The sequence below is a fragment of the Apodemus sylvaticus genome, chromosome 15 (assembly GCF_947179515.1).
Source record: "Apodemus sylvaticus chromosome 15, mApoSyl1.1, whole genome shotgun sequence".
Classification (NCBI taxonomy): Eukaryota; Metazoa; Chordata; class Mammalia; order Rodentia; family Muridae; genus Apodemus; species Apodemus sylvaticus.
Genome location: NC_067486.1, coordinates 81089786 through 81233964, shown reverse-complemented (window position 1 = coordinate 81233964; position 144179 = coordinate 81089786). Strand labels below are relative to the sequence as shown.

Sequence of the window (144179 nt, the reverse complement as noted above, 5' to 3'; positions counted from 1 at the left end):
TACAGAGTGAGAGTGATAAAAAAAAAAAAAAAAAAAAAACCTGTTTGGTGTTGGTATGCAGATAGACAGGAAGTTCAGTGGAACAGAATTGAAGACCCAGAAAAGAACCCACACACGTACGGTCACTTAATATTTGACAAAGGAGCAAAAAATTCCAGTCGAAAAAGACAGCATTTTTAACAAATGGTGCTGGATCAACTGGAGGTCTGCATGCAGAAAAATGCAAATCGACCCATTCTTATCTCCTTGTACAAAGCTCAAGTCCAAGTGGATCAAACATCTACACATAAAATCAGACACACTGAAACTTATAGAGGAGAAAGTAGGGACAAACCTTGAACACATGGGCACAGGGGAAAAGTTTCTGAAGAGAACACCAATAGCTTATGCTCTAAGAACAAGAATCAACAAATGGGACCTCATAAAACTGCAAAGTTTCTGTAAGGCAAAGGACATAGTCTATAGAACAAAATGGCAACCAGCAAATTGGCAAAAGATCTTGACTAACCCTACATCCGATAGAGGGCTAATATCCAATGTATACAAAGAACTCAAGAAGTTAGTCTCCAGAGAATCAAATAACCCTATTAAAAAATGGGGTACAGAGCTAAACAGGGAATTCTCAACTGAGGAAACTCAAATCGCTCTAAAGCACCTAAAGAAATGTTCAACATCCTTAGTTATCAGGGAAATGCAAATCAAAACAACACTGAGATTCCACCTTACACCCGTCAGAATGGCTAAGATGAAAAACTCAGGGGACAGCAGATGCTGGAGAAGAAGAGGGGAAAGAGAAACACTTCTCCATTTTTAGTGGGATTGCAAGCTGGTAAAACCACTCTGGAAATCAGTTTGGCGATTCCTCAGAAAATTAGACATAGTACTACCTGTGAACCCAGATATACCACTCCTGGGCATATATCCAGAAAGTGCTCCTACATGTAATAAGGACACATGCTCCACTATGTTCATAGCTGCCTTATTTATAATAGCCAGAAGCTGGAAAGAACACAGATGTCCCTCAACAAAGGAATGGATACAGAAACTGTGGTATATATACACAATGGAGTACTATTCAGCTATTAAAAACAATGAATTCACGAAATTCTTAGGCAAATGGATGGAACTAGAAAGTGTCATCTTGAGCGAGGTAACCCAATCACAAAAGAACGCACATGGTTTGCACTCACTAATAAGCGGATACTAGTCCAAAAGCTCAAAATATGCAATTTACAATTCACCCAGCACAGGAAGCTCAAGAAGAAGGAAGACTTAAGTGAGAGTGCTATGGTTCCTCTGGGAAAGGGAACAAAATACTTACAGGAGCAACAAGGGAGGCAATGTGTGGAGCAGAGTCTGAAATAAAGGCTACCCAGCAAGTGCCCTGCTTGGGAAGTCATCCTATAAATAGTCACCAAACCCTGACACTACGACAAGAAGCGTGTACCAAAAGGAGCATGCCATGACTGTCTCCTGAGGTGCCCTGCCAGAGCCTTGCAATTACAGAGACAGAAACTAGCAACCAACTATTGGACTTAGCTTGGGGTCCCCAAAGGAGGATCTGGAGGGTGGTCTGGAGGAGCTGAAGGGGTATACAGCCCCATGGGAAGAATTTCCTCAGACACCCAGACACCCCAAGACTCCCAGGGACTGAACCATCAACCAAGGAGTACACATAGTTCCAGCCAAAAATGTGGCAGAGGAATGCCTTGTTGGGCATCAGTGGGAGGAGTGGTCTTTGGTCGGGTAAAGGCTGAATAGTGACCCCAAGAAAGGGAAACAGACAGAGGGGGAGAATGGGGGGGGAGGTGGGAGTGTGTCGAGTAGAGGGATATATACATGGAGGAAGGGGGTGGGAGGAGGGATAGGGAATTGTTGGGGAGGGGGGCTTTTGGAAGGGGGGAAATTGGGAAAGGTTTTTACCATTGGCAATGTAAATGAAGAAGATACTCAATAAAAAATATTAAAAAAAACATATTTCTACTAATCCAGCCCTAAAGAGCATACTAGAAGAAAAACTTCAACCCAGGGAGAATAACTAAACCTAAGAACACACAAAAAAGTAATCATTTCACAAATCTGAAAGAAAAGAATTATACACACATAGTACCACTTTCAACAACAAAATAACAAGGACATTGGTCATTAATATACCTGAACAACAATGAACTCAATTCACCAATAAAACAACACAGGCTAACAGACTGGATACATAAAAATGATCCATCACTCTGTTGTATTCAGGAAACACACTACAGCAATAAAAATAGATATAAGTTCAGAGTAAAGTGCTGGAGAAAAGTTCCAAGAAACAAGCTGGAGTAGCCATTCTAATATCCAATAAAATAGACTCTCAACCAAAAGTAATCAAAGGAGATGAGGAAGGACACTCAATACTCATCAAAGGAAAAATCCACCAAGGGGAACTCTCAATTCTGAACATTTATGCCCCAAATGTAAGGGCAAACTTACTTGCAAAAGAAACTTTATTAAAGCTCAAAACATACATTGAAACTCATACAACAATATTGGGAGCCTTAAACAACCAACATCACAAATGGACAGGTCATTGAAACAGAACTAAACAAAGACACAGTGAAACTAATAGAAGCTATTCACCAAATGGATTTAACAGATATCTACAGAACATCTCACCCCAAAACAAAAGAATATAGCATCTTCTCTGCACCTCGGGGAAACTTCATAAAGTTTAACCATAAGTTAAACCATATGCTCTAACACAAAACAAGCCTCAACAGATACACAGAAACTGAAATAATTCCTTGCATTCTCTCAGATCACCAGGGACTAAGGCTTGATTTCCACAACAAGAAAAACAACAGAAAGCACACATACTCATGGAAACTGAGCAACTCTCTACTCAATGATAATTTGTTCAGGGAAGAAATAAGGAAAGAAATTAAAGACTTCCTAGAATTCAATGAAAATGAAGGCACAGCACACCTATACTCATGGGGCACAAAGAAAGCATTTCCAGGAGGAAAAATCTTAGTATTAAGTGTCTTCACAAAGAAATTGGAGATATCTCATGCTAGTAACTTAACAGCACATTTGAAAGCTCTAGAACAAAAGAAAGCAAACATACACAAAAGGAGAAGACAAGAAGCTGTCAAACTCGGCCCTGAAATCAAAGAGAACAATTCACAGAATCAACAAAACCTAGAGCTGGTTCTTTGAGAAAATCAACAAAACAGACAAACCCTTAACCAAACTAAAAAGCACAAAGCCCTTATTAAATTTACAAAATCAGGGCCTGGAGAGATGGCTTAGTGGTTAAGAGCACTGACTGTTCTTCCAGAGGTCCTGAGTTCAAATCCCAGCAACCACATGGTGGCTGACAACCATCCTTAAGGAGATCTGACTCCCTCTCACACTTCCTTAAGTGTCTGAAGACAGCTACAGAGTACTTAAGTTTAATAAATAAATAAATCTTTAAAAAAATTTACAAAATCAGAAATGAAAAGGGAAACATAAGAACAGAAAGAGAGGTAATTTTAAAAAATCATCAGATTTTACTTCAAAAGCCTATACTTGACAAAAGTGGAAAATCTGAAGGAAATGGATGATTATCTAGAAAGATACCATGTTTCAAAGTTAAATAAAGGTCAGATAAACTATCTAAACAGTCCAATACCAGCTAAGGTAATAGAAGTATTCATTAAAAAGTTCAAGTACAAAAAAGTCCAGGATGAGATAGTTTTAATGCAATTCTACCAGACATTCAAAGAAGGCATAATACCAATACTCCTTGAAAAAAATCCACAAAATAGAAACAGAAGGAACACTGTTAATTAGTGAGGCTACAATTACCCGGATACCTAAACCACACAAAGACCCAACAAAGAAAGAGAACTTCAAACCAATTTTGCTTATGAACATCGACCTGGGATGGGGATAGCTCCCAGGACTTAATGTGGATGACTTTAGCCAAAATACCCAGCCATGGGAATATGAAACCTGAAGAGATTATCTCTAGTAGCCATACAGGACTCTTGTAGATGGATGAGGACATCGACTTACCTACAAAACTTTAGATCCAAAATTGCTCCTGTCTAAATGAAATGTAGGGCAATAATGGAACAGAGACTGGAGGAACGGCTAACCAGTGTCAGACTGAACTTGAGATTAATCCCGTGGATGGCACCAGTTCTTGACATGATTGCTCATGCTATGTTGTTCTTGCAGACAGGAACCTCACATACCTATCCTCTGAGGGACTCTACCAGCAGCTGAGACAAATGCAGATACTCAAGACCAAGCATTGGAATGAGGTCGGAAACCTCTATGGAAGAGTTAGGGGAAGTACTGAAGGAACTGAAGTGGATAGCAACTCCATAGGAAGACTAATAGTGTCAACTAACCTGGACCCCTGGGGGCTCCAAGAGACTAACTCACCAACCAAAGAGCTTTCACAGGTTTGTCAAAAGTCCCCAACCATATGTAACACATAGCTACCTTGTCTGGCCTCTGTGGGAGTGTATGCACCTAGTACTGTAGAGACTTGATTCCCCAGGCTGGAGGGATAATGGAAGTTAGCACCCACTTCAAGGAAAATGGGAGTGGGGAAAAACTCTGAGAGAGGGGACCAGGAGGAGGCAGCATCTAGGATGTAAATAAATAAAATAATCTATCAATAAAAGCAGAAAGATTGCAGCTACGTCAGGTTAAGTTTTAAAAAGAAATACTCAATAAGTCAAAAGAGATAGGAGAAACTTACAAGCCAAATGAATGAAATAGAAGATAAATTTAGGGATTCAAAAATGAAATAGAGAAATTAAACCATACAAGTTAAAATATGAAAAAAATAATTTCAAAATTCATGTAAAGAGTATTCAGGAAGTGAGGGCACCAAGGAAACAGCAATCTTCAACTAAAGCCATTAATGAAAAGAGAATAATCCCAGGCCAGTGGCACATATACTTTGGAACATTAAGAAAAGGTAAATGTGGAGCATCTGACCTGCAGAGGGCCACCATCTTGTGCAGGCAGCTCAACCAAGTATGCAGAGGGCACAAGAGTGAAGGATTGCCCAGGACAGCCTGTCTGGGTACCTTCCACACCAGGGAGCCGGGCAGCTCTACAGCTGCCTGGGCGCGAGTGACTGACCTGCAGAAGGTCCCACAGCTAGATGGAGCCCCACAATCCAAGGTCGCCAGCCACCGTCATGGCTCCAGCAGCTCAGCCAGAGAAGTGCCTGACCCGCAGTTAGACGGAGCCCTACCATCCAAGGTATCTACCATCTGGGCACTGGTAGCTCAACCAGCTCAGCCAGGGAAATGCCTGAACTGCAGGGAGTCCCAAAGTTAGACAGAGCACTGTGGTCTGAGGTTGCCACCATCTGGGCTCCTGTGACCAAGCAGCCAGCTCAGTCAGAGACCTGTGCCACATCTGACACTGGGGAAGATCTCACTACCTAATACTCTCTAGAGAACCGGCAGCAGCAGGTTAATCACTACTGCCCCTTTCCATCAGATGTGGTAGACCTGTGACACATCTGACACTGGGAAGATCTTAATTCCTGAAACTCACTAAAGAACAGACAGGAGCACAGTATTTGGTAGAACAAGGGCCATTCAAGAACCAGCATCAGCAGAGCATTTGAAACCCAGCAACAAGCCCTATCCTGGTCTGTTGGCCCTAGAGAGTGATCAGCTCTTGGAGGGGGTCCACAAGACATCCACCATCTTTACTACCAGGCAGACCAGACGGGCAACACCAGGTACACAGAGACAACTGTGTGTAGCATTGCTTGGGGCAGGACACACTAGGGCTTCAACAACACCAAAGAGTAGGGAAGCACATCAGCAATCTGTGCCAGGGGAAACTCAGTCACCCAGCAGTGCGGAAATAGCCTTACAGGCTCTTAGGAGGTTCAAGCACCAGCCAGTGACTGCTGTCACTAACCAACTAATGTCAGAGATAACCAGATAGCAAAAGGCAAATGTAGGATCATTACTAACAGAAATCAAGGCAATATGGCAGCATCTGAACACAATTCCCCAACAATAGCAAGTCACGGATACAGAAAAACAAGATTTGGATTTAAAATCACTGGTCATGATGCTGTTAGAGGAACACAAAAAGGACATAAATAAAGCTCTTAAAGAAATACAGGGAACATGAATAAGTTAGAGGCCCTTACAATGGAAACACAATCACTTAAAGAAATTCAGGAGAATAGGGGTCAACAGATAGAAGCCAATAAAGAGGAAATGCAAAAATCACTTAAAGAAATGCAGGAGAAATTGAGTCAAGAGGCTGATGTAATGAAAGAGGAAACACAAAAATCTATTAAAGAAATACAGGAAAACACAAACAAGCAAGTGAAGGAACTGAGCAAAACCATCCAGGATCTAAAAAACAGAAGTAGAAACAACTAAGGAATCACAACAGAAGACAACTTTGGAGATAGAAAACCTTGGGAAGAAATCAGGGGCCATAGATGCAAATATCAACAACAGAATATAAGAGATAGAAGAAAGAATCTCAGATGCTGAAGATACCATAGAAACCATTGACTCAACAGTGAAAGAAAATGCAAAAAGCAAAAAGCTTGTAATCCAAAACATCCAGGAAATCCAGGATACAATTAGAAGACCAAACCTAAGGATCATAGGTATACATGAGAGTGAATATTTACAACTTAAAGGGCCAGCAAATATCTTCAACAAAATTATGGAAGAAAATTCCCTAACCTAAAGAGAGAGCTGCCCACGAATAAACAAGAAGCCTACAGAACTCCAAACAGACTGGACAAGAACAGAAATACCTCCAGTCACATAATAATCAAAACCTCAAATATACTAAATAAAGAAAGAATATTAGGAGCAGTACGAGAAAAAGGCCAAGTAACACATAAAGGAAGACCTATCAGAATCACACCAGACTTTTCACCAGAGACCATGAAAGCTAGAAGATCCTGGGCAGACCTCATGCAGACTCTAAGAGAACACAAATGCCAGCCCAGACTACTCTACCCAGCAAAACTCTCAATCACCATAGATGGAGAAACCAAGATATTCCATGATAAAACAAAATTTACACAATATCTTTCCACAAACCCAGTCCTACGAAGGATAATAGGTGTAAAACACCAATATAAGGAGGGAAACTATACCCTGGAAAAGCAAGATAGTAAACTTCTTTCATCAAGCCCAAAATAAGATAACCATTCAAATATAAAAATAACATCAAAAATAACAGGAAGTAATAGTCACTACTCCTTAATATCTCTTAACATCAATGGACTCAATTCCCCAATAAAAAGACATAGACTAACAGACCGGATACAGAAAAGGAAAGGAAAAATATACCAAGGAAAAATACACCAAGAAGAACTCTCAATCCTGAACATCTATTCTCCAAATGCAAGGGCACCCTCATTCATAAAATAAACTTTACTAAAGCTCAAAGCACACATTGCACCTAACACAACAATTGTGGGTGACATCAACACTGCACTTTCCTCAATGGACCGATTGGGAAAACAGAAACTGAACAGGGACACATCATTAGTTCCTATGTCCAGCATTGGTATTACTTGTTATTCTAAACTAAGATTGTGTGGGGGTTTTCTTCACTTGGAGACTCAACTGGGCTCCAGAGAAAGCATTTATGATCTTCTGGGACTCTTATCTGCAAATCCTAACAAAAGGCAGAAAGCAGATACATTCCAAAAAGACAGGCTTCTAAGAGTAGAGCATGGGTGGATACAACTGTAAAGAGAGAAGAATGGACATATATCAGTGGAGTGTGCAGAGAGTCTCCTGACTGCTTTAGAAACTAGAAGAAAGATAATGCTGTCTAGTGCTGTGGACAGTTCAGCCTGCAAACCTGATTCATCATTACGTTCTGAGTCAGCCCCTGAGAGGCTTCTTCATCATGATCCATCTTTTTCTAGAAGAGACCCTTAAATCCCACTTTGTTTAAAAAGAATAATGTTGCTGACTTTTGTGGGAGTGGGAGGGAGAAAAAAACCTGTTGCCTTTAGGGCTCCTGGTAGCTGTCTTCTTCAAGCCCCAGTCTTTAAAGACATGGAGGAAGAGAAGCATGAGGAAAACAGAGTAGTGAGACATGAAGAGCAGAGGGTGAAAGTGTCATTGGTACACCACAGGATCCAGCTTTACCTGAGTCATATTTCAGTGATATGAACATTCTCTTTTGATGTAATTTAACTTGAGTTCAATTGTATTGGTTCTCATCTAATATGTATCTGAACTCAAGAAGGAAGATAATATTCTAGTTGCAGTGTTAATTAATTGTAAAATCTGCTGTAGGCTGCACATGATGGAATGTATACTTTCAAAGGAAGATACATTGAAAGGAGGGGGTAACTATAACTTAGGAAAGAAGTTACACCCCTATTCTGTTACTGGTAGAATTTTGGGAAGGGAGGATCTTAACAGAAGATTCCTCCATTGCAGAAAATTGCATGGGTACAAAATGCACAGCCATACAACTTGTTTTTACTGCAAGAACCATTTTGCAGCAAAGAAAATCTGAATTAGCATGGATTCCATATACAGAACCACTTGGATTATAGTTACTTTTTAATGGGCAAAAAATGGGCTATAGATTTAAACAAAGTTCCTTAAAGAAAATAAATGAAAATGGCTGAGATTTCTCACAAAGTGGTCATCATCCTTAACAATTAAGGAAATGCAAATTAAACTACTGTGATATCTATTCTCACTGTTGTCAGAGGGCTAAAATTTAAAAGAAAATAATAAAATTAAAAACTTAGAACAAATGCTTGTGAGGATTGCAAACTGGTTTATCCACTCTAGAATTCTCACATTTATTAATGCAGAGACTCCTCAGAAAGCTAAAAAATAACTCTGCCATACAACCCAGAAATAGCATACCACTCCTGTATGGTGCATATACCATGCTACTGGACCTGCATGAGACCTGGTGGAGTGTGCTCAAACTCCAGGAATCTCAGAAGTGTGAGACTGCAGGCGTGAGTGGAGCTGCTCTCTCCCTGCCCTCTGTGCCTGCTCTACAACATATAATCATGACCCCTAAGTGAGGGCAGTCAGCTACATAATGCAGCACCTAGAATGCCTCTCTATGCTAATGAAGGGTCTCAGTAACCTTAGCTTTCAGCCAATGACCTTCTTTCTGGATATTCACCCCCGATAAAAAATATATATAAACAAGCTAAAATTGCCTCAAGACTTGCATCATTAGAGATCACCAAGGGGAAGGCATTTGCCTAAAAGGGGCAGGACACTAAGACTCTTGGAGAAGGCCTTCTCTGCACTCTGCACTCTGCACTCCGCACTTGCTTTTAATCTAGCCAGATCATAGACATCTTGGGCCCCATTCTCTTCTTCAGGAATCACATGTAGCCAGTGCTTTTACTCTGGAAAGAGAGACACTATGGAGCAGGGACCAGTGTTCCTGACTTCCTCTCTGAGCAATACAGAGGCATGTAGTGGCACTCTCATGGCCGGAAGAGAAATGTAGGCTGCAGACTCCCCATTATGGACTGTGGCCTGCTGGTGTGTTGGTGGCATCCAGCAAAGAGAGGCAGAACCTGGAACACGCAACAAGCCTGAGTCCCACACATTCCTTGGTACATTCTCAAAGGACTTGACTATTTTAATATACAAATACTTCCTCAGCCCTGTTCATTGCTGCTTTAGTCACAATGACTTTAAAAAAGAACCCAAATGACTGTCAACAGAGGAGTGAATAATGAAAATATAGTCCTACTGCTAAAAAACAACTTCAGCAAAGTGGCTGGTTATAAAATCAACTCAAGGAAATCAATAACATTCCTACACCCAAAGGATAAGCAGGCTGAGAAAGAAAGTAGGAAAATGACACCCTTCACAATAGCCACAAACAATATAAAGTATCTTGGGGTGACTCTAACCAAACAAGTGAAAGATCTGTATGAGAAGAACTTTAGGTCTCTGAAGAAGGAAATCAAAGACCTCAGAAAATGGAAAACTCTTCCATGCTTGTGGATTGGCAGGATTAATATAGTTAAAATGGCCATCTTGCTAAAAGCAATATACAGATTCAATGCAATCCCCATCAAAATACCAACTCAGTTCTTCATAGAGTTAGAAAGAGCAATTCTTAAATTCATCTGGAATAACAAAAAACCCAGGATAGCTAAAACTATTCTCAACAGGAGGAGTAAAAGAACCTCCAGGGGAATCAGGGACCTCAAGAACTACTACAGAGCAATAGTGTTAAAAACTACATGGTATTGGTAAAAGAACCTCCAGGGGAATCAGTATCCTGGACCTCAAGAACTACTACAGAGCAATAGTGTTAAAAACTACATGGTATTGGTAAAGTGACAGGCAGGTAGATCAATGGAATAGTATTGAAGACCCAGAAATGGACCCACACACCTATGGTCACATGATCTTTGACAAAAGGGGCTGAAAACATCCAGTTGAAAAACAAAGCCTTTTCAACAAATGGTGCTGGTTCAACTGAAGGTCAGCATACAGAAGAATCCAAATTGATACATTCTTATCTCATTGTACTAAGCTCAACTCCAAGTGAATCAAGGACCTCCACATAAAACCAGACACACTGAGACTAACAGAAAAGAAACTGGGGAAGACCCTTGAGGACATGGGCACAGGCAAAAAGCACCTGAACAAAACACCAATAGCTTATGCTCTAAGATCAAGAATTGACAAATGGGACCTCATAAAATTACAAAGTTTCTGAAAGGCAAAGGACACCATCAAAAGGGCAAATCAGCAACCAACAAATTGGGAAAGGATCTTCACCAACCCTATATCCGACAGATGGCTAATATCCAATATATACAAAGAACTCAAGAAGTTAGGCTCCAAAGAGCCAAATAATCCTATTAAAAATGGGGTACAGAGTTAAACAAAGAATTTTCACCTGAATAACTTTGAATGGCTGAGAAGCACATTAAAAAATATTCAGCATCACTAGTCATTAGGGAAATGCAAATCAAAACAACCCTGAGATTTCAACTCACACCAGTCGGAATGGCTAAGATTAAAAACTCAGGAGACAGCAGGTGTTGGTGAGGATGTGGAGAAAGAGGATCACTCCTCCACTGCTGGTGGGAATGCAAGTTGGTACAACCACTCTAGAGATCAGTTTGGCTGTTCCTCAGAAAACTGGGCATAACACTTCCAGAGGACCCTGCAATACCACTCCTGGACATATATCCAGAGGATTCCCCCGCATGTAATAAGGACTCATGCTCCATTATGTTCCTAGCAGCCCTATTTATAATAGCCAGAAGCTGGAACAAACCCAGATGTCCCTCAATGGAGGAATGGATACAAAAAATGTGATATATTTACACAATGGAATACTACTCAGCAATTAAAAACAATGAATTCATGAAATTCTTAGGCAAATGGTTGGAACTGGAAAATATCATCCAAGTGAGGTAACCCAATAGCAAAAGAATACACATGGAATGCAGTCACTGATAAGTGGTTATTAGCTCAGAATCTCTGAGTACCCAAGACACAATTCACATATCAAATGACTCCCAAGAAGAAGGAAGGAGAGGGCTCTGATCCTGGAAAGGCTTGATCCAGCATTGTAGGGGAGTACCAGGACAGAGATGTAGGAGGGGGTTGATCAGAGAACAGGTGGAGGGTAGAGGGCTTATGGGACTTTTGGGGAGGGGGGAACCAGGAAAGGGAAAATCATTTGGAATGTAGACAAAGAATATAGAAAATAAAAAGAAAAGAAGCTATACCCACAAAAAAGAATTAAAAAGAAAATATAGAACATAAATGCACTGGATTATCATTCAGCTGTAAAGGAAAACGACATTCTCCCATTTCCAGTAATAGTAGATACTGAATTATGTAGGGTTTTCTGACCATGTGTCTTCTCTTGAAAGCTTGAGAACATTTCACTCCATGCTGATTCTCCTAATTTACAAAATGAATACTATTTATTGCTGAACTTCGGGATCCAACACTTTCTTGTCTTCAAGGGCACCAGGCATGATCCTGGTACACAGATGTAAATGTCAAAAAACATCCACATCCATAAAATATAAATAATAAGCAAGATACCCTGAAAGCTGCCTTCCCAACTACTTTCTTTTAGAGCATTTCAAATCTGCTTCCTGCCATGCAGAGAATGAAGGATTTCTAACACTAAGGAGTATCTGCTAAGATAGATTCTTTTTTGCTAGAAGGGAGATAGACCTCACTATAATTCTAATCTCCACCATAGTCCATACTTGGACATCCAATGTTCTAATCCTCTCCCAACCCCTAACCCTAACCTAAAACTTCTAACCCTACATGTTACTCTAAATGTGAATCTAACAGGAACCTTAGCCCAGACTAACTCAGTCTCTAGTGTGAATTTTAACTCTCGGGTTTTTGAAATCCTTCCTTAAATCAGGCCTAATACAATGCCCTATTCTCATAACAAATACTGACTAAAGAAGTCTCTCTGGAAGACAGAATGGGCTCTTGTTGCAGTAAGAAGTTTCATGCTAACTCATCCTGTTACACTGAAGAAACTAACACACCCCTGGGTCTTTTCCCATAGTGAACATAAACTTAAGGAGCATTAAGAAATGTGTGCCCCTAAAACAAAAATTATTTTGTAACTGTGTATGGTTCTTCAAAAACACAATTTTCCATGAAAACTGAAAGAAAACAGATGCTAGTTTGCTTTTCAAAGTCTATAACATGGTTCTTTCAGACCCAGAGAACAGACCATTTTGAAACAGTAAAGAATGACCAATGACAAATCATTTGTGAAAGAGAAATGACTTTTTTGCTGTGATATATACCTCATACTAACCCTATCTATATTCCTGTCTGCCTAGTATCCTTCGCATTGTTGCCACAGACACTATGACCAAAAACAACATAGAGAAGGAAAAGATTGATTGCGACATTGACTTTGAGGTCATAGTTCCTAAATCAGGCAAGGTCAGAGTAGGAACTAATTCAAAAATCATGAAAGATGTTGTATAGTGTTTCACTTAGCTAGTTCTCCTATATACCCCAACCCCTAGGATGGCATTGCCTACACTGTGCAGGGCCCTTTGACATCAGTCATCAATGAAGATAATCTCTAACATACATCTCTACAGGCCAATCTTATCAAGACAATTCTTCAATTAAGAATCAATTAAGATTCTTTCTTTCCAGGTAGCATTAGGTTGTGCCATGTAGACAGTAAAAACTAAAGCATACTCATAATTCTCCAACCTAAAGCCAACACTAAACCTAACCCATAATAGAACTTGAGTATTTGGCTTTTGAAAAATTTCTAATAAAGGCCTAATACACTCTTCTTTTTTCCCACAATGAATATTATTGTAAAAAGATCTATAAAATGTGTGCTGCTGAGAGACACTGTTGAGAAAAATGTTTGATTAGTTCAAAATAATGTTCTTTCAGGAAGTGCCAACAAATAACCCTTTTTACCCTAGACCAGTTTTGTAAAAACTCTAATATGCTTCCTTTCACATTTAAAACAGCATTTAAGGCTGGAGAGAGGGATCAGCCATTAAAGGCTAAGCTCACAACCAAAAGAAAAAGAGTATACAGCATGTGTAAGCATTAAGGGCTCCCTGATAACACAGGAGAATGTACAGCTGCTAAAAGAGAATATACCTCACACCATCTTCCCTCATTGAGGATATAAAAGAGACACAGCCTTGGACCACTAGAGTGTTCCTTTTTCCTGTCCTAAAACATATGTGTATTTCTTAAGAAACACAAAGCAGAGTGTGCTTCTGAAGCACAAAATCCTGAGGCTGAGATACACGATTCATTAGAAACAAAGTTGCATTGATGAGTGATAAAAATAAACCCCATTCATACCATGTTGAACTAGATATCTTTAAAAATATCTCAAGCATGCTTCTAGGAAATGTCTGTTTTTTTGAGGCAGAAGCTGGTATTGCTGAAAATAAGAAGACCTCACTCAGATTCTCTCATTGAGTGGAACAAACACAAACTTAGGCCTCAAACTCTCCTCCTGAAGGCCTCATTTCCAAAGTTTAGTGTTGACCTAAGACTTATAAAAGAATGTGGATTTCTAAAACAATAAAAAAAATAATAAAGCTGGAGCTAGATATATATAAGTCATCAGAAGCAAATTTCAGTGAATTCTAGAAGTCCAAGTTTCAGACTGCTGATGCATTTTCTCTATTTTCTTCAATTTTAAGCTCTTTGATAATTTTGTACAGTGTATTTTCATCCTATTCACCCCATAACCAACCTCCTCTCAGATTCACTCCTACTTTCCTACCCACCCAATTTTGTACCCTTTTTTGAGAAAACCCCCATCAGGTACAGTTTGTTTTAGCCACATACTCTTGTACATATAGACTTCCTATGGAATATAGTCAATATATCAAGAGTAGTATTTTTACGAAAATTCATTATCTCCCAATAGCTCTCAATTGCCTATAGCTCCTTAGATAAAGGTGAGTCATCATGCCCACCACCACTCATCTCCAGTGTAGGATGTGATACACCTTAAACTTTTGTAGGGTTTGCACATGCAGTTAGAACTGCTGTGGGTTCCTGTGTCCTCTTTCCATCCAGTGTCTAGAATATACCATTTCCTTATAGTCACACACACACACACACACACATACACACACACCATTATCACAATGATCCCTGAACCTTGATATTATACATATGATATAGCTGTCCTATTTAAGACAGAATTCTACGCTTTTTCATTTATTGTATCTGCCCAGTTGTGGGTCCCTTTGTTACTTACAATCTACTATTCTGGGGAATGGAGCCTTCACAGGACCGATGGCCTCTCCTCTCACTGATGTCTGAAATGGTCATCTTCTGCTACATATGCAGCTTGAGCCATGGGTTGCTCCATGTGTACTCTTTGGTTGGTGGTTTAGTCTCTGGGAACTATGGGGGTACTGGTTGGTACATATTATTACTCCTCTTGCAGGGCTGCAAAACTCTTCAGCTCCTTGGGTCCTCTCTCTAGCTGCTCCATTTGGAGTCTCTATGCTCATTCTATTGGTTGACAGTGAGCCATGGGTGTTTTGATCCACTTTCTAATAAGGATCAAAAAGTATTCACACTTTGGTCTTCCTTCATCTTGATCTTCATGTGATCTGTGAGCTGTATCTTGGGTATTCTGGACTTTCAGGCTAATATCCACTTAACAGTGAGTGCATACCATGTGTGTTCTTTTGTGATTGAATTACCTCACTCGGGATATTTCTAGCTCCATCCATTTGCCTAAGAATTTCATGAGTTATTGTTTTTAATAACTGAGCAGTACCCCATTGTGTAAATATACCACATTTTCTGTATCCATTCCTCTGTTGAGGGACATCTGGCTGTGTTCCAACTTCTGGCTATTATAAATAAGGCTGCTATGAACATAGTGAAGCATGTATCCTTATTAAATGTTGAAGGATCTTCTGGGTATATGACCAGGAGGAGTATAGCTGGGTCCTGAGGTAGTGCTACGTCAAACTTTCTGAGGAACCTCCAAATTGATTTCCAGAGTGGTTATACTAGCTTGCAATCCCACCAGCAATAGAGGAGTGTTCCTCTTTTTCCATATCCTCTCCAGCATTTACTGTCCCCAGAGTTTTTGATCTTGGCAAATCTCACTGGTGTGAGTGAAATGTAAGGGTTATTTTGATTTTCATTTCCCTGATGATTAAGGATATTGAACATTTCTTTAGATGTTTCTCAGCCATCCAGTATTTTTCACTTGAGAATTCATTGTTTAGCTCTGTACCCCATTTTTGATAGGGTTATTTGGTTCTCTGTAGTCTAACTTCTTGAGTTCTTTGTATATATGGAATATTAGTCCTCTGTATGATGTAGGATTGGTAATGATCTTTTCCCAATCTGTTGGTTGCCTTTTCGTCCTATTGACAGTGTTCTTTGCCTTACAGAAGCTTTGCAATTTTATGAGGTCCCATTGGTCAATTCTTGATGTTAGAGCATAAGCTATTGTTGTTCTACTCAGGAAATCTTCCCTTGTGCCCATGTGCTCCAGGATCTTCCCCACTTTCTCTTCTATTAGATTCAGTGTATCTAGAGTTATGTGGAGGTCCTTTAACCACTTGGACTTGAGTTTTGTACAGGGAGATAAGAATGGATAAGTTTACATCCTTCTACATGTTGAATGTCAGTTGACCCAGCACCATTTGTTGAAAATGCTATCTTTTTTCCACTGGATGGTTTTAGCTCCTTTGTCAAAGATCAAGGGATCATAGGTGTGTGGGTTCATTTCTGGGTCTTCAATTTTATTCCATTGATCTCTCTGCCGGTCACTGTACTAATACCATGCACTTTTTATCACTATTATTGCTCTGTAGTATAGCTTGAGGTCAGGGATGGTGATTTCACCAGAAGTTCTTTTATAATAATACGATAATATTTTATAACATTTTATAATGAGTTTTTGCTATCCTAGGCTTTTTGTTATTCCAGATAAATTTGGAAATTGCTCTTTCTAACTCTATAAAGAATTGAGCTGGAACTTTAGTGGGGATTGCATGGAATCTGTGGATTGCTTTTGGCAAGATGGCCATTTTTACTATATTAACCTGCCAATCCATGAGCATGAGAGATCATTCCATCTTCTGAGATCTTCTTCAATTTCTTTCTTCAGAGATTGAAGTTCTTGTCATACAGTTCATTCACTTGCTTTGTTAAAGTCACACCAAGGTATTCTATATTATTTGTGGCTATTGTGAAGGGTTTCATTTTCCTAATTTCTTAGACTTTTTATGCTTTGAGTATAGGAAGGCTACTGATTTGTTTGAGTTAATTTTATATCCAGCCACTTTGCTGAAGTTGTTTATGAGATTTAGGAGTTCTCTGATGGAATTTTTGGGTTCACTTAAGTATACTATCATTTCATCTGCAAATAGTGATACTTTGACTTTTTCCTTTTCAATTTGAATCCCTTTGACCTCCTTTTGTTGAATTTCTCTGGCTAGTACTTCAAGTACTATATTGAACAGTTAGGGAGAGAGTGGACAGCCTTGTCTAGTCCCTGATTGCAATGGGATTACTTCAAGTTTCTCTCCATTTAGTTTGATGTTGGCTACTTGTTTGCTGTATATTGCTTTTACTATGTTAAGATATGAGCCTCAAATTCCTGATCTTTCCAAACCTTTTATCATGAAGAGGTGTTGGATTTTGTGAAATGATTTCTCAGCATCTAAGGAAATGATCATGTCAGGTTTTTTTTGTTTGAGTTTGTTTATATAGTGGATTACATTGATGGATTTCCATATATTGAACCATCCCTGCATCCCTTGGGATGAAGTCTACTTGATCGTGGTGGATGATCCTTTGGATGTGTTCTTGGATTCAGTTAGCAAGAATTTTATTGAGTATTTTTGTATCAATATTCATAAGGGAAATTGGTCTAAAGTTCTCTTTTTGTTGGATCTTAGTGTGGTTTAGGTATCAGAGTGTGTCTTCATAAAACGAATTGAATAATGTTCCATCTGTTTCTATTTTGTGGAATAGATTGAAGAGTATTAATATTAGGTCTTCAGGAAGTTCTGATAGAACTCTGCAATAAACCCATCTGGTCCTGGGCTTTCATTGGTTAGGAGTCTATTAATGACTGTTTCTATTACTTTTGGGGTTATGGGGTTGTATAGGTACTTTATTTGATCCTGATTTAACTTTGATACCTGGTATCTGTCTAGAAAATTGCCCATTTCATCCAGATTTTCCACTTTTCTTGAGTATAGGCTTTTGTAGTAGGATCTGACAATATTTTGGATTTCCTCAGTATCAGTTGTTATGTCTTCCTTTTCATTTCTGATTTTGCTGACTTGGATACTGTCTCTGTGCCCTCTGGTTAGTTTGTCTAAAGGTTTATCTTTCTTGTTGGTTTTTTCAAAGAACCTGTTCCTGGTTTGGTTAATTCTTTGTATAGTTCTTTTTGTTTCTACTTGGTTGATTTCAGACCTGTGTTTGATTATTTCCTGCCATCTACTCCTCTTGGGTGTGTTTGCTTCTTTTTGTTCTAGGGCTTTCAGGTGTGCTGTCAACCTGTTAGTGTGTGCTCTTTCCAGTTTCTTCTTGGAGGCACTCAGAGCTATGAGTTTTCCTCTTAGCACTGCTTTCATTGTGTTCTCTAAGCTTGGGTATGCTGTGCCTTTGTTTTCATTAAATTCTAAAAAGTCTTCAATTTCTTTATTTCTTCCTTAACCAAGTTATTGTTGAGTAGGCTGTTGTTCAGTTTCCATGTGTGCGTGGGCTTTCTTTTGTTTTTGTTGTTATTGAAGAGCAACCATAGTTCATGATGATATGATAGGACACATGGAATTATTTCAATCTTTTATATCTGCTGAAGTCTGTTTTGTGATTGAGTATGTGGTCAGTTTTGGAGAAGTTACTGTGAGGTGCTGAGAAGAAGGTATATTATTTTGTTTTAGGATAAATGTCCTATAGATATCTGTTAAATCCCTTTGGTTCATAATTTCTGTTAGTTTCACTGTTTCTCTGTTAAGTTTGTGTTTCCCTGATCTGTCTATTGCTGATAGTGGGGTGTTGAAATCTCCCCACTATTACTGTGTGGTACAATGTGCGCTTTGAGCTAGTAAAGTTTCTTTTATGAATGTGGGTGCTCTTGTTTTTGGAGCATATAAGTTTAGAATTGAGAGTTCATCTTGGTAGATTTTTCCTTTGATCAGTATGAAGTGTCCTTCCTTATATTTTTTGATTTCTTTAGGTTGAAAGTCAATTTTATTTGATATTAGAATGGCTACACCAGCTTGTGTATTGGAACCATTTGCTTGGAAAATTGTTTTCCAACCTTTTAATCTGAGGTAGTGTCTGTCTTTGTGCCTGAAGTGAGTTTCCTGTGTGCAGCAAAATGTTGGGTCTTGCTTATGTATCCAGTCTGTTAGTAATTGTTTTTTTATTGAATTTTATTGGTTGAGGAGCAGAGTACACAGACATTCCAATTCTTATCACACATACACAAAAAAAGCCATATATTGTGTTCATATACACAAACTCTGAAGAGTCACATTGTGTTCATGTATGCAAATGAAGAGCTAGATTTTTTTTTAACTTATTCCAGTGATGTTCCAGCCTCAAACTTGGCAAGTTTCCCCAAAGACCTCTTTTAACAACCAAATGCCCATAATCCTCAATTCCAGCAATTCACAATTTTATGCTATACAGAACATACTCAAAACTTCCACATTTCACAGCATATTATCACAAGAGTTAGGAAAGTGTACTTCCATGACCACAGTCATCACAATTCTGGAAGGGCAAGGATCAAGGACTGGCTTTCTTATGAAATGGTTCTACTAGAACATGGGACCAGATAGAACTGAAAATATTACAAACACAAATGCATGACTGACACTCTAAATTGCCTTTTAGTATACTTTGTACTGTAGGATATAAAACTACGCCACTCTACAGAATGTTATGTTGACCCCTGCAAGATAGTCATAGCCTCTCCTGATTCAGTATCCTGCTATTTTCTGGTTGAACCAACAAATAAACAACCAGAAAATGATTTAACCTCTTAAAAATCCATTTACACTTAAAAAAAATGGGATGAGGTGGGATTCCCTCACATTTTTTTTATTCGATACAATTTTTTATTTACATTTCAAATGATTTCCCCTTTTCTAGCCCCCCACTCCCCGAAAGTCCCGTAAGCCCCCTTCTCTTCCCCTGTCCTCCCACCCACCCCTTCCCACTTCCCCGGTCTGGTTTTGCCGAATACTGCTTCACTGAGTCTTTCCAGAACAAGGGGCCACCCCTCCTTTCTTCTTGTACCTCATTTGATGTGTAGATTATGTTTTGGGTATTCCAGGTTTCTAGGTTAATATCCACTTATTAGTGAGTGCATACCATGGTTCACCTTTTGAGTCTGGGTTACCTCACTTAGTATGATGTTCTCTAGCTCCATCCATTTGCATAAGAATTTCATGAATTCATTGTTTCTAATGGCTGAATAGTACTCCATTGTGTAGATATACCACATTTTTTGCATCCACTCTTCTGTTGAGGGATACCTGGGTTCTTTCCAGCATCTGGCAATTATAAATAGGGCTGCTATGAACATAGTAGAGCATGTATCCTTATTACATGGTGGGGAATCCTCTGGGTATATGCCCAGGACTGGTATAGCAGGATCTTCTGGAAGTGAGGTGCCCAGTTTTCGGAGGAACCGCCAGACTGATTTCCAGAGTGGTTGTACCAATTTGCAACCCCACCAGCAGTGGAGGAGTGTTCCTCTTTCTCCACACCCTCTCCAACACCTGCTGTCTCCTGAATTTTTAATCTTAGCCATTCTGACTGGTGTAAGTTGAAATCTCAGGGTTGTTTTGATTTGCATTTCCCTAATGACTAATGAAGTTGAGCATTTTTTAAGATGCTTCTCCACCATCCGAAGTTCTTCAGGTGAGAATTCTTTGTTTTACTCTGTACCCCATTTTTAAATAGGGTTGTTTGGTTTTCTGGAGTCTAACTTCTTGAGTTCTTTATATATATTGGATATTAGGCCTCTGTCTGATGTAGGATTGAAGATCTTTTCCCAATTTGTTGGTTGCCGATTTGTCCTCTTGATGGTGTCCTTTGCCTTACAGAAACTTTGTAATTTTATGAGGTCCCATTTGTCAATTCTTGCTCTTAGAGCATACGCTATTGGTGTTCTGTTCAGAAACTTTCTCCCTGTACCGATGTCCTCAAGGGTCTTCCCCAGTTTCTTTTCTATTAGCTTCAGAGTGTCTGGCTTTATGTGGAGGTCCTTGATCCATTTGGATTTGAGCTTAGTACAAGGAGACAAGGATGGATCAATTCGCATTCTTCTGCATGCTGACCTCCAGTTGAACCAGCATCATTTGTTGAAAAGGCTATCTTTTTTCCATTGGATGTTTTCAGCCTCTTTGTCGAGGATCAAGTGGCCATAGGTGTGTGGGTTCATTTCTGGATCTTCAATCCTGTTCCATTGATCCTCCTGCCTGTCACTGTACCAATACCATGCAGTTTTTAACACTATTTCTCTGTAGTATTGCAACCAGAAAATGATATAACCTCTTAAAAATCCATTTACACTTAAAAAAATGGGATGAGGTGGGATTCCCTCATATTTTAAAAATGTTTCTAGAGCTACTGAAAAACTCGCATTTACAAAATAGTTGATAAAAACATTCCTCTGGATTGTACAGGAAGGGAGGCAGGCACCACTGACAGACACAATGGACGCTTAGTCGGACCTGGCTCCTTTCTCTTCTTCAGAGGCTGGACTCTGGTTTTCTGTCTCTCCATTTTCTGCAGGCAGATCTGTAGTTTGCTGGTCAGTCACTTCACCTGCTTGCCTTTTGCTACCCTCTTCCCTTTTATGTGCACTTTTTTGTCTAAAGCTTTCTCCTTTCCCACAATTTTTTCACCACCTTGGCAGGGATGAGCTTGGCCGACAGCCTTGTGGAGCAGTGCTTGGGTTCTGCCTTCCCTGCTGAATCTGCAATAACCTCCCTCTTGGGCATCTTGGCTGCAAGGCCCCGGGATATGCATGTGTCATGGAGCACTAAATTCTCCTTATGAAGAACTAAGGTCCCCAGTCTCAGATTTTTCCCTAAGGTCTATGACCAATGATTCCACAGGTTGGGGCTTGGATAATGATGCTAAGTTTGGATTTTAACTTGTGATGCTGGACTTAAATCCAATCAATCTGAAAGTGGTGTAATTCAAAAGAAAGAAAAACAAAGAAAGAAAATGGCATAATTTGTACTCTTAACCCAATCTACTCCTTGTGAAAACCTTTTTCCCACATCTGTAGGCTCATACCACTAATTTGGCTCCACCCATCTTCTCTAGACAAGCAGTAAACTCAAGCCTCCAACTCTGCCCATACCTATGACCCAAGGAGATCACATCTCCAATGTGATCCAAACTAGACCCACAACTAGAAACTAGACCAATCTGAGGAATACATTTCCCATTCATGCCTTTCTGTGCCCCTTCCTACCCCTGCTTCTACCATCCCTAGGTAAGATTACTATATTCTCTCTTACAAATCAATTCCATCCACACCTACCAATGTGACCACATTCCCTCTGCTGAAACTTAGACCCTTGTCTAGATAAACGCTAAACTCATATCAATTCCACCCCTTCCATGATCCTTTCCCAAAAGGATTTCTAGATCCACAGCTGTAGTTTTACTCATCCCTTCAGCAGGCCTGAGGACTGTGAGTCCAGTGCCTGCTTGCTGTCTTCTCCTTCAGCCTTTTCTCTTCAGGTAGAAATCCTAGACTTGTATTGGCAACTCTACCAGCACCCCTTGGGTGAAGAAAAGTTCAGAGCACATTCTTTAAGATTCTGAAGATTGATATAAGAACCTTCTAACATCACAGAAACTTTCTTGAACTTAGAAACCTCACTTAGCTCAAGTTGAGCCAGGACTATTTCTGATACTCTATTCAGACTTCAGTCCTAAATTGCTTATTGACCAAGTCTTGCACAGCCAGTCACTTAATGAATTAAAATATAAGGCAATACAACTTCTTACACATACTCAGTCAATAAGATACAATACTTTTGTATCAAGAAACACTACCAATGGCCTAATCCAGATGCTTATATCTCATTGAAAATACAGAAACCAGGGACTCCCTGTGGTTGAATTAAGGGAAAAGCCAGAGAAAGCTGAGGAGGACAGTGACCCCATAAGAGCAGCAGTCTCAACAAGTCTGGACCTCCAAGATCTCTCAGACACTGAGCTACCAACCAGGCAGCATACACCAGCTGATATTAGGCCCCTGACATATATAAGAGCAGAAGAATGCCTGGATTGGCCTCAGTGAGAGAAAGATACACATAATCCTTGATAGACTTGAGACCCCAGAGAGTGGGGAACTTTGGTGAGGTAGGAATGAGGGGTCTAAGGACATCCTCTTGGAGACACAGGGAGGAAGTATGGGCTGGGGAATGGTTGGGTGGACCAGAAGGTGGATAGCAGCTAGACTGTAAAGGAAGAGTAAAATAATCATAAATAATATTAATAATGATAATTATAATAATAATAGATAGTCATGGCAGTACTACTAGTAGTGATAGTGATAGCAATAGTAATAATAGAAAAGAAAAAACAGGAACATGAAAAACTAAAATAACAGGTCTGTACAAAAAAACAGTAAATAATCCCAGAGCAATGTCATTGGAGAAAAGTGACTTGAGTGTCATATAAGAAAATAATTTCATTTTTTAAAAAAAAAAAGAAAATAATTTCAAAATAGCAATGAAGAATATGGTCAAGTAACTTGAAGAGGATATGAGTAAATATCAAATGAAGACCACAAAACACAGCTAAATGAAATGATGAAAATACAAGATATAAAAGCATAATTTAATAAATTTATAGCACTCTGACATAAAGCCAAATTAAAATTAAATTTTGAATGAAAAATTTAGGAAGTCAAACAAATTCGAAAGAAAGCCTTATCAATACCCTGGATCAAGCAGAAGAGAAATACCAGCTCTCAAAAATAATGTGGAAGAGTTGGATCATTTAATCAAAGAAAATGCCTAATCCAACCCCCAAATGAAAGAAAGCTCAGCACCAGATACTGATATAAATACCAGATATAGAATACTATATATATATGTACATATACATATATATATATACTAAATCTATTAAAAATATATATAAAAGAGACAAGACGTAGATCAAAAGCAAATAAACTATTTTCAGCAAAAGCATAAATGTAATTTCCCCTAATCCAAAAAAGAGGAAGTGATCAAGGTCCAAGAGCCACAGAACACCAAACAAAAAGAAACAGGAAAAAATTTCACACATCATATGATAATCAAAATATTGAATATACAAAGCAAAATATATTGAAAGTGAAAAGAGACAAATATCAAATCATTCAAAGGCAACTCCATTAGAATAAGACCAGATTTCTTTTTTTCAGTAAAATTTGAAAAAATAGAAGGGATTGGATCCAGGTTCAACAAGTTCTGAAAGACCACAGAAGCCAGCCTAAACTATAATATTCAGTAAAATAATCACTTGTAATTGAATGAGAAGGGCAACTTTTATATGATTAAACAGACTAAAAGAATTTATTACTACTATACCCAGTCCACAGTAGCTAACGGGTGAAATACATACTTATAAACAGAATTCAAGAACACACCAAAAAGAATATCTACCATGATCAAGTTAGATTCATCCTAGAGACACATTGATTCTTTAATATAATTAAATCAATGTAACCCACCACACAAGTATACAAAAAAACCACATGATCATCTCATTAGATACAGAAAAAAACCTTTGAAAAATCCAGCTTTCTTTCATAATTAAAGCTCTGTAGAATCTAGGGATATAGGAGATATATCTCTATAGCTGCTTGTATTGCAATGCTAATTATGTTCTCCAAAGAACTGCTTGCATGAGGTCTGCACAGAGCTCTGGGAACCCGCCCTCTGTTGGTTCTGATTGGTAAATAAAGATGTCAACAGCCAATGGCTGGGGAGGACAAACAGAGGCAGGATTTTAGGATTTCCCAGACTGTCCAGATAGCTTAGTGGAAGATATAATGATTTCCAGGCCTGATGACCTGAGTTCTAATCTGGAAACTCACATAATGGAGGGAGAGACCAACTCCCACAAGTTATCCTTTTATCTCTCATATGTGCTATGGCACACTGCAAAAGAATTTTAGTACAGCAACATAGCTGCTCTGGCAAGAGATCACATCTAAAGACCTAGGTCTGTATGAACTGGATAGAATGGCATGCACATTGAATCCCTCCAGTTGGAATAGACATGCCTTTAGCATACACCTTTAAAGCCAAATAATGAAGGTAAAGTTAGTTTGTAGAAGTAAGCAGCCATGTTTGAAAATGACATATAATTGAGGCAGAAATAGTGATGAATCAGAATGAGTCGGAGACGGGAAATTCCCAACTCTGAAGAGAAAAGCAGAGGAAAGAAAGGCAACTTGACAGAGTAACACAGAGAAAGACAGATAGACAGAGAGAGACAAAGAGAAAAAGACAGAAACAGGGAGAGAGAGAGAGACAGAGAAAGAGAGGCAGAGACTGAGAGAAAGACAGAGAGACAGAGAGACAGGGAGACAGAAAGAAGGATTTCCCAGGCTTGGAACCAGGAGAAAAGGAAAGGAAGAAGAGAGATGACATGCCAGGAGACTGTGCAGTACAGAGAGGCAGAGCAACCATGTGAAGGGGCCAGGTGAGGCAGCTCAGAGGGTAGCTCAGCTATGTCAGGAGAAGCCAGAATGGATCAAAGAATTAATAAGTAGTAACTCAAAATTATTGGTGGAAGATAGATTCTAACTGTATGGAAGTTAGGCAATGACCCAGCTATTGTGCTGTTTAAGACAATAAAATACAAAGTCTGTGTATGTGTCTTTCATTTGGAAACACAAAACACTGAGATGGGAAGTGACCCTGTGCTGGGTTTTATTAATTATTAGCTAATACAACATATCTCAAAATAATAAAAGCAATATACATGAAGCCCATGGCTAACATCATTCTTAAAAGAGATAGAGATCAGAGCATTTATACTAAAATCAAGAAAAAAATGTTCACTCTCCATTCTTTAAAAATGGAGATCAGGGGGATACAAGTAGAAAAATAAGAAATCAAAGCATCTTTATTTCCAGGTGAGATGAGTCTAAACATAAAAGTCCCTAATGATTCCATCAAAACACTCCTATATCTAAAAAAATACATCCAGCAAAACAGCAGGATTCAAAACTTCCAACCACAGTAGCATTCCTATGTACAACAGGAAAAAAACAATATAATTCCACAATGGTCTCAAAAATGTCTTGGAATAAATTTAATAAATGAAAGACTAAAATGATTTTTAAAAACACTGAAAAAAGAAATTGGAGATTTCAGAAGATGGAAAGAATTTATATGCTCATAAATGAGCAGAACAAATCTTGCTAGAGGGATCAATATCTCAGAATACAAGTTATACTATAAACCATAATAATAAAAATAGGATACTTTAATTAAAACAGTTATTGGTCAATGGAATGGAGTTGTGGAAGTATACAAATCCATACTTCAACAGCCATGTGATTTCTTGATGAATAGGTCTTCTATACAGATTGCAGAAGAAAACATTGTCAACAAATGGTGCTTGTCAAATCGGACATCTATATTTACAAAAGATAGGGGGTTTGCTAGGTTATTGTTTCTCACTCTGGAAAAAAATTCAGCGATAAATAAATGAAAGATCTTCGTGTAAAACCTGATGTCCTGAATCTAATAGAGGAGAAATTAGGGAATGTTTTTGAAATCATTGACACCAGAAAGGACTTTCTGTACTGAAACTCAAAGGGCAGGCATCATGACTAACAATTACTAGGACTGCAGGAAATTAGTTTCCATGTAGAAAGGGGCATGATCACTTGAGTAGTGATGCAGACTACAGAATGAAAAACTCTTTGCCAGCCACATATCTAACAAGGATTAATCCATAGAATATATAAAAAACTATAAATAAATAAAGAAAGAACTATAAATAAACAAACAAATAAATAAATAAATAAATAAATAAATAAATAAATAAATAAATAAATAAATAAATAGCTAGCCCTGGCTGTCTTGGAACTTACTCCATAGACCAGGCCTGCCTAGAACTCAGAAATCTACCTGCCTCTGCCTCCCAAGTGCTGGGATTAAAGGCATGTGCCACCACTGCCAGGTTATGGGGGTGCTTCAGTTTTTCTGAGAAAGGGAACAAAATACTCACAGGAGCAATTATGGAAACAAAGTGTGGGGCACAGACTAAAGGAAAGGCTATCCAGAGACTGTCCTACCTGGGGATTCATCCTATAAACAGTGAGCAAACCCTGACACTATTGTGGATGATAAGAAGTGCTTGCTGAAAAGATCCTGTTATGGATGTCTCCTGAGGGGCCCTGACAGAGCCTTACATATACAGAGGCAGATGCTAGCAGCCAACCATCGGACTGAGTGTGGGGTCCCCAATGGAGGAGTTGGAGGGAGGACTGTAGGGGCTGAAGAAGTTTGCAGCCCAATGGTAAGAACAAAAATACCAGCCAACTAGACCCCCCAGAGCTCCCAGGGACTAATCCATCAAACAAGGGGTATACATGGTTCCAGCCACAATTGTGGCAGAGGAATGTGTTGCCAGGCATTGGTGGGAGAAGAGGTCCTTGATCCTATGAAGGCTCAATAGTTGCCCTAGCATGGGGAACTGGAGGGAGGGAAGTGGGAGTGGGTTGGGTGGAGGCGCAACTTCTTGTAGGCAGGGGTTGAGAGGATGGTTTGGGGGTTTTCAGGAAGTGGGGGAAACCAGGGAAGGATATAACATTTGAAATTTAAATGAAGAATATATTCAATAAAAAGTAAATAAAGTGCGAAAAAAGATGATGCACCTACTCAACTGCAACTTGATATACCAAGGCATATCCTTGGCAGGCCTCCACTTCTCTGAGGAGAAATGAAGGGGAGTGGAGAGAAGGGAGGTGAGAGGGAGTGACTTGGAGGAGAGGGAAGAGAAGCTGCATTCTGGTTGTAAAATAAATAAATTAATTAATGAAAATAAAAATCAATCAATCAATAAATAAATAAATAAACACCAAAGAAGGAAACAAACCAATTAAAACATGGAAATAGAACTAAAAAGAGAGTTATCAAAAGAATAAAGATGATAGCTGAGAAACAAATTTTTAATGCTCAAAATCTTTTTGCTATGACGGTAACACAAATTAAAGCTACTTTGAGACTTAATCTCACCCCACTCTTAAAGGCAGAGGACTAAATACATGAATATATAAATGCATAAATAGATAAATAACAATGGACACTGGGATGGATATGTGGAAAGGCAAATAATTATTCATTGCTAGTTAAAGTGAAAACTGGTGCAGTCACTATGGAAATCAGTGTGGAGGTTTCCAAATAGATCTACCATGTGATCCAACTGCACCATTCTCGGGAATATCCCCAGTAGACTCTGTATCTTACTAGAAGGATACCTGCTCAATTATGTTCACTGTTGCTCTATTTACAATAGCAAGGACATGGAAACAGTCTATCAGCTGAGTAATCAATAATGAAAATAAGATATATTTATTCAATGAATATATTCAACTATTAAGAAAACTTATCAAGGTCATAGGTAAATAGATTGAGCTAGAAATAATCATTCTGAGTGATGTAACCCAGGTCCAGGAAGATAAATGTCATATGCTTTCTCTCATATATTACTGTTAGTTTTGAAATTTTAGATATGTGTGTTAAATTTGGAATACTTTTAAAGGTCAGGAAATAACTTAGAAGCTATGGAGGAATTTTTAAAAGGAAATGAGATAGAATACACTAGTATATAGGGTTTAAGGGGGAAAACAGAACAAGAATGGTTAAATGGGGGTACAGAAGGGTTGAACAGGATAGCAAGGGGAGTACAGGTAGAGACAAATAACTCTAAAGCCTTTCACAAACAGTCATATAGAACAGGCAGGCAGAAGACAGCCAGGCTAGCCTGCTGCATGACTTGCCTTAAGCAGGAGCCACTACAATGTGCAAACATGTAGTAAAGAGATGGGAAAGAATAAGAAACAGAATGGTTCAAGAATTGTAAAGAGGGGAGCAACTGGAGACGCAAGTGTGGAGAGTAACAGCCTGATATGAGTAGCCTGCACTGGCACCTGGGGTCATGGTGAAGTCCCTGCCCATGCTGCCTGTGAGAGTCATGCCTGGACCCATGGTCATGCGGCAGCAGATGTCCATGGCTCTTATTACCACCATGCATACATACCTGGTCTGGACTGCCACCTGGGAGCATGAAGATGTCAAAGGGATGGGCAGAGCTAGACCCGCCCTTCAATGGCTGCATATCTCCTGCTAGGATATCACAATAGAGCTATCCCTGGTGACAAAGTCAAGGGTGAGCAGGCCCTGAGGGCAAGAGATCAGGAGAACTATGTCTGCCCTTTGCTCAGTGCCATATTTTGTGAGCTAGCCAGGATAGTGTACTAGAGTGCACCATGTAAATGTGATACAGGAGAGCTGGTGGACTGACCAACTTAGCTACTACCCAGACCCAGGGCTTTGAGTCATCCCACTCTAACACCTACCTCATCAATCAACTACCAGAGCACATGAAAAGGGGCTAGTCCTGGATCCAAAGCTGCAGGATCCCTTACAGGGCAACAACAGGATATCTGAGAGGAGTCCCAGTGAAGATCCAGTATTGATGGTGGATCAAAAGCCAGAGAGAGGCCTTGACCCAAACTAATAACTCATTGTAATAAGCATTTACAAGTAAAGATGTGTGGACCAAAGGGTATACTATGGGACACACTGTGACACACTATAGCTCCCATGGCAAGATGGAGGCTTTTTGTTTATTCTACTTTATTTTATTTGGGGTAGGGAGTTATAAGCATGGAGGGTGGTGGATATGAAGGGACAGAAAGATAGGTGGCTTAAAAATGGGACTGGTAAAAGACACAGGCAGTACAACATTACAATGAAACAGAGGGCTTATGTGGGGTCCATATTTCTACCCCATTGTTCAATGTGCCTATTTTATTGATAATATCATACCTTTTATTCACTAATTCTGTTAAGATAGAAAGTGGAAAGAGGAGCATAAAAACATTTTTGTTTGTTTGGTTGGTTGGTTGGTTTGTTTGTTTTGGATTTGGTTTTTTTCAAGACAGGGTTTCTCTGTATAGCCCTGGCTGTCCTGGAACTCACTCTGAAGACCAGGCTGGCCTTGAACTCAGAAATCTGCCTGCCTCTGCCTCCCAGAGTGCTGGGATTACAGGTGTGCGCCGCCGCCGCCACCACCACCCGGTGCATAAAACCATTTGAAGGACTTTTTGTCGCTCTTTCCCTTGTGCCAGACCTTGGGGATAGAGATGCTGCTTCTCAACTAGATGAATTATAGGTGCTAGATTTCATTGAACCTTACCAAAGGCCAAAGTGGCAGCATTCATTTGACAAAGGCAAGGTGAATGTACTTATTATAGCGGCCAGTTCAGGTAAATTCATGTCTACAATGGCACAACTCATAATAGGCAATATACTGAAAATAATATCTGTAATGACCTAACATGAACTTTTGATACTGGTTATTCAGTCACAGTGTTTCCAGGAATAAAAGAGATAAGAAGTCTACCAAGCTTCTGATCTTTCAGAAAACTCTGACTAAAACAATATGACAAAAATTAAGTTAATAAAAAATGTCTTAAGAAGTATATTTCTCACCAGGTGGTGATGGCACACACCTTTAATCCCAGCACTTGGGAGGCAGAGGCAGGCAGATTTCTGAGTTTGAGGCTAACCTGGTCTACCAAGTAAGTTCCAAGACAGCCAAGGCTACACAGAGAAACCCTGACTTGGAATAAAAAAGTATATTTCTCAGGCACTGGTGGCACACACCTTTAATCCCAACACCTGGGAGGTAGAGGCAAATGGATTTCTGAGTTCGAGGCCAGCCTGGTGAACAGAGTGAGTTCCAGGACAGCCAGAGCTATACAAAGTAACCCTGTCTCAAGAAACCAAAACAAAAAACAAAAAACAAAAAAAAAAAGAAGAAATTTTCTCCAGGCAATAGTGGCGCACATCTTTAACCCCAGCACTTGGGAGGTAGTGGCAGGCAAATATCTGTGAGTTCAAAGCTAGCCTGTCCTACATAGTGAGTTCTAGGTTGTCCAGGGCTAAACAGAGAAACCCTGTCTTGAAAAACAAATACAAACAAACAAAACTGTGTATTCTTTCTCTTATATTTACAGCTACAGGCAAGCACATTCATAAAAGTGTGAAACTAATTCATGTCTTATAGGGTCCCACAGTCTTGAAGAGAGTCAGAGGTTTATCAAAGGCAGACTATTTCTTTATCTGTAACTTTCATTCACTCAATTATTATTTTATATAAATGCATTCTCCTGTAGAAATGAAGCCAATGTGGATAGCAAGCTTTTAGGCAGAACTTGTGTTATTGTCCTTATTGGTAACTAAGTGTATAGAAAAGATATTAGCAGGCATACATGAGTTACAGTTCTGGTTTTGATCTCTGTTGAATGGATAAAGGTAAAAAAGAGAAACAAAAGAAACTGAAAAAAAAAGGAAAATGGAATTTAGTGTATGTGATGATTAGATTTTATTTTCTTAATGTGGAGTCATCTGTAAATAATGAATATTAAAGAAAATTAAAGTAAATTTCTTAGGCTAACATGTACATAATATAAATAAGGGACATGATTGGATGATTATTGATGCTTTTGTATCATTTAATTTTGTTGCATAGATGCAGCTATTACTTAATCTTTGTTAATTCTGAAGCAAGATTCATGAAGAAAAAATGTTTTTTCAAGTGAAGTCTAAACAGTATGAGATATGTGATTTTGATAACTAAAAATATTTCAGTGAAAAAGAAGGTGAGTACTATGTCAGCTATACCTACATCAAATAAACACAGATGGTAAGAAAATCCAGCAAAATATTCTTAAAATAAAAATGTTAATGTTAAAATATATTTTTAGGCAAACACAGGTAGTACTAATTAAAATCCATTATTTTGATTTATAATTTGTAAATATCTACCACTTTGGACATTATGTTAATTCTGTGTATTTAAAATCAATTTTTTGGTTTATAATTTGTAAGCACCTACCACTTTTGAACATTGTGTTAATTCTGTGTACCTCAAATATTTATTTGAGTAATAAATTTTCTAACAAAGGCTAGAAAATATTCTTCAATATCTTTCTTAGTCTTTCATGAAATAAGCAAAAATATTCAGAATTGATATGCTACTTCAATTTGAATCACTAATCACTCATCGGTTTTAGTAGAAGGCAGTGCAGAAGCGATGCCTCCAACATTCTGGAAATACTGAATTTTTCTAAACTCTATTGTCATTTCCTTTGGTTACAAATTAGATTCTCTGGTATGCAGATGACTGATGTCTTTGACGGATTTTGTAGATGCCCAGACCCACAACACAGAGGACGACCACGACAACAGCAACCACAGGAAGCACAACTGTGTAGTCAGATGAACACTCCTCCACTGTGAGAGAAAACAAATACAATATAGCAGGTAAGATTAGGTGATGACAGACCAGCAAATAGACCAGAGCCAAAAGAACATGAGCTTTGGCATATGTCAAAACATATCTGTTCTTGACTTTCACTTTCTTGATCGGTGGATTGATTGACTGATTGATTGATTGATTGATTGATTGATTGATTGATTGATTGACTGAATGATTGATTGATTGTACTTCTGAGCATATAACCAAGACCTTATGCCTATTAGGCAAGCACTCTACTACTGAGCAAAACCACAGAACTAGTTATATAACCGTAGGCAGATTAATTTACCTTTGAAATGCTCACATTCATAAAATAAACATGCAGTATATTTGATTCTTAAGTAATTACATAAATAACTCCTAGTTTTTACCCATTAATGCCAAATCATTGCTATCCATATTTCTGGAATTGATAAAACAGATTTCCAGGAGTGATCCCTGAGAAATTGGATGTTCCTATGTAAATAAAAAATCCTTAATCACTAGATTTCCAAACATTCTCTCAGAACATTGCATTTACTTTATAAAGCATCATTCTTACTCTGAAGCTTCTATTGTATAACTCTTAACTGATATTTGAGAATATCTATCACGATCAGAGCTTAAATATGAAATTTTATAAACTTGATACAATTATTTTGCTTCATTCCTCTAAGAATACCACATTCAGTTAATTAAAATGTAATTAATTTGGTCAAAGATTTACCAATCTCAACTATGAAAAGATCAAGTGAGCTGAAAATAAATGAATACTTGGTAGAATTCTCAGTGGAATGTGGAGTTTGGGAGAACAGAGAAAATAAATGAGGAACTAGATCCATATCTTAGTCATAAGAGATAAAATGCTTCTGTGAAACTGGGCATGGCACTTCCGGAGGCCCCTGCTATACCACTCCTGGGCATATACCCAGAGGATTCCCCAGCATGTAATAAGGACACATGCTCCACTATGTTCATAGCAGCCCTATTTGTAGAAGCCAGAAGCTGGAAACAACCCAGGTATCCCTCAACAGAGGAATGGATACAAAAAATGTGGTATATTTACACAATGGAGTACTATTCAGCCATTAGAAACAATGAATTCATGAAATTTGTAGACAAATGGATGGAGCTGGAGAACATCATACTAAGTGAGGTAACCCAGTCTCAAAAGATCAGTCATGGTATGGAGTCACTGATAAGTGGATAATAACCTAGAAACTTGGAATACCCAAGAAATAATCCACATATTAAATGATGTCCAAAAAGAACAGAGGAGTGGCCCCTGGTTCTGGAAAGACTCAATGCAACAGTATAGGGAAATACCAGAACAGGGAAGTGGGAAGGAGTTGATGGAGGAACAGGGGGAGGGAAGAGGGCTTATGGGACTTGTGGGGAATGGGGACCCAGAAAATGGGAAATCATTTGAAATGTAAATAAAGAATACATCGAATTAAAAAAAAAAAGATGCCTCTGTGAAGTTTTAGAGTGAAGCAATCCTTCTATAGTTTCTATAGCCTGGGAAAAATTCAATGATGGAAATTACAGAACCCCCCCCAAAATTAATATGTATGCATCCAAGAAATAATATTTGCCATACACTATTTTATTTGTCAGTAAGAAATAATTAGAGGATGTTTTATTTAGAGTTTCTTTTATGAAGAGACTCAATGATTAAAAAGAAGCATTTCATTGGGGCTATCTTAAATGCCTTAAGTTTATTTAGTTTACTATCATTGTGACAAGAAGCATTGTGACAAGAAGCATGGGAAGCATTCATGTACAGAGGGAGCAGGAGAGGCAGCTCTGGGCAGATGTAGCTCTGGGTTCTACATCTGGATTAGCAAGTAGCAGGAAGAAAAAGAGCCACATGTCCTGGTTTGAGCATTAGATAGTTCAAGATCCACCATTAGTTACCTACTTCCTCCAAAAAGGTCATCCCTACTCCAACAAGGCTACACCTTGTAAAAGTGGCTCTCCCTAAGAGCCAATGGAAGTCATTTTCATTCAAACCTCCCCACAGGTTTATAATATCATGTATCTTATTATCTTGCTATTGCTCTAAATTCTTTTCTACTAGAGCAGAAAGTCTACAGTTGAAAAATATTAATAAGTATTTTGTGTGGAAAAATAATGTTCTTTTCATTTAAATAAAATAAATAGAAACTACAGAATAAAAATGAAGGGCAAGAATGATGGTTCCGTGATTAAGAGCACTGGCTGCTCTTTCAGGGCATCCAGTTTTGTTCCAAGGATACACATGGTACTTCATACCATCTGTAACTCCAGTTCCAGAGAATATAACTTCATCTTCTGGTCTCCATGGGAACCAGGTATACAAATTGTGAACAGACATATATATGGGCAAAATATCTACACAAATGAAATAGAATAAAATAAAATAGTAATTTTATGATACATTTTATAATCATAAATTATATCATTTTCTCTCTTTCCTTTCTGTCCACAAACCACTCATGTACTTCCCTTGCTCTCTCACAAATTCATGATCTCTTTTTCTTGAATTGTTGGTACATATTTTCATAAATATATAAATATAATCCATTTAGTCCATATGTTATTGATTTGTATATGATTTCAAGGATGACAGGTATTGGAAAGCCAGTTGGCAGGGAAAAACTACATCTCCCTTTCTTGGCACCCTTAGTCTGCTGTAGTTCTTAGTTTGTTATTGAGGCCTCCTAAGTTTCCCTCTTCCATGTTAGCTTGTCTATTTGTATTGTCCACACTTGGGGCTTGTTTAGGCATCTGTTTGTGTTGATGATATTTCCTGGGTATAGCTTTTCTGACATTTCTAGGAAACACAATTTCACAGCAAACTTGCTCTTCCTCTGGCTTTTACACTTATTCTGGCCCTTCTTCTAAAATTAATCTTGAGCCTTAGGTACAAGAGTTGTGTTATAGATATATAAGTTGGGACTTGGCATCAAACAATCTTTTGTTCACTGCATTTTAATTAGTTGTGGTTTTATGTGTTAGTCTCCAAATGTTAAAAAAGGGACCATAAAAGAAAATCCTTTTGTCACATGATAATCAAAACACTAAACACAAAGAAAAAAGAATCAATATTAAAAGCTGCAAGAAAAAGGCCAAGTAACATTAAAAGGTAGACCTATCAGAATTACACCAGACTTCTCAACAAAGACTATGAAAGCCAGAAGAGCCTAGTCACAGGACATGCATATTCTAAGAGAACACAGATGACAGCCCAGGCTACTATAACCAGAAAAACTCTCAATCAACATAGATGGAGAAACCAAAATGTTCGATTCCAGAACAAAACCAAATTCAAATAGTATCTATCTATCTATCAATTCCGCTCTACAGAGGATCCTAGAAGGAAAAGTCCAACACAAGGAGGTATCTACACCAAAGAATGGACAAGATATTAAACATCTCAAAACAAAGCCAAAGGGAGAGAGCCACAAGCCCATAATACCACACACAAATACAAATATATCAGGAAACAATAGTCATCTCTCTTTAATATCTCTCAATATTAATGGTCTCAACTCATCTATTAAAAAACATAAGCTAACAGACTAGATAGGCAAACAAGATCCAGCATTTTGCTTCATACAAGATACACAACTCAATAACAAAGACAGACACTATTTCAGAGTTAAAGGAAGAAAAAGGTCTTCCAAGCAAATGATCCCAGGAAACAAGCAGGAGTTGTTATTTTAATATCCAATAAAATAGACTTTCAACCAAAAGTTATCAAGTGTGATAAAGAAGGACACTTCATATTCATCCAGGAGAAAATCCACCACAATGAACTCTCAGTTCTGAACATCTATGCCCCAAATGTAAGAGCAACCACATTCACAAAAGAAAATTTACTAAAGCTCAAAACACACATTGAACCCCACACAATAATAGTGGGAGGTTTCACTATCCCCCTCTTGCCAATTGACAGGTCATTGAAACAGAAACTAAACAGAGACACAGGGAAACTAAGAAATATTATGAAACAAATGGATTTAACAGATATCTACAGAGCATTTTACCCTAAAAAAAAAAAAAGGAAATACACCTTGCTCTCTTCACCTCATGGTACCTTCTCCCAAATCAACCATATAATTGATCACAAAACAACCCTTGACCAATACAACGAGATTGAAATAATCCCACGAATCCTATCAGATCACCACGGCCTAAGTCTGGACTTCAATAACAGAAAAAGAAACTACAGAAAGCCTACATACACGTGGAAAATAAACAACTCTTTACTCAATGATAACTTGGTCAAGGAAGAAAGAAAGAAGGAAGAAAGAAAGAAAGAAGGAAAGAAGGAAGGAAGGAAGGAAGGAAGGAAGGAAGGAAGGAAGGAAGGAAGAAAGAAAGAAAGAAAGAAAGAAAGAAAGAAAGAAAGAAAGAAAGAAAGAAAGAAAGAAAGAAAGAAAGACCAAAAGAAAGACAGAAAGAGGGAAGGAAGGAAGGAAGGAAGGAAGGAAGGAAAGAAAGAAAGAAAGAAAGAAAGAAAGAAAGAAAGAAAGAAAGAAAGAAAGAAAGAAAGAAAGAAAGAAAGAAAGAAAGAAAGAAAGAAAGAAATTAAAGACTTCCTGGAATTTAATGAAAATGTTGACACATCATACCCAAACTTAATGGGATACAATGAAAACAATGCTAAGAGAAAACTTCATAGAACTAAGTACCCTGGTAAAGAAACTGGAGAGATATTACAATAACAACTTACAGCACACCTGAAAGCTTTATAACAAATAGAAGCAAACTTATGCAAGAGGAGTAGAAGGTAGGAAATAGTAAAACTCAGGGCCAAAATCAAAAAAATAGAAACAAAGAAAACAATACAAAGAATGAACAAAATCAAAAGCTGATTCTTCGGGAAAATCAACAAGATAGATAAACCCCTAGCCAAACTAAAGGGTCAAGAAACAGTACCAAACTTAACAAAAACAGAAATTATAAAGGAGACATAACAACAGAAATGGAGGAAATTCAAAAAAATCATCAGATCCTACTATAAAAGCATATACTATGGTTTCCTATACAAACACAACATACCAAAGTTAATTTAACAGCAGGTAAATTATCTAAACAGGCCCAAATTGCTGAAGGAAATAGAAAAAAGAAAAAAAAGAAAGGAAAAGGAAAAAAATCCCAGGGCCAGATGGATTTAGTACATAATTCTACCAGACCTTCAAAGAAGACCTGATACCAATTTTCCTCAAACAATTCCATAAAATAGAAAGAGAAGGAAAACTACCTAATTCATTCTATGCGCCACAATTACTCTGATACCTAAACCACACAAGGACCCAACCAAAAAAGAACTTCACACTAATCTCTCTGATAAATACCAATGCAAAAATATTCAATAAAATACATGCAAACTGAATTCAAGAACACATCAAAAACCATCATTCACCATGATCAGTAGGCTTATCCCAGGGATGCAAGTTTGGTTTAGTATTCAAAAATCCATTAATGTAATCCACTATCTAAACAAACTCCAGGAAAAACCACATGATCATCTCCTTAGGTGCAGAACGCATATTTGACAAAATACAACACCTCTTCACATTAAAAAGTATTGGAGAGATCAGGAATTGAAGGCCCAAAGCTAAACATAATAAAAGCAATTTACTGCAAACCAATATCCAATATCAAATTAAATGGAAATATATTTGAAGCAATCCCTCTGAAATCAGGGACAAGACAAGGATTCCCACTCTCCCCATATCTTTTCAATATAGTACTAGAGGTACTAGCTAGAATAATAAGACAACAAAAAGGGATCTGGGGGATACAAATTGGCAAGAAGAAATAAAGGTATCACTATTTGCAGATGGTATGATAGTATACATAAGCGACCCAAAAAATTCTTCCAGAGAACTTCTCCAAAGTGGCTGGATATAAAATTAACTCAAATAAATCAGTATCATTCCATTATGCAAATGATAAACAGGCTGAGAAAGAAATTAGGGACACAACTCCCTTCACAATAGCCACAAATAATATAAACTATCTTGGAGTAACTGTAACCAAACAAGTGAAAGATCTGAATGGCAATAACTGCAAGTCTCTGAAGAAAGAAATCAAAGATCTCAGAATACAAAGTGAACTCCCATGCTCATGGATTGGCAGAATTAATATAGTAAAAATGGCCCTCCTCCCAAAGGTAATCTATAGATTCAGTGCAATCCCTATCAAAATCCCAACACAATTCCTCAAAGACTTGGAAAGAGCAATTCTCAAATTCATCAGGAAGGGGAAAAAAACAGAATAGCAGAAACAATTCTTTTTTTTAATTTATTGATATATTTATTTACATTTCAAATGATTTCCCCTTTTCTGGACCCCCCACTCCCCAAAAGTCCCATCAGTCCCCTTCCCTCCTCCTGTTTTCCCACCCAACCCTTCCCACTTCCCTGTTCTGATTTTGCTCTATACTGCTTCACTGAGTCTTTTCAGAACAAGGAGCCACTCCTCCATTCTTCTTGTACCTCATTTGATGTGTGGATTATGTTTTGGGTATTCCAGTTTTCTAGGTTAATATCCACTTATTAGTGAGTGCATACCATGATTCACCTTTTGAGTCTGGGTTACCTCACTTAGTATGATGTTCTCTAGCTCCATCCATTTGCCTAAGAATTTCATGAATTCATTGTTTCTAATGGCTGAATAGTACTCCATTGTGTAGATATACCACATTTTTTGCATCCATTCTTTTTTTTTTTATTTTTATTATTCGATATAATTTATTTACATTTCAAATGATTTCCCCTTTTCTAGCCCCCCCACTCCCCGAAAGTCCCGCAAGCCCCCTTCTCTTCCCCTGTCCTCCCACCCACCCCTTCCCACTTCCCCGTTCTGGTTTTGCTGAATACTGTTTCACTGAGTCTTTCCAGAACCAGGGGCCACTCCTCCTTTCTTCTTGTACCTCATTTGATGTGTGGATTATGTTTTGGGTATTCCAGTTTTCTAGGTTAATATCCACTTATTAGTGAGTGCATACCATGATTCACCTTTTGAGTCTGGGTTACCTCACTTAGTATGATATTCTCTAGCTCCATCCATTTGCCTAAGAATTTCATGAATTCATTGTTTCTAATGGCTGAATAGTACTCCATTGTGTAGATATACCACATTTTTTGCATCCACTCTTCTGTTGAGGGATACCTGGGTTCTTTCCAGCATCTGGCAATTACAAATAGGGCTGCTATGAACATAGTAGAACATGTATCCTTATTACATGGTGGGGAGTCTTCTGGGTATATGCCCAGGAGTGGTATAGCAGGATCTTCTGGAAGTAAGGTGCCCAGTTTTCGGAGGAACCGCCAGACTGATTTCCAGAGTGGTTGTACCAATTTGCAACCCCACCAGCAGTGGAGGAGTGTTCCTCTTTCTCCACACCCTCTCCAACACCTGCTGTCTCCTGAATTTTTAATCTTAGCCATTCTGACTGGTGTAAGATGAAATCTTAGGGTTGTTTTGATTTGCATTTCCCTAATGACTAATGAAGTTGAGCATTTTTTAAGATGCTTCTCCGCCATCCGAAGTTCTTCAGGTGAGAATTCTTTGTTTAACTCTGTACCCCATTTTTTAATAGGGTTGTTTGGTTTTCTGGAGTCTAACTTCTTGAGTTCTTTATATATATTGGATATTAGCCCTCTATCTGATGTAGGATTGGTGAAGATCTTTTCCCAATTTGTTGGTTGCCGATTTGTCCTCTTGATGGTGTCCTTTGCCTTACAGAAACTTTGTAATTTTATGAGGTCCCATTTGTCAATTCTTGCTCTTAGAGCATACGCTATTGGTGTTCTGTTCAGAAACTTTCTCCCTGTACCGATGTCCTCAAGGGTCTTCCCCAGTTTTTTTTCTATTAGCTTCAGAGTGTCTGGCTTTATGTGGAGGTCCTTGATACATTTGGAATTGGGCTTAGTACAAGGAGACAAGGATGGATCAATTCGCATTCTTCTGCATGCTGACCTCCAGTTGAACCAGCACCATTTGTTGAAAAGGCTATCTTTTTCCATTGGATGTTTTCAGCCTCTTTGTCGAGGATCAAGTGGCCATAGGTGTGTGGGTTCATTTCTGGATCTTCAATCCTGTTCCATTGATCCTCCTGTCTGTCACTATACCAATACCATGCAGTTTTTAACACTATTGCTCTGTAGTATTGCTTGAGGTCAGGGATACTGATTCCCCCAGATTTCCTTTTGTTGCTGAGAATAGTTTTAGCTATCCTGGGTTTTTTGTTGTTCCAGATGAATTTGATAATTGCTCTTTCTAGCTCTGTAAAGAATTGAGTTGGGATTTTGATGGGTATTGCATTGAATCTGTATAGTGCTTTAGGCAAAATGGCCATTTTAACTATATTGATTCTGCCGATCCATGAGCATGGGAGGTTTTCCCATTTTTTGAGGTCTTCTTCCATTTCCTTCTTCAGAGTCTTGAAGTTCTTGTCATACAGATCTTTCACTTTGCATCCATTCTTAACAATAAAAGAACAGCTGGGAGTCCGGCTCTGCAGAGCAGAGGATCCAGACCTGAGGCCTCTGGCAGGAGCCTTCCGGTCTCTGCTTCAGGATTGGGAACTGCCTGGGCCACTGCACCCCATCTCCTGGAAGTACAAGAGGCCAGCGGTGCACCTGCAGGCCAGCTGGGAGGAAGCAGCGTGCTCTGGTGATTCCGGCTCCACAAAGCAGAGGATCCAGTACTGAGGCCTCTGGTGGGAGCCTTCTGGTCTCTGCCTCTGGATCTGGAACAGCCTGGGCCACAGCACCTCATTTCTAGGCACGACAAGGGGCCAGCTGTGCACCCGGGGACCAGCTAGGAAGAGGCAGCTTGCACTGGTGAGTACAGCATTGACAACAAGACCAACTAATACTAGTGAGAACTAGATTGCAAAAGGCAAACATAGGAACATTACTAACAGAAATCAAGGCAATATGGCAGCATCTGAACACAATTCGCCATTAACAGCATGTCCTGGATACCCCAACAAGAAAAACAAGATTTGGATTTAAAATCACTGGTCAGGATGCTGTTACGGGAGCACATGAAGGACATAAATAAATCTCTTGAAGAAATTCAGGAGAAAATGTATCAAAAGTTAGAAGCCCTTACAAGGGAAACACAAAAATCATTGAAAGAAATTCAGGAGAATATGGGTCAAAAGATAGAAGCCAATAAGCAGGAAACACAAAAATCACTTTAAAAAAATACAGGAGAACTTAGATCAAAAGGCTGAGGTCATGAAAGAGGAAACACAAAAATCTCGTAAAGAATTACAGGAAAACACAAACAAGAAAGTGAAGGAGCTGAGCAAAACCATCCAGGATCTAAAATCAGAACTAGAAACAACCAAGAAATTTCAAAGGGAGAATAGAAAACCTGGGGAAGAAATCAGGGGCCATAGATGCAAATATCAGCAACAGAATACAAGAGATAGAAGAAAGAACCTCAAATGCTGAAGATACCATAAAAACCACGGATCAACAGTTAAAGAAAATGCAAAATGCAAAAAGCTTTTAACCCAAAATGTCCAGGAAATCCAGGACACAATGAGAAGACCAAACCTAAGGATTATAGGCATAGATGAGAGTGAAGATTTACAACTTAAAGGGCCAGCAAATATCTTCAATAAAATTATGGAAGACAATTTCCCTAGCCTAAAGAGAGAGATGCCCATGAATATATAAGAAGCCTACAGAATTCCAAACAGATTGGATCAGAACAGAAATGCATCACGTCATATAATAATCAAAACATCACATGTACTAAACAAAGAAAGAATATTAAAGGCAGTAAGAGAAAAGGGCCAAGTAACATATAAAGGAAGACTTATCAGAATCACACCAGACTTCTCACCTGAGACTATGAAAGCTAGAAGATCCTGGGCAGATCTCATGCAGACTCTAAGAGAACACAAATGCCAGCCAAAACTACTATACCCAGTGAAACTCTCAATCACCATAGATGGAGAAACTAACATATTCCCTGACAAAGACAAGTTTACCCAATATCTTTCCACAAACCCAGCCCTACAAAGGATAATAGGAGGAAAACACCAATTCAAGGAGGGAAACTTCACCCTGGAAAAAGCAAGATAGTAACCTTCTTTCATCAAACCAAAAGAAGATAACAAATCAAATTTAAAAAATAACATCAAAAATGACAGGAAGTAATAATCACTATTCCTTAATATCTCTTAACATCAATGGACTCAATTCCCCAATAAAAAGACAGACTAACAGACTGGATACATAAGCAGGACCCTACATTTTGCTGCATACAGGACACACACCTCAGTGTCAAAGACAAACACTACCTTAGAGTAAAAGACTGGAAGACAATTTTACAAGCACATGGTCTCAGGAAACAAACAGGAGTAGCAATTCTAATATCAGACAAAATTGACTTTCAACCCAAAGTCATCAAAAGAAACTCTAAGGGACACTTCTTGCTGGTCAAAGGAAAAATACAACAAGAAGAACTCTCAATCCTGAACATCTGTGCTCCAAATGCAAGGAATCCCTCATTCATAAAAGAAACTTTACTAAAGCTCAAAGCACACATTGCACCTAACACAATAATTGTGGGTGACTCCAACACTGCACTTTCCTCAATAGACTGATCAGGAAAACAGAAATTGAACAGGGACACAGTGAAACTAACTGAAGCTTTGGACCAATTAGATTTAACAGATATATAGAGAACATTTCACCCTAAAGCAAAAGAATATTCCTTTTTCTCAGCACTTCATGGTACCTTCTCGAAAATCGATCATATAATTGGTCACAAGACAGACAGCAACAAATATGAAAAGATAGAAATAATCCCATGCCTCCTATCTAATAACTATGGAGTAAAAGTGGTCTTCAATAGCAATAAAAATAACAGAAAGCCCACATACACGTGGAAACTGAACAAATATCTACTCTTTGATACCTTGGTCAAGGAAGAAATAAAGAAAGAAATCAAAGACTTTTTAGAATTTAATAAAAATGAAGACACAACATACCCAAATCTATGGGACACAATGAACACAGTGCTAAGAGGAAAACTCATAGCCCTGAGTGCCTCCAAAAAGAAAATGGAGAGAACATACACTAGCAGTTTAATGATACACCTGAAAGCCCTGGAACAAAAAGAAGCTATTTCACCCAGGAGGAGTAGAAGGCAGGAAATCATCAAACTCAGGGCAGAAATCAATCAAGTAGAAACAAAGAGAACCATACAAAGAATCAACAAAACCAGGATCTGGTTCTTTGAGAAAATCAACAAGATAGATAAACCCTTAGCCAGACTAACCAAAGGGCACAGAGACAGTATCCAGATTAACAAAATTAGAAATGAAAAGGGAGATATAACAACAGAAACAGGAAATTCAAAAAAATCATCAGATCCTACTACAAAAAGCATATACCCAACACAACTGGCGAATCGGGAGGAAATGGACAGTTTCATAGACAGATATCAGACACCAAAAATAAATCAGGATCAAATAGATCATCTAAATATTCCCATAACCCCTAAAGAAATAAAAGGAGTCATAGAAAGTCTCCCAACCAAAAAAAGCACAGGACCAGATGGCTTCAGTGCAGAAGTCTATCAGACCTTCATAGAAGACGTAACACCAATACTCTTCAAACTATTCCACAAAATAGAAACAGACGGAACACTACCCAACTCCTTCTATGAAGCCACAATTACACTGATACCAAAACCACACAAAGATCCAACAAAAAAAAAGAGCACTTCAGGACAATTTCCCTTATGAATATTGATGCAAAAATACTAAATAAAATTCTTGCCAAGCGAATCCAAGAACACATCAAAACGATCATCCACCATAATCAAGTAGGCTTCATCCCAGGGATGCAGGAATGATTCAATGTAAGGAAATCCATCAATGCAATCCATTACATAAACAAACTCAAAGAAAAAACCATATGATCATTTCATTAGATGCTGAGAAAGCATTTGACAAAATTCAGCATACTTTCATGCTAAAAGTCTTGAAAAGAACTGGAATTCAAGGCCCATACCTAAAAATAGTTAAAGCAATATACAGCAAACTGGTAGCTAACTTCAAACTAAATGGAGAGAAACTTGAAGCAATCCCACTAAAATCAGGGACTAGACAAGGCTGTCCTCTCTCTCCATATCTTTTCAATATAGTACTTGAAGTTCTAGCTACAGCAATTAGACAACATAAGGAGGTCAAAGGAATACAAATTGGAAAGGAAGAAGTCAAATTATCATGATTTGCAAATGACATGATAGTATACTTATGATCCAAAAAACTCCACCAGAGAACTCCTACAGCTGATAAAAAACTTAAGCAATGTGGCTGGCTATAAAATCAACTCAAGCAAATCAGTTGCCTTCCTATACTCAAAGGATAAGAAGGCTGAGAAAGAAGTTAGGGTAATGACACCCTTCACAATAGCCACAAACAATATAAAGTATCTTAGTGTGACTCTAACCAAACAAGTGAAAGATCTATACAACAAGAACTTGAGGTCTCTGAAGAAGGAAACCGAAGAAGACCTCAGAAAAATGGAAAAAATCTTCCATGCTCGTGGATTGGCAGGATTAATATAGTTAAAATGGCCATCTTGCCAAAAGCAAACTACAGATTCAGCACAATTACCATCAAAATCTCAACTCACTTCTTCACAGAGTTAGAAAGAGAAATTCTCAAATTCATCTGGAATAACAAAAAACCCAGGATAGCTAAAACTATTCTCAACAGTAAAAGGACTTCTGGGGGAATCAGTATCCCAGACCTCAAGCAATACTACAGAACAATAATGTTAAAAACTGCATGGTATTGGCACAGTGACAGGCAAGTGAACCAATGCAATAGAATTGAAGACCCAGAAATGAATCCACACACCTATGGTCACTTGTTCTTTGACAAAGGAGCAGAAAACATCCAGTGGAAAAGAAGATAGCCTTTTCAACAAATGGTGTTGGTTCAACTGGAGGACAGCATGCAGAAGAATGCAAATTGATCCATTCTTATCTCCTTGTACTAAACTCAACTCCAAGTGGATCACGGACCTCCACATAAAACCAGACACACTGAAACTAATAGAAAAGAAACTGGGGGAAACCCTTGAGGACATGGGTACAGGGGAAAAGTTCCTGAACAGAACACCAATAGCTTATGCTCTAAGATCAAGAATTGACAAATGGGACCTCATAAAATTACACAGTTTCTATAAGGCAAAGAACACTGTCAAAAGGACAAAACAGGAACTAACAAATTTGGAAAAGATCTTCAGCAACCCTACATCTGATAGAGGGCTAATATCCAATATATACAAAGAACTCAAGAAGTTAGACCCTAAGGAACTAAATAACCCTATTAAAAATGGGGTACAGATCTAAACAAAAAATTTTCACCTGAAGAAATTCGGATGGCCAAGAAGCACCATAAGAAATGTTCAACATCATTAGTCATTAGGGAAATGCAAATCAAAACAACCCTGAGATTTCACCTCACAGAATGGCTAAGGTCAAAAACTCAGGAGACAGCAGGTGTTGGCAAGGATGTGGAGAAAGAGGAACACCCCTCCACTGCTGGTGGGGTTGTAAGATGGTACAACCACTATGGAAATTAGTCTGGCAGGTCCTCAGAAAACTGGACATGACACTTCCGGAGGACCCTGCTATATGTCTCCTGGGCATACACCCAAAGGATTCCCCGGCATGTAATAAGGACACATGCTCCATTATGTTCATAGCAGCCTTATTTATAATAGCCAGAAGCTGGAAGGAACCCAGATGTCCCTCAATGAGGAATGGATACAGAAAATGTGGTATATTTACACAATGGAATACTACTTAGCAATTAAAAACAATAAATTCATGAAATTTTTAGGCAAATGGTTGGATCTGGAAAATATTATCCTAAGTGAGGTAACCCAATCACAAAAGAATACACATGGAATGCAATCTCTGAAAAGTGGATATTAATTAGCCCAGAAGCTCTGAATACCCAAGGCACAATTAGCATAACAAATGACTCCCAAGAAGAAGTAAGGAGAGGGTCCTGATCCTGGAAAGGCTTGATCTAGCATTGGAGGGGAGTACCAGGACAGAGAAAAAAGAGAGAGGTGATTGGAGAATGGGTGGAGAGAAGAAGGTTTATGGGACATATGGGGAGGGGAGAACTGGGAAAGGGGAAATCATTTGGAATGTAAACAAATAATATAGAAAATAAAAATATAGGTATCCAGTCAGTTAGTCTATGTCTTTTTATTGGGGCATTCAGTCCATTGATGTTAAGAGATATTAAGGAATAGTGATTGTTATTTCCTGTCATTTTTGACGTTTTTTTTTAATTTGATTGGTTAACTTCTTTTGGGTTTGATGAAAGGTTACTATCTTGCTGAGTGGATGCAAAAAATGTGGTATATATACACAACGGAGTACTATTCGGCCATTAGAAACAATGAATTCATGAAATTCTTAGGCAAATGTATGGAGCTAGAGAACATCATACTAAGTGAGGTAACCCAGACTCAAAAGGTGAATCATGGTATGCACTCACTAATAAGTGGATATTAACCTAGAAAACTGGAATACCCAAAACATAATCCACACATCAAATGAGGTACAAGAAGAAAGGAGGAGTGGCCCCTTGTTCTGGAAAGACTCAGTGAAGCAGTATTCAGCAAAACCAGAACGGGGAAGTGGGAAGGGGTGGGTGGGAGGACAAGGGGAGAGAAGGGGGCTTGTGGGACTTTCGGGGAGTGGGGGGCTAGAAAAGGGGAAATCATTTGAAATGTAAATAAATTATATCGAATAAAAAAATAAAAAAAATAAATAAACATATATTTCAAGACAAAAAAAAGAAAAGAAAAGAAAAATATATATTTAAAAAAAAGCAGCTGGTCACCATACCTGACCTCGAGCTTTACTACAAGGCAATAGTGATAAAAAACTGCATGGTATTGGTACAGACATAGACACATTGATCAATGGAATAGAATTAAAGACTCATAAATAAAACCACACACTTATGGTCACTTGATCTTTGACAAAGATGCCAAAAATATACAATGGGGGAAAAGCATCTTCAATAAATGGTGCTGCTCTAAAAGGCTGTCTGTTTGTAGAAGAATGAAAATAGACCCATGTTTGTCACCTTGCACAAAGTTCAAGTCCAAGTAGATCAAGGACCTCAACATGAAGCCAGATACACTGAATCTAATAGAGGAAAAAGTGGGAAAGAGCCTTGAACTCATTGGCACAGGGTAAATTGCCTAAACCGAACTCCAATGGCTCATGCTTTAATGCCAAGAACTGATCAATGGGACCTCTTGAAACTGGAAATCTTATGTAAGGCAAAGAACATAGTCAATAATACAAATAGGCAATCTACAGATTGGGAAAAAATCTTCACTAACCCCACATCCAATAGAGGGCTAATATCTGAAATATATAAAAAAAACAAGAAGCTATTCACCAAAAAAACAAACAAGCCAATCAAAAAATGAGGTATAGAACTAAACCAAGATTTTGCAACTGAGGAATCTCTAGTAGCAAAGAAGCAAGCACCTAAAGAAATATTCAAAGTCTTTAGTGATCAGAGAAATGCAAATCAAAATAACTCTGAGATTCCACCTTACTTCATTCAGAATGGCTAGGATTAAAACCATGGGTGACAACACATGTTGGAGAGGATGTGAAGAAGGAGGAACACTCCTCCATTTCTGGTGGGATTGCAAACTGATGCAATCACTCTGGAAATCAATCTGTAGGTTCCTCAGAAAATTGGAAATAGATCCACCCGAAGAACCAGCTATACCACTCTTGGGAATATACCCAATAAGATGTCCCACCATGCCACAGGGGCACATGCTCCACTATGTTCATAATGGCATTATTTGTGATATCCAGAAGCTGGAAACAACCCAGATGTCCCTCGACAGAATGGATACAGAAAATGTGGTTCATTTACTCAATGGAATACTACTCTGCTATTAAGAAGAAGGACATCCTGAGTTTTGCAGGCCAATGGATAGAAGTAGAAAATATCATCCTTAGTGACGTAACTCAGACCCAAAAAAATATGCATGATATGTACTCACTGATAAGTGGATATTTAGACAAAAAACAAACAGAAACAAACAGAAAAACATACAGAATACTCAAGATACAGTTGCAAAAAGGTCAACAAGCTAAAGTGCCCGAGTAAGGACTCCTCAGTCCCACTTGAGAGGGAGAAGAAACTAATCACAACTGGGGAGGGAGGGAGGGACCTGAGAGGGAAAGTAGACAGGGGGTGGGTTAGTGGGGAAGAGGGGAACCTGATCTGGTATTATTGGGTGAGGAGAAAAGGTCTGAAACCCTGAGAGTCAGCAGAAAGAATGGAAACAGGCAACCTTGAGAGGTAGGAGGTTGGGGGATGTATCTTCCAGAATGCACCAGAGACCTGGGAGATGAGAGACTCTCAAGACTCAAAGGGAGAGTCCTATAGAGCTGCAAACCCTATTACTGAGACTATGGAATGCTTACAAAAAGGGACCTAGCATGACCACACTCAACAAGCAACTGAAAGAGTGAAATATCAGATGCAGATATTTGCACCCAACCAATGAACAGAAGCAGCTGACCCCTCTTGTTGAATTAGGGGAAGGCTGAAAGAAGCTGAGGAGGGCAATCCTATAGGAGGACAATCCTGTAGGAGGACCTGCAGTCTCAATTAATCTGGACCCCTGAGATCTATCAAGCACTGGACCATCAAACAGGCAACATACACCAGCTGTTATGAGGTTCCCCAACACACATACAGCAGAGGACTGCTGGGTCTGTGTTCATTCAGAGATTATGCACCTAACCCTCAAGAGACTGGAAGCTCCAAGGAGATTAGAGGTCAGGTGGGGTGGGGGATGGGGACATCCATGTGGAGACACGGAGGTGAGGAGGAGGTATGGGATGTGGAACAGTCTCAGCATAGATTGGGAGGGGGAATAAAATATGTAGTGTAAAAATTAAGTAAATAAATAAATTTTTTAAAAATGAAGTTTCTTTGATAAAGGGTGAGAATTATGCTTATCTATGAGCATAAGCACAAATATTTACAATACAGTTGTATTGGATTATACTGATTTAGCAAAATAGAGGGTATAGATTCTTCCCCAAGATCATGACTTCAATAGATCCATATAGTTTGCTAGGTTTTTGAATTGGGCATGATTTCCATTTTGCTGAGTGGATGTTACGTTTATTACCTCACTGATAGGATTAAAAGAAAAATAGGTACCAGAAAGTAGGCTATTGTGACAGAGTTGGACCTTGTTGTTTGTTACAAGATTGTAAGAGTTTTGAACTTTGTGCTAAAAATAAAAGACATTGATGTTCAAAGCTTTATAGAGTATTCTATGAACTTGAAAGATAATCAGAAAAGGGCATCATATTTCATTACAGATGGTTGTGAGCCATCATGTGGTGGCTGAGATTTGAACTCAGGACCTTTGAAAGAGCAGTCAGTGCTCTTAACCACTGAGCCATCTCTCCAGCCATATACATCTAGGCTTAGTACCTGACAAATACAGAGATGGGTTCTCTCAGCCAACCATTGGACTGAGCACAAGGTCCCCAATGGAGGAGCCAGAGAGAGGACCCAATGAGCTGAATGAGCTTGCAGCCCCATAGGACGAAGAACAAGGTGAACCACCCAGTACCCCCAGAGCTGCCAGGGACTAAACTATCAACCAAAGAGTACACATGGAGGTACCCATGACTCCAGATGCAAATATAGCAGAGAATGACCTGGTTGGACATCAAAGAAAGAAGAGGCCCTTGAAGGCTCTATTCCCAAATACAGGGGAATACCAGGACAGGGAAGCATGAGTGGGTGGGTTGGTGAGGAGGGGGATGGGGAATGGATAGACTGGTTTTGGAGGGGAAACCAGAAAAGGGATAACATTTGAAATGTAAATAAAGAAAAATTCAATAATAAAAAAAAGATAATCAGAAAGCAAGCCGGACTATGGAATGCTGGCTAATTTCAGAGAGAAGCAAAGACTATTTAAGATAGATGTGATAATTTAAATTAATTATCTGTAGTCTGGTCAAATGGAGTTGAAAAAATGTCTGTGGTAACAAGAAAATGGTACCACTAAAGTCAAAAGTTTCCCTTCGCTACCAGTTTATATCTGCACCCTGGAGCTGACCTTGTGCCACAGATCTCCATAGACAAATCCTACCTAAAAAGAACTCGTTTGCCAGGAATGCTGATACATCAAAGATCACAGGCTTACAGGCTAAAAGGAGGGACACGTTTCAGTCAGACACAGCAAGACCAGGTACCATCAGAGATAATCAGATAGCAAGAGGCAAGAACATAAGCAACAGAAACCAAGGCTACTTGTCATCATTAGAACCCAGTTCTCACACCACAGCAAGCCCTGGATATCCCAGCACACCTGAAAAGCAAGATTATGATTTAAAATCACATATAATGATGATGATAGAGGACTTTAAGAAGGACATAAATAGATCCACTCTCCAGCGACTTAGCAGGCAGGTGCAGGGAACACAGAAGCAGCAGAGAACCTGAGACAGGGTCTGTCTGAGCTGCACCTGCACCCAGGAGCTGGGCAGCATCACAGCACTCTGTGCCAAGGAGAGCCAGTCACACAGGGGGAATGAGACACACTTGCAGGCCCACAGGAGGGCCAAGCACCAGCCAGAGACAGCAAGACTAACTAACTGCAGAGTTAAGCAGATGGCTAAGGGCAAATGTAGTAATGTTACCAACAGAAATCAAGGAAACATGGCACCATCCAAACCCAACTGTCCCACAACAGCAAGTACTGGATACCACAACACACCAGAAAAGCAAGATTTGGATTTAAAATCACAGCTCATGATCCTCATAGAAGAACATAAATAACTCCCTTAAAGAAATACAGGAGAACACAAGTAAACAGCTAAAAGCCCTTAAAGAACTACAGGAAATCACAACAAAACAGGTGAAGAAATTGAACAAAACCATCCAGGATCTAAAAATGGAGGTAGAAAAAATAAAGGAAGCACAAAGGGACATATAACCCTAGTAAAGAAGTCAGGAGTCATAGATACAAGCATCAACAACAGAACACAAGAGATAGAAGAAAGAATCTCAGGTGCAGAAAATAACATAGAAAGCATTGAAACAATAGTCAAAGAAAATGTAAAATGAAAAAAGCTTCTGGCCCAAAATATCTAGGAAATCCAGGACAAAATGAGAAGACCAAACATAAGGATTATAGGTATAGAAGAGAGTGAAAGTTTTCAACTTAAAGAGCCAGTAAATGTCTTCGACAAAATTTTAGAAGAAAACTTCCCTAACCTAAAGAAAGAAATGCCCATGAACATACAAGGAGCCTAAAGAACTCCTAATAGGTTGGACCAGAAAAGAAAATCCTCCAGTCACATAATAATTAAAATACTGAACACACTAAAGAAAGAAAGAATATTAAAAGAAGAAAGGGGAAAGGGTCAAGTAACATATAAAAGCAGACCTATCAGAATTACACTAGACTTCTTGCCAGAGACTATGAAAGCCAGAAGATCCTGGGCAGATGTCATACAGACCCTAAGGGAACACAAATGCAAACCCAGGCTACTATACTCAGAAAAACTCTCAGTTACCATACGTGGAGAAACCAAGGTGTTTCATGACAAAAACAAATTCACACAATATCTTTCTACAAATCCAGCCCTCCAAAGGATAATAAATGGAAAACTCCAACAAAAGAAGGGAAACTACACACTAGAAAAAGCAAAAGATTCATCTTCTTTTAACAAACAAAAAAGAAGAGAGACACACAAACATAACTCCACCTCTAATAAAAAAAATTACAGGAAGCAAAAATCACTTCTCAGACCTCAGCAGATACAAGAATACTGAAATAATTCTATTCACCCTATCAGATCACCACAGACTAAGGTTGGTTTTCAATAACAACAAAAACAACAGAAAACCCACATATACATGGAAAATGAACAACACTCTACTCAATGATAATTTGGTCAAGGAAGAAATAAAGAAAGAAATTATAGATTTTTTAGAATTTAATGAAAATGAAGGCACAACATACCCAAACTTATGGAACACAATAAAGGCAGTTCTAAGAGGAAAACCCATAGCTCTGAGTGCCTACAAAAAGAAACTAGAAAAAACATACACTAACAGCTTGAGAGCACAGCTGAAGACTCTAGAACAAAAAGAGGCAAATACACCCAAGAGGAGTAGATGGCAGGAAATAATCAAACTCAGGTCTGAAATCAGCCAAGTAGGAACAAAAAGAACTACACAAAGAATCAACCAAAGCAGGAACTGGTTCTTTGAAACAAACAGCAAGATAGAAAAACCCTTAGCCAAATTAACTAGAGGGGACAGAGACAGTATCCATATCAGCAAAATCAGAAATGAAAAGGGATTAATAACAACAGATACTGAGGAAATCAAAAAATCATCAGAACCTACTACAAAAGCCTACAATCAACAAAAGTGGAAAATCTAGATGAAATGGACAATTTTCTTACACAAATACCAGGTACCAAAATTAAAACAGGATCAGATAAATAATCTAAAGAATTCCATAACCCCTAAAGAAATAGAAGTAACCAATAATTGTCTCCCAACCAAAAAACAGCCCAGGACCAGGTGGGTTAAATTCAGAGTCCTATAAGACCTTCAAATAAGACCTAATGCCAATAATCTTAAAACTATTCCACAACAACCCAAATCTATGGGACACAATGAAAGCAGTGCTAAGAGGAAAACTCATAGCTTTGAGTGCCTCCAAAAAGAAATTCGAGAGAGCATACACTAGAAGATTAATGGAACAACTGAAAGCCCTGGAACAAAAAGAAGCTAATTCACCCAGGAGGAGAAGAAGACAGGAAATCATCAAACTCAGGGCTGAAATCAATCAAGTAGAAACAAAGAGAACCATACAAAGAATCAACAAAACCAGGAGCTGGTTCTTTGAAAAAATCAACAAGATAGATAAACCCTTAGCCAGACTAACTAAAGGGCACAGAGAAAGTATCCAAACTAACAAAATTAGAAATGAAAAGGGAGATATTACAACAGAAACTGAGGAAATTCAAAAAATCATCAGATCCTACTACAAAAGCCTATACTCAACACAACTGGAAAATCTGGAGGAAATGGACAATTTCTTAGACAGATACCAAATACCAAAATTAAACCAGGAACAAATAGACCATCTAAACAGACTCATAACCCCTAAAGAAATAGAAGGGGTCATAGATAGCCTTCCGACCAAAAAAAAAGCACAGGACCAGATGGTTTCAGTGCAGAATTCTATCAGACCTTCAAAGAAGACTTAACACCAATACTCTTCAAACTATTCCACCAAATAGAAAGAGACAGAACACTACCCAACTCCTTCTATGAAACCACAATTACGCTGATACCAAAACCAAACAAAGATCCAACTAAGAAAGAGAATTTCAGGCCAATTTCCCTTATGAATATCAATGCAAAAATACTCAATAAAATTCTTGCCCACCAAATCCAAGAACACATCAAAACGATCATCCACCAGGAACAGTAGCTTCATCCCAGGGATGCAGGGATGGTTCAATATAAGGAAATCCATAAATGCTATCCACTACATAAACAAACTGAAAGAAAAAAACCACATGATCATTTCATTAGATGCTGAAAAAGCATTTGACAATTCAGCATCCTTTCATGCTAAAAGTCTTGGAAAGGACAGGAATTCAAGGCCCATATCTAAACATAGTAAAAGCAATATACAGCAAACCGGTAGCCAACATCAAACTAAATGGAGAGAAACTTGAAGCAATCCCTCTAAAATCAGAGACTAGACAAGGCTGCCCCCTCTCTCCATATCTTTTCAATATAGTTCTTGAAGTCCTAGCTAGAGCAATTAGACAACATAAGGAGGTCAAAGGGATACAAATCATAAAGGAAGAAGTCAAACTATCACTATTTGCAGATGATATGATAGTATACTTACATGACCCAAAAAACTCTACTAGAGAACTCCTACAGCTGATAAACAACTTCAGCAAAGTGGCTGGCTACAAAATCAACTCAAGCAAATCAGTAGCCTTTATATACTCAAAGGATAAGCAGACTGAGAAAGAAATTAGGGAAATGACACCCTTCACAATAGCCACTAACAGCATAAAGTATCTTGGGGTGATTCTAACCAAACAAGTGAAAGACCTATATGACAAGAACTTCAGATCTCTAAAAAAAGAAATCTAAGAAGATCTCAGAAAATGGAAAGATCTCCCATGCTCATGGATTGGCTGGATTAATATAGTAAAAATGGCCATCTTGCCAAAAGCAATATACTGATTCAATGCAATCCCCACCAAAATCCCAACTCAGTTCTTCATAGAGTTATAAAGAACAATTCTCAAATTTATCTGGAATAACAAAAAATCCAGGATAGCTAAAACTATTCTCAACAGTAAAAGAACTTCTGGGGGAATCAGTATCCCGGACCTCAAGCAGTACTACAGAGCAATAGTGTTAAAAACTGCATGGTATTGGTACAGTGACAGGCAAGTAGATCAATGGAATAGAATTGAAGACCCCAAAATGAACCCACAGAATTATGGTCAAAGAAATAACTAACTGGATTTTCCCTCTTATAATAAAAAGAACTCCCATTTCTGTAGCCTCGACATTTTATACTGATACTAATAAATTAAGAGAGGCAGGATATAAATCAGAAGATGTAAATAAAGTGGTTGAGAGTCCCTATAACTAGGATTTAAAAATCTGAATTATATGCATAAGTACTTATGGTTATCATATTTTTCAAGAGTCTCTTAATATAGAAACTGACTCTCAATATGCAGAAAGGGTTGTTTTACACATAGAGACTACTGAACTTCTTCAGGATGATTCTGAATTGAATTCACTATATACTCAGCTACAACAAATGATCAGAAATAGTAGTCATCCACTATACATAACACATAAGATCCCATACAGGTCTTCCAGGCCCTCTAGCATATGGTAATAATGAAATTAAAAGGAAATGTATTAAAGGCTTTGGGACTCCATTAAAAAGAAACACCATGTTGAAAACAGACCAGCGTATGTCTCTAATAAGATGAAGCAGTTTCTTACATATATTACAGGACAAGTAATTGTGGAGAGATCTAATTGTACTTTAAAAGAGATGCTTAAAAGAAAAAAAGGGAGCAGCAAAGACCTCTAGAGATAGATTTCATAATGCTAATGAACAAAAAAGACATCGGATTGTGGGGGAAAAAACTCCTGAACTAAACCTTCCTATTTATTTTAATTATATTCACACATCAGAATGGAAACAGGAAATGTGTTATGCTGGGGAAGAGGTTATGCCTATATTTCCACAGGAAAAGAAAGCCTTCCAAGTTGATGAAGATCAGACATGACAAAGAGAGATCCCATGAAGATCTTGGCTGTGGACAAGAAGGAGATAGACAAGACCAACAAGATAGGTAAGGTGTATGGGGTAATGTATATGTCTCAGTACACAGAGGCAGGTATGGGACCAGCTGAGGTTTAAATGTCTATAATAGCCAATAACTCTTATTGGGTACAAAATTCTCATGACTTATTATTACATGCCATCCTTCTGGATGGAATGAATGGAAATTTATGTTGTACTTTGATTGTGTGATCAAACTAACCTCTAAAAAGGACTGCTGTCTTTCTTTATTGATCTTCCTTAATTGATCTGTGTAGCCTGAATGTTCCATATGAACACCTGTGGAGCTGTGTGTTGCTTGTAAGTTTTGTATATTCCAGAATGGAGGAGGAGAAAGACAACCTGACAAAGCTCACACTCTGGGATGCTGGGAATCTGGGGCCTTTCATTCTAACTTGCTGCTTGATCCTACCTCAAGTACATCAAGGCTGCTTCCTCTAAAGACTTGTTTCCAGGACTTTTCCAGAACAGCTAGCTTGCCCATACAGCCTTTCAGACTGTTATACTCAAGACTTCAGCTAAACCATGAACATTCTCGCAATGTAGAGACTGGATGACAAATTATGCCAGTTAGCCTTCCTTTCACAAAATCAGTTTTTCTATTTTCCAGTGAACCCCCAGAAGGGAATTTTTGCCCCAATTTAACAACAAGCAAGCAAATGGTGATCATTGTCCTAATCAATTAGGTTGGGGTGGATGAATGTTTTACAAATTATAGATATGTTGTCATTTAAAGGGATAATTTACAAACGTTGCAGCTTTGGATATGGAGGAAATTAAAGAGCTTAGACTCAGGGATTTTTATCTTTCCTTTTCTCTTCTCTGTCCCTCTTTCTTTGGTAAAAGTAGGAAAGTAGAAAAGAAAAGGGGGGATATGGTAATATAGAAAAATAGAGATAGGATATTAAATTTACTCTTTTTAATTTTTTAGTAGATATTTGCTTTATTTACATTTCAAATGTTATCTTCTTTCTTCATTACCCTCCCCCAAAGATCCCCTATTCAATCCCCCCTCCCCCTGCTTACACACCTCCTCCCTCACTTTCCTGACCTGGCATACCCCAAAGCATTGTATAGCCATAATCTTACATTGATAGAAAGCTTACATTTATATTTGATGCAAAATTAAAGTATAATTTCTTACATTGGTACAGAATGTTTATATTGATACAGGTTTAATGTTTTCATGGTATAACTCTTTGTATACTGATACAGAATTTAAAATTGATATTCTCGAATAGTTATTAGGCCTATGAAACTCATTTAAGAATACAAGGTTCAGACTCAGTCCTTTTAATAACTGCTACTACAAACTACTTAAAATGATTGTCTGAGGGTTTTACTGTTGTGAACAGACACCATGATCAAGGCAACTCTTATAAGGGCTTAATTGGAGCTGACTTACAGGTTCAGAGTTCAGTCTATTATCATCAAGGTGGGAGAATGGCAGCATCCAGGCAGGCATAGTGCAGGAGGAGACAAGAGAGCTGCATCTTCATCTGCAGGCCTCTAAGAAAAGACTGACTTCCAGGCAGCTAGGACTAGGGTATCAAAGCTCACGCACACAGTGACACCTAATCCAACAAGGCCATACCTCCTAATAGTGCCACTCTCTGACCCAAGCATATAAAAACTATCACAATGATTAACAAATTCAAATTAATAGTGAGATAGTGAAGCACATGATCATATTGGATTCTAATTTAGTTGATTAGAACAAGTGTTTTCAAGATTATTTAAATAGTGAATAACTGAAAATAGCCAATGTCTGCCAATTCAGTTATGCTGTATGTATATAGTCTTCAAAAGCAACAGAGATCCACAGAATGTGACATTTGATTTTATTCCATTATTAAAAATCATTAGACTACAAGATGTGGGCTCCTAACAGTATCCCCACTCCACTTCAAAGAAGACATTTAACATCATTACGTCCAGGTGGAATTGCTTCAATTGTGTCAAGGTAGCCACTGGGCAAGAATTGCCCTAATACATCTGCAGACAAAAAAATCCTGTCCAAATAAATGGACAGAGGTTGGATAGTTGACTGCTAAACTCTGCCAATATAGAGTAAGCTAGTCCTTCATAATCCCTGCTTCACTTAAGGTCTGTCACATGTTTCTGGGTCAGAAGGATAAAGACAGATGTTCCAAATTTCTAAGGAATTAAGGGACTGTCCAGGAAGCCAACTGTCTCTACAAATTATATAATTTTGGAAGCTAGGCCTTTGTGGTTCCTACATAATCAAATAACACTTAATTCCTTCCCATATCTCTGACAGGGTTGAGAAGAAGTTCCAGATTTGAAAAGGTAGATTTCAGATGGTAATACAAGTTGAAGTCAACATAATACAGGCACAGAATTGTAAACTCTTGAGGTTAAGATAGATGTGCTTTATCTAAATTGAGAAATATGATGTATATCATACCTCATAATTTGCATAATTTGTTACAGTTGTGCTCAATTTATAGCTGAGATAAAGAGCCATTTTAATTAGACAAAAGGGGAGAAATGTGGGTTGCCCTCATGCCTTTTGTTAATTCTGTTTCCTTAAGGGGGGTTGCCCCAATAAGAAATTGATCACATACTCAGGTGATTGCATGTGAACCTTTTCCCCATTCAAATGGGTCAATACAGGCTAGAGCCTGTAATTTGGCAGTAGAAGGTAAAGGTGGAATGAGAGATTTGAGAGAGATGGGGAGAAGAAAGAAACAGAGAGAGGGAAATGGAAGAAGAGGAGGAAGAAGCCATGAAGGAGAAGAATTATGTGGCCAGAAGAAACCACAAGTAAAAAAGTGTCATATAGTTGGGGAATAAGTTAGTATAGTGCTAGATTTCCCCAATCTAGGCACATAACTTATAATTATAATAACTGGATTGTGTGTGTTTTTATATAGGCTTATTGGGTTTGGAAACTCCAGCAGGGAGTATATATAATGCAGGGCAGGAAGGGTATATGTGATTTCTGTGTATACAAATGTGTTTCTGTGTCTGTATGTGTTTCTTGTGCTTTTTCTCAATGATTCGATTCCTTGTTTGGTATTTTGAATTACTCTGATTTGTTTATTTTGTTTTATCTTATCTTATTGAATTGTACAAATGTTCCTTAGATGCCTGCTTATTCTCTAAAGAGAAATGTGAATGGTGTGGATCTGGAAGGGAGGATAGGGTAAAAGGAATTGGGAGGATTCGGGGGTGGAGAAACCATATTCAGAATATATCATATGAAATAATCTATTTTCAATAAAATAAAAAAATAATAACTGTAATGCTGCCAATATATTGTTCTTGGCCTTTAGCTCCCAGAACTGTCAGAACATAAATTTCTACTACTTAAGACATCCATCCTGTAGTACTTCACTATGACATACCAAATCTAGAATTAATCCTAATATTTTATCTATTTAGCTTCAAAATATTTTTATCTGTTTTGCAGTGTTTCTGCCAGTAGTCATATACCTTATTTTCATTTTGCTCACACTTAGTAATGGTGGTCCAGAAATTCAATTTTCTTTGATAATATGTGGATGACTTACATATATCATTCCCATTGTCCTGGAACTCTGTCAATGAATTTCTTTAGTTCTTATATTCTATTATTTTTATATAGTCTGGAAACTAGCTATGAGCTAGTTTTATCCTGTTGTTTGGGATGGCTCTCAGCTCACTTCCTTCAGTCCGTATGTTCAGTCTTTCTAGTGTCTATGTTTTAAAACAAAGACTATGAAGAAAACGACTTATTTATTCCAAACAGAAGGAAGTACCTACAGAATTTTGTTCATTTATTGAAAGTTTCTTAGACTGGCTGTGTGTGTTGGATAGGAAAAGGGAAGCAGAGTTAGGAGCCTGTCACAGATGATCCACCACTCTGAATGGAAGAAAGTGAGCAAATCTGTGAGAAACAAACACATTCAAATATTGGTTTACTCATTATTCCAAAGAAACTCCTGCTCTTCATGGCTACTAGAATGTTCATCTGCGTTAACATGGAGGACAATTTATATTAGTACAGACAGATAACAGAAGCCTATTGGCCTAAAGAACTCACTGAAGGTGGTAGAAATAAAACTTAAAATTTTACAAAACACCTTATTGCTCTAGTCTTTACATTAATCCCTGACCCTTGTTCCCATCTGGTTGAGAAGCCACGCCCAAAAAAATAAATAGACTTTAATGTGCTTGTTCCTCGAGATGGCTGGTAGCATGATAAGTAAACAACTCCACTCTGTTCTGTAGAGCTATACAAGAGCCCTTGACACTTCATATCTGGGAGTCTAGAAAAAAAGTATTTGACATAGGAACAAGGAGACCACATTTCTCCAAGCCAAATGTGTATTATTAACTATAAGTCACTTTGAAGAAACTTAGACCCTCAGGCTCTCTCTTTTTTTTCCATCCGGCTCTCTTAAATCTTTAATATGCTTACCTCAACCCCTTAGGAATGTGGAAAGAACTAAGACACCTCCAAAAGGAGCAAGTGCATTGCATAAGTAGGCAGAAACCACAGAGTTGTTGCCAAGTTTGCTTGAGCTTCCTGTTTAAACTAATGAGTGGGAAAACAGAAACGGTAGAAAACTTTTCTTCTTTGATCTACCCCTCATCAAGAGCATTGTGCCCGTGGCCATTGTACCTTTTTCTTTACATTTCATTCACACAATAGCATTCTCCTTTTTAAATGACTGTTATTCATAAAATAAAGCATTTTAATAAGGACATATATCTTTCCACTTGAGCATAATAAAATATTTTTTTGAATTACAAAATCTAGGAATGTAGACTTGAGCTAAGGCGGTAACCAAACAGGAACCATTTTGGTGATAGAAGGGTAGGAGTTTGTGAGAGCTCAATGACAAGATGAGCAGCAACAAGAGTGAAGGAATGGCGGCCTCTTACTGAGCGTCTTTTTAACTATTCACTATTTCTTCCTTAGGACAACAAAGGGAAGACCTCTTATGCATCTGCCTGTGAATGAGGTTCATAATGGTAACCGGACATGAGAGAGGTGTTGTTTGCAAAATCTATCCCTTTCCTGATTCACAGAATTATTTTCCAATTAGACAGACAACTGTGTGCCTCATTCTGAAATCACATGATTAAGGTTAAATTTTTTTTTGCAAAGAAGTAAATATTTTCTAGAAGTTAAACACTCTAAAGTAAGTTTTTGACAGCTGAACTGTGGTGACTTACTAGTATTACCCTATGACAAAGACACAAAGCAAATGCAAAAACACTAAGATAGAAAAAAAACCTTCAAAAATAAAGGATTCAAACAAACAAAACCTTAATGCTTAGTTTGACAACTGAAAAAGAGTTTTTCCCCTAAACACATCTTTAGTTATATAATGGAACCCAATGTAAAATCAGATTCATGTTAGAAGTTCACATAAAGCCTCTAATCATGTTGTTTGAAAAGTACTTATGATATTTTTTGAGTTCCTACAAGAAAGATATTTTAGGTGATGCTTATGACTATTCTGGTCAAATATAGAAAACTGAATAACGCTGCTTTATAAACATGGAAAAACCAGTTGTGGTGGTTTGAATAAAATGGCTAGTGTGAGCTCATATAGGTGAATACTTATTCATCAGGGAGTGGCACTATTTGAGAAGGATTAAAAGGATGAGGAGGTATGGCCTTGTAGTACACAAAGCCTTGTTTCAGGAAGTATATCACTAGGCGTGGGCTTTGGGCTTCAAAAGTCTGTGCCAGATCAGGTTCTCTCTCTTTTCTCACTGATATCTCTGGATCTGGATGTAAAGCTCTCAGCTCTTGAGCCATGACTCCCTATGCACCACATGCTCCACACTACAATGATAATAAACTAACCCTATGAAACTATTGAATGCCCCTTTTTTATGATTTGCTTTGGTTATGGTGTTTCTTCATAGCAAAAGAACAGTGACTAAGACAAGGGGTTTTCTTTTTTTATGACTGGGCAAGTTAAGTGTTTTATTTCTTTTTTTTTAATTTTTTAAATTTTATTTGATATATTTTTTATTTACATTTCAAATGATTTCTCCTTTTCTGGTCCCCCACTCCCCAAAATCACATAAGCCCCCTTCCCTCCCTCTGTTCTCCCACCCATCCCTTCCCACTTCCCTGTTCTGGTTTTGTCTTATACTGCTACACTGAGTCTTTCCAGAACAAGGGGCCACTCCTCCATTCTTCTTGTACCTCATTTGATGTGTGGATTATGTTTTGGGTATTCCAGTTTTCCAGGCTAATATCCACTTATTAGTGAGTGCATACCATGATTGATCTTTTGAGACTGGGTTACCTCACTTAGTATGATGTTCTCCAGCTCCATCCATTTGCCTAAGAATTTCATGAATTCATTGTTTCTAATGGCTGAATAGTACTCCATTGTATATATATATACCACATTTCTTGCATCCATTCTTCTGTTGAGGGATACCTGGGTTCTTTCCAGCTTTTGGCTATTATAAATAGGGCTGCTGTGAACATAGTGGAGCATATATCCTTATTACATGCTGGGGAATCTCTGGGTATATGCCCAGGAGTGGTATAGCAGGATCTTTCGGAAGTGACATGCCGAGTTTTCTGAGGAACCGCCAGACTGATTTCCAGAGTGGTTGTACCAATTTGCAACCCCACCAGCAGTGGAGGAATGTTCCTCTTTCTCCACATCCTCGCCAACACCTGCTGTCTCCTTAGTTTTTAATCTTAGCCATTCTGACTGGTGTAAGGTGAAATCTTAGGGTTGTTTTGATTTGCATTTCCCTGATGACTAGTGAAGTTGAGCATTTTTTAAGATGTTTCTCCTCCATCCGAAATTCTTCAGGTGAAAATTCTTTGTTTAACTCTGTACCCCATAAAGTGACCTACCTAGCCCTGGCCTTCATTTAAGGGCTAGTTTTTACCCTGGGAATTTCCAGACAAGTTCTGTGTTGTGGTTCAAATACAAAGAAAAAGTCAGATGTATGTAAACTAAACCAGCTGGGAGAAGATGTCCAAAGATGTCTTATATTCCAGAAAAGTGACTCTGACAGAACTTAATTTCATTTTTGAATGTGGACAAAGCACATCTTGCTTTTCCCTCTCTACAAATGGGAATAATCTATTGCAAAATCTTTTATAAATCTCTTACTGAAGATATTTAAAATGCCCTCTGAACATGATGGAGTTGCTTAGTCTTCAACAGCATTTATGAGAAGTGTGCACAAAATATTTCCTGTCTTTTTCTTTTCTTTTCTTTTCTTTTCTTTCTTTCTTTTTTTTTTTTTTTTGGTGTGTGTGCCTGCATATGTGCATGCATGCCTGCCTGCAAGACTGCGTGCATGTGCGTGCGTGCGTGTGTGTGTGTGTGTGTGTGTGTGTGTGTGTGTGTGTGTCTATGTGTGTCTGTGTCTGTGTGTGTCTGTGTCTGTGTGTGTCTGTGTCTGTGTGTGTCTGTGTCTGTGTCTGTGTGTGTATGTCTGTGTGTGTCTGTGTGTCTGTTTGTCTGTGTGCCTGTGTGTTTAAATGAGTGAGTCAGATGAAGAGTCATTCTACTGGAGCAAGTTGATTGGCACAGGTGTCGTTATATATGGTTTCCATGTGTAAGCATAGGGTAAGTACAGCCCTTAAAGCTTCACAGATTTAAACTATTATAGTAAACCATGTGTTCTGGCCACTTAACAGCTGCAGAATAAAGACACCTTGGAACAACCCCTAGGTATTTGCAGATGATATGATAGTATACTTAAGCAACCCAAAAAACTCAACCAGAGAACTTCTACCACAGATAAACAACTTCAGCAAAGTGGCTGGATGTAAAATCAACTCAAGAAAACCAGTAGCCTTCCTATACTCAAAGGATAAACAGGCTGAGAAAGAAATTAGGAAAATGACAACCTTCACAATATACACAAACAATATAAAGTATCTTGATGTGACTCTAACCAAATAAGTGAAAGATCTCTATGACAAGAACTTAAAGTCTTTGAAGAAAGAAATCAAGAAGATCTCAGAAGATGGAAAGATCTCCCATGTTCATGGATTGGCAGGATTAATATAGAAAAAAAATGGCCATCTTGCCAAAAGCAATATACAGATTCAATGCAATGCCCACCAAAATCCCAACTCAGTTCTTCATAGAGTTAGAAAGAGCAATTCTCAAATTTATCTGGAATAACAAAATAACTCAGGATAGATAAAACTATTCTCAACAGTAAAAGTACTTCTGGGGAATCAGTATTCCGGACCTCAAGCAGTACTACAGAGTAATAGTGTTTAAAAACTGCATGGTATTGGTACAGTAAGAAGCAGGTAGATCAATGGAATAGAACTGAAGACCCAGAAATGAACTCACACACCTATGATTACTTGATCTTTGACAAAGGAGCTAAAACCATCCCATTGAAAGAAGACAGCATTTTCAACAAATGGTGCTGGTTCAACTGGTGGTTAGCATACAGAAGAATGCAAATTGATGCATTCTTATCTCCTTGTAGAAAGCTCAAGTTCAAGTGGATCAAGGACCTCCACATAAAACCAGACACATTGAAACTAATAGAAAAGAAACTGGGGAAGAGCCTTGAGCACTTGGACACAGGGGAAATTTTCATGAACAGAATACCAATAGCTTATGCTCTAAGATCAAGAACTGACAAATGGGACCTAATAAAATTACGAAGTGTCTGTAAGGCAAAGGACACTGTCAATAGGACAAAATGGTAACCAACAAATTGGGAAAAGATATTTGCCAACCCTACATCCAACAGAGGGATAATATCCAATATATACAAAGAACTCAAGAAGTTAGACTCCAAAGAACCCAATAACCCTATTAAAAATGGGGCCCAGAGCTACACAAAGAATTTTCACCTGAGGAATATCTAATGGCTGAGAAACACCTAAAGAAATCTTCAACATTCTTAGTCAGGGAAATGTAAATCAAAACAGCCCTGAGATTTCACCTCACACCAGTCAGAATGGCTAAGATCAAAAACTCAGAAGATGGCAGGTGCTTGTGAGGATGTAGAGAAAGAGGGATATTCTGCAACTGTTAAGGGCCAGAGCACATGGTTTACTATAATAGTATAATTCTGTAAAAGTATAGCTTTAAGGGCTGTACTTACTCTATGCTTAAACATGAAAACCACATATATAACTACACCTGTGCCTACCAACTTACTCCAGTAGAATGACTCTTCATCAGCACTCCTCCACTGCTGGTGAGATTACAAGCTGGTACAACCACTCTGGAAATCATTCTGGCAGTTCCTCAGAAAACTGGACATGATACTTACCAGAGGACCCCATTATACCATTCCTGAGTATATACCCAGAGGATTCCCCAGCATGTAATAAGGACACATGCTCCACTATGTTCATAGCAGCCCTATTTATAATAGCCAGAAGCTGGAAAGAACCTAGATATCCCTCAACAGAGGAATGGATACAGAAAATGTGGTATATTTACACAATGGAATACTACCTAGATTTTAAAAACAATGAATTCATGAAATTCTTAGGCAATGGGTGGAACTGAAAAATATCATCCTAAGTGAGGTAACCCAATCACAAAAGAACACAGATGGTATGCACTCACTGATAATTGGATATTAGCCCAGAAGCTAAGAATACCCAAGACTCAATTCACATATCAAATGATGCCCAAGAAGAAGGAAGGAAAGGCCCCTAGTCCTAGAAAGGCTCAATGCAACAGTATAGGGGAATCACAGGAAAAGGAAGCAGGGGGTGGGTTGATTGGGGAACAGGGGGAAGGGAGAGGGCTTATGGGACTTTCAGGGATGGGCAAACCAGGAAAGGGGAAATCATTTGAAATGTAAATAAAGAATATATCTAATAAAAAAAAAGCAAAAAAAGAAAAGGCTGCTTGTGACTTGAAAACATTTAACCTACCATTTCCAAAGGAGTCTCCTTCAAAATCAAAGGCCTGAAGATGGATATTCATTGTTTTCATTTGAAGCTGAGCTGACAGCTGGATACTCTGCTCACTGACACACTTGAAGGAATGCCCAACTACTGTCTCAAACATCATCATAGTATTCTTCTTTCCCTGGTAAGTCTTCTCTGAAGACAAAGTAAAATATAATGTGTGAGAAACCTGACAATATCAATTGAATTCCAGGTGCCACTACCCTTCCCATGTATAGCCAGTTACCTTCCTTCAGATGGAGTCCTGCTATGAAAAACATACTCTAGGTTTGCAGACTACTTCTGTGGCTCTGTTTGGAATCTATGTGTGCTGTTTCACACAGATTCCCATGTGATAGCAATGAACTGAGTGTTTTTCCCCTGGATTTGTTTCACATGATTGGAGTTAGAACTGTCAATTCCTGAGGCTATAAAGAGTTCCCTAAAGATGTTAGAAGAGAAGTAAGAGTGTTCTGACACTTAGAGTGATGATAACGAATCAGAACAAAGAGACAAGTCCACAAATAATGCATTAGCATGCCATAAGACTGGGTTGGTAGAGAAGGAGGAAGAACTCATCAGGAAGAAAGTTGCATCCATCCTTGGAAGCGTATCCCATTCTTTCTGTTTGCTGTCCAGGAAAGGAGCCTACTAATTATGTCAGGTACACACTTTTCAAAAAAGTGATCTTTAAGACAGATAAGGTTAAACAAATTACAAACTTCATTTACTCCAAGTCAACACTTGCCAAGCACTCTTTTAATAACACTTTGACTTGATGAATGACAAAGTCTAATGAGTAAGAAGGCCAAAGTGTCTTGTCGCATTTCCAATCACAGTAAGAAATAGTCTTATGAAAATTAACAAGTTGCCCTGAGATGATGTACTAAATTATCTATTTATACTACTGTATCACGTGATATATATCTATAGTTTTATTTATCTATTATCTCCCTACCCACATATAATTCTATTGCATCCCCATTAACATTAAGTCTTATATCTGTACTGTAATGATAATGAATTACTGTTACTAATGCTAGCACACACATCTATCCTATTGCTGCCATCCCCATTAACATTAAGTCTTATATCTGTACTGTAATGATAATGAATTACTGTTACTAATGCTAGCAATAATATCACAATTACATGAAAACCAGTTACTGTGTCTACTATTCTTGCTGCTAATATTGCTGAGCCCTTAATCATATGAACATAGAAGTGGTTTCCCTATAAGCCTCTAAGTTAACCTCTAGTCTGATATTCCTTTCCCACCTTTCATAAGAATTGACTACACTACTACTGGCTAAAATCTTGTTCATCCATTAAGATAACATTAAACAATTTCTATTTGCACACAAAACACTTATTCTCTAGTCTACATGAGGCAAGTGTAAGTTAACATATGAAAATTAGTTTTCAGTTGTTTTCTTTTACTTACATTTAGTTGTCATCACTAACAAAATCCCCTTGAATAATATCAATAATATCAACAAAATACAGCGCATGCACACACACATATATATATACATATATATTGATCATTTTATTTATTTGCATTTCAAATATTAGCCCCCATCCTAGTTTCCCCTCTGAAAACCCCCTATATCATCCCCTTCTTCCCTGCTTCTATAAGGGAGCTCACCCCACACACACACACACACTCATGCCCACATCACCTCTCTAGCATCCCCCTATGCTGGGGCATCGACAATATAGCACACATTTTAAACAGACTTTGTCCCCACAGTTTTATTTCTTAGCAAATATCATTACTGAGAGATCATTAATTAATAATGTTTAAACCAATTTAATAATGCTTTTAAAAAAAACAGACCGTTCCAAAGGTAGTGAGTGGCATAGTGGATGATCTCAATACACATGTGATATCTATAGCTAGACTTTCTAGGGTAGTATCTGAGGACTTCCATAAACTCATTAGATTTTGTTGGGAACATTATCTCTCTAAACATAAACATTTATAAGATTTTTTAAATGTTTCTCTGTGGGTAATTTTCCATAAGGTAAACAAAGTGAATATTCATAAGTGCAAATCTGTTATACCACTCACTTAACCCAAATCTGCCCATGGTATACTAACATGATTTAGAATAAAATCTCAAGTCTTTAGCAGACCTTCCCATAGGCTCTACATGCTCTAGACCACATGTACTATGTGTTCACTTTCTAGGCATTTCAAACAGCACTATTGTTCCTTGACTGCTGTGGTAGCTTAAATGAGAAAGTCCCTAATAGGCTCTGATATTTTAATATTGGTCTTCAGACGGTGGCACTGGTTGGGAAGTGGTCTTGTTGGAGGAGTAAGTCACTGCCTCAGCTTACAGATCAAGATGTAACTCCTCAGTTTCCTGCCCCATGTCTGAGTCACCTTGCCTTCTTGCTGCCATACTTCTCTGCCATGATGCTAATGAACTTTTTATTTCTTTGGAACCATAAACCAAATATGCCCTTCCTTCTATAAGTTACCTTAGCCATAAATCTTTACTGCACCAATGTAAAAGTAGTAAATATAGCTACTTTAATAAACTCACTCATTAAAACCCACGCATATTTTGTTACTGCTATCAGGGAAACTTGCCTCAAATAAGATGTCCCTAAATAGAGATACTGTGCTCAAACATCCCATCTTCAAAATAGTCTTTCTCCTCTGGAGGCTTCCCAAAGTACATACTAAATAGCTCTCCATTCTTCGACATTCTAGTTTGTGTTTACCCAAAGAACTGATTACCACTTAAGATTATAATTTAATGTGGCTATATATGGTAGTCTTTCTTTCTGAAATGCAAGCTCTACTATACAGAATCTTACCAGCATGTATAATTATGGCTAATATAGACAGAGCTTGGTACCTAGCTATATTACAATTTTGTAGAATAATGTACAATTAAAAGTACAGAATAAAATTCACTCCAATAACAAATCAGTTTAAAAGGACCTAAACTTGGTATTAAACTACATAAACTTGGAATTAAACTATAATTAGGTATTGTTAATATAATCTAGATCATCATCATCCATGATAAGATAAACTGAAGTATGCACAGATTTTGAACTCCCCAAAGTTTTAGTTCCGTGTTGTTGTTGACTTTAAAAAAAAATCAAAAACCATCAGAGTCAATGATAAGAATATAAGCTGACCAGACAACAGTGATATGAGAGCTGTTCTCTTACTAACCTGTATTTGAGATAGTCAAATAGGCTCCAACTTCACTAATATAATATAAATTTTCTTCCTGTAAAACAGCAATATGTTAACCTTTAGGTAATCTCAAGTTTTAGACTTATAATCATGGCTACTAAATACTTGATATGTGAGCTAGAGTATGTTTGTGCTAGTCATAATTATATTTTAAAAAATCAACAAAAGTAAACTTATTGTACAATAAATAAAAAATAAGTAATGAACGACTCCTAGACCCATATTTCTCTATTTCTTACTTGTTGCTAGACTCTAAAACTAAAATTTCCCCAGGAGAATTTCAGTTCTACCAAGTTTCCAAAATGCAATTACATCTAGAAGATGGTGTAGAATGATTAGTAAAGGTGGATGATATTAACTTAAAGTACCCATTCTAATGATTGTATTGGGTGGAGTTTGATGGGCTCATCAAGCCTTAGATAAAAATAGCATTGCAAAATTGTATGTGCCCTTTTCTGTGTAGAAGGTCAACTGATAGAGAGAAGAATAGATCTGTGTTTTCAAATTGGTTACATGTGTCACCAGTAGGGATTCTAAGAAGACTCCATTCTTCCTAGAGCCCACATTGTACCCCCACTTTTTTACATTTCTTTTTATTAGATATATTCTTTATTTACATTTCTAATGATTTCCCCTTTCCTGCCCCCCAAAAGTCCCATAAGCCATCTCCCCTCCCCCTGTTCCCCAATCAACCCTCTCCCACTTCCCTCTCCTGGCATTCCCCTACACTGCTGCATCGAGCCTTTCAAGCACCAGGTGCCTCTCCTCCCTTTGATGTCCAACAAGACCATCCTCTGCTGCCTATGCCTCTGGAGCTATGAGTAACACCATGTGTACTACCTGGTTGATGTTTTTGTCCCCGAGATCTCTGGGAGTACTGGGTGGCTCATATCGTTGCTCCTCCTATCCTGCAAACCCCTTCAGCTCCTTGTGTCCTTTCTCTAGCTCCCCCATTGGGGACCCTGCACTCCATTAAATGACTGACTGAGTGTCCTCCTCTGCATTTGTCATGCACTAGCAGAGCCTCCCAAGTGATAACTATATCCTGCTCCAGTCAGCAAATACTTGAGGGTATAGATAATAATGTCTGGGATTTGTACCTGTATATGGGATGGATCACTAGGTGGAGTAGTCTCTGGGTGGTCTTTCCCTCAGATTCTGCTCCATATTTTGTCTCTCTATTTACTTCTGTGGGCATTTTGTTCCCCCTTCTAAGAAGGAACAGAGTATCCATACTTTGTTCTTCCTTCATCTTGGGCATCATCTGATATGTGAATTGTGTCTTGGGTATACCAAGCTTGAAGATGATATGATAGTATACTTACATGACCACAAAATGCCACCAGAGAACTCCTACAGCAGATAACTTCAGCAAAGTGGCTGGATATAAAATTAACTCAAACAAATAAGTAGCCTTCCTATACTCAAAGGATAAACAGGCTGAGAAAGAAATTAGGGAAATGACACCCCTCACAATAGTCACAAACAATATAGAGTATCTTGATGTGACTCTAACCAAACAAGTGAAAGATCTCTATGACAAGAATTTCAAGTCTCTGAAGAAAGAAATCAAAGAAGATCTCAGAAGATGGAAAGATCTCCCATGCTCATGGATTGGCAGGATTAATATAGTAAAAATGGCCATCTTGCCAAAAGCAATTTACAGATTCAATGCAATCCCCATCAAAATCTCAACTCAATTCTTCATAGAATTAGAAAGAGAAATTCTCAAATTCATCTGGAATAACAAAAACCCAGGATAGCTAAAACTATTCTCAACAGTAAAAGAACTTCTAGGGGAATCAGTATACAAGACCTCAAGCAGACTACAGAGTAATAATGTTAAAAAACTATGATATTGATACAGTGTGAGGCAAGTAGATCAATGGAATAGAATTGAAGATCCAGAAATGAACCCACACGCCTATGGTTATTTGATCTTTAACAAAGGAGCTAAAACCATTCAGTGGAAAAAAGATGGCCTTTTGAACAAGTGGTGATGATTTAACTGGTGGCTAGCATGCAGAAGAATCCAAATCAATCCATTCTTATCTCCTTGTACAAAGTTCAAGTTCAAGTGGATCAAGGACCTCCACACAAAGCCAGACACACTGAAACTAATAGAAAAGAAACTGGGGAAGCACTTGAGCACATGAGCACAGGGGAAATTTTCCTGAACAGAACACCAATAGCTTATGCCCTAAGATCAAGAATTGGCAGATGGGATCTCATAAAATTACAAAGTTTCTGTAAGGCAAAGGACACTGTATACTTAAGTGACCACAATTAAACAAACAATACCTGTCAATAGGACAAAATGGCAACCAACAAATTGGGAAAAGATCTTTACCAACCCTATATCTGACAGAGGACTAATATCCAATATATACAAAGAACTCAAGAAGTTAGACTCCAAAGAGCCAAATAACCCTATTTAAAAAATGGGGTACAGAGCTGAACAAAGAATTCTCACCTGAGGAATATCTAATGGCCGAAAAACACCTAAAGAAATCTTCAACATTCTTAGTCATCAGGGAAATGTAAATCAAAACAACTCTGAAATTTCCCCTCACACCAGTCAGAATGGCTAAGGTCAAAATCGCAGGAGACAACAGGTGCTAGCAAGGATGTGGAGAAAGAGGAACACTCCACTGCTGGTGGCATTCCAAGCTGGTACAACCACTCTGGAAATCAGTCTGGCAGTTCCTCAGAAAACTGGACACACTACTACTGGAGGACCCTGTTATACCACTCCTCGGCATATACCCAGAGGATTCTCCAGCATGTAAAGAGAACATATGCTCCACTATGTTCATAGTAGCCCCTCTTTATAATAGCCAGAAGCTTGAAAGAATCTAGAGGTCCCTCAACAGAGGAATGGATACAGAAAATATGGTATATTTACACAATGGAATACTACTCAGCTATTAAAAAAGTGAATTCATGAAATTCTTAGGCAAATGGGTGGAACTGGAAAATATCCTAAGTGAGGTAACCCAATCACAAAAGAACACACATGGTATGCACTCACTGATAAGTGGATATTACTCCCACTTTTTTGTCTATGAGTTTTCATTTGGAAATCAAAAGAAATTGCACGATAGCCCTGCAATCCATTGAAAGGCCCATACCTAAACACAGTAAAAGCAATGTACAGCAAACCAGTAGCCAACATCAAACTAAATGGAGAGAAACGTGAAGCAATCCCACTAAAATCAGGTAGTAGTCAAGGCTGCCCACTCTCTCCCTATCTATTCAATATAGTACTTGAAGTTCTAGCTAGAGCTCTTAGACAACAAAAGGAGGTCAAAGGGATACAAATTGGAAAGGAAGAAGTCAAAATATTACTATTCCCAGATGATATGATAGTACACTTAAGTGAACACAAAAATGCCACCAGACAACTCTTACAGCTAATAAACTTCAGCAAAGTGGCTAATTATAAAATTAATTCAAAGAAATCAGTAGCCTTCCTCTACTCAAAGGATAAAAAGGATGAAAAAGAAATTAGGGAAAAAACACCTTTCACAATAGTCACAAACAATGTAAAATATCTTGGTGTGACTCTAACCAAACAAGTGAAAGATCTGTATGGCAAGAACTTCAAGTCCCTGAAGAAAGTAACTGAGGAAGACCTCAGAAGGTGGAAAGATCTCCCATGCTCATGGATTGGCAGGATTAATATAAAAATGAAATGGCCATCTTACTAAAAGCAATCTACAGATTTAATGCAATCCCCATCAAAATTCCAAATCAATTCTCCACAGAGTTTGATAGATCAATTTGCAAATTCATTTGGAAGAACAAAAAAAGCAAGAATAGCAAAATTTTTTCTCAACTTCTGGGAGAATCACCATCCCTGATCTCAAGCTATACTATAGAGCAATAGTTATTAAAATGGCATGGTATTGGTACAGATCCAGTCAAGTCAATCAATGGAATAGAGTTGAAGACCAATAAATGAACCCACACACCTATGGTCACTTGATCTTTGGCAAAGAAGCTAACATCATTCAGTGGGAAAAAGACAGAAGTTTCAACAAATGGTGCTGGTTCAACTAGCAGTCTGTATGTAGAAGAATGCATCAATCCATTCTTATCTCCTTGTACTAAACTCAAGTCCAAGAGGATCAAAGATCCCCACATAAAGTCAGATACACTGAATCTAAAAACAAAAAACAAAAAAGCAAGGGGGAAGAGCCTCGAATACTTGGGCACAGGGAGAATCTTCCTGAACCAATGGCTCATGCTTTAAAAGCAACAATCAGCAAATGGGACCTCATAAAATCAAACCGCTTCTATAAATCAAGGGACACTATCAACAGTACAAAACAGCAACCCACAGATTGGGAAAAGATATTTACCAACCCTATATATGATAGAGGGCTAATATCCAAAATATACAAAGAACTCAAAAAGCCAGACTCCAGAGTACCAAATAACCCTATTAAAAACTGGAGTACAGAGCTAAATAGAGAATTCTAAAACAAGGAATCTTGAATGGCTGAAAAACACTTAAAGAAATGTTTAACATCCTTAGTCATCAAGGAAATGTGAATCAAAACAAACTTGAGATTCCACCTCACACCAGTAAGAATGGCTAAGATCAAACACTGGTAACAGAATATGTTGTCAAGGATGTGGGGAAAGAGGAATATTCCTCCACTGTTGGTGGGATTTCAAGGTGGTACAAAAACTCTGGAAATCAAACTGGTTGTTCCTCAGAAAATTTGACATAATATTGTCTGAGGACCCAGACATACTATTCCTGGGCATATACCCAAAGAATGATCCAATATATAGCAAGGACACATGCTCCACTATGTTTATTGCAGCCTTATTTAAAATAGCAAGAAGCTAGAAAGCACCCAGATGTCTCTCAACAGAAGAATGAATACAGAAAATGTGATACATTTGCATAATGGAGTATTATGCAGCCTCCTTTGTATTTTTTGTCATTTTTTTATTTTTCTATATTTTTTGTTTACATTCCAAAAGCTTTCCTATTTCCCAGTCCCCCCCCCCAATGTCCCATAAGTTCTCCTCTCTCCATCCATTCTCCTATCTTCCTCCCTCCCTTTTCTCTGTCCTGGTACTCCCCTACAATGCTGGATCAAGCCTTTCCAGGATTAGGGCCCTCTTCTTCATGGGAATCATTTGATATGATAATTGTATCTTCAGTATTCAGAGCTTCAGGGCTAATTAATATCCACTTATCAATGATTGCATTCCGTGTGTATTCTTTTGTGATTGCGTTACCTCACTTTTTCCAGTTCCAATCATTTGCCTAAAAAATTCATGAATTCATTGTTTTTAATTGCTGAATAGTAAAGGAGCTGAAAACATCCAGTGGAAAAAAAGATAGCCTTTTCAACAAATGGTGCTGGTTCAACTGGAGGTCAGCATGCAGAAGAATGCGAATTGATCCAGTCTTATCTCCTTGTACTAAACTCAACTCCAAGTGGATCAAGGACCTCCATGTAAAACCAGACACACTGAAACTAATAGAAAAGAAACTGAGGAAAACCCTTGAGGACATGGGCACAGGGGAAAAGTTCCTGAACAGAACACCAATAGCTTATGCTATAAGATCAGGAATTGACAAATGGGATCTCATAAAATTACAAAGTTTCTGTAAGGCAAAGGACACTGTCAAAAGGACAAATTGGCAACCAACAAATTGGGAAAAGATCTTCACCAACCCTACATCTGATAGAGGGCTAATATCCAATATATACAAAGAACTCAAGAAGTTAGACCCCAGGGAACCAAATAACCCTATTGAAAAATGGGGTGTAGATCTAAACAAAGAATTTTCACCTAAAGAAATTCAGATGGCTGAGAAGTACCTTAAGAAATGCTCAACATCATTAGTCATTAGGGAAATGCAAATCAAAGCAACCCTGAGATTTTTACCTCACACCAGTCAGAATGGCTAAAGTTAAAAACTCAGAAGACAGCAGGTGTTGATGAGCATGTGGAGAAAGAGGAACACTCCTTCACTGCTGGTGGGATTGTAAGATCATACAACCACTATGGAAATCAGTCTGGCGGTTCCTAATAAAACTGGGCATATCACTTCAGAGGACCCTACTATACCTCTCCTGGGCATATACTCAGAGGATTCCCCAGCATGCAATAAGGACATATGCTCCACTATGTTTGTAGCAGCCTTATTTATAATAGCCAGAAGCTGGAAAGAACCCAGATATCCCTCAATGGAGGAATGGATACAGAAAATGTGGTATATATACACAATGGAGTACTACTCCTTTCTATTTTTCAGTTAGCAATTTACATTATTATCATCAGAAATGTGTAAAGCCCATGATAGTGTAATCAAAATCAGTATATAAAATCAAATTGCATTTTAAAGTTTTACATGTAATTATGAGAGAAATTTAACAACAATAATTATGATCATATTTTAGCTTACATTCCTATTATACAGAGATGAAATGATGATTCATTGCATAGTATAACCTACTTTAGTAAGACCACTTGTAATATACAGTAGTTCTAGATCCTGCAATTCACTGACTAGCCTTTTATGATGCCTTCTTAGTTTGTACCAGGCACTGTAGCAGATGTTTCCATGTATTGTCGTAACTCATCCTCACAACTATGAGAAACGAAATGAAGATTGAGTATTACTCATGGTCCCAGCTTAATGGTGAAAGGGTAAGATGTGGCCATCCAATGCTAACCTCAAACTAGAATTAACCTGTTTTAACACCCACTCCATGTAAGGCATTGCTCAAGGTCTTGGCAGAAGAACAGGGCTGAGCTGGAGGGAAAGAATCTTGACCAGGGCAGGAGGGTGCAATGCAGTTCCTTGGTCAGCTGGTGAATCAAGGGCAAAGAATGCGCACACATACAGGAAGAGCTTCAGAGAACTGGTTCAATTTAATAGGAAGAGGATATTTATGCCCCTGGGGAGGTGGGCAGGGTCTCTGGGGCAAGGCTGATGTTGCTGTATACTGTTGGCCAGGACAGGGATGTTGGAGGGTGGAGGACCTTATAAGGACAAACAAGGAGTGAAGTCTGATAAATGTCAGGGTAATAAATTCTTACTAGGGTAGACAATAGGACAACTGACTTTCTGGCACCAGGTTAGGAGAGGGGAGGGAGCCAATGCTTACTGTCCTCTTCTGAAGTATCCAAGGTTAACGTTCTCCTACACTCTTCCTCCATTGATTCAGAGACATTACAGTCCTACACTTAACTTCATCAGTCTTAGAGGCAAGTAGAACAGCATACAATTTGCTTTAGGGAAAAAAATATCTATAGCCCAAGATCTGTCTGAGTTGCTTTCATATTCTATCTATTCAGGTTTTTCTTTACCTAGGACTTATTTCATCATAAAAGAGACCTTTACTTTTGCATCCATAGTTCAGTTTACAAGATCCCTTTCCCAGCTAGATATGGTGGAATCCTACCACTTTAATCCCAGAACTTCAGAAGCAGAGGCAAGTAGGTCTCTGTGAGTTCAAGGACAGCCTGGTCTACACAGAAAGTTTCAGGCCAAACAGTAAGACCCTATCACAACCTCTGCCAAGAGAAAGACCCAACTCCATACAGAAGACAAAAAGAGAAACTATTGATTAGTTTTAAGTATGGTAATATGCTGCATGTTGTGTTTAGAAACTACTTGAGTATGGAGTTAGCTTAATTTTTTTTCTCTTTCTATCAGTTTTCTTTTTTTCTTTTTTTTATTGAGTATCTTCTTCATTTACATTGCCAATGGTAAAACCTTTCCCAATTTCCCCCTTCCCAAGAGCCCCCCTCCCCATTTCCCTTTGTTGGGACCTCTATTGAGCCTTTACGTGACCAAAGACCACTCCTCCCACTGATGTCCAACAAGGCATTCTTCTGCTACATTTTTTGACTGGAACCATGTGTACCCCTTGGTTGATGGTTCAGTCCCTGGGAGTCTTGAGGTGTCTGGGTGTATGAAGTCATTGTTCTTCATATGGGGCGATAAACCCCTTCAGTTCCTCCAGATCACCCTCCAGATCCTCTGTTGGGGACCCCAAGCCCAGTCCAATAGTTGGTTGGAGTTAGCTTAATTTAAGGAGCAGTAGAATAATGGTTACAATACTACTTCAAATATTTCTAGAAGCTTCCCTACCATTGGTATCTAAATGACATGTAGGTGTTTGGCATTTCTAGAAGGATGTTACAGTTCCACAAGTACAATATTTTCACTTTGTGCTTCGTTTAGCTTTCACCATCATCCTCTATGACACAATAAATATCATCAGGCAGTTTTAGAACTGACTAATCAGAAAGTTCAGAGCAGTTATGCATTTCTCTCTGATTCACATAGTTATAAGTAGGGCAAAAACAGACCGTACTTTTTAAAAGTATTCCCTAGCTTACCCTCAAGAACTTCACAGTACGACCTTCCCTTTTTCTACAGATACCACATACTTAAATCATAGAACATGGAGAAATCAAGCTGATACTTACCTGTAAGTTTCATCCCTATTAACTATCTTTTACAGTACCAGAAGATTTTGTGACTGCAACTGAAGGAGAAAATTAATCATTAATCTCACCTAACTTTGAACACAGACAGCTAAAATTACAGTCAGCCTGGCAAAAACTACAGGTGTATTAGTAGCAGAAAAGTTGTGGAAGTGACCGATCACTTTCTGGTTGGATTTAAGGCCCTGTCCACAAGATAAAACCTGTACCTAGCATGGTTATTTTGGGTAAGATATATCATGTGGCTAGCTATATCATAGACCAGAGTGGATAATTTACTACTATCATTCCTCTAAATGGACATTAAACTGACTTCTAATAACTTATTGCAGACCTATAGACAGTACATTTCTCATCAGAGAAGATTCTCTTACAGTAAATTATTACTACAGAGGCCCACAAATTGTCAATATTCAGAAAATAAGACATTGCATAAGATATCTGTGTTTCATCCTTCCTCACAAAGCCCATACATCGTTATTGAAGAGGGAGTGGAAAGATTTTAAGTGCAGAGTCAGTGGATGCCTACAAATTAAACAAGTGGTTTTTGAACACCTCAGGTCACTTGTGCATGTATATTCACAGCATGTGTAATAATACACACAAGAGCTCTTCAAACTCAAGAGAAACAAAGTCCCAGTACTGACAGAGAAGATGGATGTAAAGTACTACCTCTAGGAAAGGAACTATTGACAACAATTAGCTGTCAAAAGAGGAAGAGTCATTTTTCCTTAATAATTGACTAGATTATAAGTGCTGTCTCTACACACAAAGTTGTTTGAGAAATACATTGGACTTAATGTGTTTTTAATAACAGAAAATAAAACACAAATTTGGGTCAGTAGGATGGTAAGGAATCTTGGGGGAGTTGTGCAAAGGTAATGATTATAGACAAAATACATTGTATGTAACTCTCAAAAAATAATTAAGATATTTTAAATTATGTATAGAAAAGATTTTACATATTTTACCTTCTACTTAATAGAATGAGAATACTGAAAAACATGTCAAATGAATTTTAGCCTAGGATAATGGTTTTTTTTTTTCACTGTTTTATTGGTATGAGGCGACACCATGACCACAAAAACTCTTATAAAATAAACCATTTTATAGGAGGCTGGCTTAGTGTTTTAAAGGTTTAGTCCATTATCATCATGGTAAGGATAACAGTGACACGCAGGTAGTCACTGGAAAAGTAAGTGAAAATTCTACATCCTGATACACAGGCAGCAAAGAGAGAAATTGTGGCATAGGCTTTGGAAACTTCAAAGCCCTTCCCTAGTGAACTACTTCCTCCAACAAGGCCATAACTATTCTAACAAGGCTGCACTTACTCTAACAAGGCTCCATCAACTCCAACAAGGGTGCACCAACTCCAATAAGGCCACATCTATATAAGCCTATTGAGGCCATTTTTATTCAAACCACCACGGAAAATGACAGTGCCAGGAGCCATTCTCGCTTAGATCTCAAAACCTCCTCCTTTCAGCCATCTTACATGCTCAAGCCTGCCTTTGTAAGGAGAAATATTAGCTTTCATGTTTGCAAATATCAAGTTGGTTAGCACATATAGAGCTCATGTTGGTTAGAACAGAGCTCACCTGCAGTTAGGTTACTATAACAATCTCTTTCCACTTTTAACTTCTCATGATCATTTTAATTTGCCAGCTTCCTTAAGGCCCAAGCCAGCTTCGTCATGAGATTCTGAGAGAAAATTCTGAGAGACTACTTCCAAGAGACAATGTTTAGAGACAGTGTTTGCCCCCCGAGAGACTGTTCCCTGGAGACAATGTTTGCCCCCTCATACCCCCTCTCTATATCCTGCTTGCTTTCCTTTATATTGCTGTGTGTAAAACAATAAAGTTTGACAGCTGATCAGAACACTGTCTTGCTGTCTGTCTCTCACATCTCTTGTCTCTTGTCCTTTCTCAGGTGGTCCAGGGACCCTGTTGACTGTCTTGTGGGTTGAGACACTCTGGTACCCAATAGTGAGGCCCCCGTGGAGTCATCAAGGAAAGGAAGGTCGTAGGAAACGAAGGAAGGGCCCTTCAAGTGCAGCTCCAGGAGCGGATAGGTCAAGGCACGGTTGACCCACTGGCGCCCGACCAGGGAATAATCTCCACAGCGACCTTCTCAGAAGGTGAGACATGGGACAAGCATTTACTCAGCAATCCCTGTTTATTTCAGGGCTTAAGTAATCCCTCAAGATGTGAGGGGCTAGGGTGAAGAAAAAAGATCTTAAGTACTTTTAAGACTTTGTGGGACAAATTTGTCCCTGGTTCCCAGAGGAAGGGACCATAGATAAGAAAACATGGGCTAGAGTAGGTGATTGCTTTAAAGATTACTATGCAACTTTTGGTACTGAAAAAAATCCCTATCACTGTCTTTAATTACTGGTTTTTGATTAATGCTGTTATTCAGGATTCCTCACAGTGGCCTGACCTCCAGGATCTAGTTTCTGAGGGAGAGCATTCTCTGAAAAAGTGCTAGTCACAGAAACCATCTCTGTGCTCTTTCACCCCTCCCACCTCTGTTGTGATTGAAATGGAGGAGGGACATTTAAAACGGTCTCTGTCTATGTCTGCTCTTTCCCCTGATTTCTCAAAACAATCATGTATCAAAAAACTCTATCCTTCTCTACAAACTCTAAAATCTAGCCATAATCCAGGTGCTGACACTCTATCACCTTGGGAGGAAGCCAGTTTGGAGGAGGAAGCGGCAAGGTATCATGGCCCAGACCCACCTATGGTTGCCCCCACCACCACCAATATTGCCTTTGCCTTAGCACACCCTGTGACAGACTCGGTTCCACCTTTCCTCCCTCTGCCTTATGGGCCTTTTGATTAGTTTTTTACTTCCCCCTCAGCTTCTGCTGCCACAAGAGAGCCTCTGAAGAAATTTCTTCAGCTTTCAGGTTTGCAAATATCAAGTTGGTCAGCAGATATAGAGCTCATGTTGGTTAGAACAAACAGAGCTCACCTGCAGTTAGGTTACTATAACAATCTCTTTCCACTTCACCTCTTCGTGATCATTTTAATTTGTCATGAGATTCTGAGAGAAAATTCTGAGAGACTACTTCCTAGAGACAATGTTTAAAGACAGTGCTTGCCCCTGAGAGACTCTTCCCCAGAGACAATGTTTGCCCTCTCATACCCCCTCCCTACATCCTGCTGCTTTCCTTTGTATTGGGGTGTGTAAAACAATAAAGTTTGACAGCTTGATCAGAATATTGTCTTGCTGTCCATTTCTTATGTCTCTTGTCTCTTGTCCTCTCTTAGGTGGTCCAGGGACCCTGTTGACTGTCCTGCGAGTCGGGACATAACAGAATTTATAAGAATTAAAGAAGTGACCTTGATAATTTTTAAATTGAATTATTGAGCAACTCTAAAAAACATTGAAGATGATCTATCTCCAGCAGTATCTTATATTAAAGCAAAAGTTTGATTCTTTATACAAATATTAAACAGAATATGCATCTTATGAATATGAAAATTTGTTCCATCTTGAATAGTGATAAAATTCCATAACTTCTGGCTCATGTTAGGAGTCCCAAGCCTTCAGAACAAATCCCACACATGCTGAGTGTTTCATTTCTCACTGCAAAGAAACCTGTGCATCTAGCAGAGACCCAAATCTGACTCAGGAGAAAGCCACAGTTATGCAAGGGGAGTTCCAGAACACGATGTTATGGAAACTGTGAACCCAGGAGGGAATACCAGGATGTCTTTGAATGAGACATGGGGAGTCACATAACTCCCAGCACAAGCTGCAGACATGACCCAGGACAATTCCTGATTCTCAAAAGACTAGAGATAAAACCTCAACAGATATAAAAAGATTGAAATAATCCCTTGTGTTCTCTCAGATCAACAGGGACTAAGGCTGAAGTTCAACAACAAAATGACAGAAAACCCACATATTCGTGGAAACTGAACAACTCTCTACTCAATGACAAACTTGGTCAGGGAAGAAATACAGAAAGAAAGTAAAGACTTTCCAAGGGCCGCAGCATACCCAACTTATGGGACACAATGTAAGCAGTGCTAAGAGGAAAATTCATAGTACTAAGTGCCTTCATAAAGAAATTGGAGAAATCCTGTACTAGCAACTTAACAGTATATCTGAAAGCTCTAGACCAGAAAGAAGCAAACGCACCAAGGAAAAGAAGGTGGGAAACAGTCAAACTCCAGGCTGAAATCAACTAATTATAAACAAAAGGAATGATACAAAGAATCAATAAAACCAAGAGCTGGTTCTTTGAGAAAATCAACAAGATAACAAACCCTTAGCCAAACTAATCAAAAGGCTCATATACAGTATCTAAATGAACAAAATAAGAAATGAAAAGGGAGACAGACATAACAAATAAGAACAGTGGAAAGTCAAAAAAATCATCAGGTCTTACTACAAAAACCTATTCTTGACAAAACTGGAAAAATCTAGATGAACTGGATAATTTTCTGTACAGATACCACATACCAAAGTTAAATCAGATAAGGTGAACTATCAGTGCCATAAACCCTAAGGGAATTGAAGCAGTCATTAAAAACCTCCCAACCAAATTAATCCCATGTCCAGATGGTTTTAGTGCAGAATTCCAACAGATATTCAAAGAAGATCTAATAGCAATATTTCTCAAACTATTCCACAAAATAGAAACAGAGGGAACATTACCTAATTAATTCTATGAAGCCACAGTTACCCTGATATCTAAAGTACACTAAACTCAACAAAAGAGAACTTCAAACCAATTTTGCTTATAACCATTGATGCAAAATACTCAATAAAATTCTCACAAACAGAATCTAAGAACATATCAAAAACAACATTCACTAGGATCAAGTAGTCTTCATCCCAGGAATGCAGGTATGGTTCAATATATGAAAATCCATCAATGCAATCTACCATATTAAAAAAAACTCAAGAGAAAAAAACCCACATCATTAATATTGAAAAAGCCTTCAACAAAGTCTAACAACCTTTCATGTTATTAATCTTAGAGGGATTAGGAATTCAAGGCAAATACCTAAAAATAATAAAAGCAATATATAGTAAACCAATAGCCAATTATCAAAACAATGGAGAGAAACTTGAAGCAATCCCACCAAAACTAGGGACAAGACAAGGCTGCCCACTCTCTCCCTATCTATTCAATATAGTATTTGAAGGTCTAGCTAGAGCAATACAAAAACAGGAAGAGACAAAGGGGGTACAAATTGGAAAGAAAGATGTTAAGGTATCACTATTTGAAGATGTTATGATAATATATATAAGAGACCCAAAAAAATCTGCTTGAGAACTCTTACAGCTGACAAACAACTTCATTAAAGTCACTAGGTATAAAATTAACCCAAATAAACCAGTAGCCCTCCTTTAAACAAATGATAAACTGGCAGAGAAAAAATTAGGGAAATAATACCCTTCACAACAGCAACAAATAATTTGAAATATTTTAGTGTAACTGTAACCAAGCAAGAGAAAAATGTGTATGACAAATGTCTTCAAGTGTCTGAAGAAGAAAATTGAAGAAGACCTCAGAAAATGGAAAGACCTATCATGCTCATGGATCCATAGGAGTAACATAATCAAAATGGCCATCTTACCAAAAGCAATCTATAGATCCAATGCAATCCCCATCAAAATTCCAACACAATTTTTGCAGACATTGAAAGAGCAATTCACATCTACACATGGAGAAAAAAAAAGCAAGGATAGCTAAAACAATTTTGAACAATAAAAGAACTCTAGGAGAAATAACCATCCCTGTCCTCAAGCTGTACTACAGAATAATAATGATAAAAACTGCATGGTACTGATACAGAGACAGACAGTTTGATCAATGTAATAGAATCAAAGACCCAGAAATAAGCCCACACATATCCCGTCCTGACCTTGTTATTTGGGGAGTCGAGGAGGACTGGCCTGAAAGAGAAATGGGCGGGAAAGAAAAATGAGTCCAAGCAAAAGGGGTGTCTTGTCAAGGCCTCTTTAATGAAAAACTGACCGTCTGGCTATGAACACACCGTGAGAGGAAGTAGGGAGGGGCTGAAGGGGAATGCTAAAGGCACAGAAAGAGGAAAGGTCATCCGGGGTGGATGCTGACTGCGGCATCTAGCAGCTTTTCTGGAATACTGGTTCTGCCTAGACAACCCCAGGTGTTCAGCCAAGATAAGGACCAGTTGATCAGCCTTGTGTGAAGAAGGGAGTGGTTCAGCTGTAAACCTAAAGGTCAGTGGACTCTCAAGGTGAGAGCTGTTGAAAGTCTGGTTTCCCACAGTTTGGTCTCACACACACACATCTTTGGACTTTCTACTTTTGGCAATTCACTGGATGGTTTTTGTGTGTCAACTTGACACAGGCTGAAGTATCTCAGAGAAAAGAGCTTCAGGTGAGAAAATGCTTCCATGAGATCCAGCTGTAAGGCATTTTCTCAATAAGTGATCAATAGGGGAGGTCCCATTGTGGGTGGGATCCACCCTTAGGTTGGTAGTCTTGGATTCTATAAGAAAGCAAAAAGAGCAAGCCAGGGGAAGCAGGCCGGTAAGAAACATCCCTCCATCTGCACCATCTCCTGCTTCAGACCTGCTTAAGTTCCAGTCCTGACTTCCTTTAGTGATGAACAGCAATGTAGAAATGTAAACTGAATAAACCCTTTCCACCCCAACTTGCTTCTTGGTCATGATGTTTATGCAGGAATAGAAATCCTGACTAACACAGGCAAAGAAGCCAAAAAAATACAGTAGGGGAAAAGAAAGCATCTTAAACAAATGGTGCTGGTCTAACTGGCACTCTGCATGTATGAACCCAAATTGATCCATATCATCCTGTACAAAGCTCAAGTCCATGTAAAGCAAGGACCTTAACATAAAACCAAATACACTGAATTTAATAGAAGAGCAAGTGAGAAATAGGCTTGAATGCAAGGGCATGACAGACAATTTCCTGAACAGAATACCAATGGCTCAGGCTCTATGACCAAAAATTGATAAGTGGGACCTTGTAAAACTGAAAGTCTTCTGTAAGGCTATGGACACTGCCAATGAAACAAAACAACAGCCTACAGGTTGCGAAAAGATCTTCACTAACCCTATATCCAATAGAGGTCTAATATTTAAAACATATAAAGAACTTAAAACATTAGACTCCAAAAACCAAATGACCCAATTAAAAATGGGGCTCATTGCTAAACATAGAATTCTCAACAGAAAAAAAAAATCAACTGGATGAGAAGCATTTAAAGAAATGGTCAACAAATCAAAACCACCCTGAAATTTTACCTTACACCAATAAGAAAGGCAAGATCAAAACTCAAGCAACTGCACATGCTGGCAAGGATGTGGAGAAAGAGGAACACTCCTCCATTGCTAGTGGGATTCCAAACTTATACAACCACTCTGGAAAGCACTCTGGCAGTTCCTCAGAAAACTGGAAATAATTCTACCTGAAGACCCAGTTTTATTGCTTCTGGTCATATACCCCAAAATCTTCCACCATATCACAGGGACAAATGCTCTACTATGTTCATAGCAGACTAACTCATAATAGACAAAAACTGGAGGCTACCCAGATGTCTCTCAATCGAAGAATGGATACAGAAAATATGGTTCAATCACACTATGGAATACTATTCAGTTATTAAAAACAAGAACTACATGAATTTTGCAGGTAAAGGGATTGAATTAAAAAAAATATCATTCTGAGAGAGGTAACCCCAGACCCTAAAGGACATGCATGGTATATACTCACTGATTGTAGATGTTAGCCAAAAAAGTAAAGAATACCCATGAATACACAGAGCTCAACACCCAAGCCTTTCTACCCTACTTTGCTGTTTCTATCTCTTGTCACGAAAACTCAGAGCCTTCCAAGTCTATGAGTTTTGTCTTCAGAGATTGAAAAGAACCTATCCTGCTATTTGATGTTGATTTTAAAATAACCCCACTTATCTGATGTCCACCGGGAATTTCTACAAACTTTTCATCTATGCCACTTCCTCCTTGTGTAATCTGCAAAGAAGACTGGTAAATAGACCTGCCCTGCAAAGCTAAGGTTCTCCGAAGAGGCACTGAAGCCCTTCTTGGACTGCTTAGAGTAGGCTGACAGAGAAGGCAAACATGGTGTCAACACTTCCTTTCTTTCCCTCCCAAGTACCTTATTCTTATCTAAAAAGATCCCCAAGAGGCTCTTGGCTACTTATGACAGGATCTGATTGAAATTTAGCACTGAAGCCCTGGCACTAGATTGAGGAGAGTCTAAGCCTTTCTAGAGGTAATTACTGTGAAGAAATCCATGCCTTACCTTGGTAAATGTGATATTCACGGATCCACCTTGGAAATTCAAAAAGAAGTTGGATTTTTGGGAGCCACATTGCCCAGATGCATGGGTTAGACTGGGGTCAATGTTGAAGCGCCTCTGAGTTGCAGAATCCTAAACCAGGATAAGTCCAGTCAGTAAGATATAGGAGAAAAAAATCAAGCCAGAAGTATAGGCTATTAAATAAGTAAGTAGATGCTCATTCTAAAAAGACAATGCTCCAGTTGTGTGCCATCATCTCACTTCCAAGTGTATGCTTAAAGGCTTTCTTAAAGAAATCTCCCCATAATAAGTAGCTTTAATGGGTAACTAATAGGAAGTAAACTTCATGAAATTCAAATTTTGTACTGTTCTATGTACTGAAAGATGATGGAGAGAGGAGTTTGAACTCTATATCAAATGCAGATATGAGTTTTCTTTGGTTAAAAACTATGTAAAAAACAGTAGTTTATTATCATTCCTTTATAAATAAAATACTTTATATTACCCTTTTCTGTAATCTTGTTAATTTAGATTTTTATAATAATATTACAATGGGCTAGAACCATGGAGAACATCAAATTCCAATGTCTCATGTCAGAAAGGAACTGAGGCTAAGAAGTCATTACAGAGGAACAAGGACAGGTTGTGATTATCAGTCAGCATTGCTAATATTTCCAATGCTGGCTCCAAGTGAGAAGTATCTATGTTGAAGTTCTCCTTGCTTTCTCTACTTATTTTAAATTGTCTTCTGGAACACATTCCTTAGGATAGAGAACAATGGAAAGATGAACCCACAGCTACCTGTCTCACCTAAAGACATATTATAGAGAACTGTTCATTCTTAGTAAGACAACTTCAGTCAGACTTCAAAGATATCATTATCTTTGATCCCAACTTACCAAATCCTTTTCTTGAACAATCAGCGCTATTCCCATTTCTGCTTTTATGCAGAGCCTGCTTCCATTTAGGACTTCATAAGTTCCAGTCTTGGCTGGTGATGACCAAGTTACAAGAGTGGGCCTAGGAACTAGGGGGACAGGTGAGGTTGTTGATCTGTCCTTTGGTGTTGATGCTAATATTTCTGAGACATTAGTGGATAGAGTTGGCCTCTGATTGGTTATGCTTTTGTGTGATGCTATGGAAAATGTTTTGGGAAGGGTTGTCTGACCACCAAGTTGGGTAGTTCTCCCAGTTATATGGTTGACAGTGGCTAGACTAATTCTGGTTGTAGGAATTGGTAAATGTGAAATTGAGCCAGGGTCATTGGTATCTTCAGTAGATGAAGTAGTCTTGTGTGAGTTATTTGATATGACAAAGGTGTGGCTAGCTGAGCTGATGGGTAGAAGGCTCTTTGTAGTTACTGGGGTTGCTATTTTCATTGTTATGTGGGCTGTGTTTTCAAAGGTGAAAGTTTCAGCAGCCATTTGACTATAATCATCCTTAAATCTTGGTGCAAAATTTACATGAGATCTTTGGTTAATGAGTTGAAGTGGAGGTTTTGTTGTGATCTGTTCTGTTGCTGTTGCAGTATATTGAAGATAGCCTCTGGCTTTTGGAAATTCTTTTTCTCTTATTTGATAGCCATGTAAAATTACTGCAAATTAAAAAAGCAAAAGTGTTACAAGCAGTGACCAAATGCTCAAAAGATCCCCATCCCCACTTAAACTGACATATACAACTTCACGTCTAGGGAAAACTTTCAAGAGTTTCAACAATAAAATCAAGATCACCAAAGACTTTAGGACTAGGCCACCACTGTAATGTTTTAGTTCATACCTGTGTTCTTTACGTGTTCATGATCATATGGCAAATATTTGCATGTAAACCTTCATCTGCATAGGTTATGATACCAATGCACACCAAAGCAATCATATTCGACTGGGAAACCAAAAAGAAGTCATAAAGTGCTCCAGGGTGAACAGCAGCTATGACAACTTCATAGACTGGGGCAGCATTTAGAGTTATAATGTTTTGTATTTTTTATGGAATCATGTACTTCTAAATTTGGAATAAGTCTCACAAGCCATTTAGTTCCAATCATAATATGAAGGATAAATCATGGTTAATTGATATATATTCATGAAGTCTATACTTAACTACTCCCAATGATAATAGACTATTTTCTTGCAAGATATTCCCCCTCCACATTCTTTTTTCTAAATATAAACCAACTTCTATTATTTTCTTAATCTTTTGAGCTATCTAGTCTTTATTAACTAAGAAAAATCAAGATATAATTGCTCTGGTCCTTCATGATTGGTTTAAATGCCAGCTCTTCAGAGTGCCTTTCCTTGTCCTCCTTATAGTCAATAGCCTCTATCTCCATAGTTATCCGCCTCAGTGATAAATGCATTGTTTGACTTTACCTATCACATTTTGTGCTCAAATATGAGGAGCATATTAAAAAGAATTTGATTATATTGCCAGTAGGAATGAGTGGAATTTCATCCTTGAAAAAAGTCTACTTGCTGGGGTTTTTTCTTGGTTATACAACTTATTCACTACATTAAAAGCCTAAATTTAAAATTGTGTGTATAGTTTTCACCACAGGTGCCTGTGCATAGAAAGCGCTCAGCAAATATGAGTTGGATGTGTGAGTAAAAGAGGACAACTCCCTTGAAGACATTTTAGAATATTATAAAGATTTAGCAAGTTGGTTTCAGTGAAAACCTTCAGGACCATTGAATATATATTGTCTGCTGTTGTCACAAATTGTCTCCAGGGATATCCTTTAAAGAGTTAAAGACCTCTGTCTTTATTTCATCCAGATTCTATCCTTGCCTCTTTTTAGGCACATATAAATCCAGAAAAGTAGACAAAATTCTTAAACTGGCCCGTGGAATGAGGTATTCTGGCAAACCACTCTGTCTATTCAAATTTCATTGTTTATATTGTATTTACTCAGACATTTCTAAAAACTGTAGTTGCTAGATTCTGGGATAAAGCTTGAGAACAGAGGACATGGTTCTTCTGGTATTTATGAAATCCTCAGGTTCATAACTGTCAATATAGTCTATAAGTATCTTTAGGTCTCCTTTCATTAAATACATTTTAAGTGGCTAATTATTCCATATTAATAGGTAGCAGCAAGGCTTTTGGCACTTTGGCAACTGAGGATCAAACTCAAGACTTTGCGTATGGTGGCCAGGCAGTGTACGGCTGAGTTACATTCCTTACCCTTAAAACTGGAAATTTATTACATGGAGGTTTTAAGCCAAAGGTACTTTTTCTTCATCCTACCACAGAGACACTTGCTCAACAATGTCCATTGCTGCTCTATTCATAATAGCTGGAAATTGGAAACAACCTAGATGTTCCTCAACAAAGAATGGATAAAGAAAATGTAGTACATTTACCAAAAAACAGTATTTTTCAGCCATTTTTAAAACATGAAGTCATGACATTCACAAGTAAATGGGTAGAACTAAAAAAAAAAAATTATCCTGAGTGAGGTATACCATATCCAGAAAGAGAAATATGGTATTATTTGCTTATATGTAGATATTAGTTGTTAAGTCAGGGATAACCAACCTACAATCCACAGAACTACAGAGGATAGGTACAGTGCAAGAAGCAAGGAACTAGGTGGAACAGAGAAATCTTATTTGGGAAGGAAAACAGAATAGATTGTTATGGATGGGTAAGAAAGGGCTGGAACTGGAGGATCAAGTGAGGAGAGAGAGATAAGAGAGAGAAAACAGAGGGATTTTGTGGGCAGACAGTTGAAATTAAGGATCATTTGAGGGTCAGGATGAAAATCTAACCCAATAAAAATGTCCTAAATCAAACACATATAGGAAGGCAAGTGGGAAATGCCAAACAAGCCCATTACTGAAGATAAAATCTACACAACACACTAAACGTGGAGAAGTCCAACAGTGCATGCATAGATCGTTCACTCCTGTGGACCAGCAACATTAGTACACCACAATACTTTGCACAGTAAACTAAAATAAAAACATAAACACCAATCCAGTCACCATCCTCAGATCAACAATGTTATCCTCTCTGTAATATGTGTTAGGGAAATGGTGGCCCAAAACTTGTGTGTGGAATTAGTAAACCAACATCATACTTGACTTAATGCCCACTCCATGAGATGGAACACTGCTTGAGTGACCAGAACAAGGCATTATTAGACCACACAAGAACCTAGGGTAAAATCAACTACTATTGTTCTAAAAAAAGAAAATATAGCAGTAAAATGACTTCAATGACAATGTGATGTACTCATAAATCATTGCCTTGCTCCACCATCATCAGAGAAACTTCCTCCAGCAGCAGATGAAAACAAATATAGAAGCCCACATATAGATGATGTGCAAGGGATGAGACATCTTGGAAGACTCAGTCCTAAATGAGATGTCTCCATTAAATCCCTCCCCTCAGGGTTCAGGGAGCCCTGTGGAAGAGGAGGTAAAGAGTGTAAGCCAGAGAGAATAGAGCACACCCAGCAAACAAGGCTGTCTAAATCAAACTGAGCAAAGCTCATATGAACTCGCAGACTGAAGCAGGATACACAGGACCTGCATGAATCTGGACCAGGTCTTTTGCATGTACATTATGGATCCAGTTTAGTGATCATATTGGATTCCTCAGCATGAGAACAAGTAGATCTCTAATTCTTGTGCCTTCTCTTGGGCTCTTTTCCTTCATTGATAAGTCTTGTCCAACTCCACTGGAATAGTTTTTGCTTTAATTATATTTTATTATATTTCTATTAATTAATTAATGAATAATGAAAACCTAGCCACTATAGTAAAGGTTAACAACTGTATTGTTATACTTTCTGGAAAAGAGAAAGTCAGTTTTCTCCAATAGAGTGACACTGAATAGTTCAACCATTTTAGGATAGGCCTCATGTTCAGGAGTAATTGATCAATGTATAGATTCCACTCGTTTTTAGTGTATTTATATTGGGTTACAGTTTGATGAGAGTTGTTGTTGACTTTTTATTGTTTTGGGATGTTAGGGGTGAAGTTTTACTTTCTTTACTTGATTGGAGATTGTTGTATTGGGTTTTGATTTTTAAAAAAAAAAGACTTAAAATTGTATGGATAGGGAGGTGGAAAGGATCTGGAATGTCTTGAGAGATGAAAGGAATATAATCAAAATATGTTTAAGTTTAAATTTGTTTTAAATAATGAGAATATAATAAGAAGAAAAGAGTGATGTCATCTAATCTTAGAAGAAATTTTTTCATTCCTTATATGTAAGTGCTAGCCAATAAAATATACACATAAATAAACAAATGTGTGTGTTTAGTGTAACACTTAGAAAAGAACATGAAATTGTTACAACAAAGACAAAATGCTTACTAATGTATTAAATACAAGCATAAACATTCAAAGTGATGCTTCTTCTTCCTTAGCAATGTAAGTTTAACTATAAGATGAACCTGTGTTTATTGCAATAAGGAACCTTTAATCTTACTTTTGCTTCTAGAGGGATGAATATGTGCATAGGCAGCAATTTTGACTTATATCTTCTAGCTTAAAACAGTGGGAAGTGATTCCCACAGTGCTAGTGAGTGAATCCAATGCTAAACTAACACTACCATTGTACTACACTCCCAAATTAAGTCATTTCTTGTATTTATGAGAACATGAAATTATAATTCTGAAAGCATGGCACAAGCAAAAACTACTTGGATTAAGGCAGCTGTCATGACCACACAACTTCCATTAGGTTCATGTAACAACTGAGGCCACAGCGTCCTCCACTCCGTGTAAGCAGTGCAGTGTAGACAAAGCCAGTGATCTCACAAGTTCAGTAGTTCTGAACTTTCAGAAACTGGAAAGTTGCTCATATACTTGCTAGCAGAACAGAACAAGAACCCTATAAAACCCATTATCTTATGTATAACACACTCTAGTGAGAGTAGGTATTTAAACAGCCATTTTAAGCTTGGATTCCCAGGCTACCTCTCTTCCTTGTGCAACAGCACTATCTTAATAACATTTTTGATGCCTCAGTTTACACCTTTGTGAAGTGGTGTAACTGGTCAGGTGACTTTTGATATATCTTCACGTGTCACTATTTATATAAAATAAACAACATGTTTAAGATAAACATAGAATGGAGTATGTAACCAGCTACAGCTTCAATTCCTAAGCTTTGGCCTAGTTCTATTAAATCAAAGTGAATTTTATAAACTCACATTGATATGGTATCTGTACTAATGTAGGTGCCTTAGGCAATGTCTTCTGGTATTGATACTTATTCTAACTTACAGAAGTTCCACTCAAAGCAGAAAGACCCTTGGAAAAAATAGATGTGCCCCACCTACATAAGATAATAGATATTTACTGTTTTCACATTAAATACCTGTAGAAGCAGAAACCACATCTTTAGCACTATAGCCTTCCCTGCCTCACCTTTGGTCCAGGACACACACATGCTTTTAAATTTAAGAGAAATAAATAAAGAATGGCCACCATAAAAATTGGGGTGTGTTACTTACCAGTCAGGGACAGGAAGAGTACAGCTACTGCAGAGATCTGCCCAGGCATGACAGGTGAGATCATTCTACTGCTGCTGTGTGCTTAGGTCCTCTGAACTGTAGGAATGGAGTCGATCTCAGAGCAGATCCACAGAACGCCAAGGAACATCAAGCTCATCCACTTGTGGCACTGAAAATGATTTCACATCATGAGAGGTAGCTAATCCAGCTAAGCCTTGTTCTGCACCAAGGGGGAACCGCAGGCACCTCATAGTGGGAAAGTAAACACTTACCTCTTCCTGGAGTGTATGAAAGAGGTGAAGGGGCGGGGGGACTGGTTAAGGTGAAGGGCGACGGAAATTATTTCTCCAGGAAAGGTGGCAGATCTGGGGAAGTTCCTTTCCTTATGAGATGGGTCTCTTCTTTATGTAATAGCTTGAGGCCATTTCTGTAAACTCTTGCCAGCCAGTTTCTCAAGCACAAAGTTGTGGAATAGTTCTAGAGCACTTTCTCTGTGCAAGGCATGCCAGTGTCATGTTCACAGTTTCCTCACTTTGTAGTGTGTGTGTGTGTGTGTGTGTGTGTGTGTGTGTGTACTACAGAATAATTATGAAAAGCCGAGAGGCCAAAGCAGAGTTAAAGAAGCTTTGGGAGTGAATGTACTTTTCCATTTTAATCACTTCTATATATGTGTTGATTTATAAATATGTAGACATTTTGCTGATATCTTATATTGATTTCTAATTTAACTTTATGGTTAAAAACAATTCTAGAACTTAAATCTTACAAATTTTTGAGACTTCTTTTCTGACCAAGACTGTAACTGTATTACTTTTCTAGATTTGTCACAATGAAGTACCATGGATGAGGCAACTTATATGCCAGAAATTTACTTTCCTAAAATTCAGATAGTCTGAAATCTGAGATCAGTCTATTACTGTGCTTATTTCTTCTAAGTCTGGTAGACTGGAGTCTATGGCCATCCACTGTACATGTGTCTGTCCTGCTCTCCACTTCTTATGTCTACACTTACAGACTCATTTTACTTTTCAAAGACCCCATCTCCAAATACAGTCACATTTCAAGACAAAGGAGTCTTCTACCTGTTAATCTGTTGGTGAAGAGGAATGACATATGTCCCATAACATGATGGGTCAACTTACTAAACTTTAGCTAAGCATTTGAAAAGAATATGTTATCATAGTTTGGTTCAACTCCTGTAATAAACATATCATGGCAACTAGAAGAGGAAAGGATTAATTTCAGCTGGTAACTCCCAGGTCACAATTCACCCCTGATGGAAATTAGCACAAACTCAAGGCAGGAACACAAAAGCAGAAACATGGAAGAATGCTACTTACTGGCTTGCTCCTAGTGCTTTCTCAGCCTGCTCTTTCATGGGCCCTCCCACATTAATGGAGAAAAGACCCTAAAAATCTATTCTGAGGCTAATTTTATGGAAGCTGAAGACAGGTAGTTCTCTAGGAGTTATCCATGATGCTAGTACCAGATTAGAACTGCTAAGTCCTCCAGTATCATGAACTGAACAACTACTGGATTCTTGGCCTTTCTATCTATAGACAGTCATTGTTGCCCTATAAATCCTGAAAGCTACTTTAAAATTCTATAGTTTTTCATTCTCTCAGTTCCATTCCTTTAGTGAACCCTGACTAATATAGTTTGTAGTAACAGAAGTGATTCTGTAGGAAAAAATTCTAAGGATGGAAGTTTTAAGTATCTAAAACTCAATCTGTAATTTGGCAATGACTATAGATTGAAAAATACTATGGTGGCATGGACAACATTGGAAGCCCATGGTTAAAATTACTTAAAGGGACAACTGTTAGGGACAAGAAATTCAGTGACTTTAGACAAAGTGCTGTAAAATAAGGAGGAGGGTGATTGTGCTGGTTGCTTCTATAAGCTCTGGATAAACTACACAACAAAAAAACATAAGCTCACAGAAAACTCTGGATTAGCATAACAGCCTAAAAGTTTTTAAGTGTACCATGAAAACACCATCTCTCCAGTGGCCATAGAATTCAAGTTGCAGAAAATGATACCCAAGCTCTCATTATGAGGTTGGCTGTGAAAATTCAACTCCCAACTTTAAAGAGTGTGTGTCACTGGAGTAAGAACACTGGTAATGACTGGTATCCTACAATTCTAGGTGGAAATGTGTGGGAGGACCCTAATGAAGCTGAGGACTTTAAACCCTCATAATCCCAAGAGCTTTTCTTATCTGAGGGAGAAGTCTTTCTACCCTCAACAGATCATACATCTTCATTGCCACGACCACCCCTGCCCCTGTAATACTGCCCATTCCACCGTTGCCCCAGGGAATTATTCCTTTATTTCTTCTAAACAAGGACAGACTTTTTCTGAAGAAGATGCCAGGTGTAGCACTACTGACATCTCTCAATGCCCAACAACAGTTAGTTCTGGACCAATAAGGCTAAGCAGGCTTCTTCTATAAGTGAGATAGAAACTGTAGTCCATGATGATGTTTACTACTACACTGCTAAAGAGCTTAATAAATGTACTAATTCATTCAAGCAGAAGTCTGAGAAATATGTGTCACCATGGATTTTAAGAGTGTGAGATAATGGAAAGAACATAAAACTGGATTAATCCAAGCCTACTGAATGAGAGTCTAAGAAAATAAGGCTCCCAAAAGTTTGATTGATTGGTTCAAATATTTCTCATAAGATGGATGACTGAAAGGAACTGGATATTTTATGGGTTAGGGACATTGCAATGCTAGGGAGAATATTCTAAGTAAAACTTAATCCTCCTGTGCTGTTTTAAATAATAATGCCCCTATAGGATCAAATATTGGATACTTAGTCACCAGGGAGTAGCACTACTTGAATGATTAGGAAGTGTGGCTTTGTTGGAGTACGTGTGGCTTTGCTGGAGGAAATGTGTCACAGTATCTATGTTTTGAGATTTCAAAAGTCTATGCCAGACCCAGTCTCTTTCTCTCTGAGGTACCACAGATTATTAAATAAAAATCCCAGTGCCAGGTATGGATTACTTCTTTGCAAATTGTTGGTCAGTGATGTTCCATATATAGCCTTCCCCCTAAAAAATGTAAGCTGTTGCTTAAAACTTGATGTAATCATTGCTAAAGACACCATATAGCTGAAGAAATCAAAGACATGGAGAAATTAGGCTGGTACCCAAAACCTAGAATCTTTATTCCTAACAGCTAGATTTCCATGCTGGAAGATGCTATGCACACTACTGGGAGATAAAAAAATATCAAAACCCTGTGAACTCTGAACTGCCAGCTGTAATAACAATCATCCTGGCACGTTATATACACTGGTGCAAAAGCAAGATAGATGTTATGCAAATAACCAACTATGTTTGTTGGATTTCAAGTCGACTATACAAAATAGAAGTCATGCCTGTTGTGGCTAAAAGTCTATGGCCAAGTACATTGCAGACCCTCAGGAATAACCCTAGTATTATCATTCTGCTAAATTGATAGTAATAAGCAGCCCCCTGAGTTTTGATCTTTATTCCCAAAGATTAGTTCGTCGATCAACCATCATGAGAGAAACTTCTTTTTCGGGTAGATGGTAATTACTACATAGTCCAATAACTAGTCAAACTGCAGAAAATAAAAGAGTGCAGAGTGCTCAGCTCTTAATGGTACATCTACATTGCACATGCAAAAATACTTAATGCTCAGGAATCATCATGGAAGAGGGCAAAAATGTTTGAAGAGTCCAAGAGAGAAGACATCTGCAGTGATTCAGTATTTGCCAGACTTGACAACACCTTTGCACACATGTACTCACAGCCAATATAATTGTATGCACATATCCTGCATAAGGTCAATCCAGCCAACTTCTCAACATAAATGGGAGAATGTTAAATGATTTTCATCGCATCCCAGAGAAATTTGGCAGTGTATAATGTTGAAGTATTTCCCATGTCCAATCATATTGAGACAGTGGAAGGCCCATGACTGGGCAGGGAAAAAGGGGGTAGAGCTAGAGTTGTAGCAAGAGGGCACACAGCCTGTGTGAGAGAGTCAGAGGTCAGAGAAGCAGGTTGGAATCTGACATTTTGCTGTGTGTTTTCCTAAAGTTAGAAATATTAGGGCAGGAGAGGATCCTCTGCCACAGGTGGCACAGGGAGATGCCCAGGTGGCAGGGAGATAGCTAGACTCCTAGGAGTGCAGACAAGCCTGTAAGTACAGATAGGAACACTCCTGCTGCTCAGAGGAACCCTCCCAGAACCCTCAGGACACAGGAACCCAGGGGCAGCCTGGGAGAGGAGCCTTCTGGTTTCTGTCTGCATCCAGAGCTGATCCTGGGCCACAGAGCTACACACATCTCAGGTGTGCCTACATATCTGCGAGCACAGAGCTGACCCTGTACCACAGGTCTCCATACCTAAATTCGTTGCAGAGAGAACTGGTATCCAAGGAGTACTGACACACAGGCTTGCAGAACAGACAAGCCACAGTCAAAGACAGCAAGACCAGCTAACATTAGAGATAACCAGATGGCAAGAGGCACAAGCAAGATTTTATGATGATGAAAGAGTACTTCAAGGAGGACATAAATAACTCTCTTAAAGAAATACAGAACACAGGTAAATGGGAAGAAGCACTTACAGAGGAAACACAAAAAAACAAAAACAAAACCCTTGAAGAACTACAGGAAAACACCAAACAGGTGCAGGAATTGAACAAAACCATCCAGGATCTAAAACTGGAAGTAGAAACAATAAACAAATCACAAAGGGAGACAACTCTGGAGATAGAAAACCTAGGAAAGAAACCAGGAGTCATATATGCAAGCATAACCAACAGAAAAAAGAGATAGAAGAGAGAATCTCAGGTGCAGAAGATACCATAGAAAACACTGACACAACAGTCAAAGAAAATGAAAAATGCAAAAAGCTCCTAACCAAAAACACCCAGGAAATAGAGGACACAGTGAGAAGACCATACCTAAGGATAATAGGTGTAGAAGAAAGTGAAGATTCCCACATAAAGGGCCAGTAAATATCTTCAACAAAATTATAGAAGGAAACTTCCATAACCTAAAGAAAGAGATGCCTGTGAACATACAAGAGTCCTACAGAACTCCAAAGAGTTTGGACCAGAAAAGAATTCCTCCCATCACATAATAATCAAAACACTAATATCAGATAAAATTGACTTTCAACCAAAGGTAAAGAACAGAAGGGCTTTCAGGCACTTAGCTCAACTACTCCAGAGCTTACCTTGGCCATGTCCACTCTAAAAAATAAAAATGTTGAACTTATAAAAAAGATATATCCTCCAAGCTCTGCTGAGATTCAGGGTCCACCTCCCTCTATCTGTGCCACTTGTGACAGAGACAGTGAAAGAAACTGCCTTGTTTAGTAAGGGAGGCCAGTGACCTCCACTGCTCGTCTACCTTCTCTGTGAATGTAGAGATAAATGGGATGGCCATACCACCCCAAGCTGATCTAGAACTAGGTTTACATTGAGAAGCACACATTTTATATCCCCACATAGTGAGTGTATAAACATAAAAAGGTCAACAAATTTAAAATGAAAACATATGGGGCAGTATTTCCTCTCACACTCAGGGATGCCCTTGTCTGTCTCATCCGGTTCTTTCCCATCCTCAATGTCTGGCCTACTCTACAGAATAGAGCTTAAAACATGATGCAGGAGGTGGAGCTAGGGAGTTCACAACATCTCAACATCCAAATGTTCTGGCCCTCAGTCTCCCCAAAGATTCTAGTACAGAGACAATTCACCTGGTCTCACCATGGCTCCTGGAAAACGCAGAGTTCTCAGAACCTGTAAATCTTGGAGAGCACCCTGCAGTCCAGGCACCAGAATCTAGGGAGATGTTGTAGCTCATAGGCATCTAGTCCATAACAGGACATCGGTATAGGGAAAAAGTTTCTGAACAGAACACCAATAGCATGTGCTCTAAGATCAAGAATTGACAAATGGGACCTCATAAAATTACAAAGTTTCTGTAAGGCAAAGGACACCATCAAGAGGACAAATCGGCAACCAACAAATTGGGAAAAGATCTTCACCAATCCTACATCAGATAGAGGGCTAATATCCAATATATATAAAGAACTCAAGAAGTTAGACTCCAGAAAACCGAACAACCCTATTAAAAAATGGGGTACAGAGTTAAACAAAGAATTCTCACCTGAAGAACTTCAGATGGCGGAGAAGCATCTTAAATCTTCTTTTAAAAAAAGAAAAAAATCTCTAAAATCAGAGTAATGCCTAGTTTGCAATGCTGGTAATTTAGAAAAATGAGATCCCTGTTCACCGTAGAAATTCAATAAATGATACTTGTGATGATTGTGGCCAGGGGTCACCACAGTAAAACTGAAACAAGGCTCCTTGGGGAAGCTCTTGTCTTTCCAGTATGCTAGCATACTTACTTTAGGGTAGAATTTATTTGTCATGCCTCATCCTCATATACACTCAGGATCAGAAACCAGTTATAAAAGCAGCAAGTGGTTTTAAATTAGAACAGACACTCAAATACCTCATGTGGTGAGGGAGAGGATTGATAGGTTGTTACTGGTTGTTGGTGGTTTATGGGGTTTTTTGCTTTGTTTTGTTTGTTTGTTTGATTGATGATGAATTGATTGATTGATTGATTGATTGATTGGTTGATTGATTGATTGTCTTGAAAACACCAAACTATTAAAGGATAGGTACATTCTTGCAATATGTGGAGAATGACTGTCCTCAAAGCCAACAGTTGGCAAAAAAAAGATGTTCTCTGAGTTTTGAAGGCACTTCCAGGCTGTGTGGCAGAATAATTAGACTGCTAATTGGTGGGTCAGAGAACTGATAAAAGTGAACCACGGACCTTCGCAGACAAATGCTATAGCTCACACCACATGGGTCCCTGCATGATTTAGGGAATGTAGTTTTAATAATTTTATGGTTCTAATGTGTAATTCTGATTAAGCATATTGAGTAGAATTTACCAAATAAACCTGTCAGTGAATTTAAAGTAGTCTTAACAAAATAAATATTTTGATAAATTAGAATTTTAAGACAAAAATTGTGCCTTTTCTCTTACTAGCCACTAGGTGGCAGAATGTCACCATAGTATATCCTGCTGTTTCCAGGACAGCTTTTCCTAATGGCAATGATGTTAAATGCGTGAACTATTTTCTCTTTTTTTATTTATTTCTTTTTTCTTTATTGAAAAAGGAAGTAAAAACACTTTATGATAAAATTAAAGATTTACATAGAAAATTTTTCAGATAAAATAGAAGAGAGTCATAGAAACACACATTAAAATTGACAATTTTCATGGAAAATTAAAGAGTTAAGTGGTACACATAAAAACATTACTAAATTAATTGAAATATGAAATAGAAACATTTTATGAGAGAATTGAAGATTTACGTGGAAAATATTTCTGATAAAATTGTAGAAAAAATGTAGAAAAACATGTTAGAATTGAAGATTATCGTGGAAAAATTTATATAGATATAATAATGGTAGGCATAAAGGTATTCCTAAGTTGATTGAAAGTGGAATTATAAACATTTTCTGATAAATTTGAAGATTTACATGGAAAATATTTCTGATAAAATTGAAGAAACCTATAGAAAAACATGTTAAAATTAAAGATTATCATGGAAATTATACAGATAAAATGATAGGCATAAAGATAATTCTAAATTGATTGAAGGTAGAATTATAAGCATTTTCAGATAAAATTGAAGATTTACATGGGAAATATTTCTGCTAAAATTCAAGAAATATATAGACAAACATGTTAAAATTGACTATTTCATGGAAAATTTTACATATAAAATGGTAGATATAAAATCTTTCTGAACTAATTGAAGGTGGAATTAGAAACATCCGTGATAAAATCAAAGATTTGCATTGAAAACATTTCTGATAGAATAGGGGAAATATATAGAAGGACATATTAAAATTGAAGATTATCATGAAAAATAATGCAGCTAAAATGGTAAACATAAAAAAACATAACTAAATTAATTATAAGGGGAATTACATACATATTCTGATAAAATTGTAGATTTACATGAGAAATATTTCTGCTAGTCTATGTCTTCTCATTGGGGAGTTGAGTCCATTGTTGTTAAGAGATATTAAGGAATAGCAGTTGTTGCTTCCTGCTATTTTTGATATTTTTAGGTTTGTGTGAATATCTTCTTCTGGGTTTGTTGGAAGATTACTTTCTTGCTTTTTCTAGGGTGTAGTTTCCCTCCTTGTGTTGGCATTTTCCATCAATTATCCTTTGTAGGGCTGGATTTGTGAACAGATATTGTGCAAATTTGGTTTTATCATGGAATTTCTTGATTTCTCCATCTATGATGATTGAGAGTTTTGCTGGGTATAGTAGCCTGGGCTGGCATTTGTGTTCTCTTAGGGTCTGTATGAGGTCTTCCCAGGATCTTCTAGCTTTCATTGTCTCTGGTAAGAAGTCTGGTGTGATTCTGTTAGGTCTGCCTTTATAAGTTACTTGCCTTTTTCCCTTACCGCTTTTAATATTCTTCCTTTGTTTAGTGAATTTGGTACTTTGATTATTATGTGCCCGGAGGAGATTCTGTTCTGGTCCAGATTGTATGGAGTTCTGAAGGCTTCTTGTATGTTCATGGGCATCTCTTTCTCTAGGTTAGGGAAGTTTTCTTCTATAATTTTGTTGAAGATATGTACTGGCCCTTTAAGTTGTAAATCTTCGCTCTCTATACCTATAATCTTTAGGTTTGGTCTTCTCATCGTGTCCTGGAGTTCCTGGATGTTTTGGGTTACCAGCTGTATGCATTTTGCATTTTCTTTGACTGTTGAGTCAATGTTTTCTATGGTATCTTCAGCACCTGAGGTTCTTCTATCTCTTGTATTCTGATGTTGATGCTTGCATCGTTTACTCCTGAATTATTCCAAGGTTTTCTATCTCCAGAGATGTCTCACTTTGTAATTTCTTTATCATTTCTACTTTCACTTTTATATCCTGGATGGTTTTGTTCAGTTCCGTCACTTGATTGTTTGTGTTTTCCTGTAATTCTTTAAGGGATTTTTGTGTTTCTTCTTTAAGGGCCTCTGCCTATTGACCCATGATCTCCTGCATTTCTTTAAGGGATTTTTGTGTTTCCTCTTTAAGGGCTTTTACCTGTTGACAGATGTCCTCCTGTATTTCTTTAAGGGAGTTATTTAAGTCCTTCTTGAAGCCCTCTATCAGCATCATGAGATACAATTTTAAATCTGACTCTTGCTTTTCCGGTGTGTTGGGGTATCCAGGACTTGCTATGGTGGAAGAACTGGGTTCTGATGTTGCCATGTGGCCTTGGTTTCTGTTGGTAGGGTTCTTGTTCTTGCCTTTCGCCATCTGGTTATCTCTGGTGCTAGTTGGTATTGTTGTCTCTGGCTGAAGTTTGTTCCTCCTGTGGGCCCGTAAGCCTGTGTCCTTACTCCTCTGAGCTCAGAAGTGAAAGCACTGCTGGGAGATCACTTTCTCCTGGCTGGCTGTGCACAGGAGGCTGTGAAATTTCCTGGCTCCCTGGTGCAAATAGTGGCAGGAAGACTTCTGTCCCAGCTGCTCCACTGATCTTAGGCCCTGTGTGCTCCTAGGTGTTCCTCTCCAGAGAGAAGGTGGAGATCTTACCTCTGCACTCAGAAGTGAAAGCGCTGCTGAGAGATCACTCTCTCCTGGCTGACTGTGCACGGAAGGCCATGGAGTCTCCTGGCTCCCTGGTACAAATGGCAGCAGGAAGACTTCTGTCCTAGCTGCTCCACTGATCATGTTCCCTGTGTGCTCCTAGCTCTTCCGCTCCAGAGAGAAGGTGGAGATCTCCAGAGAGAAGATGGAGATCTCACCTCTGTGCTCAGAAGTAAAATTGCTGCTGGGAGATCACTCTCTCCTGGTAGGCTATGCACAGGAGGCTGTGGAGTTTCCCCGGCTCCCTGGTGCCAATGGCAGCAGGAAGAGTTCTGTCCCAGCTGCTCCATTGATCTTATGCCCTGTGTCACTATTTTCTCTTTTAAACCAGACATTTTTTTCTCTATGCCTTAAAACTAAGCACATTCCTAAAGTTCAACTCCAGATTGTCCACCAAAGTTCACAGTTTCAATTGGTGGCAGATCTTCTCTAAAGCCACGCTTAAGGCGTGGGCTCCTCTTGTCTTCCAGGGGATGGCGGACAACTATGACTGAGGGTCCAATGCCAGTGGAGATCTTGGCACCAACCTAGGAGCATCTCCATGTTTATCCTTACAAGGCTGTGTTTAAATCTATCCTGTAACATAAATGATAAAAGAATTTAAGCATAAAGAGGTGAACCTGCGTTTCCAAACAGATGAAATTAGAACCCAGTGGGGCCCGTTCCTATGCTGTGGAATAAAAGGGTGGGGGAGTATAAGCTATGGGACTGGAGAGATGGCTCAGAGGTTAAGAGCACTGGCTGATCTTCTAGAGGACCAAAGTTTAGTCTCCAAAATTAACATGGTGACTCACAGTGCCGGTGGCTCGAGCACTGCGTGTATGTAGTGTACGGACATACCTGCAGGCACTCACACATACACATGAAATAAAAATAAATAAATCTAAAAACAAAAAACAGGAGCAGCTGGGACGGAAGTCTTGTCACCGCCATTTGCACCAGGGAACCGGGAGACTCCACAGCCTTCTGTGCATAGCACAGCACAGATCTCCCAGCAACGCTTTCACTTCTGAGAGCAGAGGTGAGATCTCCACCTTCTCTGGCTCCCTGGTGCAAAGACGGCAACTAAACCTTCCATAGTGGCCAAGAAGTGGTATAGCTGGGTCATATGGTAGAGTATTTTTAATTTTGGAAAATTCTTCAAAGTGATTTCCGCAGTGACACACTCATTTGCAATCCCACCAAGAGTGAATGAGGGCGCTCTTTCCTTCACGTGCCCTCTAGCATTTGTTGCCTGTCTTTCCATTAATCGGTACCATTGTCAATGAGATCCCAAGATTGTTTTGATTTGATTTTCCCTAATTGTACACTTTGCAATTCTTTTGGATGAGGTATGTTTTGGGTTTTTTGGTTTGGTTTGGTTTGGTTTGGTTTGGTTTGGTTTGGTTTGGTTTGGTTTGGTTTGGTTTGGTTTGGTTTGGGGGGAGCATTGGGGTATCGTTGTGGTTTCATTTGGTTTGGGTTTGGGGGCTTGGCTTGTTTTGGTTTTGGTTTTGGCGTGCAGCATTTGCAGGGAACAGCATATAAGTGTTTCACTGATGGGATTCTACCGTGGCAAGGTCTCTGGAAAACCCTTCCCCCTTGCAAAAACCTGTGGTAAATTTGGTGACCTCTGTGTTCATTTCCTAGACTGTGTGTGCTTCTAGCTCTCTTTGCTTTGCTATGCTGTCTATACCAATAACAAATTGTTTTACTTTTTCAGTCATGGGCAAGCAAGGATCTCATAAGCTGAAAGCCCTGTGGATGATTCTATGTTTTTCTCAATATTCTTTTGAGAAATAAAACCCTCCTCTCCTCTCTCTGCCCATATTGATCCTCCAGATGTGACCATTAATCCTGGGTATTTTGGGACTTGCAATCATGTCCCTAAAGAAACAGTTACCGTTTCATTGAGTAAGCCTGTGGCAGTTCTGGAGAGTGGTGGGTCCGGCCGGCATACCTGTTCTAAGAAAGCTATATCTGAACCACAGAGACCTAAAATGAGGAAGCTATGTTGATCTGCCAAAACTTAGAAAATGGGGAAGTTGTTCTGGCACAAGTGACAAGTGGTGGCTGAACCTGGGGAACAGCAGGGGACTCTTAGTCAGGGACCATGACGGCAGCTCAGAGTGAGCTGATGGGTGCATTGTGAAGATGGAGGTGCACTACAGAGCCTGCTTGAGTGTGAGAAGCTGGCCAAGGACAGCTTCAAGAAGTCATTGAAATCCTTCTCTCTCTAGAAAAGCAGACGCGGACTGCCTCTGACATGGTGTCCACATCCCACATCTTGGTTGCAGTAGTGAAAATGTGCTATGAGCCTAAAGAATGGGACTTACTTAATGAAAATACTACGCTTCTGTCAAAAAGATAGAGTCAGTTAAAACAAGCAGTCCCAAAAATGGTTCAGCAGTGCTGTACTTAGGTGGAGGAGATCTCAGACCTGCCAGTCAAGCTGCGATTGATTGATGGTTACAGAAGGAAAGATTTATATTGAAACTGAGCATGCTAGGCTGACTTAAAAGATTAGCAACTATAAAAGAGCAAAATGGTGATGTGAAAGAGGATGCCTCCACCCTTCAAGAGATACAGGTGGAAACCTCTGGGTCCATGGATAAGAAGGAGGAAGTGGAGTTTATTCTGGAGCAGATGAGACTTTGCCTAGCTGTGAAGGATTACATCCACACACAGATCATCAGCAAAAAAAAAAAAAAAAAAAAAAAAAATTGATACCAAATTCTTTCAAGAAGAAAACACAGAGAAATTAAAGTTGAAATACTATAACTTAATGGTTCAACTGGATCAGCCTGGGGGGTGTTATCTGTCGTTCTGTAAGAGCTACAGAACCATCTACGACATGCCCTGCATTCAGGCAGAGACTGACTAGTGATGGCAGGCTCTGAAGGGCGTTGTTCTCTACGTGATCCTGGCTCCTTTTGACAATGAGCAGTCAGATTTGGTTCACCAGACAAGTAGTAACAAGAAGCTAGAAGAAATTCCCAAATACAAGGATCTGCTGAAGTGTTTTACCACAATGGACCTGATGCACTCACTGGTCCACACTTGCTGAGGAGTGTGGGTTGGAGCTACAAAAGGGCTCCTCTGAGACCCCATCAACTGATGTTTTCAGCTCTACAGAAGAAGGTGGAAAAAGGTGGAAAGACTTGGAGAACTGAGTCGTGGAGCACAGCATCAGAACTATGGGCACGCACTACCCTCGGATAGCAATGAAAAGGACGGCACGGCTTCTGGAGCTCTCTGTGGATGAGTCAGAGGCTTTCCTCTCGAATCTAGTCATTAACCAGTCCATCTTTGCTAAAGTAAACAGGTTGGCTGGAGTCATCAACTTCTAGAGACCCAGGGATCCAAATAATTTATTAAATGACTGGTCTCAGAAACTGAACTCGCTGATGTCTCTGGTTAACAAAACAACACAGCTCATAGCCAACGAGGAGATGACACATGATCTACAATGAGGGTCTGGTTGATTTTAGAAGACACAAAATTGGAAGTCTTTAAAAAACAAAGACTGTTTTCATGTTTTTTTTTTCCTTACTCTCCGACCTTTTTTTCTAAAATTTTAAGATAGTAAATGTGCTTAAGCCCCTCTGCCTTTTCCACTCCCCAGTTCTGCAAAACATTTCCCAGTCTGAGGACAGAAAGGTTTGTGTCTTGGCTTTCCTTGAGTGTGTTTGTACCATTTGTTTCTATTCACCTGACAGGCACATCACCCTAATAAAAACAGGATGTGGGCTGGAGAGATGGCTCAGCGCTTAAGACCACTGACTGCTCTTCCGAAGGTCCTGAGTTCAAATCCCAGCAACAACATGGTGACTCACAACCATCCGTAACAACATCTGATTCCCTCTTCTGGAGTGTCTGAAAACAGCTACAGTGTACTTACATATAATAAATCTTTAAAAAAATTAAAAATAATTAAAAAATAAAAATAAAAACAGGATGTGCATGTCAGCTCCTAAAGTTGTTTCTACTTATAGGGGTGGTGATTAACAAGTGTTTGTAAATGATTGTGTCATAAAAAGAATTAAAAAAAAAACATAGACAATGCAAGGATCCTCAAGAAAGAAAGAACAATTTTAGTAAGTCAGAAAATAAATGTCTAGCACGGCATGTCCTGTAGACATGAACCCAGCTGGTAGTAAATGTGGTTATATAGTTATGCAAGGTGAGAGACAGAATTAAACAACACTTTTCTAATTGGTTCATTGGACCAAACATTAATTACTGATATCATCTGTCTAAGAACCATTTTCAACTCTATTGATCTGACATAACTTCCCCATTTCCTTTCTTTCTGTCTGTCTTTCTTTCTTGAGGATCCCTGCATTGTCTTTAATGTTTCTATATCTTTACTGAATTCCATTTTCAAGTCCTGAATCATCTCTGTCATTTTCATAAGTGTTGTATTTTCTCAGGCATCATCTGAGCATTCATTATTCCTTAGCGCTTCCTCTTTGGTTTCACTGAGCTGTTTCTTTGTGTCTGCTTTAAATTCCTTGAATCTTTGAGGCAGTCTGGTCGCCTGTTTGTATTCTAATGCTAATTGCATCCCCCCAAACTGTTTGCAAGACATTGTCTATGCCTGCCTCCATTTAATTCTGATTGGTAATTAAGATGCCAGCAGCCAACAGCTGGAGAGAAAAGAAAGTAGCTGTTTTAGGTTTCCAGGGCTTGGGACCTCAAGGAGGGGAGAAGAAGGAGAGAGAACACAAGAGAAGAGTGAAGGATAGAGAGGCTGAGGGGTAGGGAAAGCATGTCGCAGAGAGTGGCTCAATTCAGTCAGGGGTGGCCAAGATAGAACATAGAAATTAGTTAGTAACTCACAATTATCAGTGGGAGTAGATTCTAGTAGCATGGAGGCAAAGTCCAACTACTGTGCTGTTTAAGGCATACTAAAATATAAAGGCTGTGTGTGTGTGTGTGTGTGTGTGTGTGTGTGTGTGTGTGTGTGTTTCAGGAAAATAAAACCACTGAGGTGGGAAGCAACTCCACCGGGATTTATTAGAAATGCTAATGCTGAGAGACCACTAACAATTAGCCTAGACACAGTGCAACTTAGAAAACTGTCAACCTTAAGATAGCACTCCCTCCACACTCCCTCCAGCTGCCAGGGTGAGCACTCCCTCCTGGCTTCAAAGAACAGGAGCTTGCTTCAAGGACCCATCCCAGCTCAGAGTAACTCTGTTTGCCCAAGATAACCTGTAACCTTCTGCTGAGCCACTAATTGCCACTGATCTCCCCTTTCCTTGTGACATAGATCACAGCCTGAGCATCTCCTCCCCTTTTTTTATGGTGTTTCTTTTAAAAACCCCAGTGGCAGCTGCTCGGACACGTGGCTCAATGCACTGGAGAATTAAACTTCAAGTATTTGCATCAAGAACTGTCTCTTGTGAATTTTTTGGGGTGTCATACTATCCCAAGACTTGAGTGAAGATTTCCCAGGATTCGGGAGTCTTTCAATACTACATAGTTCAACATTGCTTTTCTAAGTCCTGTGTTCTCGTATCTATCTACATAATTCTCATTGGTAAGAATTTATCTGGGACTGGTATTTTTTTGGAGAAAAAATATTGAGTTGATTCATACTGTTGATATTTCTGTGATGAGATCTGGGCATGTGGACTTTCTTTGTTACTTTGTTAGTTCTGAGTTTGTTACAGAAGAAATGGGGTCAGAGAGAAGAGTAGGGGTAGGTTCCATCTAGAGGCTGGAAATTACTTGGATGGAATAAAATCAGGTAGGTACAGGAGACTGGCCTGGTATAAAGGATTTGCTTTGTTTCCCTAGCTGTAAATGTGAGGGCATATTATTCTACGTATAAAGGTTAAATATGATGTGGGAGAGACCTATGGTATCACAGATAGACATCAACAAACCAAACAATCCAATTAAAAGGTGGGTTACAGAATTTTCCACAGAGGAATCTCTGATGTCGGAGAAACACTTAAATATTCAACATCATTAGCCATCAGAGGAATGCAAATCAAAACTGCTTTCAAATTTCATCTTACACCTTTCAAAATGCCTAAGATCAATAACACAAGCGACAGATCATGCTGGCAAGGTTATGGAATAACGGGAGCACTCCTCTATTGCTGGAAGGAGTACAAACTTGTACAGCCACTCTAGAAGCCAATATAGTGGGTTCTTAGAGAGTTGAGGGAGAATCAACCTATCTCAAGTTCCAGCTATACCATCCTTGGGCATATACCCAAAGGATACTCCATCCTACCACAAGGACACTTGCTCAACAATGCTCATTGAAGCTGTATTCATAATAGCGAGAAACTGAAAACCTAGATTTCTCTCAACTGAAGAATAAAGAAAATGTAGTGCATTTCCACAATGGGGTATTATTCCGCCATTTAAAAAGATAACCTGGAATCTGCAGGCAAATGAATGGCACTAGGAAAAAAATCATCGTGGGTGAGGTAATCCAGACACAGAAGGCCAAACACAGTGTGTTTTAGAGAAATGCTGTGAGGAGATTGCTCCCAGCTTGCTAGCTTCAGGACAACCTAGGGTCTTTGTCACTGTGAGCAGACCGAGGAGGTGTTCTCTCTCAGGCAGGAAATGCTGGAGTTCTGCCAAGAAAGCTGTAAACCTGAGGAAGCCACCTGGCCTTCGAGTTCCCTCTTTCATGAGAAAGTAACTTTGTTTGTAATTATAAGAAGCACCTCATCTAAGAGTTGGACTGCTGACAGATTTCTCAGTCTGCAAAGAGGCTTGGGTCACTTTGAACAAAGATAAGCTGTTGCTAGGGAAACAGCACCTGGTGTAAACCGGAAACTGGAAATCTTTATTCTGCTTTGCCTTTAAAAGAAGTTGAAACTCGTTTGAATAAAGTGCACATGGACTGACTATGGCTGTGTGCCCCCTGTGTCCTGTTAAGGAGGCTCTACCCTTGGGAGACAACACACCAGACACTGATGAAGGGCACCCACTTACGGGGACTGGAGTAAGGAAGTTTTGCAGGAGGGCCAGAAACTTTGGTGAGTGAACCTTGTTATAAATGAAAAACTCTTCTTTCTTAAAAACTTGTTGTTCAGGGTGCCTACCAAAAATCTTCCCTATTACAGGGGAAAGGGGGCAAGCTATCTATTCCTAATATCTCTTTTCTGCAGCATGTGTGATTTCTCTTCTGAAGCACATGTACAGGTAAATGAGTATATATGTAAATATGTATGAATATAAGTGGAGTTGATTGTGACTGAAGGTTGGGCCTGGCCAGAGAGAATGTGGGTGTATGAATGTTTGAAAATATAAGTGACTGTGTATATTTGTCTGTGTAAAGCATTTTAATTCTTTTTCTTTCCTTTAAAGCAGCACCAGCAATCAATCTTTTCACTTAATTCCTAGCTGCTAAGTAGTATGTGTTAATTTCCAGATATTAGCATTTGTTAAAGTGCTACAAGTGGTAAAGAGTTAAGTTCTTAGCACAGAATAGTAAGAAAGTTAAGTTCACAGAGAATTATAACTTTAATAAAGCACAGAGTTAAAGAGAAAAGGAGCTAGTATTTTTGATCATAGAATAAGCAAGAAAGTTTTTAGAATCTTTTAGAAGTTACCAGTAAGCCTTCAGTATAGATCCTGAAAATTGTCAAAGAATGAAAAGGGATGTCGAAAAGGCTGTTTGGTAAGGGGAGAAAATTCCTATAAAGTTTGTGTTAATGTGGTCCTTCGTTTTGGTAGCGCTTTAGGCTATGAGATGTATACTTACTTGTCATGGGCTGGTGTTCACAAAGCAACCTTCCTATAGCCGTTTTTCCCATAAATTTTTTAACCTTCCTATAATCAGCCTTACTTGTACTTGCAGGACCAGTACAGAAAATATAGATAAGGGAGCTCATAAAAAGGAAAATGAGGAAGATAATATATTTAGCAACCTTAAAGGTTAAGATAAGACTTCGAGTTAGCAATGAGAGAGAAAAAGAGTTTCAGAGAGGAAAAACCTATCAAAGAAATTCTGTAGAGAGAGAAGGGAGATGAAAGTAAGCTGTTCCGCAGGTGGGCACAGAGGCACACAGCTGTGACAGAGGTCGCAGGCTGCTGGAGTGTCTCCAGAGGAAGGGCAGAGGCTAAGGCGGCTACAGGAAGCAGGGAAAGAAGTCAGCATGGTCTGGAGAGGGAGCAACATGGCAAGCACCAGAGGACAGCACAGCACTGAAGACTTACAGCTCCAGTATGGGTCAAGTATTAGCATTCCTGGTTTTCACGCAGTTTGCCCCAAATTTAAATTATATAAACTAACATATGTTATACAGATTAAATATTAATTATATACATTGAATATAAGTTATATACCTTATTGTGTATTATATACAGTAAATATAAGTCATATGCATTAAATATTAATTATATACTTTGAATGTAGACTATATGCATTCAATATAGATTATAACACTGAATGTGATCTCTACATTAGTGTATACATAATATACAGTGAAAATTGTACACATTAAATATTAATGATATCCTTTAAATAAAATTCATATATAATAAAATATGAATTAAATATGAGCTATAATCATAATTTCGCATGTCCACAAGGACAGGGACTTATGGGACGAGCCTGTGGAGCTCTAAAAAATTTTCCTCCACGGGCTATTGTCATTTCAAAGTTCAAGAATTTTAATATTGATTAATGGAGTTCTGATAAGTTAATGGAACATTGGTAATTTACAATTCAGCCACAAGGTCAAGATTTTAATTTCTCTTTGTTTGTTTTCTGAATATAAACTTAAAGATGCTTCTCATCATGCAAAAAAATTTCTGTTCAATCTATATTTATAGGTGTATAAGAGACATCTGTTAACTAAATTTCTAAACTATGGACTCAATACAATAATAAATGCTAATGAATATTCTTTTATAAACTAAAGTTTTGTAAATATAAGCTTCAAGGAATTAATAGCCCTGAAACTTGGATTCACCAATCATAGATCAAATGGATTCCAGATAAGCATATCTGCCTGTTCTTGAAAACAATATTTTTTTCTTGGTCTTGGGATTTCTTACATTCCATAATTGTTAGACAATTTTGATTTCTGTTCCTAGTCTATATTTGTCTGAGCAGATTTTCACCTGGCTGACAGACTCCATCCAGGGATTAGCTGTGGAGCTGTTCACCTCTGGAATTGCTGAAGGCTGATGTGATTGTTCCCTGTATTTCATCTGGATTAGCTAAGCAGATTATTTTTTTAATGAATGTTTCATTGTCCAGCCTTTGACTAGCATTTAAACCTCCATCTAATGTTGGCTCAAAAAGGCCATCCTTTAGAATTGATTTATACTAGGCATACTTTTTCTAAAACTTTAACTACTTTTGAAGATATACTATCTGTATTGATACAAATGGGTCATAAAAGAAGTATGTAAATAAATGGGTATGACTGTGCTTCTATTATATTTCCTGTAAAGATAAAGTAGAGTATTTGTATGCTGTGAGTAAGTCATTGCTGATAACTTTAATACATTTTTGAGTCAATTTAAGTATCATTTGCCAAAAAGTAAATTATCAGACTTTTTAAAGAAAAATGTATTTGTGATAAATGATGTCATGGCTCAAAAATCATTATTATGTGTTCTCACAATTTTTACAGATGGGTCAGAAATTAAAAGTGCTTTTTGGACTCTTTCTGATTTTCAAGTTTTTCTGGCCAAATATACTTCTGTTCAGCAAAATGAGCTGTAAGCTGTAACTAGAACTTTTCAAAAGTGTCCACGAGATATTAATTTAGAGGTAGACTCAGCTTACGTTGTAGAGATTGTAAAAACAGATTTATATTTCAGTTATTTCTAATTATAAAGAGCCATTGAGAACACTTTTCTGAGGTTGCAAAATGAATTGAGAACTTGTAATTGCAGAACATCTGTTACTCATATTAGAGCTCATACTAAGTTGCCTGGATTCATTTCTAAAGGAAATTAATATGTGGATTATTTGGTTACTTTTGTTTCTGCAGAAGATGAGCATAAGGCTTTACATACTAATGCTAACAAATTACATATACAATATAAAATTCCTTATCAGCAAGCTAAGGCTATCATCTCACAGTGTCCCATTTGTAAACCTATGCATATTCTCATGGTCCCAAATGGAGTTGATCCTCGGGAACGCAAGTCAATGAGATTTGACAAATGGTTGTCACTCACATACCTGAATTTGGAAGATATTGTTATGGGCATGTATCTGTTAATACATATTCTAAATTTATATGGGGTACACCACTTACTGGAGAAACTGCTAATCATGTAATGAAGCATTTAACTGAAGCTTTTGCTAGTATGGAAATTGCTATATTTATTAAAGCAAATAATGGTCCAGCTTTAAAATCTTATAAATTTAAGCAATTTTGTATGTATTTTGAAATTAAAGCTATAACAGGAATAGAATATAATCCTCAAGGACAACAATACTGGAAAGAGCTCACTTTAAAACAAATTAAAAAAAAAAAAACAACAAAGGAGGAAAAATAGATGAACCTTTTATGTTTCTCTATAAGCAATTGCAAGCTTCACCTGGAACCCTTACTCATCAAGATTTAATGCTTAATTTCCTTAATTTACCTCAAGGGGATATACTTTCTAAGGCAGAAGAACATTTTGATTCAAAATCAAATTCAGAAAGTTTTCATTTACAAAAAGTCTGGGTTAGGATAACTGCTGATGTAGAATGGCAAAAAGGAATGTTGCTAGTTTGAGGGAAAGGGTGTGGTCTTGTAATTTTCAGGATGGACAACAACTCTGGTTGCTAGGAAGGTGGATTCAGAGAGGCTGCGAGGCTGAGGATCAAAGCAGCAGTGAGGTGCAGATCCTACTGATGAAGAACTGCCCATTCAAGCTGTGGCTTATTTACCGGGAGTGCACATTCTGCTTCTAATTATAGTTGTACAACATATATGAAATATATTTCTGCTTATGTAGCTTTGCCTTACTTAATGCTTATTGAAAAATTTAATTTTTCATATTAGGAAATTACACGTGTTAACTGTAGGTTTATTCTTGCATCAGTAATAACATATTGTTTAATTTTACTTCATATTCAAAACAATGTAGTCAATGTATGGCACCTCTTGAATTCCTTGATAAAATCTTAACAAGAATAAAGCATATGTCAGGGATCATTGTTGCTGTCATTTCTTTCTTTATTTTTTTAAAGATGTATTTATTTATTATATGTGAGTACACTGTAACTGTCTACAGACACTCCAGAAGAGGGCATCAGATCTCATTATGGATGGTTGTGAGCCACCATGTGATTGCTGGGATTTGAACTCAGTGCCTCCGGAAGAGCAGTCAGTGCTCTTAACTGCTGAGCCATCTTCCTAGCCCCGTTGTCGTCATTTCAAAGTCTTATTGCTGTGGCTTCTAGAACCTCAGGAGCTGGCGTTACTTTGCATACTTTTTTGCAAACTAAACATTTTGTAGAATAATGGCATAACAGTTTTCATTAATTGTGGATTCATCAGGTGGACATCCATGTGAGGCTGCAAACAGAAGTATTGCAGCATTTACAGATGCCTTAAAGCTATCTGTATCCTGGTTAGGTTAAAAATATTTGAGAGTGCAACAACAGCTGCAGTTAAATTGAGATTGGAATTCTACTACATTTTGTGCTACTAATTTTCAATATAATGCCAGTTTTCAAGATGGGGAAAAGATTCAACTACATTTGAAAGAAAATTCTACTGTTAGAAAGAATTTTGAACAATTACAATACCAAGCGCTGGACACATTCAAAAAGGAATTTCCATCTGACAATGCATCTGATATTGCTAAAATCCTAGCTGATAAATAGTCTGGAATGGATTCTAGAAGTTTACTACAGAGTGTGGCTCGTGCCCTGTTACGTATTAGCATTGTCTTAATTACCATTTTAGGATTGGCTATTTACAAGTGTTGCTTCTGTAAACACACTTCGCAAGTAAGTAACTTATAGCAAAATCTTTTCGAAGCTAAATGAAAAATAAAAAATGAGGAAACTGTAGAGAAATGAGGATTCTGCTCATAGCTTCAAAGTAACCTAGGGTCTTTGCCACTCCGCAGACTGAGACCGAGGAGGAGTACTCTCTCAAGCAGGGAATACTGGAGTTCCTCCGAATAAGCTGTAAACCCGAGGAAGCCACCTGACCTTCCCGTTCCCTCTCTTACGAGAAAGTAAATTTTTAATTATATTTAATATAATAAGTAACTCTTTAATTATTGTTTTTAATTATAAGAAGCATCACACTACACCAACACAGAGTTACTGGCTGGTTTTCCTGTGGCCTCTGGTGGTGCTGGTACCTTACTCTTTGCTTCGGACTACTCGGTAAAGTAGTCAGTTGGTCTGCATGGCCGCCAGGGCTCAGCACAGCAACGTGGTCCAGTCGCAGGATGGGGAAACAGCTGGATGCTGGACAGGCCAGGGGACTTCATCAGACAGTGACCCTGAGATGTGGGAGTTTCTGCAGAGGGAGGACAGACAGTGTCGTGGCCTGGAGCTAATAGCCTCAGAGAACTTCTGCAGCTCAGCTGCGTTAGAGGCCCTGGGGTCCTGTCTCAACAAGTACTCGGAGGGTTACCCTGGCAGGAGATATTACGGAGGAGCGGAAGTCAAGGACCAGATCGAGCTCTGGGCCTTGGAAGCCTTTGACCTGCACAAATGAGGGAGGGGTGCTCAATGTACAGCTGTACTCGGGGTCCCTGATCAATCCAGCTGCCTACACGGCCCTTCTGCAGCCTCATGATCGAATCATGGCGTTGGACCTGCCCAATGGAGGCCATCTCACCCACGGCTACATGTCTGATGTCAAGCAGATCTCCGCCACATCCATTTTCTCTCCGGGCCACAGCTTTACCACTTGACTATACACCCATATGGAATCAGAATCAATATACTACAAAGATAACTGCACTATTCACAATAGCTAGAAAATAAATTCAGCTTAGATGTCCATCAAGAGATAAATGCATAAAGAAAGCAAGGTACATACACATTGGAATTTTATGCAGCAATAAAAGTAAATCATGACATAAACAAGAAAACAGATGAAAACATGTCCCACTTAACATGATGTTAAGTGGGATAAAAGCCAATCTCAGGACGATAAATTATATGGTTTTTCTCATATGCAAAGCCTAGAAACCTAGTCAAACTGTGGCAGGAAAGAACATAACCCCCCCCACACACACACACACACCCAAAAAAGAAAGAAAAGAAAGGAAGAGAGGGAAGGAGGAGAGAAGGAAGGAAGGAAAGAGAGAAAAAAGAGCTTGAAAGTCTACAAAAGGAAAATCCCCCAAGTAAACCTGTGCTTGAAGATATCAAAGGATCAACACAATCTGTCCTATGCTGCTGTGTAAATACTCGTCTTATTACTCTACTGATGCCTTTGTTTCCCTGTAATCATTTGCTTACTTATATGATACAAACTTTTTTATGATGCAAACATTTCTCACAGATCTTTTTCTCTTTCTCTGTTCCACTTGTTAGCCACTAAGCCTGCAGGACCAAGTGAGCATTCCTGTCAGGTTTCCCCTCAGACTAAGGCTTCTTTAAATGTGAGCGGCCATGCCACGCGGAACCACGTGACTGGATGGGAAGGTCCAATAAGATATTTCTGGAAAAATGACATTTTGGCTAAGATTCTAGGCTATTGTGTATTACGAACTGTTATATTTTGCTGTGCATACAGTTTTCTGTTCTCACAGGAATATAATGGCTCAGTGTTCGAAAACGAAGACTTCACATTTTCTTATCATTGTTCAGCACATTAATAACAGATTAGCGTATCTCTAGATTGTATCATGTTCAAATGTCATATTTTAAAATAGGTGTTTGGTGCTGGGAACATTGCTCACGTGACAGAGGACTCACCCAGCATTGCCCAGTTTGACTGAAGTCCCAGCTACACCAACAAGCTGTGATGACACAGGCCTGTGAGCGCCATTCTCATGAACTAAAGAGGACGACAGATCCGAGTTCCAAGGCCATGCTCCCCTACAAAGAGAGCTTGACAAGGTCCGAATGAACAAAATGAGACCTTGTATCAAAATTAAATAAATATAATTAATGAACTAATTAGATTAGCTGATTAGTTAAGTTAATTTTAAAATAAACTGCATGATTGGTTAAAATTGCTGTTTGGTAGCTGAACTTAGTTTCATTAAAAATCATTCACTGAACTTTGGTTTGAAATGAGGGCAGAATTGTTTCCAATAATTTCTGAAACAGCTGTAAAACATACTTTCTCCATTTTGTGTTATGCATTTATACAAAGCAGCTTTCTGAGCACTAATGATTATATAAATCAAACTATCAATCAACTCTGGCAAATGCGAAGGCACTCTATGTCTTTCACTTTCAAATATTTAGTCAATATTTATTTCTTAAAAATAACTAAACATAGCCATATCTTTAATATGTGATTCATTTTATCTATAATAAATAGTAAACACGTATATAGACCCAAATTCACCTTAAAATACGTTTCTTTGGTATTTATCAGGAAGCATTTGCTTTGTATATCTATATACATAAAACATAATGCACTTAGGTAATATAAAAAAATTTTTCTGGTGGAAAGGAGTCTCAAGTAGGAAATGTTTAGGCAACATATACTCTTTCCAATTGAATGAAGGGTTTTCCGAAGTACTGATGTAAGATATTCTTAGACAGGAAGCTAGTTATAGACGTTGTTCTACATATCACAAATAACACTAGAGTCTGATGATAGTATGTTTATTACTTTTTGGAAGTGAGTGTTTCTGGTGGGACTTAAACCACAAACACTCCATAAAGTAGGTTTATGACACTGTAGTAATTAATATTAAAAAATAGAGAGGCTGGGGATTTTCTCAGAATCAAGTACATGTCCAAGACTCTAGGCTTCATCCCCACCACCTCAAAAAGAGAGGGATAGACAATTAAATTGTAGTTGTCTGTAGAAGTCAGGTCTGGCTCTTCCACCCAGCCCCATGCTCCCAGAAATAAGACCCAGACTGAAATATATTTGTATATACTGTGACCATATAGCTAGGCTCTTCTCTGACTAGCTCACATCTTAAATAAACCCATGTATTCTGCCATGTGATTGATTATCTGTGCTCTGGAACCGTATGTATATCTTGTCACATCTTTATTTTTTTTCCGTCACATCTTCCTGGGTGTTCCTGGAACCTCTTCCTGAGGTTCTCCCACACCTCATTCTACCTGAGAATTATTTCTGCCCCCTGGATGTCCCGCCTTCTATTTTATCCTTTCCTATGGGCCATAGGTTCTTTGATTGGCAGATGATGCATCCAAACAATACACAGGGCATTTTTCTCTACAATTCCCTCTTTTAGTCCAATAAAAGGCTCTTTTTCTTTCAACTATACACTAAATACAGTAACAATTATGAGACAATTAGGAAAACTGTGTATGAGATATATTTACAATGTCCATAGTATTTGGTAGTTAATGAAAATCTTCTATTATCTATTCTATCTTGGTGTATGTCTTGTACTTAACTCAAATTTTATCCTAACTTGTATTACCAACCTAAAAATATCTTTTTTAGACTTAAGACATCTTCTTAAATTCTAAGAAATTAAGCTTGATTATGAGATTATATCTAGTCTTCAATTTCATCAGAGACCTAAGAAGGAATAAATATTACCTTAGAAGCAGACAAGCAGCTTCTAAGGTTATATAAAAGACACACATAGTTGGCTGCCTAAAATGTTTCCCAGAATTATTTCTATAATGTTGGAGCATCCATCTTTAGCCTTCTGGCCCAGTATATCTGACAGAATTTGTGAAGCAGGAATTATGAATTACTTGCTTACCTGTAGGAGGAACTTAGCCAAGCAGATCAGCCACAATACTGGTATGTATACCACTGATACTTCCTGAGCCAACCTAGAATCTGCCAGCACAGCTAGAGACTGCCAGTGCTGTACCAGGTGATGGAGGGAGACATTGAGAGAAAGATAGCATCTTATCTCCCTACTTGAGAGCCAATGAGATGCTGGGAAGGTGGTATAAAAGTTTGCCCAATTCCTGAGTTTGCTTTTGACACTTGCCCAACTCCTGGAGTCTGTGTCATTGACTCTGCACCTTCTTACTCCTGCCCCCAGGAGTCTTGGTTAGAATTGCAAGCAACACATACCCCATCTTGGCAGAGCTTGACAAAAGACTTTCCTGCATCCATTTGTTCTTTCTGGACAATATTTTGTCGGTAGCTGAAGTGTGGGCATTTTCTTTAACCAGTAGCTAGTTTGGTATAATTGAGGTGAGGCCTTGATCCTTGCTCCTGTGACTGAACAGATGGGTGCAGTTGGGAACTCAGAGAACACCTGAGTGTAAGATCACTTGGGACACGGTCCTCCAGGACCCCACCTGCACCCAGAAGCTGGGCAGCGCCACAGCACTCTGTGCCAGGGGAGAGCCAGTCACCCAGGGGTGCTGAGACAGGCTTGCAGGTACACAGGACAGACAAGCACCAACGAGAAACAGCAGGATCAACTAACACCAGAGATAACCAGATGGCAAAAGGCAAACATAGGAATGTTACTAACAGAAATCAAGGCAACATGGCACCATCTGAACCCAATTCACCCACAACAGCAAGTCTTGGATGCCCCAATACACCAGAAAACCAAGATTTGGATTTAAAATCACAGCTCATGAGCTGATAGAAGGCATAATTTTATAAGAGTAAACAGGAAGAAGCCCTTAAAGAACTACAGGAAAACATAGCAAAACAGATGAAGGAATTCAACAAAACCATCCAGGATCTAAAAATGGAGTAGAAACAATAAGGAAATCACAAAGGGAAACAACTCTGGACATAGAAAACCTAGGAAAGAAGTCAGGACTCGTGGATGCAAGAATCAACAATAGAGTACAAGAGATAGAAGAGAGAATATCAGATACAGGCGATACCATAGAACACACTGAGACAACAGTCAAAGAAAATGCAAAATGCAAAAAGCTCCTGACCCAGGACAAAATGAGAAGGCCAAACCTAAGGATTATAGGTATAGAAAAGAGCAAAGATTTACTTAAAGGGCCAATCAAAGTCTTCAACAAAATTATAGAAGAAACCTTCCTATAACCTAAAGAAAGAGATGCCCATGAACATACAAGAATTCTACAGAACTCCAAATAGATTTGACCAGAAAAGAAATTCCTCCCGTCACATAATAACTAAAACACCAAATGCACTAAATAAAGAAAGAATATTAAAAGAAGTAAGGGTAAAAGGTCAAGTAATATATAAAGGTAGACCTACCAGAATTACACCAGACTTCACACCAGAGACTACAAAAGCCAGAAGAGCCTAGGCAGATGTCATACAGACCCTAAAGGAATACAAATGTCAACCCAGGGTACTATACCCAGCAATTCTGTCAGTTACTATAAATGGAGAAACCAAGTTATTCCATGACAAAAACAAATTTACACAATATCTTTCCACAAATCCAGCCCTTCAAAGGATAATGAATGGAAAACACCAACAAAAGGAGGGAAACTACATGCTAGAAAAAGCAAAAATTAATCTTCTTTCAACAAACCCAAAAGAAGATAACCACACAAACGTAAAAATTGCATCAAAAATAACAGAAAGCAACAATCACTATTCCTTAATATCTCATAACATCAATGGACTCAATTTCCCCCCAAAAAGACATAGACTAAAAGACTGGATAGGCAAACAGGACCCAATATTTTGCTGCATATAGAAAATGCATCTAAGTGCCAAACACAATCACTACCTCAAAGTAAAAGGCTGGAAAATAATTTTCTAAGCAAATGTCCCAGGAAACAAGGTGAAGTAGCCGTTCTAATATCCAATAAAATAGACTTTCACCAAAAGTCATCAAAAAAGACACAGAAAGATATTTATACACATCAAAGGAAAAATCTACCAAGAAGTCTCAATTTTGAACATCTATGCTCCAAATACAAGGGCACCCTCACTCATAAAAGAAACTTTACTAAAGCTTAAAGCACACATTGCACCTTACACAATAATTGTCTGTGACTTCAACACCCCACTCTCCTCAATGGACAGATCAGGAAAACACAAACTAAATAGAGACACAGTGAAACTAACAGAAGTTTTGAACCAAATGGACTTAATGGATATCGATAGAACATTTCATCCTAAATTAAAAGAATATACCTTCTTCTCAGCATCTCATGGTACCTTCTCCAAAACTGACCATATAATTGGTCATAAAACAGATCTCAACAGATATAAGAGATAGAATTAATCCCATTCCTCCTATCAGTTCACTATGGCATAAGGGTGGTCTTCAATAGCAATAAAAACAACAGAAAGCCCACATACACATGGAAGTTGAACAAAAATCTACTCAATGATACCTTGGTCAAGGAAGAAATAAGGAAAGAAATCAAAGACTTTTTAGAACTTAAGGAAAATGAAGGCACAACATACCCAAATTTATGGGACATAATGAAAGGAAAGGAAAGAGGAAAACTCATAGCTCTGAGCACCTCCAAAAAGAAGCTGGGGAGAGCATACACTAGCAGCTTAACAGCACACCTGAAAGCTTTAGAACAGAAAGAAACTAAAACACCCAAGAGGAGTAGAAGGCAGGAAATTACCAAACTCAGGGCTGAAATCAACCAAGTAGAAACAGAAAGAACTATATAAAGAATCAACAAAACTAGGATCTGGTTCTTTGAAAAAAATCAACAAGATAGATAAACCTTTATGCAGACTAACCAGAGGGCACAGAGACAGTAACCAAATTAACAAAATCGGAAATGAAAAGGGAGATATAACAACAGAAATTGAGGAAATTCAAAAAATTATCAGATCCTACTACAAAGCCTATATTCAACACAACTGGAAAATATGGATGAAATGGACAATTTTCTGGACAGATACCAAATACCAAATCAGGATCTGATACACCATCTAAACAGTCCCATAACTCCTAAAGAAATAGAAGCAGTCATGGAAAGTCTCCCAATCAAAAAAAAAATAAAATAAAATAAAAAATAAAAATAAAATAAAAAAAAAAAGCACAGGAGCAGGAGCAGATGGTTTCAGTGCAGCATTCTATTAGACCTTCAAAGAAGACCTAACACCAATACTCTTCAAACTATTCCACAAAATAGAAACAGAAAGAACACTAACCAACTTGTTCTATGAAGCCACAATTTCACTGATACCAAAACCACACAAAGATCCACCAAAGAAAGAGAATGTAAGACCAATTTCCCTTATCAATATTGATGCAAAAATACTCAATAAAATTCTTGCCAACCTAATCCAAGAACACATCAAAACAATCTTTCACCATGATCAAGTAGGTTTCATCCCAGGGATGCAGGGATGGTTCAATATGCGGAAATCCATCAATGTAATCCACTACATAAACAAACTCAAAAAAAACAAATCACACAGACATTTTATTAGATGCTGAAAAAGCATTTAACAAAATTCAGCATCCTTTCATGTTAAAAGTCTTAGAAAGAACAGGAATTCACAGCCCATAACTAAACATAGCAAAAGCAATATACAACAAACCAGTAGCCAACATCAAACTAAATGGAGAGAAACTTGAAGCAATTCCACTAAAATCAGGCACTAGACAAGGCTGCCCCCTCTCTCCATATTTATTCAATATAGTACTTGAAGTTCTAGATACAGCAATTAGAACAAAGGGAGGTCAACAGATACAAATTGGAAAGAAAGAAGTCAAATTATCACTATTTGCTGATGATATGATAATATACTTAAGCAACCCAAAAACTGCACCAGAGAACTTCTACAGCTGATAAACAACTTCAGCAAACAGACCAAATATAAAATTAAGTCAAACAAACCAGTAGCCTTCCTATGCTCAAAGGAAAAACAGGCTGAGAAAGAATTAGGGAAACGACACCCTTCACAATAGTCACAAACAATATACAGTATCTTGGTGTGACTCTAACCAAACATGTGAAAGATCTGTATGACAAGAACTTCAAGTCTCTGAAGAAAGAAATCGAAGAAGACCTCAGAAGATGGAAAGATCTCCCATGTTCATGGATTAGCAGGATTAATATAGTAAAAAGGGACATCTTGCCAAAACCAATCTACAGATTCAATGCAATCCCCATCAAAGTCCCAACTAAGTTCTTCACAGAGTTAAAAAGAGCAATTCTCAAATTCATCTGGAATAACAAAAAACCCAGGATGGCTAAAACTATTCTCAACAGTAAAAGAACTTCTGGGGGAATCAGTATCCGGGACTTCAAGCAGTACTACAGAGCAATAGTGTTAAAAACGGCATGGTATTGGTACAGTGACAGATCAATGGAAGAGAATTGAAGACCCAAAAATGAACCCACACACCTATGGTCAATTGATCTTTGACAACGGAGCTAAAACCATCCAGTGGGGAAAAGATAGTCTCTTCAATAGATGGTGTTTGTTCAACTGGTGGCTCACATGAAAAAACGATGCATATGATCCATATCGTACTAAGCTCAAGTCCAAGTGGATCAAGGACCTCCACATAAAACCAGACACACTGAAGCTACTAGAAAGAAACTGGGGAAGAGCCGTGAGCACATAGGCACAGCGGAAATTTTCCTGAATAGAACATCAATAGCTTATGCTCTAAGATCATAAATTGACAAATAGGACCTCATAAAATTACCAAGTTTCTGTAAGGCAAAGGACACGGTCAGGACAAAATGGCAACTAACAAATTCGGAAAAGCTCTTTACCAACCCTTTATCTGACAGAGGGCTAATATCCAATATATACAAAGAACTCAGGAAGTTATACTCCAGAAAGCCAAATAACTCTATGAAAAAAAATGGGTACAGAGCTGAACAAAGAATTTTCACCTGAGGAATATTGAATGGCTGAGAAGCACCTAAAGAAATGTTTAACATCCTTAGTCATCAGGGAAATGCAAATCAAACAACCCTGAGATTTCACCTCACACCAGTCATAATGGCTATGATCAAAAACTCAGGAGACAGCAGGTGCTGGTGAGAATGTAGAGAAAGAGGAACACTCCTCCACTGCTGGTGGGATTGCAAGCTCATACAACCACTCTGGAAATCACTCTGGCAGTTCTTCAGGAAACTGGGCATGACACTTGTGGAGGATGCTGTTATATCACTCCTGGGCATATACCCAGAGGATTCTCCTGCATGTAGTAATAAGGACACATGCTCCACTATGTTCATAGAAGCCCTATTTATAATATCCAGAAACTGGAAAGAACCCAGATGTCCCTCAACGAAGTAATGGATACAGAAAATGTGGTATATTTACACAATGGAATACTACTCAGCTATTAAAGCAATGAATTCATAAAATTCTTAGGCAAATGGGTAGAACTGGAAAATATTGTAAGTGAGGTAACAAAATTACAAAAGAACACACATGGTATGCACTCACTGATAAGTGGATATTATCCCAGGAGCTTGAAATACTCAAGACACAATTCACATATCAAATGACACCCAAGAAGAAGGAAGAACAAAGTATGTATACTCTGGTCCTTCTTAGAAGGGGGAACAAAATGCCCACAGAAGGAGATACAGAGGCAAAGTGTGGAGCAGAGACTGAGTGAAGGACCATTCAGAGACTACCCCACCTAGTGATCCATCCCATATACAGTTACAAAACTCAGACACTACTATGGATGCCCACAAATATTTGCTCACTGGAGCCTAATATAGTTGTCACCTGGGAGGCTCTGCTAGTACTTGACAAAAACAGAGGGGGACACTCTCAGCCAGCCATTGAACTGAGCTAGAGAAATGACCTAAGGAGCTGAAGGGGTTTGTAGCACCATAGGAGGAACAAAGATATGAGCCACCCAGTACTCCCAGAGCTCCCGAGGACAAAAACATCAATCAGGTAGTACTATGGTACTGTGGTAACATGGTGTTACCCAGGGCTCTAGACACATAGGCAGCAGAGGATGGCCTTGTAGGACATCAAAGGGAGGAGATGCCCCTGGTCCTGGAAAGAATTAATATAGCAGTGTAGGGGAATACTAGGACAGGGAAGTGGGAGGGGGTTGATTAGGGAATGGGGGAGATGAGATGGCTTATGGGACTTTAGGGGGGAGGAACCAGGAAAGGAGAAATCATTTGAAATGTAAATAAAGAATATATCTAAAAAAAAAGAAAAAAAACAATTACTTAAGCACAATATCTCAAATAAATATTGAAAGCATGTGTATACATGTGTGTATAAAAATCAACCTTATATCTGTATCAATATACAAGATTCTGTACCAATGTAACAAAATATAACCTCAGTTTTGCATCAAAGTACAAAGAACTCTACTATTGCAAGATTATGGCTATAAAATGTTTCTGGTTCAAGCGCAGATTCAATAATCTACCCCCTTTTAATTATTCCTATAATATTTCTACACTCCCCTCTCTTTCTTCTCAACTCCCTTTCCCTTATGTAAGAAAGAAAGAAGAATATGGAAAAAGACAAAAGAAAGAAATCCCCGAGTTCCTAAATTTTGCTTTATCCATGTTCAAGACTGTAACTATTAGTAACCAGTCTCTATTAAGAGTCAACAAACATCCAACATCCAATGAATGAAAAAAAAATCAACCATCCCACCTCTTGGGAATGGGGTGTATTCTTCTAATTGATTCCTGCTGATTTGGGATGTAGAATTTCTTTTGGGGGGGGGGCAAGAAAATTACAACGATAGTTAACCTTTTAAAAAAGCGAACTATGGCATTTGTTGTCCAGTTTCTGTATGCCGAGAAAGTTTCAGGGCTCAACTGAAATCCTGATTTCAACAGGCTGTGGTGCTGGACCAAGTCAGTTAGCTCTTTTGACATTGTTGTAGAGGTAGATTTTTGAGAACATAGCCACTGAGGCAGTCTGTGGTATCTGTGGTAGGATCAGACAGAGATCTGGAGCAGTAAGCCATCTCTGATGGGGAATCTTCATCGTTTTTTCTTCGAGGTGACATATACTGTTGTATTAACATTACGTATGAATCTGCAGTGTGCACAGATCAGTTAAAGATGTTTGGGCAGGTGGAAAACAACTGCTTTTTTTCTTTACGAGCTAGTTTGATCATAAAACCAAAGTACAACATAAATCTCCATTTATGTCACAGAACTTGTAATAATAAGTTATGAGAATTCTATAGGAACAAGATTATTTGCCATGCAGGGTTGAAGTTTCGGCTAGAGGCCTTTTGTTGTCTCAATCAGTTTCAGACTGTTTTAATAGAAGGTTGCCATATATTACTCATTTGTTTGGTTCTTTTAATTTACTCCCTCCTTCCTGTAGCCAAGATCTTCAGGAGATCTTCCTCAATCAAATATGATCCTTATTATTTTGGATGGAACCCAAAGACTTTTCTTCTTTCCTGATAACACAAACACAAAGCTTCTATCCCAACATAGCATACCTTTTGTCCAGAAGTTTGACGTCTTCATAAGTATAGACTGATCCTATGTAGCAGCCCCCTTTCTATCCAGATCTGCTCCATTCGGCCTCCTAAATTTACATGTGAAGCTCCCAACACAAATGCTGATTGGTTGCCAGCACAAATCTCTAGACTAGCAACACAGTACAGTCAATAACTATTTTCTTCCTTTCTTTTCTCTCACCACAAACCCAAGTCATTTGATTCAGGTGACATTGCTGAAGCAAAGCTGAGTGACAAATGCCTTCAAAAGTATAAATGCCAATCAGCATTCATGGCTGTCTTTATCCTTGTTTGTTCATTCAAGTAAAATGTGCTCTGCTAAGTGGGACAGAGGTGCATTGGAGGAGCTAGAGAGACTCCCTGGACAACTGCTCAGCACCCTCTATGACCCTAGAAGTGTTAAATGTCTGCTCTGCCACTGGAGAAGGAAGATGAAACCTGAGAGGTGCAGCATAAACACGGTAGCACGCCACTGTCACAGAGGTGGCCTGAGTGTTTTCATTATTGAAGGGAAACTGTGTCAGCTTCTCTCCATTCCTGGCTAAAGCCCACTCAGCCAACAGAACACCTCTAGTGGAACAGGAAGAGGCCCAGAAAGAAGGGTCTTCCTGTCCCCAAGGGGCCTTACTGAGGCTTTCCATATAAGAAAATGTGGGGTGTATTAATGGAGAGAACCAATCCCAAGATGCTACTCCAAAACCAAGAATAGTATAGAAGAGTAGGCTCTTGGGATGGTCTGAGATAAAGGCCTCGGTGGTGGCAGTTGCTTTCATGCTCCAGTTCTATGTAAGCCTAACATGATTTCACTGTCTTCTGTTGTCTTTGCATTGATGAGGGATATAAATGTTGCCAAACCACAGGGGTGATGAAGAGAGATTTAGGAAAGAGTTTAGCTTTGGAGCCCTTATACTATTCTAGAGGCTTCTTTTATTAGAAATGTAACATTTGGTTTATATAGAAATACTTGGCAAAAGTTCAAGTAACCCAGCAATTAATATGGTGTGCATTTACTTACTCTATGAAAGGCATCATGGGGGTACTTGAGGGAATCAATCTCCACCTTCATGGTCAAGATGGGAAGAGTCTCAACCTAATGAGGGAATCAATCTCTACCTTCATGGTCAAGATGGGAAGAGTCTCAACCTAATCTAGAAAACAGATTATCGTATAGTGGCAAAATGTCACAGATTTTTATAAACAGTCAAAAAGAGTGACAGGGAAAGCCAATTCTCATCTTTGCAGCATCAAAGTCCCAACAACTTTCTCCTTTTGAAGCATCTTTTCTGACATTCTTGTTTACACATGCTATCCTGAAGGCTGGAATCAAGGATAGAAATATAGATGGGGAATGAATGGTAATGGAAGATGTCACCAAGAAGCAAATATAGGAGAAGCAACCATACCAGAAAGGTACATGAGTGAGAGGGAAGTGGAAGAGGAGGCAGCCAGGGGTAGGCATTTTTAAAGGGGGTGATGCTGTTTTACATACCGGGATTCCCAATGGGAAACACAGCTGATCCTCTGATAACGTTGAAGCAGGAGAAGGGCCCGAAGCCAACTTCTGCCTTTCCATAAAGGAACAAGAACTTTCTACAGCCTGGGGTGAGGATGCGGAGAGCAAGCATTCACCACGCCCAGCCATCGTCATGACTCTGGTCACCGTGTTCTGCTCATCACTGAAACTGAACTGAGTCCTTACTCACCCAGACACAGGGCCGAAGAGAAGTTGAGTAGCTTGCCTGAAATTTCATGGAGAAGCTAGTTCAGAATTTCACCAAGTTAAGTCTTACATGAAAGTTTACATCAGTTTCAGAACACCGAGCCTGGAATATGTCTGGATTCATAATAGTGTCTCTATAGGGCCATATCTGCCAATCCAGAAAGCAAATTTAGCTGAACAGGTCAAGTCTGGCACCATGGTGGCACAATTCGACGGGATTTGGCAGAATTTCAGCATCACTGGTCTCTTCCCGGCTCAGCAGTGTGGAAAGTTCTCTTGCACTCAGGGCTTAGTGTTCTTTCTACTCTCTGGTTCAGTCATACTCGTGTCTCCTCCCCCTGCCCCACTCCCCGGCTTATCCGCACTTTCTAATTCTGACATGAAAATGCCAGCCCCTTTTACTTTAAATGTGATAAGTTGATGTTACTTTTATTTTCAGATATATTCTACAGGACTCTGGTGTTCTGCAAAGCACATTCCTAACGGTACGATCCAAAGTCATTTGCTTGGAATTCTAGGGCACTATGCTCACAAGCAACTACTGTGGACAGAATACACTGACCTCTTTCTTTCCATTACTATGATCTAATTTTATTCCCAGCCCGTCTCAAAAGCTTCATGCAATCTCTGGCAATGAAATCGTACGTTTCTCTAAGGTACTATGGATGAGGGGGCCAGATGATCTAGGGAATCTTTCTAGATGAATGAAAGGACTTCCTTTTCCTGTCCATCATACATACACGTGTCTGGACCCAGAGAGATCATTCTGAGCCATTTGCCCTTCCTTACCTCTTAGCCTCAGGTGCTTTAACCATGACCCCTAATTTTTGTGTTTTGCATGATGATGATGATGATGATGGTGGTGGTGGTGGTGGTGGTGATGGTGATTGTGATGAAGATTGTATGTATCCAAAGGCTCACCTGATATTATGCTATCGAAGTTGCCTTTGAACACATGGAAATCATTCTGAGTGCTGAGATTACAGGCATATGACACTATATGGATTTACTTCTATAATTGTTAGTCATCAAGTCTGTCTGTATGGAGGTTGGAGAGAAAGGTCTTTTTAATATGTGTCTGTTTTCATCAGTTCATATTTCCTGTGTGCCTACCTATATAAACTGACACATGTGACTAGTTCCAAATGACTGAAAAAAGAACATATATCCAGTTGAATATATGTGAATATATAAATACAGCATACACATATGTTTTAGGGAGGAGCATTAGTCAAGATTTAAGTAGATAATTGGGGGGTGATTAACCCTGTAGTAACAATGAATGCTCCTCTTTATAGATGACTGTCAGACTCCATCAGGAGTCTCATTAAATGAGGATTTCTGCTTGTGATCTTCTGGACAGGTGAGTTAACAGTGAACCATGCCCTGTGTGAGTAAAACATGAAAAGAATTTCAGGACTGGAAATACACTGAAGGGCTTTTAAAATGCAGTTACAAAATCTCCTAAAACTCGAGTTCGAAATAACAAGTATGCTTTAAACCTGATTCAGCAACTACTTTGAACTTGCTGACTTTTACAATTACAAAACCCATATTTGGACTTGAAATTTTTGGAATTTTTTTTTGTCCTGTTTTCAGTATGTATAACTACAAAACTGCTCAAAATAGGAGCTCTACTGAATGTTTCTATAAGGAAAAGTCTAGAACAGCATTTTTTTAAGCAAGCAACTAGCCACAAAAGGATTTATTTGCTAGCCCCTTCCTCCAGCGAATGTCTACACTACTCTGATAACGTTTGGTTACAGTCTGTGCAAGAACTTTACTTTGGGCTCATTTGGTCCTCAGAATCAACAAGCAGACAAGTGAGGCAGTCACTTCCTGGAGACAGCATTTTAGGGCGGGGCACATCACCTTCACAAACCGCGGTAGGGGAGAGTAGGGGCGGACTGGCAGGCGGGGCTGAGCTTTGGCGACCAAGCCTGGAGTAGAGCGACCAAGCAGGCGACTGGAGGTTCCTGCGGCTGCGCCCCAGACTGAGCCAAGACCCTTGATCAGGCCCGCCCCTCTCGGCCGGCTCTAGCCGGCTCCAGCGGGGTCTCTCCTGGAGCCCTGCCCTAGCTTCCTCGCTTACAACCGAAATTTAGTTTGCAAGTTTTATTCTTGAGACTTTCCCCCCAGGGCTTCTAGGAGGACAGCAGACCTCTGACTGGGACATTTAAGCACTGGGGTTACTCGGTGAGTTTTACAGTGCTTGAAAATTACAGGAGTACGATTGTAAATCAGTGGGGAAACTGAAGAGAGGGGAAGGGTCTGCTTTTAAAAGGAACTGTTGCTGTGCAGTTACCGCTTCACGTAAATCTGCGTTTCCTTCCTTTGTTATTTAGGTTCCCAGAAGCTCAAGTCCTAAGTGTCCCGACAAAAGACCGGCGGGTCCTTAAGATTTGCTGGAAAACTACGAGAGGATGGGAGAACCGCTGTCCATTCAAACCCTTCTGCTCAGCTCGAAAACGATTAACTGAAGCGCGGTTTGGATGAATGCTCTCCAGCCTTAACCAACGCCGCTCCTGGATGAAAGGTCAGTCATTGTCTTCCCCCAGCCCCCCGACCCGGAGTGCCCGCTGAGTCCCACGGTGAGCCGAGACCCTCTGTGGGGGAATGTGGCTTTGCCTTCTGCTTTAGACTGGGACTCTCTCGAACCCCTGCAGAGTCGAAGTCTGTAGCTGGGTTCGGAGGTCCTCCCGGAGGGCTGCTAGCTCAGAGTCCCGGGACCGGGATCCGCCCCACCTCTAGCTTCCTTCTTGGAGCCGGGACCGGACTGATCTCCCGGAGGCGGGAAGGAGAGGAGAGGATCGTCCACGCGGGCGGCCCGGAGGCATCAGCGTGGAATGGTCCGGAAGATAGATGGCTCTTCGGTGCGAGCCAGGGCTGCCTAGTCCCGAGGTGCTGCGAAGGGAGAGTTCCCTTGGCGAGAGCCTTTGTTCACCGAGGCCTGGTGGGCGCCAGAGCCAGGCGGCGACCACCCCAGGCCCAGCTGCGGCTTTTGTGCCGCAGTTATGATCCGACCCGCTGGGTCCAGAGCACCGGGTTTCCCGGGCCTGCCAGTGGGGAGAGGTGTCTGTGGTGTCGTGAAGCCCGGCCCAGCCCCCGCAGGGCTTCAGTCTGGGTCCTGACCTTTATCAGTGCTGGACTGAATTCAGGATGAAGCCTGGGGTGGCTTGCACGTGAGGGAGCTGACCGACTGGCTCTTTGGAATAGCTGCTGGCAGGGTGAAAAAAAAAAAAAAAGGAAACTGGGAAGCAGGCCGGTAGGAGAAACTGGGAAAAGATTTTTTTCTAATGAGAATCTCCTGGCTACTCTATTTTCTTTAACATATTGGTGAACTGATTGTTCAGACACCCGTAGATAAAAGTAGCAGCTTTTGACTCATTCTCTACAGCAGTAATGGTTTTCTTAGGTTACAGGTCATGTTACAGGGACACAGATGCCACAGCAAGGTAGTTGGTGGTATTAGAGCTAATATTTAGGCTAACTTTCTGGTGAAAGTACATAAATTAAAATTGGATTTGCTCCTCTGTGCCTTTATTTTAGGAAACAGTCTGGTCCCTGGGGGCAGGGATGCCAGGGAGATGTATATGAGAACACTGAAACTGACCTAGAAAAGTACGATTGAAGGTAGTGGTGCAGAAAATGACCCCACCCTGAACACTGAAAGGATGATTTGTAAGTGTGGACTTCATCAAAAGACAGCAGGGGATACAGGCTTGCAAGTCTGACTTTGGGTTCAATCTCTAGTATGAAGAGAAAGTTTCTCAAAAGAAATGTAGGGCAAAGTGATTTTGTTTTTGTTTTGGTGGTGGTGTTGCTGTTTGAATACAAGATAATTTCAGTAACTAAAGGGCGTCCATCATATTCCTAACTACTTTCCTTCTACCGCTCTCTCGTCTCTCCCCATCCTTTCCTCCCACTTCACGCCTACTTACCCATACCAAGCACTCAGTAAAAATGAGGCTGACTGTGCCACCTGTAGATCTTCTAAGGAAGGTTCCTTAGACATTTAAGATCTCCACAAGTGTCATGATGAGTAAGTTCTGAAACTCACTGCGGCCCTTCCTGGGAGGCAAGGATCCTTATAATTGTTTTTCTTACAAAGAAAATTCAGAAGGTGGGAAAGGATTTTCAAAATGAAATCTAGGCCCTACTGAGTAAAAATGCAGTTACATATTTCATTAAAATCTGAATCAAATCTCTCTTTATAAAAAACAAAATATATCCAAACAGATTTATGGTGAAAGTCTGTAGGTTTCTAATTCTCAGATCTATCACAGCTTGGATGGGTTTTAAATGGGTCATCTCTTAAAAATGGGTCACTTTGGATAGAATCGTTACACTTGCTGACTGACCAATTGTAAACGGTAAGTTCTGCTGCAGCCCAAGTGCATTCAAATTTGAGTTTCAGAGCATATATTAAAAGATACTGGGAGAAAGTCAGAAGACAGTCTTTTCCCAAAGTCACAAAGTAGACGCCTTGTGCTAGGGATTTTGTATGTGCTCACTTGAGCAGATCAAAGCAAATTACTCAGAGTTACTCCATTGAACATCAAATCTCTGCCAGCAAAGACGTAAGATAATGGGAATCTAGACTTACTTACAGTATACAGTACACATCATGGTATATAGTATACATATATATATATATATACATATATATATATACATATATTCTCTTGTAGAGGAATCTTTATATTTAAAGAGAAGAAGCGTGGTCAGATAAGATATAAATTTTAAATAAATAAAATAACCTTTTACCATTTACCCTTTTACTTTATTTACTATGAAAACTGAGCATTCACATAAGCATTAACTAGATGATTAGGAAAACATTCTCCATATAAGTGCATATAAAACATTCTCCATATAAGGAATGACTAATACCTCTGAAACATAAATAACATCGACTTAGTTCTTTAGCACTAGTCGTGGATTGTTTCTGTACTAGTAATTGGGTTTGTTTTAATTTTTTTCTCCTGTGAAGGGGTCAATAATATTGAGTCATTCCCACTATGAGGGAAAAACAAAACACAGACAAGAAACTAATTCTGGGAGAGCCAAACTAACTCATGCTGAGGCGATGGAGCCCCACCAACCATTCTTTGGAACACAGGTGTTGCTCTGCGTTGTCCTGCCCTAGGCAGAAAGAGTTGACAGGCAGTTTGCATCCCGAGAGCTGTGATTTCAGCCCCATAGTATGGGACCACAAGTCCTGAACAGGAGTGGCTGATGTGGAGGTCAAAAGGCTCTGGAGTCCATTCTGCTTGCCATAGCAAAGCCTCTCTCTCTCTCTCTCTCTCTCTCTCTCTCTCTCTCTCTCTCTCTCTCTCTTCCTCCCTCCCTCCGTCTCTCCCTCCCTCCCTCCCTTCCTCCCCTCCTCTCCTTTTCTCCATTTTTTAAAAAATAACTGTCAGGGACTTCTTATCTTCTTTTCATAGGCTCTCTTTACTTTAGTTCCTATGCGTATAATTTTGCAGAGCTATACTCTGACTATTTTGTTCCTTTGTATCTTAACAAATATTTTGTTAATTATATAAAATACTTGGTCTCAGAGGATTGAGTAAAACCCATATTCCATTCCCGTTCTCTCACTTTAAGATCATGACCCCTTATCAGTGAAAGGATGGAGTTTCCCTAAACCCTTAGTTTCTATCTAAAGCAAACTTTTCTTACCTCCTCCAAAGGTCATGTGTTCCATGTTTGCTTGTTTTGCCTTTTTTCTTTTGGGCCCCAGTTAGGGGACCTGCAGGTATCCAGGCAGGAAAGGAACTAGTGAAGAGATTAGAATGAACACCTGAAGTGGATTGATTGCCTGGGATCACCCTTCAGGGAGGCTAATCCTTCTCCACATTTAATGCTATGAATTTGAAGACTGCCTGTGATTGGTCTTCTATTGTCAGTTATTTAACACTAGAAAGCATGTTTACTGTACAAAAACATTACACTACCAGGATAGGCAGTAAGGTTCCAGAAGGTGAAGTTGAGCTATGACATGAAATCCACCTAAAATTTCATATTGTGTCCCTTTTCCTGGTTTCCCGCCACTCTATAACTGCCTGATAGTGCACTTAACAAAATAAGCTAACAGGTTGACTCCGCTCAGGGTCAGTACCCAGCTGACAAGCCTCATCTTACCTTTGTGTCACTGTCACTGAAAGACATCTTCAGTACAATTGCTTTTGTTGTTGTTTATTTATTTTTCAAGGCAGGGTTTCTCGTGTAACCCTAGCTCTCCTGGAACTTGGTTTGTACACCAGGCTGGCCTGGAACTCAGAAATCTGCCTCTTTCTACTTCCCCAGTGCTAGGATTAAACATGTGTGCCACCATACCTGGCAATTCTTAGCATTCCTTCTGGTCAAGGATAATGGAATACTCCATTTGGTCAGTTAGGATCTGCTAGGTGCCTGTTAGCAATCAATATTTTAGTAAATTCATATCTGGCTAATATTTCTTAGAAGAGTGTTGGGGCAGAGCAGTTTTGAAAGGTTGATATCCACCTGGAAATATCAGCCACCTACTAGTCTGTAGTAAGGAGCCATGAATGGTATCTAGAGAAGGAAAAAAATATATATATATGTGTATATAAATATATATATATATATATATATATATATATATATATATATATATATATAGTTGATATGGTCCAGATTCTATTAAGTTATGTCAAATGATCCTCAGAATGCACTGGTACCTGGTTCTAAACCAAGTCAGGTACACATGATGAGTAGAAAAGACTAAATACATGTACTTGTTTTTGTCATTCTAAACTTCTGGAATCTTCTATTCTCTTTCATCTATCAGGTCCAGATTTCAGGTTGCAACATTGTACGTACTGATTCTTCGGTGGAATATCACCCCGTGAAAGGTCTCTGAAGTCATACCCAGCATCCTGTCTGTGGCCTTTTCAGGTATGGGGCTAGTTAACATCTGTTAAATTCATTAAATGTAGACATTACTTGCTTTTCAGGGCTGCCCAGGACAAGGCATGTGACAAATAAATGGTAAAGTATTATAACACATCATGGCTCAGGAAAGACAATTGTATACCCTGATGTCCTCTGTGCAGCAGTCCTGTTTCCATCATGGCGCATCTAGATGCCTATAGACAGACAGATGGAAGAAGATGCTCAACGTCATCATATTCGTGAGCTCGCCATGATGGAACCCAAGCTCTTCCCTCTGGTCTACTTTTGACATCTTTTCCCTTGCACGAGCTGCCCATAGTTTGATCCAAAGTAATGCTGAAAATGCACCTCACCATTGTGTACACAGGAATTATACTTGATGTGAGTACAATAAGTCTTATCTCAAGATAACTGTAAATACTTTGAGACTAAAGAACAGAAATCGCCACACTGTGTTCTCCCACCGTGCCTGGCTCGCACATACATATGCCACATCCCTCCACTGTGCCTAGCTTGCACACTTCCAACCTGTCCCTTTCCATCATGCCTGGCCTCCACAGAGCCATGTCATGCCTCCCTACTGTGCTTGCACAGAACACACTCACATGCTTGCCTGGTTAATTGGAACACTAAACAATGCAGTTGTTTAAATTGAACTTAAACTCCAAATATCTCCATTTATTTTCAAAATTTATATACAATTTTGCAAAAGCAAATTCAACAAGGAAGTGAATTGATAGGGTAAAGTAATAAAAACTGGGTGTTATTATCAGGAAACTTGTAGCTTTTTGAAACACTAACTGTAGTTTTTTTTTTTTAAAGAAGTTTAAAGAAAGACTTCTTTTGTCTGAATTAATTATTCTTTTGGGTAATTGAGGGATACAGCAGCTCCCTGACTATTTTAGAAGTATTTTAGTATTTTAGGAGATACCTTGTTCTCCTTTTTAAAAAATAATTTAAAGATTATATTTTTATTTGTATGTATGTGTGCCCCTCATCTTGATATTTCAGTGTGTGTGGGTGTGGGTGTGTTTGCACATGCGTGTGAGCATGTATGATGCCTACATACATGTCTATACCACCTGTATACAGTGCCTTTGGAGGCCAGAAGAAGGCATTGCAACCCGTGGAACAAACCTCAGAGGCAGCTGTAAACTGCAGTGTAGATGCTGGGAATCTGGAAGGGCTCTTAAACACTAAGCACTCTCTCCAGCCCAATGTCTGTACTGCCTTATATCCCAAAAGTTAGTGTGTTAGCTACTTTTCTCATTGCTATAACAAAATGCCTGACAAAAGTCAGACTTACGGAAGGAAAGGTTTCTCTTGATTCACTATTTGGGTGTACTCTCCATCATGGCAGAGAAGTCACGCCGCAGTGGGAAGCAGCACTGGGTCACAGTGCATCCACTGTAGAAGCAAAAATGTTGCCACTGAAAAAAAGTTATTTTATAAGCCTTAGGCAGAACCCAGCATGAAACACTAGTATTTCCTGTTGTTTCCCTTGCTTTCCCACAAATCATTAAGTCCAGACATGCTAAGCATATGGAGGGCAGGACGGTTTTGTCAGACTGATCTGCCCTTTAGAACAAAGTATTTGGCCTTTTTATAACCAAGCCCACTAATGCACTGACATAGCATCCTTGAATGCATACAGCATAAGACTCACAACTATTGTTTTTTGTGCACTCTGTCCCTTTTATTTGTTTTGTTTTGTCTTGCTGATTGTGGCTTCGTACCCAGTTTTTGCAGTTTTAAAATGTATATCCTAGGAGATAAAGTAAAACACATGTTGATTAGCTATGGACAAAGTCTCAGTGAGACTTGCTTTAGTCTCCTTATTTGAACATTCCTCATGACTAGCCCTGTAGTTATGACCCTGTCTAGGAGCAATTGGAAATGAAACAAAATCTGAAAACCCAGAGGTCTGGAAGGCAGTGCCACACCTGGAGTTAGAATCCTTCTGCAGGGTCCTCAGTGTGTGCAGTTCTTGTTATATCAATGTCAAGGAGGGAAGTGCATGATTACAAGTCTCTGGTCACAAAGCAGGGTTTCTGCCCTGCAGCTTGTGGCATGGTCTTGCAAGTACACTTCTTTGATGAATTCTCCCCCCAATCCTAACCAAAGCCCAGGAGACATATGTGCCACCCCTGGGTCGCAGCAATAATATCTCTAGGCACAAATAAGGAACATCTTTGATAGAATGGGGAAACCATAATTCAAGCTTCTAGCTAAAGGATGCCTGTGGTACATTAGGAATGTGTACACACCATGCTCTGAGAAAATTGGGGTGTGCGGGTCAACACAGTAGTACTGATGCAAAGATCAGGCAGGGTACATGAAACTGCCAGTAATTTGATATTGTCCAACGGTGTTAGAGCTTAGCTGGAGAGATAGAGTCAAAGGGATCTTAAATGTCAAGTTAACTTATAACCTAGACTCTGTCTTGTCACTAGCTGGTGGGGATGGGGGGGTGACTTTGATTATATCAGAGTTTTGGAAAGTTTGCTCTGACTAAAGTTCTACCCTTAAGTCTGTGCTCTAGTCTGGATGAGAAAGGATGATCACCAAAAGGGGAAAAGACATTGAGAACTATCTCATGGGATTAAACAATGGAAGATGGGGCTAAAGGCAATGGAAGAATTTTAATTCTCCCATTTTCTGGTATATGTGGATAGAGCACATTTAGGGACAAGTAAAGATAGAAGCAACATGTGTCAAGGAAAAGATAAAATAATTTGTTCAAATTAAAGGACTCCTGTGCATTGGGTAAATTATCTGACTTCTTCTTGTTACTAGCACAGTTATGCACGTTCTCATTTGCTCTGACAAAGACCAAGTTGACTTATGCTTTCCCTAGTTTCTCAGAGTCCGTGGTAGGATGCATGACACAGTACCACAAGCAGTAAGTGACTAGAAGGCCATTCGTGTTCACTTCTCTGGCCACAAAGATAGGTTGGAAGTTCTACCTGCCAGTTTAGCACATGGTAAATGAGCAGTGCCTGTTAAAAGCCATCTAGGGAGGATGCCTGTACAAATTTGGAACTCACAAAGTAATTTGGGAGTTTGGAAACTTCTTTCTAAAAGCAAATCTTGTCTTCTTGACTGTGAACCTTGATTTTTTTTTAAGTTTATCCTTATTCCTACCTGATATGGGGGAGTTTTAATGGAACCTTAATTTATCTTATTAAATACTAATGCCACAAATACTTTTGTGAGGATCCCTCAGGTCACATTTGGTGTAAGGGACAAGAAATATCTTTTCTCTATGGTAACTCAGAGTCCCATTCCTGTGTTGTTCTTTTGGTAGGGCTACAGTGCATGTCCATAGGAAGAAGCACATGGATCAAGCATGTGCGGCCACAGGCAGAACTTACTGAGGAGCGCCAGTGTCAACGGATTTGGACACACCAATGTCTTCGTTCTGTAGCGTTCCATTCTTTTACAATCCCAGAGAAAATGCTGCTAGAAGAGAATTTTGTGTGGAATGAGATATTCCCATATTTTACGACCAATATGCATTAAGAAACACATCTACTCTACAAACACAAAGTTCCATAGTCCTGAAGAAGCAAGCAGTCATATACATACAGACCTGAGAACATGAGAATGTTTTTTAGCAGCAGAAGAGTCAAGAGATGGAAATTTTTTCACTTTTTTGCCACTTGTTTTATATTAAGCTTTATGGTTTTCTGGGGCTCAATCAATAATTATGTCATGAGCCATATGAAGTCCTACTCCTACAGATACCTCATAAATACCTATAACTTTGTGAACGATTCCCTGTCTCTCAAGCACAGCTCTGTGCAACCTCACTACAAATACTTGATCAACCACAGAGAGAAATGTCAGGCTCAAGATATCCTTCTCTTACTGTTTATAAAGACTGCTCCTGAAAACTATGACCGACGTTCTGCAATCAGAAAAACGTGGGGCAATGAGAATTATGTTCAGTCTAGATTCAATGTCAACATCAAAACTCTTTTTGCATTAGGAACTCCTGATCCACTGAAGGGAGAAAAACTGCAAAAAAGACTGATTTGGGAAGATCAAGTGCACAAGGATATAATTCAGCAAGATTTCCTTGATTCTTTCCACAATCTTACTTCTAAATTTCTTCTTCAGTTCAGCTGGGCGAACACCTTTTGCCCACATGCCAAATTCCTGATGACTGCTGATGATGATATATTTATCCACATTCCAAACCTCATTGAATATCTTCAAGGGCTAGAGCAGATTGGAGTTCGAGACTTTTGGGTTGGTCATGTTCATCGGGGTGGCCCCCCTGTTAGAGACAAAAGCAGCAAATATTATGTTCCCTATGAAATGTACAAGTGGCCGGCCTACCCTGACTATACAGCTGGTGCTGCCTACGTCGTCTCCAGCGATGTAGCTGCCAAAATCTATGAGGCATCGCAGACAGTAAATTCCAGTATGTACATAGATGATGTATTCATGGGCCTCTGCGCCAATAAAGTGGGGATAGTGCCACAGGACCATGTATTTTTCTCTGGGGAAGGGAAGATTCCTTATCATCCCTGCATCTATGAAAAGATGATAACATCTCACGGACACTTAGATGATCTGCAGGAGCTCTGGAAGGAAGCTACAGATCCTAAAGTAACGCACATTTCAAATGGGTTTTTTGGTCAAATATACTGCAGGTTAATTAAGATAGTTCTTCTCTGCAGATTGACTTACAGGAATTCTTATCCTTGTAGGGCTGCATTTGCCTGATAGTACTTGGATGCTGTACTGTGTTAACTGTCACTGAGCCAAACTTGAATGGGAAAAAAAAAATCTGTAAATGTTTCTCTCTACCCTAAGTCAAATGAATTCAAAGCAAAGAGGTCATTTCAAAATCCAGTCAAACTAGTCAATATAACTCCAAATTAAATTGCAGCTTAATTTCAATTTAAGGAATCATTTAAATCAACTTAAAGACTTAAATCATGAGCAAGAGTCAAGTAGAAATTTCAATTTCTCTTTGGTTCTACAAGTGTATTTGAGGTATGGAGAGCACCTGAAAAGCCTTGGTATCAAAATAATAACTTTGAGAAAATACCTAGCAAATGTATAATGTAGCATTTCTAAGAAAGTAATACATTTTAGAACAAGCAATCCAAATTATCTTTATTAAAGAGTACTAGGTAGAGGTGGGAGGAGGCAGGTGGTATAGAAGAAAGTATATCAATGTGATGAAAGGTTCATTTGAATAAGGACATACAAGGAAAAGTCTATAATTTTGTTACAGTTAAGTCACTTAACATTGGCATTCCTATAGCCATTTACCTAGGCAGTTCTGGAATCATTTAAAATATATTTTTATCATTGTCTCAAAAAAAATTTTTTTAGTATAAAACTTTAGAAAGTGGTCAGCTCTGTCCTAACCAATACCATGTGTAGGCTTTCTCTAAAGTTGTAAAACAGGAGTAGTTCCTGTGCCCTGGAGGACCTTCTTTAAAGATAAATTCCTGTCAACTCCAATAAGCTGGTTTTAATTTAATGAATTATTCAATTGCTTTTAAAGTATTAAATATTAGCCTTTGTTTAAGGGTAGTTGTTTGGATACAGCTTACAGTGAGGAGTAGAATAATGGAAGAGACTTAAAGGAACGATAGAACTAGGGGTATTGCTCAGCACCCAAAAGGGAAAAGACAAAGAAGCATGCATTAAAAGTCTCTTTTCCTTGTAACTTGTAATGTGTTAGCTTGGGGTCCAGATCATGACATTCATGACTCACATTAACCCACGCTTACTAACGCGATCTCATAGGACGCAGATTTTGTTCCAGGTGCAGACTCTTAACCTGAAAGTTTTTAATACTCTGCCACATCTAAAATAATCTATTATTTGACTCAGTAGCTATCAGAGGTGATCTTTTAAATATTTCAAACATGGGAGCAGAGTAAGAGAGCTGAGAAACTGACCAAATGCGATTAGAAATTTCAGTAAATCTGCATGTTCTTTGTAATCAGAGGCTTGGCAGATCTAATAAATTAAATTACATTTATTTTACAAAACAGGATTAAGACGTGGCTGATATGCAAACATCATGAGGAATTCATAAATACCTATGACTTTGTGAACGATTCCCTGTCTCTCAAGCACAGCTCTGCGCAGCCTCACTACCCATACTTGATCAACCACAGAGAGAAGTGTCAGGCTCAAGATGTCCTCCTCTTACTGTTTATAAAGACTGCCCTCGAGAACTATGACCGAGTACCAGTATGCTGAGTATGCTGAGTACTGGTCTCCAGGATCTGGAGTCTGCATGAAGATCCAAGTGACGCTATGTCACCCTGCCCACAAATTATTTCTAATTGGTAAAGTTGCCAACAGCCAATAGCCGGGCAGAAGAGACATGGGTGGGGTTTAGGATTCCTGGGCTTGGGTCAGAGGGGAGGCACAAGGGAAAGAAGAAGGGAGAGGAGAAAGAAAAAGCTGCACCAGCCCAGAAAGGACTAAGGGACATTCATCGAGTAAGGACCTGTGAAGCAGGCCAAAACACGACTTCAGCGAATGGAGACAGATGCTTAACAAACCTCAGACAGAGGCACATAGTAGGGCAAGTTTAGCTACCATTATTAGGATGATGTTGGAAATAATGTGAAAAAAAATCTAAGAGTTTCTCAAAATACACAACTAAATGATATCTGTGTTTTTGCAGGTAGATTTTTTTTTAAAAATGTTTACAGAAATCTTTGTAAGTTTTTTATTATGAGATATGAAGCTTGTTTATACCGCTCTGGTAGTTTCTTATTAATTTCAAGACCAGTGTTAAACATTCTAAGATAGTTATTTTAGGGTAGATTCAGGGTTTTAGATTATTAACAGTTCAGGTGTTCTCATCAGTTTTTTTAAATACTAGAGAACAAAAGTGTAATTTTAAGAGCAACTTCATAGTTAATTCTCACCAGTTGGCCCTTTGATAACTGCTGGCTTTAGGTATACATGGGATAATAAGTGTCCATGTTTCTACATGGAACTGGTAAAAGTTGTCACTGGCTGGAAAATGTCATCTTTCCCTCTTGTGTACAAACAAGATGGTCTGTGTACACTGGTACTTTATGAAGTAGTTCTTTGTTTGATTGATTGAGCTCTATTGAACCTTGTTCATCTTTTTAATTTTTGCTTAGAATAGAATGGAACTGGTTTGGAGGTACTCTGTCTTTTGGAATTGGCAGATGACTCCATTATAAGATCCAAAGCCCTGAAAGGTATTTATAAACACAGTTGTTCTAACCTTTTAAAAAGAAAAGAAACAACTTGCTCTAATACAGGGCTGCTTTCAAAATGAAAAATGAAACAAAAAAGGAAATAAACTATTGGTCCAGATGGTCACTTGAGTTTTAAAAAATGGCTGCACACAGTAATACTGCTAAAAGACAAAACAAAACTTACCTCGTTATTCTTGGTTTGCATCTTTTTTCAGCTATTAATTTTATACCAAAATGTTAAATATTTATATTGCTTGAGTTTCAATCTTGTATGAAAATTAGTAGGTTTAAAAATTATATGCTTTCCAATAAATAAGTTAAAAATCACCAGTAATGTGAATTTAAAGTCCTGTGTGGGCATCATTCTGTGTACTGTTACCTGCTGTTTTATATTAGAAGAGTCTGTACTACCCACCTATTGTCCTATATGTGCCCACACTGCTGCTGTGCTCACTGGAGGGTTGTCATGGAGATACTTAAGGAGGAATGCTATGTTTGTGGGAAATTCTGTTTCCTAATCATTTGTTCAGAATGCCATGACAAAAAGCACTTGCAGTTTTAGTGCATTAAGATTCCATTTAAAGAGGTTAGACTCTATTCATTAGCTACAATGAGAATGGACCCTAAAATCGCTGGGCATACCAATTCTCCATTCCCCCATGATAGTGAAGAATGTCTCTCTCATGGTTCTTTCTGAGCAGTTCTGAATTCTGTATCAGGGTAAGATTTAACTTGTTCTCCTCACACCTTTGTTCTGCACCACAAGGGCTGTTTCCAGTATTGGTTCTAAACTCTTCTGCCTGACTTTAGAAGCCCCATTTCTTTATCCCCTATAAGTTTACTTTGCCCACTGCCAACATTATTACAAATTCCATTATTTTCTGTCCCTCCCTTGGTGATGCTGATTTCTTTTGTAAAGTGTACTATCTCTGCTTCATTCAGCCAGAGGAGAATACTCTGAAAAGCCCTGGTGGAAGAGTCTGGAAGGGGCAAGAGGCAAGTCTATGTTAATGACCCACTCAAGGTCATTGCAGTCTTCACATAGACCCCTTCTCTGTGTGTTCCTCTTAACTGATTCCGAGTTCCTGTAATTATCCATTGGTACAGAGACACAAGAACCTGAAACCTTTCAGCCTTGCCTTCTAGAGCCACATCCACACCTGTGATAACTCCCTCTAATAGTTCCATGTTGAGGAACTGTTTATTGTAATGCTGAGTACTGGTCTCCAAGATCTGGAGTCTGCATGAAGACCCAAGTGATGCTATGTCACCCTGCCCACAAATTGTTTCTAATTTAAATTAAATAGTGCTAACAGCCAATAGGTGGCAGAAGAGACATGGATGGGGTTTAGGATTCCTGGGCTTGGGTCAAAGGAGAAGCACAAAGGGAAGAAGAAGGGAGAGGAGAAAGGAGACGGGGCTAGGGATTAGGTGAACCATAAAACATGGCCTTGAGGGCTGGCCAAATGGAGTTCAGAACAGCCCAGCCCAGATGAAGTACAGTCAGTAAGCAATAACTCAGAGTTATCTACAGGAAAGAAGATTCTAATAGCACAGAAGGTAGATATCTGCCCAGCTCTAGTACTGATTGAGGTTTATTGTAAATATAAAGGTTGTATGTGCCTTTTATCTAGGAACTGAATGATCAAGTGAGGATAGAAACTCTGGGTCAGGATTAAATTTTCTTACAACTGTTCCATTTTTTGTTCTTAGCTACAGTATAAATTCTGACAGTAGAGACTCAGTATATCCAATGACACAGTAATATTATTCTGGCAAGATAGTTACTTACAGAAAAAATATTTATTCAAATCCCTTCATGGGTACTTTCTGGTGTCCGCATTTTGTTTACAGTACTTAAAGCTTTGTAATTTGTGCAATAAAATCTGAATATTTCACTGTTAAACATACTGTACCTATGAACTTCAGCACCAATAACATTTATCAGTGGTGTGTCAAAATTCAAATCTATACTATTAAGAGTAAATAAGGAAGTTCATATTAAATGATGTAGCTAAAACTAGTGATCACAGCGTGCATACAATGGAAAATCAGAAAAGCCTTGCAAATTCCTGAATCTCATGATAACCTGGATAATTTAGCCTTAACAATGTTTTGCAAGAACATAATATTTTTATTAATTTCTTCACATTTTACCCTTGCATTTCTTATGATAAATTGATTTTTATCATAAATTGCTGTAAATTAGTAGTACAATTCATTGACTAAACTCATGTGTTTTAGGATGACTTCGGTTGTAATAATACAAAACAACCAAAGAACTGGGAAAGAAAAGGTTTCTTTGGCTTACACTTCCATTGTACTTTTCATCATTGAAGGATGTCAGGACAGAAATGCAAACAAGGCAGGAACCTAGAGGCAGAAGGCTGAATGCTGCTTACTGGCTTGTTTATCCTGGCTTGCTCAGCCTGCTTTCTTATAGGACCCAGGACTGCCAACCTAGGGATGGCACCACCCACAATGGGCCAAGTCTTCCCCCATCAATCACAAATTAAGAAAATTTCCTATAAGCTTGCTTACAACCCAATCTTATTGAGACATTTTCTTTTTATTTATTATTTTTAATATTTTTATTTTCTATATTCTTTGTTTACATTCCAAATCATTTCCCCTTTCCCGGATCCCCCCTCCCCATATGTCCCATAAACCTTCTTCTCTCCATCCATTCTCCAATCACCTCCCTCCTTTTTCTCTGTCCTTATATTCCCCTCCAATGCTAGATCAATCCTTTCCAGGATCAGAACCCTCTCCATACTTCTTCATGGGAGTCATTTGTTATGCGATTTGTGCCTTGGGTATTCAGGGCTTCTGGGCTAATTAATATCCACTTATCAGAGATTGCATTCCATGTGTACTCTTTTGTGATTGGCTTACCTCACTTAGGATGATATTTTCCAGATCAAACCATTTGCCTAAAAATTTTGTGAATTCATTGTTTCTAATTGCTGAGTAGTATTCTTTTGTGTAAATATACTACATTTTCTGTATCCATTCCTCCTTTGAGGGGCATCTGGGTTCTTTCCAGTTTCTGGCTATTATAAATAAGGCTGCTATGAACATAATGGAGCATGCGTCTTTATTGCATGCCGGGGAATCCTTTGGGTATATGCCCAGGAGAGGTATAGCAGGGTCCTCCGGAAGTGTCATGTCCAGTTTTCTGAGGAACCTCCAGACTGATTTCCAAAGTGGTTGTTCCATCTTACAGCCCCACCAGCAGTGGAGGAGTGTTCCTTTTTCTCCACATCCTCGCCAACACCTGCTGTCTCCTGAGTTTTTGACCTTAGCTATTCTGA

The 144179-nt window shown here is 38.7% G+C and overlaps 2 protein-coding genes, 1 long non-coding RNA gene and 1 pseudogene across 13 annotated transcripts; 3 read left to right on the top strand and 1 right to left on the bottom strand.

Moving 5' to 3' along the window:
• Positions 1 to 31840: 31840 nt before the first annotated feature.
• On the bottom strand, positions 31841 to 91961 carry Lamp3 (lysosomal associated membrane protein 3). The gene is made up of 6 exons (XM_052158450.1): positions 91913 to 91961; positions 86349 to 87043; positions 85453 to 85581; positions 68641 to 68698; positions 65427 to 65597; positions 31841 to 32062 (listed from the first exon to the last, which is right to left on the bottom strand). The coding sequence occupies exons 1-6, from the start codon at positions 91959 to 91961 to the stop codon at positions 31929 to 31931; spliced, it is 1236 nt and encodes a 411-aa protein (XP_052014410.1). The 3' UTR covers positions 31841 to 31928.
• Positions 91962 to 103647: 11686 nt separating this feature from the next.
• Positions 103648 to 105060, top strand: LOC127666059 (26S proteasome non-ATPase regulatory subunit 12-like; annotated as a pseudogene).
• Positions 105061 to 106997: 1937 nt separating this feature from the next.
• LOC127665916 (uncharacterized) lies at positions 106998 to 116663 on the top strand. 3 transcript variants are annotated; one of them, XR_007973525.1, is made up of 3 exons: positions 106998 to 107113; positions 108479 to 113745; positions 115064 to 116663. It is a non-coding gene; the product is annotated as an uncharacterized LOC127665916 (long non-coding RNA). The 3 variants fall into 3 exon arrangements; XR_007973524.1 differs by lacking the exon at positions 106998 to 107113 and having other exon boundaries at positions 108037 to 113745; positions 115405 to 116663; XR_007973523.1 differs by lacking the exon at positions 106998 to 107113 and having other exon boundaries at positions 108037 to 113745.
• Positions 116664 to 128620: 11957 nt separating this feature from the next.
• Positions 128621 to 141192, top strand: B3gnt5 (UDP-GlcNAc:betaGal beta-1,3-N-acetylglucosaminyltransferase 5). 9 transcript variants are annotated; one of them, XM_052157959.1, is made up of 7 exons: positions 128621 to 128926; positions 129076 to 129266; positions 129482 to 129631; positions 130280 to 130411; positions 133545 to 133651; positions 133810 to 134029; positions 136956 to 141192. In XM_052157959.1, the coding sequence occupies exon 7, from the start codon at positions 137249 to 137251 to the stop codon at positions 138380 to 138382; it is 1134 nt and encodes a 377-aa protein (XP_052013919.1). In that variant the 5' UTR covers positions 128621 to 128926; positions 129076 to 129266; positions 129482 to 129631; positions 130280 to 130411; positions 133545 to 133651; positions 133810 to 134029; positions 136956 to 137248; the 3' UTR covers positions 138383 to 141192. The 9 variants fall into 9 exon arrangements, with proteins under 9 accessions (XP_052013919.1, XP_052013915.1, XP_052013917.1 ...); XM_052157955.1 differs by having other exon boundaries at positions 129397 to 129631; XM_052157957.1 differs by having other exon boundaries at positions 129371 to 129631.
• Positions 141193 to 144179: the final 2987 nt, after the last annotated feature.

Excerpts from the sequence above, each read along its gene's own strand:
- B3gnt5 (XM_052157962.1), top strand. The coding sequence starts at position 137,249 with ATGAGAATGTTTTTTAGCAGCAGAAGAGTCAAGAGATGGAAATTTTTT.
- Lamp3 (XM_052158450.1), bottom strand. The coding sequence starts at position 91,961 with ATGCCTGGGCAGATCTCTGCAGTAGCTGTACTCTTCCTGTCCCTGACT. Across the intron at positions 87,044-91,912 it reads ACTCTTCCTGTCCCTGACTG|TAATTTTACATGGCTATCAA; the intron begins GTAAGTAACACA and ends TTTAATTTGCAG. Across the intron at positions 68,699-85,452 it reads TGAATATCACATTTACCAAG|GAAGAAAATTTATATTATAT; the intron begins GTAAGGCATGGA and ends GCTGTTTTACAG.